Here is a 125,141-nt window from a genome sequence, read left to right on the forward strand (position 1 = left end):
ACCTGGAGGGGGAATGGCTTTCCAGAAACTGCTGAGACCCCCGGAGAAAAGTGGGGGGCAGATCTTTCCCTAGGGAGAAGCAAAGCTCTGGTGCCATCAGCCTATGTGGATCTGGACCTGCTAAAGGCCAGCTTCCAGGTAACGGGAATGAATACCTGGGGGGTAAAGGATAAGGAGCGTGGGGAGCCTTTCTGACTGGGGTCCTGTGCCCCTCCTCTGCCACCCTGGCCTCCATCCTCACCAGGTGCAGCGGCTGTACTCAGAAACAGACATTTTTGGCAGCAGGCTGGCGTTGCTGCCTGCTGACAACCAGGTTGGGTACAAAACCATAATTGAAAGTTACAATAACCTTTATAATATAGCAATATATTTCATAGTTAAAATAAACTATTATGCTTTCCCCTATTGTTAAAAAAGAAGCGAGCAGTACAGAGGCAAGATGCAAACCCAGGTCGAAGCTCCTTAAGTCTGGACAGAAACGTCTGTGAGTTTGCAGAGAGGATGTGGTATTTTTCTGGCATTTCTAGGACGTTTCCTCGCAGGCAGTGCAGGGAGGAGGTTCGTGGAGCAAAAAACCCGAGGCTGTGCCAAAAATGAGACTGGCTGTGGCTAGTTGGGTCCTGGAGGGGCTTTGGGGTTCAGCCCTGTTGGCGCATAGGGTCGGATGCTTGCCAGCTGCGGAAGGTCAGCATCTCTTTGGGATTATAACTCTGCATCGCAGTTTTGTTCTTGTGCTTTTCCTCCACCTTGGTCACTGGTCCCAGCTCTTCTCTCTGCTTGTCCTCATGCTCTTTGGGGCCACAGGCTCCAAAATGACGTTCTCAGGGTGTGTAGACAGCACTAGCTGGGGAGCATTTACCAGAGCTCTGTAACGGAGACCTGCCGGCCACTGCCAGGAAGGGAAGCTCCAGCTTGAGCTACCACGCACACTCCACTGGGTGTGAGCTGGGGGCTGCCACCTGCACTGAGGCCGCTCAACTGCTGGTGACCAAGAGCCACTTGCAGGGAGCAGGGCAGCAGCTCCAGGTGAGCACCCTGGTCCCAGAGACCCCCAGCACTGGGGGATGCCATGGGCTGGACTGTGCTGGGGTGCTGGGGGCTCCCCCCCATTCCTGCCCTCACCATGGCCTCAGGGCAGCTCCCCGGTCCCAGCAGCGGGCCTGGGGCAGGGAGTTAGTCTCAGTGCTGGCCTCGATGGGGTCTGGTGAGCCCGGTGCTCAGGGCTACCGGCACCAGTGTCGAAGCGCTGGCAGGGGTGAGGGTGCAATACAGGGGTACAGGGGGTGGGGTGCAGGGAGCAGGGTGGGGGCTGCAGGGTGTGGGATGGGGGCACAGGGCTGTGCAGGATGCAGGGTACAAGGTGCAGACCCAGGGCTGCAAGGTCTCAGGCAGAGGCCTCATTTGGGGTGCAGGGGTGAGGCTGGGGGATGCAGGGTGTGGGGTGCGAGGTGCAGAGATCATACCGCCCCAGCCCAGCTCCTGTCAGCCCTGGTGAAATCCTGCTGAAGCAGTGGGTCTGCCCCAAGACAAGGATCTCTTGTGCCGGTTGCAATCCTGAAGCGCTCACCACTGGCTCTTTACTCCCCTTCAGCGCCTCCGGTCCCAGCAAGCTGACAGGTCTTGACAGCAACCCAGTCTTGTCTGACTTGGTTTGATTTCCCAGACTTGATCATTAGCCCGTAAGGATGTTCCCACTGGTGACAGAGATTCTCGAGCAGCAATACTTCCTCTGGCTCTCTGACACCTTCGGATACATCTTTGCACCTCGCCCCATACACAACCCTGTTACACGCAGCAGTTTGTTCCTGCCCGAACCCTGGGAGAGGTGCAGAAGCTTTTTCTCTGCTGGCTGCCTGCAGGCCAGTGAAGACACTGCATTTCAGGCTCATTCTCAGAATTTGCAACCTTTTCTCCATTGCCACACTGGAAACCTCCTTACAGGGGTGGGCAGAAGCTTCTGCTGCCGGGGAGGTAGGGCTGAGGGTCACCTGTAGGCACATGGGGAGCAGCAGCAGGGCTAATAGACCTTGGAGGGACTGCCAAGGTAGCAACGCTCTCCCAGCTATCCTGCCCACCCTGCAATTATACTAATGACAAGAGCTTGGAAGAGGAGAAGAGCAGCTCATTCCCAGAAGCCGAGTATCTCCTGCCGGCCGAGGATCAGAAAAGGCTGGCAGCGATCACCATGCGCCTCCTCTCCTCCCTGAATGTGATGGAAATGACCATGTCTTGCTACCCTGCTACCAACGGGCTCAACACAACCACCTCTGCAGCTCCAGGAGCTCATTTTGCAGTACTCCTGCTGTTGCCTTGCAGCCTTCCTCCTCCTCTTCCTCCTCCTGCCGCTGGCTGGGGCCAGCAGGGGAGAGAGCTCCTCACTAACTACTGCTTGTTTTCTGTGTAACTTTAATTGTAGGGCACAAAAAGTAAGCCACCTACCACTGGCAGCAAGTGGAGATTTGCACAGAAATTCCTCAGCATCGGGCTGATGCATCCCTGCCTATGTACGCACAAAATCCAGCGTTATTTACGGAAGGGAAAGAGTTACAAAGGAGAAGATTACAGGCTGAGTATACCTGGAGTAACACAGTAACTTTGATTACAATTACTGACACTGCTGGGTGAGGTGTAATTAATATCATGGAGTAATTACATGGTTACTTCATCTGTTTAAAAATATATAAATAGCCTCTGCTGAGTTTTCATTGAAAGCAGCAAACACCAGCCCCAAAGCCAGAGCCCAGCAGCAGCAGGCAAGGCTCCGTGCAAGGACCCGGCAGAACCCAAACACAACCCCAGGGCAGAACTGGGGAAGAAAAAGGGGGAAATGGTGAAAGCGGAACAGAAAATGGCTGGTTCCAGAAGTAGCCAGGTGATGCCAAGGGTACCTCAGGAAGCTGACCGCTGGCAAAAAAAAAGTAAAGCATGATGGGCTGCGCTTCAGCAGGCACAGGCAGCGGCTAATGCCGAGCACGGGCGCTGTTGCTGAGAGGGCACCGGATGGTGCCGCTGATCCCCACCAAACCCAGCAGAAGCAGCACAAAGGCAATGGGCTTTGTTTTAAACAGATGAAGTGCCTGCCCCCACAACTGCATCACTTGCCAGCAAGCCCCAGCTCGACCCCAGTGGATTTGGCACTGCCGGCTGGGCTTGAGCACAGACATTCCTGGTGCAAGCAGAGGTGGTTGTAGCTGATGAGGTTTTTTCATCCAGCAGTTCTGAGGCCACTGCAAAGAGCCCGCTGACTTCCCAAAATGCTGGGGGGGGGGGTCCTGGGTGGGTGGTGATGTGAGCACCTGGAGACCCCCCCCAGCGTCCGGGCTGGCCAGCCAGCCCTGTCATTGGCCATCACCACATCGGCTGGGGGCAGCCCTGCCCAGCCCCGCATCCCCACATGCTTTAGGCACTGCTTTCCCAACTCTGGCACATGTCTCCAGGCAGAATTTGATACCGAGGACCAGCAAGAAGAAGCGTCCCTTGTTCTGCCCAGGCAGAAAACACTCACAGCACTGGAGAACCCCCCCGGGCAGGTTACGGCCAGACACTGTCACCCGCCCAGCAACATTGCAGGGGGTTCATGTGGGTCCTGGTAAGGAGATGGGATGGAGCGTGGGCAGCGTAGGTCAGAGCCTGTGCGAGAAACCACCATGTTGGCATCTGCCCGGCAGGGCTTTGCGATGCTGAGAGGGGCGGGGGGCGAGGGAAGTGCCCTGGCCCCCGGTGGGGTCTACACAGGGGAGGAAAACTCTCCCTCTGGTGTCTCCGTTGCTTCAGTGCTTCTGACTTGTTGTTTTGTTTTCAAATATGAAGACCTGAGATTGAGCGTGGGTTTTCCGTCTGCCACCGGACGCGGCGGTGCGGGCTTGCCCAAGGCGTTGTCTCCCGTCCCCTTCCTTCACCACGTGTAGAGGCACCTGAACGGGGATGCGATTCCCGATACCAAAGTGTTGGCAAAGCTCCGAGCATCGCTCGGCACTGCTGGTCCCTCCAGCTCCGGCCGAAGGGTCCTGCGGCAGTTTGCGGACCAGCAGAAAGTCCATGGAGACTTCGGGACCTGCGTGGAAATGCTTCCCCTGTCCGTGGGGGGGCTGAGGGGCTGCATTTTAGCAGCTGCTTGAGCTTGTGTAAGGGGTGGGGAAGGAGGTGGAGCTGACCCCGATGGGGCTCTCAGAGAGAGGAGTTTGGGGGGGACCCACCGGCACACCAACCCCCCGTGCCTCCAGGACGGCGGCGAGCAGGCGCTGCTGCTGCTGGCGCAGCATGTCAGCCATCAGCAGGGGCAGGGAGTTGAAGCTGGCACTGAGTTGCTCCAGCTTGGACTCCAGGCTGCTGATCTGCTTCTCCAGGTCCTCACTGCGGTCGTTGAGCTCAGTGATGAGGTCATACATCACATTCTGCATCTGGGGAGGGGACAGAGGGGACAGTGGAGGTGTTAGTGCCACTGCCACTGGCAGGGTCGAGCCCTATAACCCCTTTCTGCAAGCAAAGCCCTGAGAGCCGCCCCATCTCAGTTCACTCTAGGAGCTCACAGGGCACTGTGACCACAGCTTGGCTCCACCTGGGACATTAAAATGAGAAAACCCAGCCTCTGTGCAGGCAGAGGGGAAAGAGGCAGCCATCCCTGTGCTGCCAAGCAAAGGTACCCCCAGCTGGGGCTGCAAAAAAGGGGTGCAGGGAGCAAAGACCTTTCCTGGAAGCACGGTGACCCCCTGGCCCCACACCCTGGCTTGTGTCTGTGTTTCTCCTCCTGCCTTGCAAGGACAGCCATCCCACAGCAGCTATTCCCAGCTGACATTTACCAAGCCGGAGCATTTCGTGGACAGCCAGGTCCGCTTTAGTTTTTCCAAGTGAAAAGAAACACTTGGGCAGCCTGGCTGAGCCAAGAGGTTGCTGCAGAAACTTGCCTTTGAGAGGTCGACAAGGGTGTTGGCTTGGTCGCTCAGCTTCCTCTGCTCCATCTTCACGCTCCGCAACCTGGGAAGAAGGAAAGAGCAACGTGACTACATCCCCTCCTCAAGTGCAAACTGCAGCTGGAGACCTGCCTCCATCCCAGGCAATGGGAAATTGTCCCCACACCCCTGCCAGCAGCTGGACCACAATTCCCCTGGGGCTGGGGCTCAGCATCCCCCCAGCCCCCCCGCCCAGCACACAGCCCCTTACTGGTGAATGGCTTGTAGGAACTTCCTCTGATGCTTCCTGACTTTAGCGTGGTCGATCTTCTTCAGCAGCTTGGTGTGCTTATAAATGAGCCACGTTTCCCGCAGGACATTGGCTGCCGCGTTCTTAATCTGCAAGAGGAGAATTGGCTGCAGGTCACTGGCCCTGGCTGCACTGGCATATGGGATTTCATGGAGACACCAGTCTGGCTCTGCTGCGAGCCGCTGGTTCGTGAGCCAGTGCTGCAAGAGCCCTCAACTCGCCCCAGCTGCAGCAAGGTGCTCAGCTCTGTTCCCACAGTGTCCTGCACCTTTGCAAGGGATCACGGGCAGCTCGAGCAGGAGCAAGAGCAGGCAGAGCTGCCCGCACCAAGCAGGGGATCTTGGCACCCGGTACACCCACATCCCCATCCTACCCTACACCAATGCTCCGCCACCGGGCTCCTTGCCTGTGCATGAAGCTGTACTCTAAGTCTTGAGAAAAAGAAAAAAATCCCAAAGTTTTTCTCGATTCCTGCATGCATCTGCTGCTCTTGGCAGGTCCCAGCTGGGCTGCCAGCACGAGGACACAGCTTCTGCAGGCTCCCCCGGCTAAACTGCAGCTCTGCTGCTCACTCCAAGATGAATTGGCCGCCGTCTGCCTGGCACAGAGCCCACAGATCCATATCCATGGCTGGGGGAGCAGGGCCAAACGGCTGTTTGCTTTCCTGGCCCGGCCATGCCAAGGCTTTTGACTATCCCTGGGGCGTCAGGGCTCCTGCCAGCACGTGGCTTTGCCTGGGGCTCTGCCTCTGGGGTGAAGTGGGGTGCCCTGGCCATGTCCCAGCACTGGGAGGTCACCCTTCCAAGGGCTGCAACGATGCTTGCTTTGCCACCATCCCCTATATAAAATATCACTCCTGCCACAGGCAAGCAGAGCCCATTACATCACGCGGCCCTGTCAGGTTGCCGATGCTTTGCCATGACGAGGCTGCTGAGACCAGAGACCTCCTGCAGCCCCCACATGCTGCCAGAGATGTGATGCCAGACCCTGGCACAACCAGCAACCCCATGGACCCCCAGCCATGACCACAGCCTCCGGGTCCCTCCTCAGGAATGGAAACCACAGGAACCTCATGGCATGGCCCTCCTTTGTGGCAGGCGAGGCACTGAATCTCCAAAATACAGTTGTCTTCCTGACACTGAGCTAAGTAAGATCATGCTCCGCAAGAGGAGGGAGTCTGTATCCTCCCAGGGGGAAAAAAAACAAACAGGCTTTTCATCTCAGGTGTACGGCCAAGCATCCTATATCACCTAAATCCCCCATACAGAGCTGGTGCTATTTGCTTTCACTGTAACCCTTGTGCCTGTGCTGCATCTGAGGCAGTCAGACACCTTCCTCCACCATGGTACCTGTGGGACCCGCACCCAGAGGTGCTGACACCTTCCTCCCACCATCATACCCATCCACAGGTCCCTCCACATGGCACGGCCCCCCAGTCCTGCTGCTCCCCCTGTAGCACCTTACCCGCTTTGTCAGCTGTGTGTCCATCATGAAGTTGTGGACATGCTTCTCAGCTTTGGTGAGCTCCAGCTTCCTGGCCACCACAGCCACCACCAGTGCTGTGCAGCCAGCACCCTGTGCAGGGACATAAGTCACAGAAACAGTTTATCACCCTCATGCAACAGCAACACTCCCACCCTCGCCATTGCAAACCCCTAATAAAGTAAAGCTCCATGGCCTCCCACCCACATTACCCTAACAAGGAGACATCACAGAGCCTGGGTGTCCTTGAGCAGCTGACAATGTGCCAGGTAATTAACAGAAGAGGCCGGGGGTGATTTATGAGGTCAGTGGTGATCAGCAGTGAGCTCTTGCCTCCCTGGTGCCTGTTAGAAATGGCCAGGCCAAGTCTGCTTACCAGTGCCACTGCGGGCCAGGGACCTGCCCTGTGCTGGTGCCCTGTGGGATGGGGACCCCCCTCTGCTCTCAAGAGGGGTCCAGGATGGGAGAGTGGTGGGGAAGCACCAGGCAACCTGGGGGAGAGTGGGGAAGGGGCCCCCCCCGAATGGCTACATCTCCCAACAGTGACAGATAGAAGGTTGCTTATCCCAGCGATTAGGGCAAGATCTATGCCATAGCCATCATCTCTGGCACATATTTGTCTTCAGAAAGCAAAGGTGCCAAGCTTCTGCTCCCTGTGGTGCTCCTGCACTCTGCCTGCCCGCTGCCCATACCAGATGAGCCGCTTCCCCCCTCCCAGCACTCTGGCAGAGGCCCATGATCCTGGCAAATGATCCTTAATTTATTAAAGAGTCATTAATTAACATCATGCTCTGAGCTGAATCCTTTAGCATCCCCAAAGGTCCTGCTGTGTGCCCTTGGCTCCCACCACTTCTCTCTTCCCTGTGGGGCGGCCGGCCCCAGTCTTGTGGCTCCAGCAGCCCAGGGAAGCCCTCAGCCCCAGCGGTCGTGGGGGTCCCCAGCCCTGGCAGAGTGGGAGCTGTGCTGCCAGATGGGCACTGGGAGAAGGGCATGCTTTGCTGGATGGTGTCTCAGTTCAAAGTAACCACTGGCTGGGGGGGAGCTCTGGGAGCCCGTGGCACTGGGACCCCCTTGACCAAGCCATTGGCCGCTCTCCTGCGCCATGCTGCTGGGAAATGCCGCTTTCCCCCCCCAGTAGGGATTTTCTCCCTTGCTTGGCTCCTATCAGCAGCATCAGCCTCACTGATGCCCAACCTCATACAAGACAGGTCAAAGACTTGCAGTTAATATAAAATTAATACCCGCCGGCAGAGCCACCTCAGCCAACAGTTCTTGCGGGGCGCAGAGTGGCAGAGCCGAGCCCAGCCTGTGCTGGGCACCAGCTTGGGCTGCCCCAGGTGGGAAAGGAGGGGAACAGCTCCACTCCCAGGGCCTGGAGCCAAAGCGCTGGGGTGGTGGGTGCTGGGGCAGATCCATAGAGGAGCTGTGACCACAGGGCCCCCGGCCACTCCTTTGGCTGCCCCGGCTGGAAAGCCCTGGAAGCCAGGACATCTCACGGGCGCCTTGGAGCAGTATGCCAGAGGATGGTGACCTTTTAACCATAAGGAAACAAAGCCACAGCAGAGCAGTGATGCTGGCGGGAGTGCGGGGGAGTGGAGGGCTCCCAGCTGGTCCCGGCTCTCAACAGGAGCCAGCAGCATTCGGGATCGCTCCGGGCAATGGAAGCCAGGTGGCGTGAATGGGGACATCCAAGGGATGCTCAGGGGCCCCTCTGCTCCCTGCGGACATCCCCGACCCCACGGCAGTCTGTCTCCCTACTCCCTCGACGAACATGTGTCCAAATCCACCCCAAATTCACCAGCGGGGACCGTGGGGCAAGGTACCAGCTGGCATCCCACACTGCGCCCCACAGGACTGCAGCACCCACCAGGCACACAGCCAGCCTGCACCCTCACCTCCTTAACCAAACCACCATGTCCTACTAATTACTGTGCTTACAGTAATTGCAATTACAGCTCTATCAGTGTCCAGGCTGCAAGACCTTGGAGCTGAAGCCATTATGCCTCATGCATGGACAAGCCAGCTGGGAAGAGGGTCCCCATAAAATCCAGTGGCCCTGCTGCCATGACAGGGACAGGCAGAGCCTGAGGGACAGGTGACCAGCTCAGCACCACCCTTACCATGATGCCAGTGAGCAGGCAGACACCCTTCCCACAGTAGGTGTGCGGGACCATGTCACCATAGCCGATGGAGAGGAAGGTGATGGAGATGAGCCACATGGCACCCAGGAAGTTGCTGGTTACATCCTGCTGGTCGTGGTACCTGCCAAGGACACACGGGCATCAGTGTCATGACAGGGGACGGGGACAGCTGCGGGGAGCAACAGGGGCACCTGGGCACGGGGAATAGGGATTAATAACGTGGCAGGCTGCCCAATAGCAGCAGTGGTTGCACAATTTCTGCCACCAGAAAACCCACATGGACAAAATCAGAGCAAAAACTCAATGGAAAGGGCTTCTGCTTTCGGTCAGACCTGTCACCACATCCCGGTCCTGCCGCCTGCGGCCCCGGTGCCACGTGGTGGTAAGAGCCGGCTGATGGGAGAAACAGCTACAGCTCTGCAAAGCTCCCGACCACGCTAGCTCGCTGCCAGTGTCCTCCGCATCCCCTTGCTGCTGCAGCTTGGGCTGAGCCCATTCCCCCTATGTTGCTTCGGTGTACAGTGCTGTCAGCAGCCCCAGCAGAACCACTGGGGATGGATCCTGCCAAGCCTCCGGCATGCACTTGGCTCTCGGACAGCGCAAGGGGAATGGCTCACATGCTCGAGACAAAGCACACATGGAGCAGCTACAGCTTTGGGGATACTGCAGACTTTCCATGGCTATGTCCCTGCTGAGCGGTCAGTGACCGTCCTGGCCAGCCCAGCATCCGGCTGCGGCTCTTCCAGCAAACATGCAACCAGGGGCCTCGGCTGCCTCCGGCTCCCCAGGGCCAGCACGAGCCCAGCTGAGCAGCATGGGGATGTTTCCCGGGGGATGCAGGGGCTGGCCCAGCCCACAGTGGGACTCAGCCCCAAGCCCCAGGGTGGGCAGGGGCAGGCAGCACCTTTGCCCCACCACGGGCAGGATGGTCACCCTCCTGCCTGCATGCATCCCTCTCCCCGGCAGGCTTCTCCCTGCCTCCTCACAAAATCATTAGAGGGAAACCAGATGGAGCTTTTGGCAATGCCCCCTGGTTCATCCCAGCTCCTCGCTCCTAGAGTGGTTGGGTTTTCTCCTCTTCCGAAATATTTTTCCCCCTGAGCAACTGGAGACTCGAAAGATCCTGGTGCACGAGAAAGTGCCCTCAGCCATGGCAAGGGCCGCTGCCGCACTCTGGGCAGGGCTGGCCAGGGGAGCCAGAGCCTACCACCACAGATACAGCAAGGGCTCCCCAAAATCCAGCACCAGCAGGGGCACGCACCCTCCATCCCAGCCAGCGTCTTCCCCTGGGAAAGGCGCAGCCCAGCCCAGCCCGCAGGATGTGAGCTCTCAAGCCACGGGGATGACCCTGGGAGCATCATGCTGGGCAAGGGGGTTATGGCACAGACAGACAGACGTTTTTCTCTGCCAAGAAGCACTTTGAGCAGAAGGAGCTGATAAACAGGAGGAGCTGGCACACGCCACAGCCAGCGCAGGCAGGAAGAGGGGCCACCCGGTCACACCAAAGGCTGCCACAATGTTAGACCCCAGCGCCGGTTTCCGTCGCCCCCTCATCCGCCTGTCCTCCACTAAGGGCACAGCCGCTCCCCACCGGCGGGGCTGCCACGAGCACCGCCCTGGTCCTGCGTCGCGCCACCACTGAGCAGAGCATCGCCACGCCAGGATGCTGTGGCAGCACTGGCTCAGTTGACCTGACCCCATCAGTTTGGGCAGCACTGCCAGGGAGCTCCGGGCTGGCTGCACCCTCACCCCGGGGAGCAGGACCGACTGCACGTGCATGCACACGTGTAAGCACACGTGCATGCCGTCGGCGGGCAAGGCCGGCAGCACTGCCGGCACCGCAGGCAGCTCTGCGCAGCGGCCAGGCGAGCGGGCGAGGTTGCTAAGCAACTCGCTGCCTTTGGAGAGCTGCAGCCCCCCGGCATGCACGGGAGGATGCCCAACAGCGATGCTGAGCCCGCGGGCACTGGAGCAGCCCACAGTGCTGAAGGGACGTGCCATGACCATGTCACCCCAGGCTGGGGACTGTGTCTTGGAGCAGCACAGCCATTTATGAGCTCACAGCCCCAGAGGGTGCTGGCTGGGATGGTCCTGCAAGCCACAGCAAACTGGTTTCCAGTGCCGGTGCAGCAACCTGCCATCACTGGGGACACAGCTTGGGTGGCCCTTGCAGGAGCTATGTGGCACCCAGGCCCGGTGCATGCCCTGGGGATGGTGCATCCCTCGGGGATGGAGCATGTCCCAGGGGTTGTGCATCCCCCCGGGCCCTGCAACCCTCCGGGTCCTGCAACCCCCTGGGTCAGTGCACCCCCCGCCCAGCCAGGTGCCCGCCCAGGTTTGCGTCTGCCACTCTGTAGACAGACGGAGGTGGCGGCAGCTCATGGCAGCTGTGGTGCCGGTGATCTGCAGCGCCTCGTCTGCGTCATTTCTATCTTTTTTTTTGTCACTAATGGTTCTTTATTTACATTGCGTTTTCCAGCCTAAGCCCCCCCAGGTGCAGAATCAACCCCCTGCACATCCCCTGGGAGCCTGTCTGCCCGCTCTTTGTTTAGGAGGCAGAAATAAAAATCTCCCAAACACAATTAAGCAGCACACAACTATCCAGCACATCCTGAGAGCATCATTAAGGGAGGCAGGAAGGCAAATACAGCCTGTAAAAGCTTGTAAAATCTCAGCGTGCCACTCTGCTCTGCTGCCACGGTACTTAAAGCTGCTCTAATGCCCCTTCACGGGGTGACCAGCACGATGGGTCCCAACTAGGGGAAGGGGAGGGGTGGCCTTCCTCCCACCTTGCAAGCACCCAGAAGCAAGCTTGGGTGTCCCAGGGACCCAGAGGTGCTGGCTGGTGTGATCCCTCGCAACTCAGTTCCAAGGAAGGCACAAAGCTGCTGCAACAACTTAAAGGGTTTTCACTTCGCTAATCCTCAGACACCAAGTCGTAATGCATGCATTGTTTTGGGTACTTTCCTGCAGACCAGACCAGGCTCCGAGAGGCCTCCGGGGCAATTAGCCATGCTTTGATGGCAGTACGGCATTGAGCTCAGCCTCTTCGGGAAAGGGATGGCCCTGTGCTGGGACAGGACACAGGACACCCTGCAGGCCACCTGCCCTCCCTGCCCCGGGATGGACGGGTGCCACCGGCACTTTGCACCGTGGCCAGGGAGACACCCCTCTGGTACAGTGCTGGAGTGGCTTGGGGGTCCTCCACCACAGCCCCCTGATTCCTCTCACGGGACAAAAGGGTGCTGGCACATCCTCGAGAGATGGAAGCACAACAGTACCCACCAGAGCCAGTCGCCACAGCAACCCCCGCGTGCCGAGCATGCCGATGCCAGCGTGATGCCATCCGGCAGTGGGTTTGTCACTGTGGTGTTGTCATGGCAGTCGCTCGCAGCGACGCCAGAGCCCGAGCCAGGCGCTGCCACTAGCCAGCCTTGCAGCACCTCTGGCCTCTCCCTGTGCACAGCCCCCGCCAGTTCCCACCGCTCCCCGCGTCCCCCACCTGCCCTCCTGGGGCTCCCGTGCCAGCTGGCACTGCACACCGTTCCCTTGTGCAGGGACCCTGCCTGTCACCAGGCATTGTGCTGCGAGGACAGGGCTGTCCCTGCCTCTGCCTCCTGCCCAGGATGGGGGCTCGTTGGTGGGAACCCGCAGCTGCTGAGCTCCTGGATCTCTGCATCCCTCCCACAGGGTGCTGGGACATCGCAGCTCCACTGAGCATCCTGAACCGCCATGCATCCCGAACCTCCCCCTCCCCACAGCCCCAACCCCTCTCACCTCTCACACACCCGGACTGTCCATGCGGCAATGATCCAGAGGGAAATGCTGAAGACTAGCAGCACCGTCCCGGGGCAGATGGTCATGAGAGTCTTCATGACAAAGCGGGTGTTGAAGTTGATCTTGTTGAGCGCCCCGATGCTGCGCGAGGAGGCATCAGTGAAGAGCTTGCTGTGCAGCAGCATCACCCGAGCAATCAGGTAGAGGCGCAGGAACATGGGGATGGACAGGATGATGTCCACATCCGCCTCTGCCCGAGAAGGTGTGTAGGAGAAAGCCAGGCGGGCTGTCCAGAAAAATTTGTACTCCCCGGGGATGGGGTGTATGGCACAAACCAGCATCTCCAGGCTGATGTAGAGGATGCGCTCGTACGTCATCGCTATCCGCCAGTCATCAGCTCCATTGTCGATCACAAAGAGCTACCGGGACACAAAACCACAGAGTTACCAGCGGCCCTGGCCAAGCCTGCCCCACCAGCATCCCACCGTGTGCAGTGGCGGGGCATGGACACCAGAGCCCCGGGGAGCTGGGGATGGCTTCAGCCAGGAGGGCTGGGGAGGGCAGAGGAAGGAAAAGGTGGAAATGAGCCTTTGCCATCCGCTCCACTGCTCTGCCTGCTTGTTCAGAGGACACTTACGGCACTGGGGACACCCCAGAAAGCTTTCATTTGCCCAGCCTCAAGCGCACGCCCAGGCCCGGCAAGGAGACAGCTCACTCTGACCCACTCCCGCACACCAGCTGGCAGAAGCCCACCTCCCAGCACAGCCTCCTCGCCCGGGGCACAGAGTCGGGTGAGCCATCATGCCGCAGAGCACCAGCACAAGCCACCCCAGCCTCTTTGCTCCTGCCAGCACTGCACCAAGTGTCAATGACAGCCACCACGCCCCAGGTGCCAGGGCAACTTTTGGGGAGGGAACACCACAGACATCACACCCGGCCACTGGCAGCGATGGGATCCGGTTGTCATGGCAACCGCCACTTCATCCCGGGTACCAACTCCTCTCCCACTGCCAGCGATGGATTGGGGGGTCTCTGCAGGAGCTGGGGGGCATAGCAGCTTGGGCTGGCCCCTTCAGGACACCGCCAGACCCCCTGGGGGTCACCCACCCCATCCTGCCTTGGCGGGTCTGTCCCGAGGCTGCCATCAGCTTGTCCCTGGTGCAATGGGGACACTGGTGTCACCTATAGCAGCGGGGACATGCTCAGGGCCTCTCTGCAAGCAATGCTTGGCAAAGACGCCGCTAGGAAGGGATCCAAGGGGGATGTGGCAGCCAGCGCTACCGTCACCAGCGTGTCCTCGACCCTCCAAAGTGCAGAATGACACTGGCTCATCCCGGGGGGGGTCAGGAGCTCTCGCTCCAGCCCAGGTGGTGGGTGGGAGCACAGCCCTGGCTGGCTCTTCGCCTGGGAACAACCCTCCCACTCCGCTGGAGGCCCCAGTGCACCTGCGCCAGCCGCCTTGCTGGCACGGCACGGCACGCAGGGCTCTCCCCGGGGACGACAAGAGCCGCCGGGACTGACTCACGAAGCGGCCGTCCCTGGCCACCTCCCTTTCTGTTTGGAAAGCTCTGCTCCTTTTAGCTGCTTTGTTTGAGAAATTGTTTATAAAAATGCTCCAAGCTGTCAAGGGAGATCCTCAGGCATTTAGCAAGCTGACAGCCCATTCCTTCCTGGAAAAGGGTGTTAAAAATAAACAAATTAGCAAGAGGAAAAAGGCAGGGAGCCTTTTGACTGCGCGTGGGGGGTTTGCAATGGGCCAGGTCAGGGAAGGGAAGGAGCAAGGGGGATTTGGGCAGGTTCCCCCTGCGCCAGCCCCATTCAGCCCTGCACCTGCGGTTCATCGCTGCGGGTTTCCATGGAAACCCCGGCGCGGTCCAGTGGTACCCGACAGGGCACCCCCAGCACTGGCTCCGGCAGGGGAAGGAGCAAGAATGTTGGCCATCACAGCTCCAGACAAGCGAAGCAGGAAGAAAGCTGCCGAGAAGCCACGCAGGGAAAAAAGCTTCACCAAACTAAATGCACAAAGAGCCCTGAGCATGCCGAGGGCAGGGATGAGGGGGGCTGTGGCCCCACAAAACCTCCCAGCTGGAGCCAGCAGCCTCACCAGCACCGCACTCCATCATGTGCCGTGGCGATAAACATGGCGCTGGCAGGGGACAGCATGCTCTGTTCGACGCCGGGGCACCAGACCCTGCTCCAGGGTGCAGACCAGAGTCATCTCCAGGGTGCCAAGCCCGGTGTCACCAGGAGTGGGTCAACCTCTGCCCATGAGCGCAGGGAGGGCAAGGACCTGGCAGCGCTGCTGGCAGCTCTCTGCACACGCTCAGCCTAATGAAGAGCAAGTGACACATGCAATGAGCAGCAGCTCGTGGCCTTGCAGCAGAAAGCAGAGCCGGGAAGCCGGGGTGGGGGGTGCAGCTGGAGGATCTTGTTCACCTGCAGCCCTGGCTGGCAGGCGATGGGCACAGGGACACCCCAGGGACCCGTGCCATCCCAGCCCAGCGGGTGACAGTGGGTGTAGGCAGCCAGGGAGAGGACAGGCAGGACCCCAGGAGCTGGACCCAGGACTCCAGGCACAGCGATACCCCAGCCCTGGAGAAACTGAGGCACAGGGAGAGCTGCAGATGTCCAGAAGGACTCAGCAATTAATGCAATTAAGACTGAGGGAAGAGGCCGAAGCCACTGTCAAGTCTTTCCTGAAGGCCAGGGAGGTCTGGCAGTGCCGTAGGGGGTAAGTGCAGTCCTCCCTTAGGCAAAAAGGACAAGAAGCTGAGGATTTACAGCTCTGTCAGCCCCACTTCCAACCCCGGCCGGATTATCAGCAATCCCTTTATAAGCACCTAAGAGATAATAGGGCGATCAGCAGCCAGCACAGCTTTGTCTGGAGCAAATCAAGTCAAACCGATCTCATTCCCTTCCTTGCCAGTGTAACCGGCCCAGCAGAGCAGCTGGAGCCACACAGCTGGACCGTGGCGAGGTTTGGCGCCCGCAGCGGCACGACACGCGTGCTCGGGGACCAGGACCCCGGGGCGGGGGGGGGCAGCAGCAGGGATTTTGGCTCTGGAGAGGCGGGAAGCCCCACGCCGCTCGGGTCGACACTGTGTTTGCACAACCTGCTCCCAAGAACAACAAGTGGAGGAAGCCGGTGAGCGTCGGGGCATGGCCCGCCCGGCTGACCCCAGCTGCCGCCACCCCGGGGTAAATATTATTCTAGCAAAAAACAGAACTCTCAAATATTTGCTTTGAGCAACCCACCGTTGGGCTTGGTTCCCGTGCCAGCAGGCTGAGCCAGAGAGGGGGGCTCCCAGTAAGGTCCCTTGCAGGCAGGAGGCAGGCAGGGAGCAGGGCGCCTGCCTCCAGCCCCCCGGCCAGCAAAGCTGCCCCAGCCCCCAGCCTTGAGCTGGATGAGGTGGGATCTTTCATGCACCAAAACACCAGAAACTCAGGGTCAGGGAACTTCAGTATCCCTTCCCAGGATGCTCCTTCTCCTGCCCGGCGATTCATTCCTCCTGTCCCCAAAATACGCTGGCATCATGCCGAAGCCAGATCCCATGGGGAAGCGCAGCCTTCCTGGAGCAAACTGGGAGCCCTGTCATTTCCCAGCAAAGCCAGGGAGGGCTGGGAGGAAGAGAGTGGGCAGCCCTGATTAGGAAAGGATTTCACAGCTTTCCTTGGCACCTCAGCTGGTCCGAGCCCTTCCTGGCTGCAGCCTCCCCCAGCCACCGGCAGCTCTGCCAGGCACGCTGCGCTCAGGCAGACCCCTCAGTGCCCAGCCTCACTGTCCCCTGAGACCCCAGCAAGGAGGGAGGAGGCTCCATGCAGGCTGTGAGCTCAGGTACTGCATCCCACTGGGGTGGGTGGCAAATCCCGCAGCCCGCCCCGGCCACCCACCCTGGCAGCCCATTGCTTGGCGCCAGTGACACCAGGACCTACCTGCACCTCCCGCGTGTGGTAGGCAATGATGAGACCCAGCAGGATGACTGTGGAGAGGCTGATAAGGCATTTCAGGGCCAGGGAGAACATGGAGTCCTGCAAGGCAAGAACAGGGCAGGCATTAGGGGGGGCACAGCCATGGGACCCTGCCGGTGCTGGCCACCACGCTGGGCTCCACACCCCCAGGGAGATGCTGCCCCCCTTCAAACACCTGCTTCCCCCCCACCAGCACTTCAGCCGCCCCAGCTCCCACCCCACATGGCTCGGTGTGGTAGCAAGGGCACCACCAGCACCGCCAGCACCACCGGCACCGCAGGCAAGAGCGGCCCTTTCTCCAAAATGGCTTTTTTAATCCGATTCTGCCAAGTGTAATTACCAGCCTCCCCTCACTGGCACATGCGACACCAGTGCCCTGGCCGCATCCAGCATGAGCCCAATATTATGGTAGCCTAATGGATGGTCTAATTAGAGCCTCCTGCTAATTAGCTCTATGTAAATTGAACCAGCCCCTGATTCACTGGTGGTTGAAGCGGCTGCTCCCCAGGACCCCTCCAAGAAGAGCAGGATTCACTGTCCCCTCCCACGGGCTGCCCTCTGGACCCCATTTCAGTCGCCAACAAGCTCATGCTGCTGCCAGCCACAATCTGGCCCCACTGGTGCCAAGGCACCCACCAACCACTGGCAGCCCCTCACCAAGGTGTTACCTCCAAACCAACCTGCTCTGCCACCGCACCCGTCCCGCACCGCCACCCCATCCGTCCCCAGCATGCCGAGACCTGGCATGCTCATGACACACTGAGACCTGGCACGCTTGTGGCACACTGAGTCCCACCACACTCATGGCATGCTGAGACCCAGCATGCTCATTGCACACTGATACCTGGCATGCTTATGGCACACTGCACCCATCCTTTGCTCCCTAGGGTGCCGGGCTGCCTTCGGCCTCACTCCTGTCCCTCTCCCCATGTTCTCCAACCCCACAGGGTATTTAAACACAGAGAAGGGACTATTTGCCATGGAGGCAGTGGTGCATTGTTAACAACTTGGCTCCGGCCACACAATTGTGTGGATATAATGGCTGGTGCTGAGAGAAGTGCCAGGGACCAAACAACGGCTATTAATAGGCAAACTCCGGGGCAGGGCTCGTGCCAAGGCTGCTCCGGCCAGACCCTTCCTGGGGGCACTAATCCTGCCTGCCCAACACACAGGGAACCCATGGGCCTGGTGGGTCCCCAGGAAGCCCAGCCGCCACAACCTGCCTCTGCACCTCCTGGGGACCCACTGGCCCTCCCAGCAAGCGTTACTAGCAAAGGCTGCTGCACACCCACCGCGTTTACCAATGCCTCCTGCCAGCGCTGGGTCTGGAGGGACCGAGCAGGAAGAGCTGCTGCTGGATCCCACACTCACGGAAAACAACGGTGGGGGGGCTTGGCCAAACTGTGGCAATGCCTCAGCACCCCCGGCATGCATCCTCCCTGCACCATGCAGATGGCAGGATGCTTCACCCCGATGGTGCCGCACAGGCTGCTCATGGCTCTGGGAAGCAGCAGTGCCACCCTGGAGGCAGGAGAGGCCCCATCCTGCCCACAATCAAGGGACAGGCAGAGAGCTGGCAAAACCCGGCCACTGCATCCTCGCTTTCCGGCTCAGTCCCGGCACTCTCCGGCCTGGGGAGCACGCGGCGGCACGGCTGCCAGCCATGGGGCAGAGCTGGAGCCCGGCCAGGGCCGGCAGCACCGACATCCTCATCCTCACGACAGCTGCTGGCCCCAGCCCCAGACGCTCCTTCAGTCACGGCCACGTCCTTGCCGGCAAGCTCCGGTTTCCCACCGGGGGCTGCCAGGGGGGATTTATAAACTGTCGCCCACTGCTGTGGCTCCAGCCAAGTCCCTGGGGCGGACAGAAGCCAGGGGACCCCCCCCGCACCCTGTGGCTGTCGACAGGAGCACGGCAATGAGCGGCAGGCGCCGGGGCAGGGGTCGGGGCAGCGGGTGGCTGCCTGGCAGCAGCGCTGACTCACAGGGTCTTCCCCGGCTGACACAGCAGCTTGGCGTGCCGGGGCCAGCAAGCGTGGCAGCAGCGCTGCCGGCAGCCCAGCAAAGGCTGCCGGTCCCCACCGGTGCCAGGCATGCGGGCCCAGGGAGTCTGGCGAGGGCAGCTGCGGCTCAACAGGTAGTGGGTGCAGGTGGGGGATGGCGGTTTGGCCTTGCTCCTACCAAAAGGGAGTGGGAACTGCCGGGAAGAGGCTCCGGCAGTGAAGCGAAGCAAAGCATCCTTCTGCCTTGGTGGGGGAGCCAGGGATGCGAGCTCCGCACGGAGGCATCCCCCTGCCTCAGCCAGAGCAGAGGGAACCGCTGCCCGCAGCCCACACGCTCCCACCAATGCCGGCAGCTGTGGGCAGCCAGGGCTCAGGAGCCCCCCGCTGTTGGCCTGGCACCTCCGTGGGGAGGCAGCGGGGTCCCCCACGCCCACGGGACTCCCAGCCGCGTCCCTCCCTCACTCCCTGCCTCCACCTGCTCCAGCTCCATCGCCTCCTCTGCCCACACCACCCTCCCTACCGCCCGCGCCGGATAATGGCAGAAAGCGGCGAGCAGCCCCTTCTCAACCTGCTCCTTCCCCTCTGCCGGCAGCACCACGGCATGGGGACCCCCACCGGCCGCCCCCCAGTCCCCTCAGCAATGCCGTCCTGCTGACGCCCATGGGTGCCACGCATGCCCTGCCGGCGCGGGTGCCGATGCCTTCCCCTCTCTGGATAGGTATAAATAACATGACAGATGTCTATACAAAGAGTTATTCATATCGCTGCCAACCAGCGCAGCCCGGGAGCAGGAGCTGGAAGGGGCGTGGGGGGGAGAATTATAAATAAAAGACACTGTCCTGCAAAAAAAAAGAAAAAAAATGGAAGAAAGGGGTGTGGAGGAGGGGGGGAGGGGGCTGCGCCGCACCACCGAGGGCACAGCGCCTCAAGGAGCGCCCCACTGGGCTGGCGATGGGCACCACAGACCCCAGTGGGTCAGTCCCCCTTGCCGCTGGCACATGGGGCGGCTCTGCCAGGACCCGGCGCAACACCCGCCCTGACACATGCCGGCCGGTACGCGGCCCTGGTGGCCCCCAGCCCGGCGCTCACCCTGTCCAACACCTGTGGGAACAGTGTCCCCGTAAGGCCCCAGGGCCACCCCGCTGGTCCCCAGCCAGCCTGTATGGCCCCGGCCCACACCAGATGGGCCAGAGGGCTCCATGTTTATCCCACAGGACACTGTATGGATCAAAGGGCTCCGCGCTCATGTCACCAGGCACCGTCCAGCGCCGAGGGCCCTGCACCCATCCCCCTGGACCCATCGGTACCTTGGAGTAGAGCCCCCAGGAGAGCTCGGTCTCGATGACCATGACAACGATGCCGAACATGCCGAAGATGAGCGCGTAGTCGCTGAGGCGCTTCCGCTTCTCGAAGAGCGCCCGGCGATGCCCCAGCCGGTAGCCGATGTTCTGCGCCTTGCGCTTGGGCCCCTTGGCGAAGGCGGCGGGGGCCGGTCGGGCGGTCGGACGGTCAGGGCGGCAGGCGGCAGGCGCGTGGTTGTCTTCGCGCGAGACGACGATCTCGGGGGGTCCGCCAGCCCCGAAGAGCTGCAAAGGTTGCGCCTCCGGTTCGGCCTCGATGAGGTTCCTGCGGGATGCGCTGAGCCGGCTGAGGGGCTTCATCACCCCCCCGCTGTACTTGCAGGAGCTCATGGCGATCTCAGTGAAGGGGTTGCTGTCCCGCCGGTGGACCAACGGGCTGGGCTGCCGGTGTTTACCGCTACCAGGTCCGGAGCCCGCCGGGTGGTCGCCGAGGTTGAGCTGGCTGCCGTGGCGGGAGGAAGGGTGGAGGGCGGCGGGGGCGGCGGGAGGAGGAGGAGGGGCCCGTAACGACCCGGGCGAGGAGTGCAACAGGCTGTGCTGGAGCGGCGGCAGCGCGGCGGGAGGCGGCGGCGGCGGCGGCGGCGGCGGTGGTGGCGGTGACCGTTCGTCCCCCGGTAAGGGGCAGGGACACCGACCGTCCTCCTCCAGGTCCCCCACGCCCGAATCGTGGAGATGCCCCGATGTCTCCATAACGGTGGGACCGGCACCGCTTTATCGGGCACCGGTTCCGCTTTACCGGGCACCGGCCCCGCGAGCTGGATCATGAATGGGCGCCGCGCGCTCGCCCGCTGCCGCGCGCTCGCCGCCGCCGCCGCCGCCGCCGCTGCCGCCGCCGCCGCCGCCGCCGCCGCCGCCGCCGCCGCCCCCGCCGCCGCCGCCGCCGCCGCTGGCCCGGCCCCGCCGCGCCATTGGCCGCGCCGGGGCTCCCCGCAGGCTGACATCATCCCCGCCCGCTCCCCGCTTCGTGTATCCCCCCCCCTACACACACACACACACACCCCCCGCCCCGCGCCCCCGGTTCCTGCGTCTCTGCGGGGTCGTTCGGGACTTGTAGTCCACGGGGGTGCACCGGCGCCGGTGCACCCCGGTGGACTGCAAGTCCCGAACGACCCCGCACCGGTATCACACACCCATCCTCCCCGGGGGACCCTCTCGACGGCACGGAGAGTGGGCTGCAGGTCCCCGGTGGGCAGCGAGCCACCCTATGGGGGACCCTGGGCACCCCCTATAGCGCCCCCCCCTGCCTCCCCTTATATAAAACCCCATAATCCCCTTATGGTGGCTGGAGATTACGGGCAGCAATTGGAGCGGGTGCTCCCATGCTGGGAATGGGTCACCCCGTCTGTGTGTCCGTGTGTCCGTCCCCCCACCCCCACCCCGGGGATGGCCCCAAGGGGGATCAGGGTGATGCTGGGCTCCCTACTGCCGTGATGTGGTATGGGGGATAGGACCCTAATGCCCCTCCCCAAGCCTGCAGCCCCCCTCTCGCAGCCCCCCAGGATTCCCCCCCCCCGGCTGTGCCCAGCTGCTGTGGGAGAGGAGCAGGTATTAGGGCAGGAGCCGTCTGCTTGGGAAGCGGATAATCCGTAGGGAATTGGCCACTGGAAGCCTATTAAAATACACCACGAACAGCCAGCTGGTAACCCCCGCCCCAGCAGCGGGAATTAGACTGCACCTCTGCCCCCCCAAAAGCTGGGGAGCCTACCTGGGGGGTGGGGACACAGCCAGAGAGGCATCGCTCGCATTCCCCAGCCCCATGTGAAGGTGTCCCCCCCCAGGGAAATGAGACACAGACCCACGGTGGCAGCGGTTCTCCACATTGGAGCTTTATTTGCAGGGCAAGGAGGGCCTGCAACAAGGCAGAAGGGGGGATGCCGTGAGGCGGGGCAGGCGACACTGTCCTCAAACTCCGTCAGAGGGTCACCGAGCTATAGCTGACTGCGGAGCGACCGCAGCAGCATCTCCAGCTGCTCGTCCAGGGACCGCTCGTCCCCGTCGTTGGTGATCACCCAGTCGAAGGCCACTCCCTGGTCCAGACCGCACTCAGACTCGGTGTCATCCACCCCTGGGGACGAGCAGAGCCCAGGTGAGGCCCCCAAGGTGGGTCAGGATCCATCTGTCCATCCATCGCCCTGGGGCTGGGGTGCTTTACCCAAAACAGCCAGCTCCCACAGCCAGGGGATGGCAGTGGAGGCGGCAGAGCCGTGCCCGTGGGGCAGCCGCGGTGCCAGCGCAGCCCCAGGTTTGGCAGTGTGCTGGGGGAAGCACCGCTGGCTGGCTCACCGGTGACGAAGACCCAGTTCCTCCTCTTCCTCGTCTCCTCAGTGGCCACCACCCGCACGGTCTGCACCACGTCACCGTAGACATCCCGGAACCACTCCACGTCCGAGAGGCGGCGCGTGTCGCTCACCACCTGCGCAGTGGGGGCTCCGTCAGCACCCACCCTGCGCCCCCTGCAACCCCTGTGTGTCCCCCACCGCTCACCCACACCGGCTGTGCTGCCCCCTCCACCGCTGTCCTGCAGAAGAAGCCGGGGTCAGCACAGCGCTTCTCCTCGCCCCAGCGGATCATGTCCTGCCGGTACGTCTCCTTGTAGGCACTGGCATCCAGGAGCCGCTGGAAGTCCAGGCCGTGCTCCTGCGGGGAGAAGGGGTCAGTAGGCACGGCCTGTGCCATGGGGCATGGCGCGGCGCGGCGCGGCACAGCACAGCACGGCAAGGCTTGGTGCAGCACGCCATGGGTCAGCACGGTGCGACACAGCGTAGCACGGCATGATGTGGTGCAGCATGGTGCAGCATAGCACAGCGTGGTGCGGCGAGGCGCAGCTCGGCATGGTGTGGCACAACGCGAAGCGGCACAGCGTGGTGCAGCTCGGCACAGCATGGCACTGCTGGGCACGGCGGCGGCGCGGCACGGCATGGCAGTGCGTGGCAGGGCCGGGGTACCTTGGCATATTGCTCCTTGAGGGGCCCAGAGAGGCGCAGGACGGTGCACACGTCAGGGCCCAGCCTACGGGAGAGCAGTCAGCGGCACCGGCACCGGCACTGGGACCAGGACCGGCACCAGCACCGGCACCGGGCCAGGGCCCGGCCGGCTCCACCCGGGCAGGTCCCGGCCTCCCCGCCCCCCCGGTGCCGGCCCCGCCCCCGGTACCGGCTCCGGAGCTCCTCGGCCACGAAGTCCTTCCCCGACTTCCTCTTCCCGCTCAGCAGCACCACCGCGCGCGGCACCGCCATCCGCCCGCCCGGCCACGCCCTCCGCCCCACCCTCGGCCACGCCCTCCGCTCGAGGGAGCCCGACCAGGATTGGCCCCGCCCTACCCCCTTGTCCGCGGACCTTCCCCCCCTCGCGAGGGAGCCCAGTGGTACGGCCCGAGGAGGGGGGGCGGGGCGCGGCGCCGCTGACTCCGCCCCTCCGGCGGAGCGCCCGCCTCACGGCGCCCCCTGCAGGGCGGGGCCGGCGCCGCGCCGCGCACCGCAGCGGGGGTGTGGGAAGGGGCACCCCGAAACCCCGTGGGGTCACGGCGCGATCCTGCCCCCCCCAGCACCCCCTCCTCCCCCCTGCACACCCCTTCCCCAGCTCCCCCCTTTCCTCCAAGCATGCCTTGTTCCTCCTCTGAACCCCCTTTTCCCCCAGCACCCCACTTTCCACCTGCACCCCGTTCCCCCAACACCCCCTCTCCCTGTTCCCCCATCACCCCACTTTCCGCCTGCAACCCCCATTCCCCCCAGCACCCCACTTCCCACCTGCACCCCTGTTCCCCTAGCACTCCCCGTTCCCCCAGCAGTCTTTCCCCCACCCTCCCGTTCCCCCCCCCCAGCACCCCCTTTCCCATCCCCGCCCCCCCTTTTTCCCCACACCCGCACAGCTCAGCCCAGCAGTGACTTTATTGTGGGGTGACAGTGCAGCATCACACAGCACGTCCCGTCGGGGACCCGGCCCTGTGGGGTGCGACGGCAGCCTCCGGGTCCCCCAAAAACGGCCCGTGTGGACTCCTTGCCTGGGGGTGCTGGACGAAGGCTTGCAGTGGGGCGGCCGCCCCAGCACACTAAGGCGTTGCCCCCCACGGCTCTACCCCCCCGTGCTGTGCTGCCGCGTGGCTTTCCGGCCCTGCTCCTTCCCAGCGGCACTGCAAGAGAAGGGGGGCTGTGATGGGGTCCCAGGGCTCGGCCCCTCAGGACCCCCTGGCACCGCCCGCCCTGGCTCACCCGCCGTCCCCGGCGTAATGCCGCAGCACATACTCCTCGAAACCGTCGGCCGCCTCCTCGTTGCCTCGCTCCTGCCGCGCCACCTCCTCCAGCAGCTCCTCCACGTCATCCACGAAGTCGACGAAGCGCAGGCGGTCGTGGGCGAAGGTGCCGTCGGCCCCGAAGGCGCCGTCCAGCCGTGCCGCCAGCCCCCTGAAGTGCACCCCCCAGCCCAGCCGCCCCATGAAGCCTTCCAGCAGCCGCAGGAACTCTGCCTTCTGCACCGGCTTCAGCGCAGCCCCCAGCACCTCCCGGCCCTCTTTGCGGGCACAGTCGGCCACCCCCGAGCAGCCCTGGGGTGCCTGGTACCAGCTGAGAGGGGGCAGCTTGCGGGGGCCGTGCTGGGGGGGGCCGTGAGACGACTTCCCCCAGGCTTTCCCTGGCTTGTGCTCCCGGGGAAACCGGTGGTCCTTCCCGGGCGCGTGGGGTTTGGTCTGCTCCCTCCTCTCCCGCTCGTGGGGGCCCCCCCCGGCACCGTGCCGCTTGTGCCGCCTGCTCTCCTTCTTCTCTGCCTTGAAGGGCTTCTTCCAGGGCCCAGGGAAGGGCTTGGCTGCCTCCAGCTCCCGGCCCAGGCGCTGCTCCAGGGTCCTCAGCTCCTCCACCAGCCCCTCAAGACCCCCGGGGCCCCGCGCCCGCTCCAAGGCACCCACCAGCTCCTGCCGCACCAAAGCCAGCCAGCCGTGCTGCCAGGTACCCTCACGCCGTGCTGCATCCTCACCATGGGCTGAGGCACCCGTGCTGGGGGGCTGCTGTGCCACCGGCTCCCCAGCCCGGGGGCTGCCCGGTGCCCCTGCAGCTCGCAGGTGCTGCAGCTCAGCCTGGGCGTCACGGAGTGCGGCGGCCTCCCGCTCCAGTGCTGCGCGCAGCCGCGCATTCTCCGCGGCAAGGCTCTGCTGCTGCGCCCCGGCCGCCACCGGCTCACCCTCGCTCTTCTGCAGTAGGGCGTGCAGCTCTTCCTTGTGGGCCTGGGGCAGGGGGAGGGAGTGGGGGGGCCGTGAGTGAGGTGGGAGCGGGAGAGCAGTGCCAGGAGATGGCACCTGGTTTCCCCAGGCATGACAACGCTCGCCCACCTGCAGCTCCGCCTGCATGAGCCGGATCTCCTGGTTCTCCTTGGCCAGCTTGTCCAGGAGAAGGCTCACAGACTGCACGCTCTGGGGGTCCCTGGCATCTGATGAGGGGGCCTTCTGCTGCGAGTCCTGGGGTAGAGGAAGGATGGGAGCCCCGGGGGGACTGAGACACTGCCTCCCCTTGGCCAGCTCAGAGGGGCTGAGCCCCACTGCGGACCACCTCCGTACATTGCCATCAGTGGGCAGCGGCAACTCCTGCTCCCCGGCTGCCACGTCCCGGCTCACCACGTTCTCCATGGGACCTGGAGAGGAACCAGTCAGGGACGTCTGACCATGGCTGAATGTCCAGGCTGCCGCAGGGCTGTACCCTGCCCGGGCAGGACAGTCCCCCCTACTCACCATCCACTGGGTCGTAGATGCCACCTGGGGAGAGGAAGGGACAATGAGGGGGACACCGAGTTCCCTGCCCTGCCCCTGGGACCCCCACTCACCGGAGACAATCAGCAGCCCCACAGCCACCAGTGCCAAGGCACCCAGGAGGTACTTGCTCATGCTGAGCCCATCCTTGTCACTGGCATCCGGTGTCCCTTGGTGCGGGGCAGGCATGGGAGGGGGGGGTCCAGCAGGACAGGGCTTGTGGCCCTGCCGCCGCCGCAGCCCCTCCACATCATCGTCACTGCTGGTGCAGCTCCCCTCCTCTGTTGGTGGCCCTGGAGAGGGACAGGGGGACCCCCAGGGAGGGTCTGCACCCCGGCACTGCCAGCATGGACCCCCCCAGCCAGTCCCCTGGGAGGGCCTGACCTGCTATGGGGTTGTCAGGGCAGGGTCCCGGCTCAGCCTCGGCATCGGGCTCCTCCTGCTCATCGCCATCCGGCACGCTGGGCTCTGTGGAGCCATCTGGGGCGGGCACCACCCCAGCCCTGGGGTCCCAACACTCCTCCAGGTCCTGTGGGCACAGGCACTAAGGTGTCACACATCCCCACGGGGTGAGCAGGACCCCAGCCCCTCCCTGCTCCCAGGCTTACCCCCAGCCTGCTGCTCTCTGAGTGCTGGGTCTGGCCGGGGAAGGCAGCTGTGCCATTGGCGGCCACGGCTGGGGAGAGGCAGAGAGCAGCGGTGAGCCAGCAGCACAGGGGAACACCAGGTCTGCCTTGTCCCCACGGCTGCTGCCTGCCTGTGATGGTGTCCTGGGTGCCTTCCTCCTCCTTCAACTCCTCATCCTCAGCCCCATGGGAGGCCAAATCCTGCTCTGGACCCACCGTGTTGACAGGCAGACCCTGGGAGAAGGGGGTGGGGGGCAGGTGGCACCTTCAGCCTCAACCGCCATCTGCCTCCTTCTGCCTGCAGCCGTGCCCGCAGCTCCGGGCAGGCCATGGGTGCTGCCTCAGGGTGTCTCCAGCCCTCACCTCACTGCCCGCCAGCACCCAGCTGTGGTCTGAGACCCGGGAGGCTGTTTTCTCTGCCATGGGGACAGCCCAGAGCCACCTGAAAGGAGATGGACGGATGGAGGGACAGACAGAGGGACAGGTGGAGGGATGGAGGGACAGAGAGACAGAAGGAGGGATGGATGGAGGGGCAGATGGAGAGACAGACAGAGGGATGGAGGGACAGAAGGAGGGATAGACAAAGGGATGGAGAGGCAGATGGACAAAAGGAGGAATGGATGGAGAGACAGACAGAGGGATGGACAGAGGGATGGAGGCACAGACAGAAGGACATGACCCAACTCCCAGCACCACCGGGATTTGACTGGCAGAGTTGCGGTCCCCGCTCCCCAAACCCTGCCCACGCCGGGGGATCCCCGGCTGCTGCAGGGAGCAGCCGCGGCCGAAGCACCGGCTGCCCCAGGAAAACTGGACCCTCGCACCGCCCCCCCGCCCCCAGCTGCCGCCGCGGGTATTTTTAGCCGGGTGATGCTGCCCGACAGGTGGACGGAGGACGCGGGGCCCGGCATGGGGACACCGGGGTGCCGCAGGACGGCGGCCGTACCGGGACCTCGAGCAGCCCCCCACCCTCCCCCCCCCAGGTACCCGGAACCGGTCCCGCACGGTGACACTCCCTCCCTCCCCGCCCCCGTGGCCTCGGCACCGGGCTGCACCCCTTCAAGCCGCGCCCGCTGCCCAACCCCCGGCCCGGGGTCCCCGGACCCCGCCCGGGGACCCCGGCCCGGGGTCCCCGGACCCCGCCCGGGGAAGCGGACTCCGCCGCGGCGGTCCCCGGGGCCGGTAAGAACCGGGCGGTACCTGCTGCCGCTGCCGGCCCCGGCCGCGGTCCCCTTCCCCGGGAACTTTCCCCGGTGCCGGTCGCCGCCCTCGGGAAGGGGCACGCACGTGACGCAAACACCCAATGGGGACGGCCGGTGGCGGCGACGGACCAATGGGATAGCCCGGGTCAGGCACGTGGGGCCCCGGTACGGGACACCCCGCACCCCCGGTACCGGACACCCCCCCCCGCCTCGGCGGGAGCGGAGCGAGACACTGAGACGCGGGTTTCAGAGTTTTATAGCGACGGTACAAAAGTTTCCATTAACGATCGGCTAAAAGGAGGGGGGAAGCACCAGGACTGTCCCAGGCAGCGGGACTGCCCCGAGCATGTGGAAGGGACACCGGGAACGCTGCACAGCCCCGGGGGAAGTCGTGGATGGCGGTGGGGACCGGATCACACACACACACACACTTTCCAAGGGCACTGACCCCACCAGGCAGAGCTGGGGGGGCACCAGGGAGCCTCAGCCCCCACGGGCCAGTGCACCGGGGCTGCAGCCCCCCCCCCCGCAGCAAAGGGCTGGCAACGGCACAGCCGGCACCGGCCCGGGTCCCAGTGGCAGCTGGTGGAGCCACAGCCAGTGCATGGCACCATCTCTGTGTCTGGTGGGGGGGGGGGGGGGGGCGGCGGTGGCAGCGGCTACAAAAAAAGGGGGTTTGGTCCTAAATCGGCAGGGGAAGCTGCTGGCAGCAGTGGGAAAGCAGCTCAGCCATCGTTGGCAGCCACCAGCTGTCCCAGGCCCTCCCGGACATAGACCGACTGGATCTCCTTGGTCTTCAGGCAGAAGTCGCAGGCCCAGACGGCAGAGGCCTCAGTGGTGAGCAGCCCATAGGCGTTCTCCGTCATCCCCGTGCACTCCCGGTGGAACCACTTCTGGCAGGAGGCCTCGCACAAGATGGCGTCTTGGTCGTCGTTCACCTCGTTGCGACAAGCCCCACAGGGGTACACCAGCCCTGGCGGTGGCTGGTGCCCTGAACTGCCGGCTGCCTTACCGGGTGGGGGTGGCGGGAGGCTGTTGGTCTCCGGGGTGCCAGCACCGCGGCCGGTGCTGCCAGGGGCGAAACCGGGCTGCGCCCCATTGACGGTGGCAGGGGAGCCCGAATGCTGCTCCTGGGCGAAGGTGCTGGGGGTGGGGTTGATGTTCTTGCCCCCCTCCTCGCCGCCAGCAGGGAAGCCGGGGTCGGCCCCGGGGAAGGGGCTGGCGGTGGGGGGCAGGGGGGGCACATTCTGCCCTGGGCGCTGCATGGGCGACTGTCCAAAGAGGTTGCCGGGTTGGCTAAAGCGCTGGGAGGCCGCCGGTCCCCCAGGGGGGTTGAGGGCTGGCCCGGGGCCCATGTCTCCCCGGGGGGGCTGCCCCACAGTGGGGGAAATCATGGGCCCGAAGCCCCCGACAGGCCCCTGCAGGAGCTGCCCCGCGGGGGGGCTGAAGTTCTGTCCGAGGGGCTGGCTGAAGGGCTGCCCCGGGAAGCCCATGCCCCCGGGCTGGACATAGCCGGGGTTCTGGGGGGGCATGCTGAAGGCCGGGCCCATCTGCCCGGGGGCGAAGGGGGGGGGCTGCCTCCGCAGGGGCTGGGGGCCTCCACCGTAACCGGGGGGCACCTGCGGTGACATCCCCCCCTGGACGCGGAAGCCGCCGAAAGGCACAGGGCTGCCCAGGAAAGGGGCAGGGGCTGCGCCCACCTTGGGGGCCCCAAAATCATCCTCGAAGGGGTTGGAGGCCACCAGGTGGTCCACCATGGGGGTGGGCGGCGGGGCGAACTCCGAGAGGTGGGAGTAGGCGGGGCCCTGCGGGGAGAAGGCGCCGGTCAGGGCTGCGGCTCCCCCGGCCCCGGCCCCGTTCCCGGCCCCGCCGCCGCCCGGCCCTACCTGCGTGTTGGACTTGCGCCGCTTCTTCTCGGGGCTCTTCATCTGCAGCCCTGTGGGGACAAGCGGGGCCGCATCAGCCGCAGCCAGGGCTCCCCCCCCCCACGCCCGCCCGCCCGCCCGTCAGCGCTCACCTGCCTTCCCCTGCTTCCGGCCGGGCCCGCCGGCGGCGGCGCTACCCGCGGGGTGCGGGGGCCCCGGCGGGGGCGGCGGGGCAGGGACGCCGCCCTCCAGCTTCTCCGCGTGTGGGGCCGCCATGGCCCTCACAGCCGGCCCGGCGCCATGGGCCCGCCGCCGCTCCGCCTCACGGCGTACCCCACCGGAACCGGAAACAGACGCCTGGCAGAGCCAATCACCGCGCGCGGGGCGGGACGAGGGTGCTCGGGAGGCGACCACCACGCGTCTGGCAGCGAGAGGTGGTGGGGAGAGCCAGGGCAGACCAAGTGCAGCACCGGGAGGGGAGGGTGCTATAACGCGACGAACCATAAGCCAGGCCCTGGCTTAGGGGGGGAGGGGGTGGGGCGGTGGCGGGACGGCCCAACCAACTACATGACGCGGGGGCGGGGTAAAGCAGAGCGACACGGACCATGTGTAGGGCCCGGGAGGGGGAAGAAGGGAGTCGAAGGAACCATGTGCCGACCGAGGGGGCGACGCTAGCGTCAGGGGCAGGAGGGGCCGTGGGCCCGGTGTGTGTGTCCCCCCCCCTCCCCCTCACACCAGCCAGGGCCTAGAGAAATACCAACTTTAATACCAACCGCCGGTTCCTTTGGTATAGCGGGCCCCGGGGGAGGGGGGGCGGGGCTGCGAGGGGCAGGGCTGCGCTTTGGCTTGGGGGGAGTAAGACCGTGCATGCAAGGAGAGGGAGGGAACGACCCTCCTGCCCCCCCCCCCCCCCCCCCGGGGCTGCCGGAGCCGGCCGTGGCGAGCCGGGACCCCGGGGGGGGGGGGGGGGGGGGGAGGCAGGCAGGGAGGGGGTGCAGAGGAGCACGTCCCAGGAAGGGGCACGGCGGGAGCTGGGAGCACGGGGAGGGGGGGGTGTCTGTCCCCGGCCCCCTGCCCCGCGGCATTGCATAAGAGTGTGGGACCTGCGGGGTCAAGGCACAGAGTTAACACGTAAAGTGATCAGGTACGGTGGGTGGCAGGGCTGGCCGGGCCTTGTGCTTGATGAAGCGGACCCACCCCCCCAGCCCCCCTCCGTGGCCCGTGGGCAGGGGACTATGCCGGGCTGCCACCCCGGCTCACGGCAGAGAGGGGGGCTTGATTCTGCCAGCCCTGAGCCCATGCCCATGCCAGAGAGCAGCTGCGGCATGGCAGCGGGGCTGGGTTTTGGTAGGAGCTGAGCTGCTGTGCAAAGGCTGGAGCTGGGGGGAGGAGGCAGAGGCTTTGGCAAGAACAGCCCCCCACGCTGCAGACAGCTCACACCATGCTGCCCACAGCCACCACAGCCACCAGCTCCAGGTGGCAGATGGGGACAGGCCCCGTCCCTGGCAAAGTCCATGCTCAGTCCCAGGCAGAGTCCGAGGGCTCCCGGGGCAGGGAGCAGGGCTGGGGGGCTGTGCACCGGGGCCCCCCAAGCACTCAGAGTCTCCTCTCCACAGGCTGCTGCAGGCACATCTCGCTGCCAGCCGAGATGATGGGTAGGTGATTGTCCATGTGGTAGCTGATGAGGTGACTGACACTCTCGAAGCGGTGGTCTTTCGTCCGCACCTGGGGGGGCCAGGGAAGGGGCACTCGAGAGGCTGCTGATGGCTGCGGGAGGCCAAAGCCACCAGCCTCCATGGGCTTAGCACCAACTGGAGGGGAGCAGCCCTCACCCCCACGCTCCACCCGGCCCTCACCATCCTCCAAGCCAGCCCAGAGGCATCTCCCCCAAGAAGTGACAGGGAAGCCCGATGCCCTGGTGGCTCTTGTAAGCCCCAGGGCCCCCCCAAGCTGTGCCAAGCTATGTCCTCAGGGCGTTAAGTGGACTCACCACTCCCTCGGGATCGACGAGTAGCAGATGCTTGGGCTGCCCACCCTGCAAGCCGGTCAGCACGTACTGGCCCGGGGTGGTGGTACTTTCTCGCACCAGGAAGTCTCCGTTCACCTTCAGCAGCTTCTCGGCCTCCTTGCGGTTCATCTTCCCATGGTACCAGGGCTCCCGTCTCAGCTGCTCCTCCATGGAGGCCACCACCTGGGCGGGGGGTAGCCCCATGGGTACAGACGGAGGGACACGCAGGGCATCTTCAAAGGGCTCTGCAGAGAGAGAGAAGCCAGGGGGGACCATGATTGACCTTGCTGCCAACCACCCCCAGCCCAGACACAGCTGCAGTTGCAGTTCCACTCACTCATGTCAAAGAGGTCTCTCTGGGTGCTGCCATTGGCCGTTGCAGGGGTACCAGCGGCCGATGCTTGGCGTGTCTTGTCCATGTTCTGCACATTGACATAAGATGGGTCATCAAACAGGTCTGTGCGGCCGGATGCGCCCACCGGAGCCGGGTATTTCTCTCTTCCTGCTACCAAGAGCACTGTGGTCAGCAGAGCTCCAGCCTGCCTTGGCCCCAACGCCAGTGCCCACTGCTGGAGCACTTGGGGTCAAGGAAAGCAGATGGGGACTGGCCACGTCTGTCGTGTTACCTTGGGCAGGAGCGTGCTGCTTCCGGGGGTCGTACTCCCCGCCAGACGACTGGCCAACAGGCTGCAGGGAGAGGTGGAGGGTGAGCCCCGCTGCGCTCCCCACCCCTTCCCACTCCCACCATCCTGGGCTGCTAGAGGTGCCAGGGAGTCATCTGCCACAGCTCTCATGGCAGAATAACCCTGAGTGAAGAGCCTATGGTCCCACTGGCGTCCCTGCATCTCCCTTGTAACATGGAGCCTCCCCACAAGGACGCACCCAGAGCCTTACCAGCGTGGCCCCCAGGTGATTGGGGGTCTGACCAGCCCCGTCCCGCAGCCGCATGTCCACAACCCCCCCAATGGGAGGCTCCTTGCCGGGGAAGTCATTGTAGTACTGGTGATCCGGGGCTGGTTCCTCCTCTTCCTCATCCCAGGCAGAGCCATCAAACCCCGCCATCCTGGGAGGGCACAGCACAGATGAGCAGCTGACAGCAGCCAGGACTGCATCCCCTTTCCAAAACCAAACAATCTCAGACACCCTCTCACCTTCCTCCTTCCCACACAGCCCTACCCTTACCTGTCATGTGGTGTCACCAGCTTCGGGGGGTTCTTCAGGTACTGCTTGAACCGCAGCTCAAAGGCCTGCCCAATGGTGCTGATCACATCCTGCGCCAAGCCCTCAGGGCACTCCAGGATATGGCAGGCTGGGGAGGGAATGGTGGGATGGGAGCATGGAACCCCAATGTTAAGTTCTCCACCGCTCCAGCCTGCCCTATGCACCCCGGAGCTTCCTCACGGGGGACCCAGTACCTCCCCACCACACTGAGCTGTGCCTAAACATCCATGAAACAGCTCTGGCATTTAGCACCCTCAGCAGCAGCCTCACCTCTCTGATTGACAGGATCTTTGGCAACATAGGCAACGTACTCAGCTGTGTCCTGCGGGCAAGACACCAGTGGTGAGACAGAGCTGCCAGGGAACATGGTGCCTGAGACTTTGGGGAGAGGGCAGGAGAGGCACTGATCCCTAGCATGGGGCAGGGTATGCATGGACAGGGACCGCGTGTACTCACCGGGTCTCCCCCAGAAGCAAAAGAGATGGACTGCATGTGGTGGTTGGCAATGATCTGAAAGGCAGAGAGTTCGTTGGATGTAGCCAGGAGCTACTCTGCGCCCAGCCAGAGGCAACACCTCCCGCCTGTCACACTCCTCCTGGGGCTGGCCTGGCACAGGGGCTTAACAAGCCTCCGGAGCTCTGGTTATGAGCCACAGACCACCAGGAAAAGGGCTGGGACACCAACAGGGCCACTGGAAGCAGGGTGAAAACTGGGAGACCTGTCCCCAGGCCAGGGGATTTGGGTCTCTCGGTCTCCAGGACAAATCCTGCCAAGCATGCAGGATATTGCTCCAACCTCTTCACCCTCAGGGACTGGTGGGAGGTGGGTACTCAGCAGGTCACACAGCCCACCCAGTAATCCCTTAGGGAGGCTGGGGACATCCCCTGCCCCAGCAGGGCCCGGGGTGGGGGACACAAGGATTCCTGCTTGTCTAAAGCTAGCCAGCCACCCAGCCCCTGGCACCTCCTCACTCTCACCTGCTTGCAGTCAGAAGCCATGAGGTTGAGGCTGCTGGTGGAGATGGTCAGGGTGATGGGCATGCCAGCAAACTTCAGGTTGCTCTTGCCCAGGATGGAGTTCAGGGAGCGGCCGCAGGGCTGGGGACAAACAGCAGCATGGGGAAGGGGCTCCCCAGGCCGGACACAGCCTGACTGCGAGGGGACAGCGCACATCCTGCTGCCCTCCACAGCAGAGACAGGGCACCTCGTCCTCACCGACACTCCTGCTGAGCTCCGCTGGCCCAAGCCATGGTGGGAGATCAGAGCCTCGGGCTGCCCAGCCTGGGCATGGCCAGCCAAGCTAGGATCCGGCCCTTGGCCCCATGCCCAGACGGCCGAGCATGCTCCCCCCAGCAGCTCCCCAGCCCAGCCTCACCTTCCTCCTCCGCACAGCTCCCTTGGCACCGGGCACAGCCTCACACACCAGCCCGATGGCCTCCCTGCAGGGAGCACAGTGGGATGTCAATCCACCCCAGCACCTGCCCTCCCCATTCCCCCGTGACCCTCCAACCATGGGGCCAAGGACACGGGGACTAGCACAGCCAGAAAGGACAGGGTGACAAATGGGAAGCCCTCAGGCAGCGCTGGCCGGGATTCTTCAAGCGGGGAAAGCATGCTGGTGTTAATATTTGATGGGGCGGCAGGCAGCCTGGCCCCCACCAAAAGCCCCACGTGCCACCAGTGGCTTGTGTGGGGCTCGGACCCACCCTGCCCCAAAAGCAGCAGCCCGTGGGGAGAGGCAGAGCTCACCTGGTGACCTGCGTCCTGGTGTTGAAATCCAAAGCCCTCATGGACTGGAGGACTTCCACGCAGCCCATGTACTGGGGAAGAGAGCAGGGTCAGCCTGGGCAGCCCTGGGGTTTGCTCCCCACAGAGCTGGGGAGGGGGCTGGGGCTCCAAGCCCTCCAGCTCCACAGCGGTGACCTCCCGGGGAATCCCACTGCCCACCTGCCACCCTCAAGGAGCATGTCAGGAGGTCCCTAAATCCCCATCATGACCCTTCCCATGCCCCCCCAGTTCCCAGCACTTACCCGGACGTGGTAGGAGACCCCGGGGCCCATGACCTTGTCATCCGGGTGCAGCCAGCCACGGGTGGGCTTATTGACGAAGCTGCCGTGGCGGGTCCATTCATCACCCCCCAGCTGGCCACCTTCCACCCGCGTCTTCTTCCCGCAGCTCAGCTTGTTCATATCCTGGGAACAGACAGCGACAGGTCCTGCTGAGTTGGGGCCGGCAGCCCCCCCCGGTGCTGGTTCCAGCATCCCTGCAGGGCTGGACTCCCCTGGGCTACCGCCAGTGGAGGAGCCCCGCAGGCTGAGCAGGTTGGCAGGATTCGAGAGCTTCAGGTTGGCCATTTTGGGGAAGAAGGAGCAGAGGGTGGTGGGGCTGTCCTCTGACTCGGGCGAGAGCTCTCCAAGAGGTGCTGCGGGGCCGAGGGAAGAGGAGGACAGGGAGCCAGGCAGAGACTGCATGCCTGTGAGGGACTCCACTGGGGAGGCTGGGACCCCCACGCCCCCCACAGCCTCCTCCAGAGAGGAGACGGACTCGTTCCGCAGGTGGCTGTATTTGCTCTTCTGCAGGAGATCCATGCTGGAGAGAGGCAAGAAGGGCCAAGGCCGTCCCGTCCCGTCTGGCAGCGGGGTGGAGGCAGCCAGCTGGGTCTCATGGGGGCCCCATGGAGAGTCCGAGCACCTGCAGCCACTGGGAAGCCACCCCCAAGCAGAAGCCTTGGCCAAGCTCTGCACCAGGTCCACGCCAGCCTGGCATGGCTGGCAGGGAGAGCCGGCCCCAGGACACCAGGCAGCAGGTCCAGGGGCTGCCCGGCTCTGTGCCGTTGCAGCTGATTGATCACGATCGGCGTCAGCAAGGATGCGCGGATCCGGACAGACGGAGAGCGACCCCACGCTCCCACCACGGTGGGGAGGAAAATGGGGCTGCGGCGACGCCCCAGGGAGCCTCCAGCACGGGGAAAGGGGGCTCAGCACACTTGGCCCCCAGCCTGGAGGTACTCAAGCCCTACAGCCCCACGTTGCTCCTGCACCGGGCCGGCAACAAATCCCATCATCTTCAGCTGAGGCCGGATCCAGCCCCGTCTGCCCCACCGCCGGGTCCAGCACAGCTGCCCTCCACCCCAGCCGACTCGCTTCAGCCCCTGCGCTGCCCTGCTGTCGCCAGCCGCTAAGAGGAAATCAAAAGCATGAATATTTAAAGCTCTGAGACAAGGCAGCCACAGAGCGCATCCAAGCCCAGCCCAGCCCCGCTCCGAGCACTGTCCAGGAGCGAACAAGGTCCTTCTGTGGCGGCCAGTGCTACGCAACCCACGTGCTAGCGGCAGGCAACCGTCGTTGGCTCCCCAGGCTCTGCTGGGGGGAGCGGCACCCGAAGCCGGGGGGGCTGCAATGCTGAGATGCTGCCAGTGCCTGCAGCTGCCTGGGATGCGAGGACATCCAGTCCTTCGTGAACGCAGCTCCGGGCACGGATCTCGCCCGGAGGGCTGGTGGGAGGAAGAGGAGGATGCCCAGCAGCAGGATACAGGTGGGCTGTCGGCAGGGCTCAGCACGGGCCCCCGGCCGCGGTGGGGAGCCGGCAGGAGAGGTGGCTGCTGCTAATTGCTGCTGCTCCTTCCCGCATCGCAGCCGGCACTGAGCGGTGACTCCTCCCGTGAGAGGAGAAGGGGCTGCCGCTGATCGGAAGGGCCGTGCTGACTCACAGGCGGCGGGGCAGGCTCTGCCCGCGGCGGGGGCTGCGTGCAGGCTGGGGCGTAGCGCAGGAGGGGCTCCTGGCGAGGGGTGGGGACCCAGTGCCTATCTGGAGCGGAAGAATCAAGGTCACAGGCGGCGCTAGCAGGGGCAGGCAGCGAGAGCGTGCCAGGGGGCAAACCTCGGCCCTTTCTACCATGGGGAGCTGGGCAGAGCCACCACCGGTGGGTAGGGGTGTCAGGGGCAAGTCTCCACTGCTTCGCCCCGTCCTTGACACACCGGCACACCAGTGGGACCTCAGGCCAACCCAACCGCACCACCCACGCCACTTTTCACAGCCTCGTCCACCTCAGCCTCCCGGGGGTGCAAGAGCTCTCCCCCCTTCCACCTCCCGTGGGCTGACGTGGGGATTTCAAGCAGCTCCGCAGCACCCAACCCCTCTGACCCACCACGGGCCAGGGCTTTCCCAGGCACCAGGCGCTCTGCAAAACCGGCCACCGAGCCAAAACCGGGTAAATCCGGCCTAAGGGAAGGGCTCTCCCTGCTTGGACCCGCCGCCAGGCGCTGCTCAGCCCTGGTGGCTGCCCGCCCTGCTTCCCAAACGCTGGCACACCGCCACGGGGACAGGGAAATGGAAGCCAGGATGGAGCTGGAAATAGCCTCCTGCACGGTGCAAGGGACCGTGGCTCACAATGGCGGGTCCATCACCCTCCCCCCTCCTGGTGCCGGAGCATCGCCTCGGCCGCACACACCGCCTCCGCGACCACCAGCCCCCACCTCAGCCACTGGCAGCGGTGGTCCCATGGGCGCAGAGACTGCACCAGCCGTCCTGCGAAGCACTTGTCCCCACCAGGGGCCCCCCGGCCGCTCGGTGCTGTGACCTTCCCGTGGCCGGCAGCACCGAAGCTCTAAAGAAAAGCAGGAAGCCTGGGGCCAGGGAGCCAGGAAACCGCCAGCCCCACGAGGGGCCAGCCGCAGCCCCCAGTTGTGTCGGGGGAAGCCCAGCTAGGCGGCATTGAACGGGCATGAAACAGTGGGGTTTGCCCACGAGGGCCTGGCCACTGGCAGATGTGGGGCTGGGGTCCCCCCACGTGCCCAGCACGGGCTCCATAAGCCCCAATGCTTCCTCAGGGCCTTGCCGGGATAAGAGCAGGAGGGAACTGCACAGGGGCAGGGGGGTCTCCTCAGCCCCTTCCCACTACCCCAGGCCCAGACAGGCGACAGGGCTCGGAGCAGCCATCCCCGACACGCACGAAGGGGCTGGCATGCCCCACGAGCCGCAGCCCCCTGGCTCAGACAGGCCTCTGCTTTTATAAGATGGAATGATTTCTGATCTTATCAGAACATCCTGAGGCCAGCCGGCCCACGTCACCCTGCCAGCCTGCACTGGCTGGTGAGGGGATGTATTGCTGCTCCCAGCCCTTGGAGACCAGAGGTGTCACTGCCATGGACGACCCCAGAGCCCACCGCAGGGTGTCAGAGACCCCTTCCCAGCAGGTTCAGAGCGCAGAAGGCAAACTGAGACATGTGCAAAGCCGTGGAACAACAGCTCTGCCTGAACAGGCAGCCCTTAAGCCCCATCCAGCAGGCAGCAGCCCTTCCCCTTGCCGGACAGGCCAGCAGCGAGCTCCTGCCCCTGCAGCGGAGGACGAGCAGAGCAGCCAGAACAACCGCCCCCGATGAGCTCTGGGGACACATCTCATACCCTGGCAGCAAGGAGAGGGGCCATATCCTCCCCGCACGTGGGAGAGACAGAGGGATGTGGGCTACTTTCAGGCGCCTGGGGCTGGGACTTCGTGCACAGCCCAGGGCAAGGAAGAATAACAGAGAGGGGATGCTCGGGGCTCTGCTACCAGGTCAGCGCCCGACATACTCCCAGGAAACACAAACTCAGAGCTGAGTCAGAGACCTGGAACACGCCAGTGGTTTGGCAAGAAATTGCAGCAAGGAGCAGGCAGCTGCACACCAGCTGCTGCTGCACGTACCCGCCTCGCCTGGGGCAGGAGACCCTCTCAGTCTGACAGCGGCCGCAGTGGAGAAGCAAAGAAACATTCAAATCCAGCCAACAGCTGATTTTTTTCCCCTGAACATCACAACAGCATCACACGGCATCTACATGTTCCTGCGCACAACCTCTCTGCCGCACAGAAGAGGGGCTGGGAGATGCCAGCGGAGACCTGGGGAGGAGGCTGGGGCCCTGCCAGCAGGGAGAGAGGGGAGGCAGGATCCACCACCGAAGCCACCTAGCCCTCCACCGAAGTCCTTACCACATACTCCATCGCTGGCAGAGGGCAGGGCAGGGCAGGCCCCGGGCAGGGAACAGAAACGCACAGCCCCTCTCGTCTGGCACTCCGACCTGCGGTTCGGGGACAAACAGGGAGTTAGCCAGCCCTGCCCTGGACCGCCGAGGCAGTGGCCCTGGCATCAAGAGGCAGACCCTGCTCTTCCTCGCTGACCACAGGCAGATGGGGCTGTAGCAGCCATACAACACGCTGCCAATACAAGGGGTGAGAGCGCCAGGGAAGCTTCCTGCTTCCCATCCAAGGGAGGACAACGCTGGGATAGGAGCACGAGGCTGACCCTGGCTCTGCTCAGACCTCACCCACACCAGCAAATGGTGTCAAGGGCTGAGAGTCTCTCCATGACCCGACAAGTGTCGGAGCCCATCCCTACCCAGCCCCAAAACCAGTGCCTAGAGGCCACACACAAGCAGGAAGAGCAGAGACAGCCCAGAGGGGCAGAGCTTCCCCCTCCTGCCCACCTGCCACCCCCTCAGCTAGCACCCTGCTGCAAAAGAATGTGCAGAGCCCCTGGGGCTGTGGCCCCCTCCTCACCAGGGGAGCAGTGAAGAAGGGAGTTGTGGAAAGAGGCTATAAGAGGGGAGCCAGGAGGGGGAGAAAGCTCTGTGAGGGGAAAATAAGGCAAGTGAAGCAGGAGCAGCTCCAGAGCCACTGCCCTTCTCACTCCCACAGCCCAGACGATGTGGTCGGGGCCAGGCCACCGAGCAGCAGAGGGCAACAAACATGATTTACTTCCTTGCAGCAATTGTGCCTTTATCTGGGGCCTGCAAAGGCTGTGCCGGAGCCCACGTGGGTACTAACACGATTAGCTCAGGAGGCAGCGAGATAAGGAGGGCCCCGCTCAGCAAGCACAGTGGCACAGATCAGCCCTGGCCAGGGCCTGGCAGCACCATGCCAGGTCACTCGCTACCAAGCAAAGGCAATGACAAGGCCCTTTGGACACCAGGAGCCAAGGTTGGCAGCAGGGAAGGAGGATCGGGACCCCAACCTGGGTGCTCAGCCTCACTGAAGCCTCCATGGGACCCAGTTGTGTCCCCACTGAGGAGGGGACACTACCCCACACAGCTCCCAGGGGCACAGGTGACCTGGCCACAGCGCTCCCCCACCAAAGGCCTATGGGTGGATCCTCAGGCCCCGGTCAGCTGGGAAGAGACGGCATCTTCAACCCTCTGGAACAGACAGAGGCCAGGGCATCCCTAGGGAGTGCTGCCGAGAGCTGCCCTTTGCCCACAGGCATCCACAGCGCCAACCTGGCGGGCAGGGCCTGGGTCACATTCCCTCAGGGCCCACGTTCAGGGTCTCCCTAGGCCAGGGCAGAATGCAGATGATCCTACTGGAGAGATTCAACTGGAGAAGAAAGGACAGCCTGCAAGGGACGGACAAAACACGCTGCCAGAGGGAAGGCAAAAGCCTGCAAGGGGGAATGTCTACCCCTGTCCACAACAGCCAGGTCTGCTCCGGATACTCTCCCCCTGTCTTCCCCCAAGGCATCAAAGCGCAGGCAGGCTGAAGGCAAGATGGCAGGAGAGCGCACCCAGGCACTATAGAGGCCAAGGATCCCTCCGAACCCAGCTGATGCCCCATCCCTGCTGGGGGTCATGCCAGTCTGGGGTCCAGGGCTTTTCCCCAGGCCCCAAGAGCATCCCCGGAGCCGGCCTCACTCCCGTGCACCACACCAGCACACAGTCCTGAGCGCCCGGGATGGGGTGACCCGAGACAGAGCCCAGCGAGCGGCTCTGGGCACGTACAGCGGCCGCCACACCAGGGGAGGGTCCAGGGCACCGGAGCCACCCCGAGCCCTGAAGGCGGCCGAGCAGCTGGCACGGCCCGGCACTGCCCCCGGCTGGGCCGCCCAGGGGAGGGGAAGGGGCCGGGCCCGCCCCACCGGGCCCCGAGCCCCCCACTCGGCTCCCCCACGCAGATGCAGCGGGGGAGGGCAGCCCGGCTCCCCACAGCGCTGGGCCCTGGGGCCGGTTGCGGCGGGACAACCCAGTCGCTCCACGCAAGGCAGTGGCGGCGAGCAGTGCGCACCAGCGAGCGGGGACGACTCAGCCCCAGCGCGGCACTGCCGCTGCGGGGGCTGCCCGGGGCACGGCCCGGCACCGCGGGGCCTCGCCCGCCCCCGGGAGCCCGGGGCCTGGCGGCCGCCGGGGGCCCACACAGCCCGGCCACTTCCACGGGACTGCGCGGGCCGCGCCGACCCCGCCGCGGCCCCCAGGCGCGGCCCCCCCGCTCCGCGCGCTCACCGGGGCACCATGGGTCTCGAGCCGGTCTCCTCCGGTCCCGGCGGCCGCGACGCCCGCACCGCCCACCCTCCCTCCCCCCTCCAGCGCCGCCACTCACTTCCGGCCCACACCCTCCAGCGCGGCCTCACCGCGCCTCCGTCACGTGACGAGCGGGCCAATGGCGGGCCATACCCGACCCGCGGGGAAGAGGCGCCGCGGTCCCGCCCCGCCGTACGAGCGCAGGCCAATGGGCTCCCGTTCCGCCTCGTGACGCGCGGCCCGCTCTGTGGCGCCGACCAATGGGAGCGCGGGGCGGCTGCGTTTGAAAGCGCCGGGGGGGGGCGGGGACGCCAACGGGTCGACGGGGCGCTGAGGTGAGGGGCGCGGCGGGGGCTGCCGGGAAGGGGGCGGACCGCGGACCGCCGGCATGGCGCACAAGCAGATCTACTACTCGGACAAGTACGACGACGAGGAGTTCGAGTACCGGTGAGACGGGGGAGGGAGGGCCCGGTAACGGCTCCTGGGAGGGAGTGGGGACTGGGGGGGGAGGGGCGCGCCCCGGTGATGGCTCCCCGGTGGGGCGGGAAGGGGGTTGTCCTGGTAACGGATCCCCAGGGAGGCTGGGGGGCAAGGGGTGTCCCGGTAACGGATTCTCGGTAAGAGTGGGGCGTCCTGTTAGCGGTTCCTCGGTGGGGCGGGGGAATTTGGTCTGGGTAACGGTTCCCCGGCGGTGGGGGCGGGGGAAGGAGGCCGTTAACGGCTCGCTAGCGAGGGGAGGGGGGCGGGCGACTCACGGCTCCCCCGGTGGGGTAAGAGGGGAGTTTTCCTTCTAGCGGCTCCCCGGTGGATGGGGCGGGGGGGCCTGGTCCCGGTAGCGGCTCCCGGCGGGGAACCTGCAGCCGGGGTGGGGGGCGGGTCCTCGTTGCCGGCACCTTCTGAGGGTGGGGAGGTCGCAGGCACGTGATGCTGCCCAAGGAGGTGGCCAAGCTGGTGCCCAGGACCCACCTGCTGTCGGAGTCGGAGTGGCGGAACCTGGGGGTGCAGCAGAGCCAGGGCTGGGTGCACTACATGATCCACGAGCCAGGTGAGCCCCGCCGGGGGGGCGGGCGGCGGCCGGGGGGACACGGCCTGACCCCCCCACCTCCCTCCTCAGAGCCCCACATCCTGCTGTTCCGCCGGCCGCTGCCCAAGAAGCCGGAGAAGTGAGCGGGCCCCGGCCCACCGAAGCCCCCACCGAGACTGCACCTTCCTCCTCCTCCTCCTCGCTCCCGGGGGGGCTTCACCCCGTGATCCTCGGGGCCGCCTGGGCGCTGCCCGGGGGGGGGAGCTCGGCCCCAGTGCCGGGGGGGCCCTTCCTAATGCCAAGCCTGAGCACACACTGAAGCTTCAATAAATGGATGTTTGGGAACAACTGTCTGCTGTGTCGGGGGGGCGGGGGCTCCCGGTGCCTCAGCATCCTGCTTTGGGGGGTGCAGGCATGCTCCCGGTGACCAGGGGGGGCGGGGGGTAGGGGACGGATTCCCCGGAGCAACCCTCCCCTCCCCCCCCCCCCCCCCCCCCTTCCCGGTGCCTGGGAGAGGGTGGGGGCGGAGCTCCCGGTGTCCGGGGGAGGTGCACGTGCCACCGCCCTCTGCCTGCCGGGCGGACCCACAGCCATAGAGGGGGAGCGGGCGTCGTCCCCGCTCGCCGCCATGGTTCCGTCCCCGCGGCTTCCGCCTCCCGGCCAATCCGTACTGGCCATCCCTCGTGACGGGCGCGTTGCCTGGCCAATCAGCGTGGGGTGGTGTCGCGGCCTAGCCGGACGGCGGCGGCCGGCTGGTCCCATGTGGGGGGCACTGCGGGCGTGCGGGGCCCTGCGCGCCGCCGCCTCCCGCCCCATGGCGGTTTCCCGCCCCACGGCGGCTCGGAGCTCCGCCGCCACCGCCGGCATCATCATCATCGGCGACGAGATCCTCAAGGTGCGGCCGGGGCCGGGGGCGAGTCGGGCCTGCGGGGGGCGGGCCGGGCCGGGGCCTGCTCCCGAGCCGGGGCCTGGCAGGCCCGGGGCCCCCCGCCGTTACGGGTGTCTCCGTCCCCCCAGGGCCAAACGCAGGACACAAACTCCTTCTTCATGTGCCGGCGGCTGCGCGCCCTGGGCGTGCGGGTGGCCCGCATCTCAGTGGTGCCTGATGAGGTGGACGCCATTGCTGGCGAGGTGGCCGTCTTTGCCGCCCGTTTCACCTATGTGCTGACCTCGGGGGGTATCGGCCCCACGCACGATGACGTGACCTTCGAGGCTGTGGCCAGGGCCTTCGGGGAGAGGGTCATCCCCCACCCCGAGCTGGTGGCTCTGGTGCACAAGTTCTTTGGCAAGACGGACGCACAGTGCCCTGAGATGAAACTGGCTCGTGTCCCTGAGTCCTCTTACCTCAACTACGGTACGGATGGGTGCACGGGTGGCACTTTCAAATACCCACTGGTCAGTGTGCGCAATGTCTACATTTTCCCCGGCATCCCGGCGCTGATGGAGCGCGCCCTGGATGGCCTCACCCACCTCTTCCGCAGCGAGCAGACCCGCTTCCACACCCGCACCATCTACGTGGCGGCCGACGAGATCCTCATCACACCTGTGCTGGACCAGGCCAACGCCACCTTCCAGGGCCGTGTCAGCTTGGGTTCCTACCCGGACTGGGCCAACAACTACTACCGTGTGAAGCTGACGCTGGACTCGGAGTCGGAGCAGGACCTGGAGGAAGCGTATTGCTTCTTGATAGAGAAGCTGCCGCCAGGTGTTGTTGTGCCATTGGTGACAGACTGCGTCTCGCCGGCAGCTGCAGAGGTTTATGGCCTGGCTGAGTCAGGTACAGGGAAGTGGTGCTGCAGTATGGCTCGGTGCTTCCACACTGCTCCTGCGCAGGCCTTGCAGCCCAGCAGGGCTGGAGTGGTGGGAAGACCGGCCTGGGAGCAGAGCTTACCTGCTCTGGTGTGCTTGGGGGGCTTTGAGGGGTGCTCAGGCTTTGCTGGTGCTGCAGTGGGCTCCATCCCACGCAGGTAGGAATGGGACCTGTAACCACAGTTAGGGCCAGCCAGTGCCAGTCCTTGAGCACAGCGTGTGTTAGGGGGAGTGGTGCCATGGTTCCCCTGTGCAGGCAGGATCTCTGTCCCATCCATGGCACAGACCTCCAGGTTGCGCAAGCTCTTGGCTCCAGCCTGTGGTGCCGGTGGTGGCTCCGCGGTGCGTCTGGAGACAAGACGTGCCTGGAGGGCGAGGTGCCGCAGGCCCTGGGGCAGCGCCAAGGCAGCATGGCCCCGGGCGGGCACCAACTGTCTCCTCCTGGCAGGCTCGGCCCTGGGGCAGAAGGTGGCAGCAGCACTGCGGACCATTGAAGAGGCTTTGGACCGGTACAGCCTGGCCCAGCTCTGCGTGGGCTTCAACGGGGGCAAGGACTGCACAGCCCTGCTGCACCTTGTCCATGCCGCTGTGGAGAGGTACCCGGCTGTGGGGCTCAACCAGCCTGGTCTGGGGCAGGGGTGAAGGGGTCCTGCAGACCCTGGCTGGGGCTCCGAGGCTCTCCCCTGCCCCACTCCAGGGGGACGAGTGGATTCCTGGGACCCAGCTCACGGGGACTGGGCAACCACCCTGCTTCCAGTTGCTATCTGCCAGAGCCCAGCTGCAATGGGTCTCTTCCCCAGGCGGTGGCCAGTGAGGCAGGAGAAGCTGCAGGTGCTCTACATCCGCATCATGTCCCCCTTCCCCGAAATGGAGCAGTTCATCCAGGCGACCGTCCAGAGGTACGGGGCAGAGAGGGGTGGGCTGCCAGGCAGGGGGTGAGCAGCATCTCCCACAGCCTGGCAGGCAGCTGCCTGTCCTGCCTGTCCAGGTACAAGATCGAGCTCTGCACAGTGGAGGGCTCCATCCGGGAGGCCCTGGTCCACCTGAAGGAGCAGCAGCCACAGCTGGAGGCCGTCCTGATGGGGACACGGCGGACAGACCCCTACTCATGCACTCTGACGCCCATGTGCATGACAGACCCCAACTGGCCCCCGTACATGCGGGTGAACCCCTTGCTGGTACGTGGCCTCCACCCAATCTGGGGACGGGGCTGTCCTTGTTTGGTGGGGGAGTGAGCCTGGCAGGTTAAAGTGACAGGGCTGGAAACCGGCACTAATCCACCCCCATCCCAGAGGGCCTCCCTCCCAGTTTCCCTTCTCCACAGAGCATCTCCTGCCCTGTTGCACAGCTGCGGGTGCCCCTCGCGGCATCCAAGCTGCCTGGTGCTGTCAGGCAGGGCTCGTTCCTGCCCGCTGGGGGCTTTTCCTGTGTTGGAGGAACAGGGGTGCTCTGGGACCCTGGGGGCCAGCTGGCTCTCTTGTGTACTCTTGCGGGGAGCCAGCTACCTTCCCTGGGGAGGATGAGGCAAACTGCTTGGCTCTGTGGCAATCCCTGCCCAATTCTGCCTGCAGGACTGGACCTATCGGGACATCTGGGAATTTCTGCGCAAGCTCTTTGTCCCCTACTGCGTGCTCTACGACAAGGGGTGAGTGTCCAGTGCTGCCCTCTGCTTGGCACAGCTGATGCCCCTGGGCGCAGCCTTGCAGCTGCTTTCTCTCTGCAGCTACACCTCCTTGGGGAGCATGGCCAACACACTGAAGAACCCGGCGCTGCGCTACACCGACGCCCGAGGCCACGAGAGCTACCGGCCTGCCTATGAGCTGGAAAATGAGGAAGACGAGCGCACCTCCCGCCAGTGAAGGCCTGTGAGCTGTACTTGGGGAGGCTCTGCTGGTTTGCTGCCAGCAAACGGCTCCCCCACAGATGTCCTTGGTGCTGCCAGGGATGACACTGAATAAACCTGCCGCCTGCCAGCACTGAATAAACCTGCTGTGCTCAGCCTGCGGTCTGTGTTATGCTCGCGCTTGGCTGTGCCGGTCCCTTTGGGCCCCGCAGGGCTCTGGCAGGAGCAGGACAGGGGGTGAGGCCAGCTCTGCCTGAACAAAAGGGTCCCCAGGCCAGTGCCCCCTCCCCACACCCGCTATTGTGGAAGCTTTTGAAGCCCAGAGAATGGAGCAGGTTCCAGCACTTGCTGGGGAGCCGCATGTCAGCGTGGCTCCCTCCCCGCGTCAGACCCCGCTGATCCCTGATCGGCCATGCGCCTCCTCCGGACCACAGCTGCCCGTCCCCTGGGCACTCTGAGGCGAGCAGCGCGGGTGGTGGCACTGCCGGCACCCAACAATGCCTCCCTGGGGCTGCGCCTGGGCTCCTGGCTGCTGCGGCTGCTGCGGGAGTGCGTCTACCTCCTCCTCTGCAGCTGGTGCATCCGCAAGCTGCTGGACTAGGGAACAGTCTCCCCCCGATGCCACAGGACCCCCGGCACCCCCTGCCTGCCCCTGCATGATGGGTGAGTGCCCTGCCTTCAGCTGCCTGCTCAGCACCATGTTCCTGGGGGGTGACGAGGGCCTGGCTGTGGTGCTTGGGGGTGACAGGGTGATGGGGGCCCAGCCGTGGTGCTCTTGGGGGGTGACGGCGTGCAGCCATGGTGCTGGTAAGGGGGTCCTCACCCCCTGTGCCTTTCTCCCCTCTCCAGGACTGCTTGTTGCCCTATGCTGATGGACCCCCAGCACTGGGACCCTGCTCCAGCCTGCGCTCCCCCCGATCACAGAGACCCCAATAAATCTGATCAGCACCTGACTGGCTGGGTGTATTTGGGGAGGGCTCTGGGACCGTGCCCCCCACACCTGCAACCTTCCAACCCTCGCCCTGGGTAGGACCCAGGCACCCCAGCCCGTACTGTCAGGGGCCGAGGAGCAGGAGCGGGGAGCCGTGGCTCTGCCTGCCCCTCCTGCCTGTCCCTCTGCCAGCTTTATCCCTGCCCATGACTCAGCCCCTTGTTTGAAGAGCACCTCCGCTTGTCCCCGCTCCAGGCCGTTTCCTGCCCCAGCCCTGCGCGCCCAGCCGGCACCAGTGCGGCCAAGAGCCAGTGGGAAGTGACCAGAGCAAAATGTCCCCAAAAGGCCCAGTCTGGCTGGACCTGCAGCAAAGGTCACGCCCAGCGGGACACGTGGAGAACTGGGGCCCTGCCATGGGGATGGCTGGGGGTCCCCCAGCTGACTGAGCCCGCTGTGCCCCAGTGCTGCCTGAGCCGGCTTGGTGCCGATGCCTGGCCCCATCGTGGGGGCTGCCTGCAGCCCTGTCCCTGCCGCGGGGGAAGCTCCGTGCGCCCCAGCCTTGGCGGCAGCGCCTGGCGCCAGCACAGCCTCCCTTATCTCGGCGGGAAGTCGGGAGCAGGAAGCGCAGCCTGGCGTGGGATAAGGGTCCCGTTTACATTAGCTGCTTTGTTGTGGAGCAGGCTCCCACCCTCACCCAGTGCCAGGGAGGGGGAGCTCTGGCCATGGGGAGGACTTGGGGGGCAGCACAGACTCCCACCTCAGATACCATGGGGGGGCTCAATTAGTCCTTGCAACCCCTGCGTGGACACAGGCAGGGATGGGGGCTGCCAGGATGGTGCCCTGTGGCTGCGTGCCACAGGTCCACCGTGCCCAGGTTGGCTCCTGCGGCCGGACCCTGCCCTGTGGCCATGCACCGGTGCGGTCCACAGTGCTGCCTGGGCTCCTGGCTGTGCCCGGCTGCCCGTGGAGCCAGGCCGGCTGCGGTAGCATGGTGCTGAGCATTCCTGCCTGCCGGAGCCCAGGTGTCTGGCGCCTGCCCTGCTGCTGCCTGTCCTGGCCTCAGCAGCGGCTCGGCCCCAGGGCTGGCCGGGACGGGGTGAATCAATGAATTCTCCAAACGGGGAGGTCCGGGGGAGGGGAGAGCATCCCGGCACAGGAAAAAGTCCTGGCAGCGGCACACCGCAGGCAGAACGGTGCCGGCCACCCTGAGAGCATGGTCCCATGCGCAGCCCTGGCTCCTCGTACCCAGCTCCGCTGCCCACCGTGAGTGAGACCCCCCCCTTCCCCAGGGACCCCTCGCCCAGCCCCATGCCGGGGGGGGGGCAGCAAGGGGGTGGGTGGGTGCTGCAGGCAGGGGTGCACAGAGCCCTGCCCTCGCTGTCTCAGCACAGGCAGGTTCCCCTGCACTGGGGGTTGGTTTTGGGGTCACATCCCACCTGACCTCCGGGTCACCCATCACCATGGGAGCAGCACTGTGTCCCAATGTGTCTGTGGGGACAAGCAGCCGCAAGCAGCGGCAAACCCAGGCACAGCAGCCTTGCCGGGGCCACGGTGGGGAAGGGGAGCGCTGCTCTGCCAGCACAAGAGATGCACCAGGTCTCCACCAGGGACCCCCACAGCTGCAGCACCCTCCCAGCATGGGGGTGACACCTGTCCCCATCCTGCAGGTGGTCCCTGCCACCACCCCATGTTCCGCTCGCGCCGTGCTGGACTGGTGAGGCGGCTGTGGCGGCAGCGCTGTGCAGCAGCCAGCCCCGAGGACAGCCCCGGAGCCCTCAAACCGGCAGCGCATGCCCTCTTCAAGAAGCTTAAGGACGAGGAGCTGGAGCTGCTGGTGCAGGCGGTGGAGAGCCGGGGTGCCTGGGAGTCCGGCTGTGTCTGGGCACCGCGGGGGGAGCTGCGGGGGGCCAAGCAGGCGCTGCCCCCTCAGGTCCTGCTCTGCCGTCTCTACCGCTGGCCTGACCTCCGCCAGCCCCACGAGCTCAAGCATCTCTGCTACTGCACCAGGGGCCGGGGGGGCTGCGGGGACACAGCTGCACTCTGCTGCAACCCCCACCACTTCAGCCGCCTGGCTGCACCTGGTGAGTGCCGGCGGCTCCACCAGAGCCCCTCATCGCCCACCCACTCTCCAACCTCTGGTGTCTGGGGCCAGCTCAGGACTCCAGGGGGGGGCAGGAGTCCCACCCCTCACCCCCTTCTCTCCCCACCTAGAGACCCCTCCACCCCCCTACTCGAAGGCATCCTGCGGTCCCTCCTGGCCGGACGAGCCCCAGCACCCCGGCACCCAGTTCATGGAGTTCAGCTACAACGGTGGGGACTGGCGTGGTAAGAGGGTCCCACCATGCTGGGGGCTGCTCAAACCCCGACCCTTGCCCAGCAGGCAGGGGGAGCATCAGGCAGGACTGACTCCCTCCAGGCAGCTCTGCCCCCACCCCACTGCTGGTCAGAGCAGAGGTGCAGGACACAGAGCCTGAAAATTGGGGAGCAGAGCTGACAGCCACTCCCGGCGGGAGGAAAGGCTCCAGCACGGGACAACAGGTTCCTGCCGGGGGACCAGCCTGGCCCTGGCCCCCCCACTGCGGCTCCTGTTATTTTTGGCGGCGCCAGGCTCCCCGCCGGAGGAAGCACTGCCCACGGGGACACACACAATGTGCCTTGACGCACATAGCCGCGGCTCCAGCCTGGCGGCTGGCCACCAGGCCGCTGGCCACTGGGGCTCCACCTTCCCTACGCCTGGGGACCCCCCTCACCATTGTCCCCAGGGACAGTGGCTGGGGACGGTCTGGCCCTATGTGCCAGCACGCAGCAGCTCCGGTGACTCGTGCCCCATGCTGGAGCCTGTGCTGGGACATCCCCAGGGCACCGTGTCCATCTGTCTGTCCACTCTGTGGGCCCCTGCATGAACCAGGGGACACGGACCCCCCATGTCCTGCTCCCTCCCCATCTTCTCTCCCTTTGGCCTCTCCAGCTGCGTGGCTTGGCCATGCCTGTGCAGCAGCAGGAGGGTCTGCCCGGTAGTGACAGCTCTGTTCTCCCCTACCAGACACCAGCCTCTCACAGAACACCATTAAGGACGGCTACTGGTGCAAACTGGCTTACTGGGAGCACCGAACACGTGTGGGCCGCCTCTACGCCGTGCACGACGCGTCAGTGAACATCTTCTGCGAGCTGCCACGGGGCAGCGGGTTCTGCCTGGGCCAGCTGCCAGCCACCCACTGCAGCCGAGCCGTCCGGCGGGCACGCGGCAAGATCGGCCGGGGGCTGCTGCTGAGCCGGGAGCCGGGCGGCGTGTGGGCTTACAACCGCAGCGAGCACCCCATCTTCGTCAGCTCGCCCACCCTGGGGCCCCCCAGTGCCCGCGGGCTCACCGTCCTCAAGGTGCTGCCTGGCTACTCAGTGAAGGTGTTTGACTACGAGTGGGCGGGGGGTGTGGGGAGCTGGCGGCTCCCCGGGGAGGGCCCCTGCGACCCCCACAGTGTCCGCATCAGCTTTGCCAAGGGCTGGGGGCCCTGCTACTCCCGGCAGTTCATCACCTCCTGCCCGTGCTGGCTGGAGGTCCTGCTGAACCAGCCGCACTGAGGGGCTGGGGCTGGCGGGGGGGTGTGCCAGGGAGCCCCCTCCCAAGTGGGTGCAAGGGGGGCACAAGCTGGGGGGCCCCTCTGCCACCCTCCAGCCTCTCTCTTCCAAGGCTGCACTGCAGCGGGGGGTGGGAGGGGCATCCTGGCCCAGGGGACCCTCGCTGGCACCCTCTGCCCCATCCCCAGGAGGGGTCCAGTGTCCCCCATGCCTGGCTCACCACCCTGCCAGCACCCACTGTCCCCAGCCATGGGTCTCTCGCTGATGCAGGACACTATTTAATCTCTTTCTCTCTTTTATTTTTATGGTTAAATTTATTTTAATTTATCTTAATTTTTGTAAAAAAAGTGCAATGCAGGAGCCCCCCCCGGCACTGTAGGTGGCCAGGGCCGGGTCTGGGGAGGGCAGCCAGGGCAGGGTGTGCAGGAGCCAGGCAGGGCCAGGGGAGGCTGGGGGCTGCAGGAGGGGAGGGATGTGGGGCAGAGCCCCAGAGTGGGGGCAGGGAGGGGCACTGGGGGCCTGGGGGTCATGGCAGGCATGGGGGGAACTGGAGTGAACTGGCACAGCTGGGGATGTGGAGCCAGTGAGCACAGCTGGAATATGGGGCAGGTGAGCACAGCTGGAGTGTGGGGCAGGTTAGAACAGCTAGACAAGTGAGGGGCAGGTGCTGGGGCAGGTGAGCACAGCTGGAGAAGTGAGGGGCAGGTGCTAGGGCAGGTGAGCACAGCTGGAGAAGTGAGGGGCAGGTGCTAGGGCAGGTGAGCACAGCTGGAGAAGTGAGGGGCAGGTGCTGGGGCAGGTGAGCACAGCTGGACAAGTGAGGGGCAGGTGCTGGGGCAGGTGAGCACAGCTGGAGAAGTGAGGGGCAGGTGCTAGGGCAGGTGAGCACAGCTGGAGAAGTGAGGGGCAGGTGCTGGGGCAGGTGAGCACAGCTGGAGAAGTGAGGGGCAGGTGCTAGGGCAGGTGAGCACAGCTGGACAAGTGAGGGGCAGGTGCTGGGGCAGGTGAGCACAGCTGGGGGGTTGTAAGGCAGATCAGCACAGCTGGAGTGTGTGAGGCAGGTGAGCACAGCTGGATGGGGGTGGGGCAGGTGCTGGGGCAGGTGCTGGGGCAGGCGAGCACCAGAGGTGTCGAGCAGGAGCTGAGCTCGTGGCCGGCCCCAGACGGGCGCTGGCGCCGGTGCAGGGTCTCCCGCGGCGGGTCTCCCGCGGCGGGTCCCCGGGCCGGCGGGTCCCCGGGCCCCTCCAGCCGCCGTGGCAGCGCGGCCCGCCCCGGGCGAGTGCGGCTTGCGGGAGTGCCCGGGCTGCGCCTGGTATTTGTAACCCCAATAAACGGTGCCAGCGGCACCAAAGACCCCCCCCGTGTCCCCAGGCGGATCGGTACCGCGCGGGGACGGCGCGCCCGCCGCCGGCGGGGCTCGGCTCCGGGACCGGCAGTGCCCTCTGCAGGCGGCCGCGGCCGGGCCGCGATGACCGCCCGGTCCTTCCTGCCACGCCGCCGGCCCGGCTGAGACGGGCCTGGCGGCTCCGCGGCCCCCGCCCGGCCCCGGCCCCGCCGCGTCCCCGCGGGCAGGAGGTGAGTGCGGGCCGCGCCGTCGGGGCCGCCCCCCCCGGGGCGGCGGGCTGGCGGGCGGGCTGTACCGGGAGCGCAGCCGCCGGCACCGAGGGCTCCGGCACCGACGTAGCGCGGCGGCTGATAGGGACGGGCGGGGGCTCCGCGGGGAGCGGCGGGGGGCCGGGTTCGGGCCGGTGGGTGGCGGGAGCGGCTGGCGGCGGCAGCGGCGCGGAGGGGATTTTCTGCGGATTCCTCCCCCCCATCCCCCCCGCTCCCGCCCCCGCGGGAACCCCCGAGCCCGGCGGGCCGGTGCCCGCGGCGTGGCCGGGCACGGGATGGCCGGGGCGGGGGGGGGGGGGGGGGAGAGGCGAGGCGAGGCAGGTGCGTGGACGGACGGACGGTGCGCGAAGGGAGGCGGTGGAGGCGGAGGTTCGGACGGGGGGGGGGGGGGGGAGGCGAGGCAGGTGGACGGACGGACGGACGGACGGGCGGGCGGAGATGAGAGAAGCGGAGCTCGAGCCCCGGGGAAAGAGCGGGCGGGCTGGGCGAGCCGCGGCGGCAGGTGCCCGGTACCGGGAGCCGACGGACGAGGTTGGGGAGGGGGGAGCCGGCGCTGGAGCGCTGCCCCCCGGCGCGGCCCGCCCGCCCGGCTGACATAACGTCTGCGCGGGGCGGTGTTTGCCTTGGCAGCCCGCGGCGGCGGCGGCGGCGGCTCACACTTTCCGCCAGCGCCGGGCAGCGGCCGGGCTCTGAGTCAGGAGCGGGGAGGGCGGGGGGGGACGACGGAGGGAGGGGAGGGGAGGGGAGGGGAGGGGAAGGAGGGGGGCCGGGGTGAGGCGAGGTGAGCCCCGGGCCGGGCCGCGCCGCCGCTGCCTCCCGGGGGCCGGCGGCGGCCAAACAGGTTGCGCGGGGTCCCCGCCCAGGCACCTGCGGAGGGGCCGCTCGGGGGGGTGGGCAGCCGCAGCCGCCGCGCCCTGCCCCAGCGCCGCCTGGAGCCGGGGGGGTTGGGGGGGGCTGCCCCACCGCGCCCCTCGGCATCCCCGGCTATCCGTGCCCCCCCCCCCCCCCCCCCGGTTCCCCGTTTTCCACGCCTGGCTTTCCAGTCCCCCCTCCCCCCGGCCCGGTTCTCCGTGCTCATTCTCCGTTCACCCCCCCCGCCCGGTTCTCCCCCGCCCCCCCCCCTCAGTGCCCGGTCTCCCGGTGCCCCTTTCTCGGTGCCCAGTTCTCCATCTCCCCACCACCACCCCGTGCCCGGTTCCTCCGCCCCCCCCTCCCCCCTCGTACCCGCGGGGCGGAGCGGGGCGGGCCGGCCTCGGGGCTCGGCGCCCGCAGCGGGCGGGGCGCGCTCGGCGCCTGGCACCGGCCGAGGCGCCGGCGGGGCCGTACCGGGCTCCCCCCCCCCCCTCCAGCCCCGGGGTCGGTCCCAGCGCGGCCCCGTTAATCGCCGCCGTCCCGCGCCTCTGACTCAGCTCTTCCCCCCCCCCCCCTCCCGCACCCCGGTCCCGGGGGGGCCCCGCATGGCCCCCGCCCTCCCGGGGGGTGGGTGGGTGTGTGTGGCGGACCTGATGGGCGTCCCCTCCCACCAATAGGAGGCCGGACCGCCGGAGCGCTGCCCAATGAGAGGGGCGGGGGCGGGCGCTTCCTGGAGCCCCGGCGGCGGTAGTGGAAGGGGGGGTTGGGGGGGCGGGCGGGGCGCGGCGGCGGCAGGTGAAGGCGGAGGCGGGGCCGCGGCCCCGGGACCGGCCCGTAGTTCGGGCGGGGCGTACAGGTGAGCGGCGGCGGGTGGGAGCGGACGAAACGCACCGACGGGGTCTGTACGGAGGTACTGACCGACCGGTAGTGGTACCGGTACCGGTACGGCGACGGCTTTTGAAGCCCGGTTGCGGTGAGTCGCGGGGATCCGGGATGCTACCGGCGGGCACGGTCGGGGCGCGGAGCACCGCCCGCTCCAGGCGCACGGTCCCCGTGCGCCTGGAGCGGGCGGTGCTCCGCGCCCCGACCGTGCCCGCCCGCGGCCGGTAGCCAGTGGACATGTCGCCCGTGGGGTGGGGGGCGGTCGTGCGTGGGCCCTTCCCTGCCTCTCCGCACGGGGCTGCGGGAAACCGGCACCACCAACAGGGTACCCGGGAGCGGCTGCCAGACCTCTCGCCGGTGTCTGGTTGTGGTTCCACCATCCAGCCAAGTTCCCCCGTGTGTTCACCCCACGGGTGACGGGGTGCTGTCGCCATCCCACCACCCTTCCCGGCCCGGTGAGAAGCTCGGCTGCATCCCCAGGTGCACCGAGTAGGGATGGTACTGTCGTGGCAGGGAGGCAGCTCAGGAACCCCTCACCGCGCTGGTGCCGGTAGAGGCGGGAGCGGAGGGTGGGTGTCCTCATGTCCCAGCACGCCATGCCGGTGACCTGCTGGGCCTGGCACCCTGGCAGCGGCAGTGGGTGCCTCACTTCTTGCTGCTGGCAAGGGTCCCTACAAGGAGTGCCCACCGGGGCCAGTGGCTCGGTAGCACCCGCCAAGCATCGGTGGACTCTACCCCGCACGCACCCAGCCCTGCTGTACCTGTCCCCCCCTGGCTGGCTGCCCCCAACCGGCTGTTTGCCTGGGGTGGGGTGCAGTATTTACCCTCCCGCCACGGCCTGCATCAGAGCAGAGCCGCCGTCTTGGGCCACGACTGCCCTTGACCTGGGGCTGCTTTCGCCAGGCAGGGGGAGGTGGTGCTGGCTTTGGCGTGAGGTTGAGTCTCGCCATGCCTCGGTTTCCCTTGCTCGGGAGCAGGCTTGCGGGGAGCAGGCTGGGGTCCTCTGGTGCTGGCAGAGGCACGCGGCAGCTGCCGGCGACTGGAGGCTGCAGTGGTGATGCCAGTGCCGGGCGTGGAGGGAGGGGCTGGGCTCAGGAACTTGAAGTGGGTGCGTGGAGAAGGGGAAGCTGTGGGGCAGGGGACGGTGCAGAGCAGCGGGGCTGGGCAGGGGCTGGCTGGGGTTGGAGTGCCCTTGCTGGGGATGGGGTTGCAGAGCGGGGGAAGCCCCCAGGCATGAGGAGGTGAGAGGCAGCAGGGAGGCGTCAGCGTTGGGTCGTGGGGACCCTCTGAGACCACTCGCCCTGGCACAGACTGGCCAGCCCCCCCTTGCTGGCAGTGCTGCGGTGCTGAGCCCGAGGCCGTGGCAGTGCAGCTCTGCCAGCTGGTGCCGTGCACCCTTGGTGCACACGTGGCATGAGTGCGACGGGCCTGAGTGTGGCGGGGGCGGGCAGTGGGTGCAGCGGGGGGTGCAGAGCCAGCGCAGCCCCTGCACCCCAGCCCTTGAGGGGTGGCCGCTGCCCCGTGCACGGAGCAGGAACTTCTTCAGGGCGGGCGGCGGATGATGAAACCACGGAGAAATCTCTCCTGGCAGCGCGCGGGCTGCTGGCGGGAGCCCCCAGGAGCCCGCGCTCCCCCTGCGCTGCCGCTGCCTTTCCATGGTAACCCCACCGCGGGAGCCGGCGGGGTGCTGGCGGGGGAGGCCACCCTGTCTGGGGGGTTGGCGCCTGCCCGGCTCCCCGTGGCAGTGCTGGCGTCCCCGACATGCCCCAGGAGCTGCATGTCCACACCCCAGAAAGCCCTGGGGCGGCCGGAGGACCCGACGAGGGGCTGGGCTGAGACCCGTCAAACTCGCTTCATGCCAGGGAGGTGATGCTTGGGTGGCCGTGCAGGCAGCGGGGGAGGCGGCTGGTGCCGGTGCTGTGGCCGGTGACTTTCAACGCACCCATACCCCAGCCACGCTCTGTGTCCGGGGATGGGTAGCCAGTTTGCGTGCACGCTCGTGCGGCAGGAGCTGCGGGGCCCAGGTGCCCTGTGCCCCCAGAGCTGGTGGCGTGACTTGGCAGGGCTGTGGGCGGGCGGGGGGACCGAGCCATGGCGAGGGAAAATGAAAGCAGGTGATGCGGAAGGAGAAGTAGGTCAGGCGAGCGCTGGCCTCTCCCGGCAGCCTCGGCTGTGCTGCGTGCTCCGCTCTGCCCCGGCTGTCCCTGCCGTGTCCCCAGGCCCCATGGGCAGCAGCTGGAGGGGGCGGTGAGTACAGGGTCTTGCTGCCAGGTGCTGGGTCCTGGGCAGGGTGGGTGCCAGACGCTGCCTGCCCTGGACGCCAGCGGGCTGGGAAGTGCGGCCAGGCAGGCTGGCATGCTGTGGGCACAGTGGTGCCCCGGAAATTTTGCTTTGGTTCTTCTCCCACAGGTGTCCCTGGGGACGTGGGGCTGGGTGCCACATTGAGGATGGGCAGGAGGATGCCCCACTTCTGTCCTGCTGTGTGGCCAAGGAGTGGAGGGGAAGGGGATTCCCATCCCACTTGGGCTCTGCTGAGCCAGCTGGTGCGGCAGGGACATCCCGGTGGGGCTCCGGGCTGGGGACGGCTCTGGGACAGCCCCGCGTGCCACATTGGTTCCATGGCCAGCTGCCCCCAGCTCTGCTCCACCGTGGGGCTGCAGAGCTGTGGCCGTCGCCGTCGCCATGGCACAGGGCTAGCTGGGGTCTCGGTCACAGCGCTGCATGGGTTGGGGAGGCTGCATCGGGCACAGCCCTGCTGGCAGTGCTACGTGGGCTTGGGGGGGATTAGAGCTGCCTGCCCCCCCTTTCCCTCCCCCGGGATCAGCCGTGGGCAGCGGGGAGCTGGCAGCAGGCAGCTGCCGTGGGGGCGGAAGCCGGGCTATTTCGGGGGGTGTGGAGGGGGGGCTGTGGGCTGGCACTGTCCTTGCTGGGTGACCCCACTGGGACCAGCACTGCCCCAGTGCCAGGATGGAGCATCGGGGCCCATGCTGTGCCAGCTGGCAGTGCTCAGTCCCCAGGGTGCTGTGAGGACAGGGACCCCACATTGGGGAGGAGATTCCACCAGCCTGGGGGGCCCCCCAGGGCCATGCGGCATGGCGGGACCCAGGGGGTCTGGCTGCCCTCCAAGGGGCTCCCGTGACTGTGTGCTGCAGGGCGAGAGGCACCGGAGCCTGCTCACCCTGGGGCTGGCGAGCGGGACCAGCTGTGGGCAAGCCTGCCTGTCCCAGGCTGAGGGCTGCCAGAGCTGCCTCCTGCTGCCATCAGCACCCCTTTGCCCAGGCTGCTGGGGTGCCCGCGTGCAGCTGAGCCTTGCTCCATCCCAGTAGGGTCCTGGCCAAGCTGGGCCATGAAACTGGGGTGTAGCAGGATGCCTGGCTCCGCTGTGCCTATCTCGAGGCTGGCAGGGGCAGCCTGGGCACCATCTGGGCTTGGAGCCGCTCCAAGCACTGCCCACCTCAACCGCAGCCCTGTCCCCCAGTTGCTGGGGAAACCTGCGGGTGGGTTTTGCCCCGTGCCAGGGTGATCAAAAGTGGGGTTTGCTGTTGACCATTTCCTTCCTGTTCCCCCTTTCCCCGAGCTCCATTTCAGCAACCCCTTCCTTCCTTCCTACCTTCCTTCTCTCTGCCTGTTCCTGCCTGCGCGTGGCCCCACTCCCTGGGCCGCCCTGGCAGGGAGCAGCCGGGGACAGCCCATGTCTAGCCTTTTGTGGCCTCTCCCTGGCATGGGGGATGGTGACACTCACAGTGGGGAGCCCTGGGGGTGACCCACAGAGGTCATGCACCCTTGGCCACATCTGTCCTGGCTGCCCATGGGTGAGCAGGTGGCCATGGGACCCCCTGTCCTAGCAGGTTGGGGTCCCCCATCTTGGGACGTGGTGCGGGAGATGGGTATGCCCACGGCTGGGGTGCCCGTCCTGCTGTCAGGAGAGGAGCTGGTACCATGCGGGAGCCAGGATGCTGCTGGAGCCCGTCCTGGCTGCATGCAGGATGGGGCCATGTCCCATCACTGGTGACACTGGTCAGGGTGCCACTGGCTCAGGCAAGGGCGGAGCGTGGAGGAGGATGGATGAAAGTCAGTCCATCTTCCCCAAAGGCCAGCGCCTCCACTGCCTGGTCCCTCCTTGGTGGGCACCCATGGTGCCCCCCGGCCAGGGCAAGCAGTAGTTTGCGGCCGGCGCGTGGGCGGTTGCAACACCCCCAGGGTGGGGGGGATGTGGTGACTCACCCCAGCGGGGCCTGGCCACCAGCGGGAACCCTGAGTCAGGGCTGCGTGCCCATGCCGTGCCCCTCCCTGCCCGCCTCGCCCACCTTATCTCCCGCCCTTAGCACCTGGCACACCTGGGCCAGGGGGGGCTGGCGCCGTTCCCCTCCTTTATGGGGAGCAAAGGGCAGGCAGAGGGTTGGCAGGCAGGTGCCTTGTCCCTCCCTCCCCCCCTCCCGGGGACGCTGGCCTGGGGCTGTGCCCCCCACTGGGGTGGCCAGCCAGCCTGGAGCATCATGGCAGCGTGGCAGGCAAGGCTGCCTGCACTGCCGCTGCCTCCTGTCTGCGGGCTGCCTGCACTCCAGGCCACCAGGCTGACCTGTGGCAGCACAGCCAGCACCCGCCCGGCATGCGGTCCCCAGTGATGGGGGAGGCGGGATACCATGCCAGGGCATGCTGGCCCGCATAGGCAAGATGCCGGTGCAGCCGCCGCTGCCCCTCTGCCCGCCTGCTGTCCCCAATGCCCGCCTGTGTGGTCGGGCTCTTGCGCAACCCCGCTCTTTCCGTGAACATTGCTGGGGCCAGAGGCCCCCTCCCTGCCCGGCTGTGCGGCCACGCTGGCGCAGGACTCTTCCCCTTTCTGCCTGGTCTCGTGCTGCTGGCAGCACCGGCACGGCTGTCCAGAGCCTGGCTGTGGCCCTGCCAGGGCGCTGCGGCGGGGCTGCCCCCCAGCCGGGGGCAGCCCCGCCGCAGCGCCCTGGCACGGCCGGGGCCGGGCTGGTGTGGGCGGCCGGGGTGGATGCTGGGTGCCAGCGGTGGGGTGTGGGGAGCGCTCCCCGGGCTGCTAATTGCTGTTTAGCTGGGGACGCAGAGGGTGTAATTACGGGGGGGGGATTGCGCGAACCTGCAGCCGGCCCCAGGGGCCTGTGGGGGGGAAAGAGGGGGGGCCGTGGCCCATGCATGCCCGTGCCCAGGGAGTGGAAGGGACCAGGCAGTGCTGTCTGGCCACGGCCATCCCCAAGCCCCCTCCCCAGGTCACCGTGTCCCACAGCCACCATGGGACCTCTGGGACCCGCTTCGGGGGCAGAGCGGGACGTGCATCTGCAGGGTTGGGGGGCGGCTCCGGGGCTGGCCAGGCAGGCCACGGCACGCCATGCTGAGCCCAGCCCTGCGGTGGCAGCCCCGCTCCCGCCGAGCGCAGGCGCCCTCCCAGCTCAGCCAGGCTGGCCGCGGCCAGTGGCGAGCACCCAGCACTCAGCGCCCTGCCTTGGGGCGGCGGGAGGGCGAGGGCCCATCCGACGCCTCGGCGCGGGGGGCCGGGACAGGCGGCGGGGAGGCAATACCAGTGGCGGGGAGGGGATGCCCGCGGCACGAGGCACCCGTCCTGCTGGAGCTGGGAATTTCCTCCCGCGGGAGGGGGCTGGGGGATGCCCCCTGCCCGGTTCCGCGTTGGCACCCCACGGCACGGCACCAGCCGTGAAGGGTTAATGCCGTGTGTGTTCTGGGAAGTGGGGCTGGGAGGTGCGTGACCCGGGGTGTGGGCGTCGACTCCTTTTGAGGTGGGATCCTGCGCTCAAGTGCAGCGGGGAGCGGGGCCAAGTTCACACAGCACCCTGCCTTCCCCTCCCTGACGCTCGCAGGCCGCCGACCCGGCCGCGGCACAGTGCCGAGCCACGCCGGGACACGCGTCAGGTGAGCTGCGCGCCCACCGAGCCACCACCAGCCGTCGTGGTGGAGAAGGTGCCGGAGCAGTGGGAACCCGGCGTGGTACCGCCGGGCATGGGGAGGGCTGGGCACAGCTGCTCTGGCACCGGTCGGGAGGCTGCCGGGATGCTGGCATTGCCCGAGCCCTGCACCGCCCTCACTGCCGGTGGGATGGGGTGGGACGGGACGGGAAGGGACAGGAGGTCCCGGTCACCATGGCCGGCAGAGCAGGGCCTGTACCCCTGCGGCGGTGATGCCAGGCAGCTAGACGCACCTTTGCCTGACCCGGGCTGCGGGGAAGGTTTTGGCAGCAGGAGGGGGCCATGGTGCCAGCATGATGCCGGTGGGCAGAGGGCCAGTGTGGGGGCTCAGCTGGGCCGACGGCTGCTTGTCCCTGCTGCAGGTGCCAGGGTTGGTGCCGGAGACACCACTGGTCCCGCAGCTGCCTGCTCCACCGTGGCAGGGCTGCCCATGCCCAGCCTCCAACCCGGCTGTTGTGCTGGGCTGGCACAGGTCCCCACGAGCTGCACCAGGCAGCGCCGGCTGGGTGTGGAGGCAGACCTAGGCCACAGTGCTTGGACCCCCTTCCTCAGTGCCGATGGCTGCTGTGCCTTGGCCATGGCACACGACCATGCCCCTGAGGCACTTGAGGTGCCTGGGGACCAGGAGCCTTCCGTGTGGCACTGCGGGCGCAAGGAGCCAGACAGCAGCAAGGGGCCAGGGTGGTGCCATGGGGCTCGCTCCCTGGTGCTGTGGGGCGGGGGGGTCTGTTTATCCTCTTCTCTCTTCAAACCATTTCCTTTTGTCTCTGCTCGCTGTTTTCTTCTTTCAAAGAGCAAGACCGCTTCCCCCTGCCACCTCCCCTCCAGCACCAGGACCCCCAGCACACCTCTGGCACATGCCCACTTCAGGGCCACCATTCCAGCCAGACCCTGGCTCACCACCTTCCCCGCTGGGCAGGCAGAGGGGCTGCACAGCCCCCCGTCCTGCAGCCGTGCCAACCCCTGCAACGTGGCGGCCAGTGCCTGGGCCACCACAGCTCCCCACCAGCTTCAGGCAGGGCATTGTGGTGGTGGTGGGGGATGCATGGCCCGGACACCTGGGTCCCCTTCCCGGCTCCCAAAGGGCGAGGGGCCCCTGCGGGGTGAGAGGCCGGGGGCTGAGTCGATGGCTGGCGCCGCACTCCCCTTCCTGGGTGACTCATTCTCCCCGGTGCGGCTGTGAAGTCCCTCGACAGCATTTGTGACTCTTGTGACCGAAAGCAGCGGCGCTCAGCAGCAGCCTGGGGTGGGGGCCGCGCTCCCCGGGACTCCTGCCCACCTTCCCCATGGGGGAGCATGTGGGGGGAACCCTCAGGCACCCCCTCCTACCCCATATTTCCCACCATCCCCAAGCTAGGGCTGGTGCCCAGCACAGGCTGGCGTCGTGCCTGTGTGCAGGGTGCCATCCCAGCTCAGCGGCACGGGACGTAGCCAGTCCCCACGCAGGGTGAGTGCTGCAGGGCCGGACCCCCACCCTGCTGCCTGCGGCTGTGCTGGGGCAGCCAAACCCCCAGGGTAGGGGGTGGGCTGGTAGGTGAATGGGGGCTGGCCACAGTTGTGCCAGGCGGCACGGGCCGGTGGCGGGATGTCAGGGTGACCCAGGCAGGCATTGTTCCTGCTGCCGCATGCGCCGGCATGGGAGCTGTATCAGCATGGGGAGCGACCCCCCCTTTCCCCAGCCCCGTGTAGCTGCTGCAGCCGAAAACGGGCCCGGCCGCAGGCATTGACGTAACCGAGAAAGCTCTGGTGCGGTGGGGGCACGGGCATCACTGCCAGCCTCCTCCCTGGTCTGTGCTCCCCACGCCATCATCTCTGGTGCCGGCCAGCAATTGCTAGGGGGCCGGGGGTGGCTCTGGCACCCTCACACCTTGTTCCCCCCCATTTCCTTATCGCCGCTGTGATCTCCTCGATGGCAGCACCCGCTCAGCATGTGACTTCGCTCCAGCGGGGAGGATGCGCGGGGGGGTGGGGGTGTTGGGGAAGAAGCCATAACGGGCGGTTTGGTGCGATGGAAAATCCCCCTCCTGCTGCCGCCTCGCCCCCGCCCTACCCCAGTCCTGCGCCCTCATCCGCAGGCATCCGGCCCCGTGGCCGCTCATGAGGGTCCTGGCTCCCTCACTGGGCTGAGCTGGGCCTCCACCGGTGAGTTCTGTGGCACCAGCAGCGCCGAGGTTGCTCCCGCCTGCACCACGACACAGTGAGACCGGCGGCTTTGCCCGTTCCTTGGAGCACCCCGCCACCCGCCGGGGTACGGCTAGGGCCTTGGCTGCCGCACTGGGCCCGGGCACCCCCTGGTGCAGGAGCCCCCACGCAGGCACGTGCTGGCGGGTTCTGGCCATGGCCCTGCAGGCAGGGAGAGCCTTCTGAGCACCCTGTGCCTGGGTGTCTTGTGGAGCCGGGGGTGCTGTGGGGACCGGGGGACAGAGGGGTCCATCCTGCTGCCATTGGTGTTTAGCTGGGGGAGGCAGCAATGGAGGATACAGGTGCTGCCACCCCATCCTGGGACCACTACCTGTGACAGCCCTGGCCATCTGCAGGGCTCCAGGCCACCCTTGGTGGGCGCCACATCCCCATCGTCCCCCTCCAGGCACCCGAGCCGTGGCGTGGGGCGCTTGCCTCCCCTAATCCTGCCCCCGCTGCTAATCCTGCCTTAATCCCACTGGGGGCTGTCGCTGCCTGTTGGCTCCCGGGGCTCTGATGGCTTAATCACCCCTAATCCGCTCGCCCCCGCCCTGGCCAGCAGCAGGACCCCAGCCGGCAGCAGGGACCCCGGCCGGCAGCAGGATGAGCTCCTGGTGAGGATGGAGAGGGGCAGCCATGGGCGCTTGGCACTGACGCCGTCATCCCGGGCGGTCGGCACTGCCCGGCTCCCAGTTTCAGGGGCGGCTGCCGCCTGCCCTGCCGGTCGGGCCTGCTCGGCAGCGGCTGGGGCGGCTCCACAGCCGGTTGCTCCGGGGCCGTTCCCAGCCGCCTGCCGAGGCAGCCCCAGCTGGCGGCCGCCCAAGCGCAGGGAGCGGCCGGCGCGGGGATGGGCCCCTGCGCCGGGGGCCGCCGGCCGCACCGCCCCTCCACAGGCAAGAGGGGGCACGTCCCCCGCGCCCGCCGACGGCACAGCGTGGCTTGGCACAGGCCGGCATGGCGTGGTGGGGTTCAGTTTTGATGGGCCTGGCGCAGCTGAGCGTGGCCTGGTGCGGCTCGGCGATGTCCAGTGCCACATGCCGCCATCTTCCATGGCTTGGCTCGCTCAGCGTGGCGCGGCACGGTGCTGGCAGCACCGAGAACCTGGACATGGCGGTGCTGTGTGCCTGCCTCTGCCTTCCCCAGGGTGCAGGCTGGGCTGCAGCCACCATATGGACCTCCCACCCCAGTGTCACCCAGGAGCCCTGGTGTCACCCAGCAGCACTGGTGTCACCCAGCAGCACCATAGAGATGGGTGGGCATTACCCATGGCTGGGCATGGAGTTGCAGGCCCAGTTGCAGCACTGAGTTGCATGCCACTGCTGCCCATACCCTGCCTGCAGGTCAGGAGAGCAGCAGGCTCCTTCTTCCTACGGGCTCCATCGCCCACCTGCACTAGCTCCATGGGGACGTGTGGGTCCCCAGTGCAGCACCATGGGGACCCCGGGTGCCACTGCCAGCAGTGCCGGGTTTACAGCTGAGGCCAAGCCCTGCCAGGCACAGCGTGGGAAAGGCCCGGCTCACGCAGGCAGGGCTTGACTGGGCAAGGAGTGGCCCCAGGCTGGGGCAAAGGGGGAGGGAGGGGGCCAGGCCCTCACCAGGAGCGGGGGCAGGAACCGGCGGCGCGGGTGCTGATCCTAATCTGCGGTGGCAGGAAGTGTGGCCCCCGTTCCCAGCCTGGCTGGGCTCCGCGGGGCGGCCCACGGCCCTCGGGGCCCTCTTCCCGGCACTCGCCCGCCCACCCATACCCGCCGCCGGCGAGGCCCGCGTTCCCAGGACGGGGCTGCCGGGAGCCGGCAGCTGCGCCTGGCCGTGCCGGGGGGCCGGGGGGGTGGGTGGGCTGGTGCAGGAAGCGCCGCACCTCGGCGCCGTTCAAAGGCACCACGCCGAGATTTCCCCCTTTGCTGTGGTGTCGTGGGGGGCGGCGCGGGCGGCTGGGTGCTGGCGGCGGAGGAAGCGCGGGAGGTTGCGGCGGGGGACCTGCCGCCCGCCAACCTCGGCATGGGTTGTGGAGGGATTAGGGCAGCCCCCAGGCCCCCAGCCTACCCCAGTTCGGTGTCCCACCGAAACCCCAGTCCAAGGCACCACCACCACCAAGCCCCGTGCGGTGGAGGTGTCCTTGCACTCTGGCTTTGTGGCAGAGCTGATGCTTCGGCCACAACGATTCCTCTGAGTGCTGTCTTTTGGCTGGTTCCCGTGCCAGTCGGCGAGCATCCTGTCCTTCCCACAGGTGAGGACGATGGCCAGCCCAGAGGACGACCTCATTGGCATCCCCTTCCCCGAGCACAGCAGCGAGCTGCTGAGCTGCTTGAATGAGCAGCGGCAGCTGGGGCTGCTCTGCGATGTCACCATCAAGACACAGGGGCTGGAGTACCGCACCCACCGTGCCGTCCTGGCTGCCTCCAGCCGATACTTCAAGAAGCTCTTTGCGGGGCCGGGGCCCGGGCAGGAGGTCTGCGAGCTGGACTTTGTGGGGCCAGAGGCGCTGGGCGCACTGCTGGAGTTTGCCTACACGGCCACGCTCACCATCAGCAGCGCCAACATGGGTGAGGTGCTGCGTGCCGCCCAGCTGCTGGAGATCCCCTGTGTGATCGCCGCCTGTGTGGAGATCCTGCAGGGCAGTGGGATGGAGGTGCCCGGCCCTGATGATGGCGACTGCGAGCGTGCCCGCCGCTACCTGGAGGCTTTCGCCACCCTCCCTGAGGGTGAGGCGCCCACCCCGCTGCCCCCCCGCCCCACCGCCCGCCGCAGCAAGAAGACCCGCAAGTTCCTGCAAGCCCACAGTGCCCGGCTCAACAACCACGCTGAGGAGCTGCCCACCGAGGCTGAGGGCTGCGGCAGCCCCCCACCCCCCCCCCCAGCCGCCCTCACCCCCCCTGCCTGAGGGGCTGCCCCTGCCCTACGAGAGCTTCGAGCTGCCAGAGGAGGAGGAGCTGCCCCCACACCCCTTCCCCTTCCCCTACCAGCCCCCCTTGTCCCCCGAGGAGGCCGCCTCCGACGAGGACACCATTGACCCCGACCTGATGGCGTACCTGAGCTCACTGCACCACGAGTCGCTGGCACCTGGGCTGGATACACCTGACAAGCTGGTGCGCAAGCGCCGCTCGCAGATGCCCCAGGAGTGCCCTGTCTGCCACAAGGTCATCCATGGTGCCGGCAAGCTGCCCCGCCACATGCGCACGCACACAGGCGAGAAGCCCTTCGCCTGCCAGGTCTGCGGGGTCCGCTTCACACGGTGAGTGCTGCCAGACGGACCCCTCCCTGCCTGACGGGTACCCGGCACCATCCCCATGGCACCTCTCCTGCCAGCCCTGCCAGTGCCTGGCCGCATCCCTGGCCCAGTGCAGTGCAGGTTCGTGGGGTTGTCTGTATCCTGTAAGCGCTGCCGGATGGACCCTCCCTGCCTGCCACCAAGGGTACCTGGCACCTTTCCCTGCCACACCTCCCCTGCTGGCACCTGGCTGCATACCTGGTGTGATGCAGCACAGGGACCCATTTCCCACCACCTCCAGGGCTGCAGCAGTCCCCGCACACCCCAGCCAGGCACCCAGGAGGTCCCCTGCCCTGCCAGAGCACCCACACCCCCGTGCCCTGCAGAGCATCCCTGCCACACGTCCCCACCACGGGCCTGTTAGCACCATCCCCCTGCCTGCCGCAGCTGGGTGGCTCCTTCCCTGGGGATGCTGGCCGCCCTGTGCCGACATCTTGTCTGTGTGTGTGTCCCCCCGCAGGAACGACAAGCTGAAGATCCACATGCGCAAGCACACGGGCGAGCGGCCCTACTCCTGCCAGCGCTGCAGCGCCCGCTTCCTGCACAGCTACGACCTGAAGAACCACATGCACCTGCACACAGGCGCCCGGCCCTACGAGTGCTACCTCTGCCACAAGGCCTTCGCCAAGGACGACCACCTCCAGCGGCACCTCAAGGGCCAGAACTGCCTGGAGGTGCGGACCCGCCGCCGTCGCCGTGACGAGCCGCCCCCGCCACCCGCCGGTCCCCCCGGCCTCGACCTCTCCAACGGGCGGCTGGATGGGCTGCGCCTCTCCATCGCCCGCTACTGGGGTCCGGGACGGCCCGAGGAGGAGGAAGAGGAGCAAGAGGGCGAGGAAGGGCCACAGCCGGACGACGCCGTGCAGGTGGAGACGGCGTAGGGCCGCTGCGATGGCGGGTGCTGTGCCGAGCCGTGCCGTGCCCGCTGGAGTTTCTGTTCCCGTTTTTCCCCGTCACGGTTCGTTCCCAGTTATGCAAAGGGGGAAACTCCCCCCTGGCCGATTTGCACAATGGGGTGGGGGGCTCCCCGCCGCCCCCCCGCCGTGCCCGGGTCCCCCCCCCCCGCCACCGTGCCCGGGCGGCGGAGCCCCGGCGGGGATGGTGGTGGCGGGGAAGAAGCGGGACCGGGGTGTGTCCCCCCCCAAACCCTCCCCGTGGATGTCCCCCCCCCAGCGGGGCCGGGACCGGGCGGGGGCGCCCACGGACAAGCCCGCCCCCGCCAACCGGGGAGAGCGCGGGGCGGGGCCGCCAGGGCGCCCCCTGCTGGCCCCGCCTCGCGCTCTCCCCGGTTGGCGCGGAGAGGGGGGCCGCCGCCCCGCGCTGTACATAGCTTGTGTCCCCCACCCCCCGTCCCCGTCCCAAGCAGCCCCTCCCCGGCGAGCCCCCCTCGCCCCTGCACTCCCGGCTGCTTTCTCTTGGTTGCACTATTCGGGTGAGCCCACCCGGGTGTGGGGCAGCCCCGGCCCCCACCCGGCCCCCCCACCCCCGACCCCCAAAGCACCCCGGCCCTGTGGGACCCCCCATCCCCGGGGTGGCCGGACCCCAGCGGTCACCCTTCTGCCCTTTGCACATGCCCCCCCCCCCCCCCCCAGGGCGCAGTCCCGCCGGGGGAGCAGGGGACCGGCACTATTTGCCTAAAATAAGAGTTTATCTATATTTAAAAAAGATGATGTAATATATTCCCCCCCCGGCCCCTCCGCTGCTGCCCGCCAGCGCTGCCCGGCCCCCTGCGCGTCTGTCCCTTGCCATGGGGTGCCGGGAGGGGTGATGGGGACGAGGGGCTTGGCTCCTGTCATGGCTTTAAAGTGCCTTATGGTGAACTTGAAATTTTCGGCTACTTGAACCTCTCTGGTGTCAGGAACCAAACGAATAATTGGCGGGCGGCCGCCCCCCGCCCTGCCGGGTCGCCTCTGTCTGTCTGTCTGTCTGTTTGTGTTTGTTTTTTTTAAACGAAGGCTGCTTGGTAATAAACGGAGAAGCAGGGATCCCCCCCGCGCCCGGCTGTCTGTCCGCCCTGGAGCAACACTACTCAGGCCTGGGGGAGCGAGCGGGTCTGGGGGCACTGTGGGGCTGGGGGCACCATAGTAATGGGGCTGGGGGCACCATAGGGATGGGGATGGGGGCACCATGGGGATGGGGATGGGGGCACCATGGGGATGGGGACGGGGACATCAAGGGGCTCTGGGTACCATGGGGATGGGGATGGGGATGGGTGGGGGCACTGAGGGCCTGGGGGCACAATGGAGCTGGGGGCACCATGGGGATGGAGCCAGAGGCAGCATGGGGCTCGGGGCACCACAAGGTTGGGACCATCGTGGGGTTCTGGATGCCAGCTCCAGGCGCAGGGATGCTGCTGCCTTGAAGATCAGGTGCTTTATTCACCAGCGCCTCCCCACCCGCCCCAGCAGCTCCCGGCTTCCACCACGCTGCTCAGGCTCCAGCCATGACCCCAGAGCCTGGCCCCGCATCCTCGCCACCGCGTGGCACCGTCCTGCCATCACCAGGCCCTGCCCTGGCTGCTAGGTGGCTGCAGGGCCATCACCTCCTCCAGCTCGCTGCCACTGCTCTCAGGCTGCTCCTGGTAGCTGAAGTCCAGGCTGGGGGGGGAGAGCAGTGTTGGTGACCAGCACCCCCAGTGCCAGGGCATGTCAGGGACATCGCCACTCCCATCACCAGCCCTCACCTGGAAATCGAGCTGTCCTCGCCATCCATCCCACTGCTGCCCCCGTCGCTCTCCCTGCTCGCCTCCTCCTTCAGCTGGGCTCGCAGCCGGGCTGCCAGTTCAGGGGGCAGCCGGCGGCTGCCCCCCCAGCCCCCCACCACTTTGCGGATGTGCTGCTGCAGCAGCCGCCCTTGCTCCTGTCCCTGCAGCGCCCGCACAGCTCCCAGCCACAGCCCCACCGTGTCCTCGTCGCTGGAGTCCCTGCAGAGTTGGGGCGGGGGGGGCGAGCTGCAGACCCCCCCACCCACTGCAGCCCCACCAGACTCCAGTGGGCTCCCTGCACCCCTCTGCTCACATCTCCTCGTCCCCAGTGTCCCGGTAGCTCAGGGGGCCCATGCAGATGGAACAGATGTTGTTCAGGGTTTGGTAGCACTCAGTGCAATACAACCCTAGGGAAAATGGGGCACGTGAGGGGGCCAGGAAATTCTGAGGGCAGTGTCCCCTGTCTAGGGGAGCTCCTACCTTTGCAGCTGGGTGTGATGCATGCGATGAAATCCGGCTGCTCTGCCGTCCCACAGGCCAGGCAGCGTTTCTGCTGGATGCCCAAGAGCCGAACCAGCCGGGCAAAGGTAGGCAGCCTGCCGGCAGGGAGTTGATGCTCCATGGGGCAACGCCATCCCCGGGGGTCCGCAGCAAGGGCTTTGCCCTTGCTGCGGACCCCCGGGGATGGCGTTGCCCTTTTGCAATGCCCAGCAAGGTGCTTATGGGGTTGGGATGGCTCCAACTCCATGCATGCACTCCCCAGGGGAGCTTACCTGGAGGTAAGGAATAGGAGCAGGTTGCCTTGCCCGGCGTCAGCCGTACGCTGCATGACAGCTTGGCGCAGGGCACGTGCCAGCCCTGCCCGCCGTGCCAGGATGGTGCTGTGGAGGAAGGTTGTGCGCTCCTGGCATGGCAGGGGTGGGGTGAGGGCAGGTGGCTGCCGAGGGGGCATGGGGAGGTGGGAGGGGGGGCTTCTCACCTGCTCGCGGCATGGGTAGTAGGCAGCACACACTGCCCGGCGCAGGCGTGCCACATAGCTGCCGAAGACAGCGATGAAGAGGCAGATGCCATACAGAAGTCCTGGTGAGAAGAGGATGAGTCACGCAGGGGTGACCCCCCCTGCGCCCTCCCCCTGCTACCCAGCACGCTGAGGGTGCAGCAGCCCCAGTCACCCATGCTGAGGTAGGTGCTGTAGTCAGGCTCCACGGGCTGGAGGATGCAGCGCTGGGAGAGCACCGAGATGTTGCCCTGCTGCAGCACGCCGAAGGCAGAGACCAAGTCCCGGAAGATCTCACTGGTGTAGCCTGTCCCATTGACACTGACACCCAGCACCGCTGGCGCTGCGGGGTGCACAGCTCAGTCCCGGGGAACGGGCAGCTGCTGCTGCAAAGCCCCGGCCCCCAGCCAGCAAAGCACCCAAGGGTACTGCTCCGGCATGGTGGGTGCTGCTCACCCCTGGCGACGACCTCCCCCCGCAGCTGGTGCTGGACTAGGTCAAGCAGCCAGAAGAGGCTGTAGTCGGCCAGGATGATGCTGAGCCCCAGCAGCACGTGGCGCAGGACCCCCACCAGCTGCAGCCCATATTGTCGCCGCTCCTGCCGTGACAGCCACAGCCCAGCTGGGCGGGCATGGAGCACCATGAGGACATGCGGTGCCGGGACCCCCCAGCTCCTTGCTGCAGGGGTCACCTGGGGGATGGTCCCCCGGGTGTGGGGCTGACCTGGGGCGATGTAGCGGCCGCTCTCCCAGGCTGTCAGGGGCAGCACGGTGGGTTTGCCCTGCTCCGCCCGCCACAGATCCAGCTCCACGAAGCGCCGTGTGATGTAAACGTTGTCAAAGGTGTCATCCTGGAGGTATCGGTGACGGTACCGCAGCGCCCTGGGGACACAAGAAGGATGCTAGGCACCGGCACACTGGGTTGCTGTCCCCATCATGGGGCCGGAGCAGGACCCCAGCCCACTCACTGGAGGTACATGTAGAGAATGGCGCAGAAGGAGACGTGCATGAAGAGCCCCAGGACCTGGCGGATGGGCTCCAGGCGCAGGCGCACGCCCTCCATGATGTCCAGGGCCACCTCCCCCAGGCTCTTGCTGGCATTGAGGCTGATGTCAAAGCGGTGCACAGCCGAGATGTTGAACTCGAACTCCCGGTGGACGCGGTCCAGAGCATCCCTGAGGGCTGCGGGGGTGACAAGGGGCCACGCGGTGCTGGGGGTTGGGGCAAGAGCCAGGACAGGGCAGAGGCAGGGCAGAGAGGGACCCTCAACCCCGTCACGGCACTGGGATACTCACGGTCTCCAATTTTCCTCTTGAGGAAGGACTGGATGTACTGCGGGATGATGCAGAAAAGGAGGGCAACTGCAGAAAGGAGGGGTCTCTGCCAGGGTGAGGCCCCTGTGGTGGGTATGGGTCCACCCCGCCACTTCCCACCCCTCCTGCAGAGGGACAGGGACCCACTCACCATTGGCCAGACCACAAAGGGGCCTGAAAAGAATGATGACGTAGCAGAGGAAGAAGAGGAAGGGGATGGCACGCTCACACCTGTCCTTGGCCTCATCGAAGAGGCGCAGGCAGCGGCGGTACGGCGTGCCCAGCTCGTGGTTGCACACTCTGCCCATGTTCGCCAGCCACAGCCAGACATTGTGCAGGGCTCGGGCTGTGGGCCGGGAGCAAGCGTTGAGGGACAGGCAGCAGGCAACGGGGACAGGGACAGACTGAAAGCAGGATGGGGGGGTGCTGGAGATGGGGAGACCCTCGGGGACCCCCGCTCACCGACGTGGCTGACGGAGTCCATGATGGAGCGGAAAAACTTGCGGACATGGTCGCCCACCACCTTGGCTTTCTGGGCAATGTCCTTGATTTTGGACAGCATGTCTGCAGAGAGGGGCGACCCCTGACCATACCCTGAAGGGCGAGGGCAGCCCAGGGCCGGCTAGTGCTGCTGGGGCTCCCCCGGGAAGGGACCCTCCCATCCCACCGCATCCCCTCGGCCCCTCCTCTCACTCAGCAGCGGCTCCTGGGCGCGTTGCAGCCGCTCGGCTGTCTGGTTGAGGGCGAGCTCGGCCCCACACGACAGCGACTCGGCAGCCCGGGAGAAGTTGTGCAGGATGTTGGTGCAGGGGCCCTGCATGGCCATGCCCAGTGCCAGCATCAGCATCAGCATCTTCCCCTCCCCTGCAAGGACAGGGGGGTCCTGGGGCTTAGCTGGACCCAGCACCCCCTGGCACTCCCCTGGCTCCCAGCAGTGGTACCAACAGCTGCTTACTGGTGAAGATGTGGGGCAGCGATAGCAGCACAGTGACCCGCACCTTGACAGAGAAGGCCATGCCCAGCCCCAGCCCTGCACCCAGGCTGGTGGTGGTGACCAGGCAGTACCAAATGTTGTGGCCCTGCGCCAGCAGCACCAGAGCTCCATACAGGCTGGCCAGGGCCATGCCCAGCATGAAGCCACCGGCACTGCGGGCTAATTCCCGCGCCTTGCTGGCCTCCTCCGGCCGGCGCATCTGCCGGGGCCACCTGCCCCCAGACCACTGTGACGGGCTCTTCCCCCAGCCCCTCAGCCCCTGCAGGGCTCTGCCCAGCCACAAGACCAGCCCCATGCTGGGCTGGCTCTCCCAGGCTCCTGGTACTCTCCCAGGCTCCAGGCACAGGGATACGGCAGGTGGAATGGGCAGCTCACAATGCATTGGTTCCAGGGGAGCACCCCACTGTCACCAGGACAAGGCACAGAGCCATGGAGCCAGTGATGGCCCCTGGGCAAGAGTGCTTGGCTAGGACAGAGGCACGCAGGAGGCAGAAACCACCCAACACAAGTGAGATCCCCTCCTGCCCTGCTGCTGGCCAGGGCTGCCCACGGGCGGCAGGAGAAGGCAGGGCTGACGCCTCCTTCCCCACCCAGCCCTGAAGCGAGTGGTGGTTGCGCTGCTGCCCGCCCCGTGCAGCCGGTTTCTCTGGAGTCAGCCAGACCAGTACCGCACCAACAAGTTTTTCCTGGGTGCCAGTGTCGGGACCCTCCTTGGCCTCGGTGAGTGTGCCCTGGTGTCGAGCATGGCAGGGGGCCGGTGGCACTGAGGGGCTCAGGGCACATTTGTGGTGTTTCAGGGCTCTGCCAGCTCCTCATCGTCCCCATGAACATCACAGAAATGCGCAAGGTGCAGATTTCCTATGGGCTAGCGGGTGAGGATGGGGCCAGGAGGGGACTGGGGTGACGGGGGCCATTGGGAGCCCCAGGGGGGTCTCTGCAGGACCGTGGGGACAGCTCTCTGCTCCCCACAGGGGTGACTGCCTTGGGCTGGGCCACGTCCCCCCACTTTCGCTGTGCCAGCCTGCTCGTGGCCCCCAAATTCCTGGGCAAGGAGGGTCGGGTCTACGTCCTCTCCTTTGTCCTCGCCGCCATCTACAACGGTAGGGTCCCCCCTGCATCCCTGTCCCCCCTAGCAGGGTCCTGAGGGCCAGCAGGGTCTGAGCCACCCCTGCTGGTGCCAGGGCCTGTGGCCAACATCTGGCACAACCTGGAGGAGGTGACGCGCTCGCTGGGCTGCGTGGCGGAGCTGCAGGTCAACCACAGCCGTCAGCTCTGGCAGGTGTCGACAGCCCCCCTGCGCAAGGTGATGGAGGACATGGCGGTGAGGCAGGGGGCCGGGGTGGGTGGGGGGGTGGCAGTGGGAGCAGGGCTGAGCCTGTGTGTCCCCCATCGACAGCGGAGTGGGCAGACGCTGGGCACCGAGATGCAGAACATCTCACGCGCCTTCGTGGGGCTGAACGAGGAGGTGGCCAGCGAGGAAGGGTATGACCTGCGGCAGCGCCAGCACACAGACCCCCAGCTGGCCCCCAGCACCCAGCAGTTGTATGAGATGAAGACCAAACTACGCTGCACTTGTGAGTGGGGTGGGCAGGAGGCTGGCAGCATGCGGTGCTGGCAGTGGCTGGCCAGGGGATGGGGCTACCACAGCCCCTGGTTGCTGGCCTCACAGGGCACCCTGGATGGTGTTCTGGGCCAGCGGGTCCAGGGGTGCATGGGCAGCTGAGGGCTCCTGCACCCCCAGATGTGATCGAGTTGGGCATGCAGCGCTGCTGGGACTGGTTCAGCGCCAAGCATGATGCTTGCATGGCACGAGTGGTTGTGCCCCTCATCAGCCACCTCCTCTGCCTGCCCATGAAATTCAAGTTCCTCTGCCACATCGTCAAGAGTGGGTGATGTGTGGGATGCTTGCCCTGTCCTCCCTTGGTGAGGTGGCTCTGGCTCTGTCCCCTGCAGCCCCCTGGGATGGCAGCCGCAGCCTGTGCCAGGGTGATGGCCAGGGGCCCCGGCTCTGCCAGCACCATCCCCACTCTGTCCTCACAGTCATGCACAGCTGGTGCTGGGACAAGATCCCGGTGGAGGGCAACTTTGGGCAGATGTATGACCTGGTGAACAACTCCGTCAGCAACCTCAGCCAGGAATTCAGTGCCAGCGTTGTCTTCCAGGTGGGTGTCTGTCCCCTCTGCCCAGAGCCAGGGCGGGGGCCGGATCCCGACCAGCCCCACGGTCCCTCTGCTGCAGGAGCAACACCACGAGATGCTGCTGGGTGCCAACGTGTCAGCGGAGCAGCTGATGGAGGAGGTGACCTCGCACCTGCAGCAGCACGGTGCCCACCTGGGCCAGGCCATCTCCTTCTTCCGCCTGCTGCTCTCCTGCACCTTCCTCCTCGTCTTCATCTCGTGAGCCCTGGGATGGGGGGGGAGGGGGGGGCACACCCCTGTGCCAACTGCAGGGCGTGGAGGGGTGGGGGGCCTCCTTTGGAAGCAGGTCTGGGGGGGGCATAAAGACAAGGGAGGGGCCTGGGGGGCTGTAGCTGGTCCCTCCCCCCTGCCTGGACCCCCCCTCTTGCCAGGGCTTTCTCCTACACCAAGCAGTACTGCCAGGACATCCGCTTCGACAACCTCTACGTCACCACCTACTTCCGCCAAATCGATGCCCGCCGCAGAAAGCAGGTGAGGGGGGAGAAGGGGCGGCAGATGGCACCCCACCCCCTGTGGGGAGTCCCAGGGAGCTGCACTGAGCCACCCTGCTCCCCCTCCTCCAGCACAAGCGGACACTGCTGCCCCTGCGCCGGGCAGAGGTCTCAGCCGTCATCTTCCCATGCCGCTTGGCCGTGCAGCCACCTGAGCTGCAGAGCATGGTGAGGGGCTGGTGGGGCGGGCTGGGGGGCTGAGGGGCCAGGGCTGGGGGCCAGGCTGTGGCAGACCCTGCTTCCCGCAGGTGCTGGAGGTGCTGGAGTGCATCCCGCCCCTACTACTCCTCCTCCTCGCCTGCGGCCTGGACCACACACTCTTCACCATGCTCAGCATCATCCAGCAGCACTCCTTCGTGCAGTACTCCTTCCACAGTGAGCCCACGGCCCCACAGCCCCACTGCACCCCACAGCAATGCAAGGGTCATCCCCCCTTCCACCCTCCTACCCAGCCCCACAGCCACCCCCCCGAACATGCTCCTGTCCCACAGGCAGCCACCACTTGGCTGTGCATGTGACGGGCACGTCCCTGATGGCTCGGCTCCTGCGGAGCACCATCGGGGCCCTCAACACCTCCTCCGACACCCAGCTGGAGACGTCCAACGTTGGTGAGCCCCCTCAGGGGATGGCCCCCCCCAGCTCCATGGCCTGGCCACCCCTGCCTGCGGGAGGGACTGGGGGGGCTTTCCTCAGGGAGGCTTAGTGCTGCCACTTTGTCCCCAGCCTGCCTGCCACAGCCCCAGAGCATGACGAGGCAGCAGTATGTGGGCAGCTGCCTGCCCCTGGCTGTGCTAGTGCTGCTCTGCCTGGCCCAGGTCTACACATACCGCCTGCGCCGTGCCATCGCTGCCTTCTACTTCCCCAAGGTGAGCGGCAGCCCCAGCACCAGCCAAGGGCCTGGCACAGCCCAGCTCGGCCCAGGGGGGCAGTTTTTGGGGTGGGCTAGTGCCCCTGGCCCCCCCTTCATGGTCTTTGCTGGGGCAGCGGGAGAAGAGCCGCGTGCTCTACTTCTACAACAAGCTGCTGCAGCAGCGGCAGAGCTTCGTCCACCGGCAGCGGAAGCGCATCGCCCAGCGAGCACGGCGGCACCCAGGACTGGTGAGCAGGGATGGGGACTGGTGGGGCTGGGACCGCACCGGGGTGCCAGGGCAGGGGCGCTTCACTGTCCCCTGATCCCAGGTCTGTTCCCCTGTGGGGTGGCCGCTTGGCCCGAGCCCCACAAGGTCCCGGCCCCACTGCAGGGGAGGTTGCTGCTGGAGTGGTGCTGCCGGCGCTGGCCACGACTGTGCCGCTGGATGCACCAGAGCTGTACAGTGTGTGGGGTGCCCGTGACCCCCCAGGACCGGGTCTGCCCCGTGCCTGCCTGTGGTGCCCAGTACTGCAGGCTGTGCTGGAGGGAGGTGGGCAGCGTGTGCCTAGCCTGCACCCCTGGGGACCCCAGCCTCACCCAGGACAGCAGCGACGAGGATGCAGGGTATGCAGCCTGAGGGCACCTGGCAATAAAGGCTGTGACTTCCCCTTGCACGGCATGAAGTGGGGTCTGTGGGGTGTGTCTATGGGGTGGGGGTCTCTGGTGTGGGGAGTGGTGAAAGGGAGTGTAAGGGTGATGAAGGTGGGGGGTCTTCTTTGCCTGGGATGGGGAACGCAGGGGTCTCTGATGTATGGGTTGGGGAAGGTGGGGATCTCGAGTGTATGGGGCAATGGAGGTGGGGGTCTCCACCGAATGAAGTGGTGAAGGGGAGGTCTCCGGTGGACCCTGGGACGATGAAGGCAGGGGTCTCCGATGCATGAGGTGGTGAAGGCAGGGGAGTCCGGTGTATGGGATGGTCGAGACCAGTGTCTCTGCTGTACAGGGTGGGAAAGGGGGGGGTCTCCTGTGTACGGGGTGATGAAGGCAGGGGTCTCTAGTGCATGGGGTGGCGAAGGCAGGGCTGCCTGGTGTATGGGGTAACAAGGGCGGGGGTCTCCGCTGTACGGGATAAGGAAGGCAGTGCTCTGCGGGGCATGGGATGGTGAAGATGGGGGGTCTCCGCTGTATTGGCTGATGAAGGCGGGGATCTCCGGAGCACGGGACGGAGCAGGCAGGGGTCCCACTCCACAGCGGCAGTGCAGGGGGTCTCGGTCGCAGCGCACCGGGTCAGTGGCAGCTGGCTCCCGGCGCACACGGAGCCGCCTCCGAGGCGCGGCCACCCGGGTCCGTCCCCCCCCGCCCCCGCGGCGGCCGGGCCGGGCGTCGCCGGCGGAGCGGCGGCGGGCGGAGCCGGGCGGGGGCCGGGCAGGAAGTTCCTCCTCCCGGGCCGGGCCGGGCCGGGCGGACCGGCGGCGGCGGTGCTATGCGCGGCGGGAGCGTCGGCGGGGGCGGCCGCGGCGGGTCAGCTCGGGAGCCGCCTGCCCAGGACCGCCGAGCCCCGTTCGGGCTGCGGGGGGCGTGGGGGGGGCGATGGGGGTGCAGGCTCTGCGACTGCTCCTCCTCCTCCTCCTCCTCCTCCTCCTCGCCGCGGGGCTACTCCTCGCCGCCAGCACCGGGGCCAACGGGAACGGCGCAGGTAAGCGGGGCCGGGGAGCCCCGGCGGGCCGTGTCCCCCGCCGCCCCGGCCTGCGGGGGTCCGTTCCTCGCTTCCTCCAGGGCATCGCGCGGGGACCCCCGGGGACCGGCAGCAGCTGGGGTTGGCCGTGCGGGGGTCGCAGCCCCGCGGGATGCTCGGTGCCTCCTCCGCCTCGGGAACGGCGGTGGGGACCAGCGCTCCTCGGGCTGGTGGGGCCGTGGGGAGCGGGGTCCGGGGGAGACCCCTGCCCCTCCAGCCTCCCCCGGGGTCCAGGAGGGCGGCGATCCCCCGGGGAGCCGGGAGGAAGGGAGGGCTGCGGGAGGACTCTGAGGCTGCTGGGCCGGGCCTCCCAGCCCTCCCCCGGTCCCCGAGCTGGTTGTACTGGGCAGCTGGGCTGGGGCTGACGCAAGGCCTGGCAGGGGACCCCGGGAAGCCCATCCCGAGGCTGGGGCGTTTGCTCCCCATCCCCCTGCCCCCTCCCACCGTGGGGTCCCCTCCAGGCGTCCCCCAGGCTCCGCTGGGAGCCAGCATCCTGCGTGGTGTGGCTGGGGGATGCTCAGGGTTTTGCCTGGGGGCAGCCCGGGAGCTGCTGGGGTGAGCATGGGAGCCCCCTGTTCCGGCTCCCCACCCCAAACCCCTTTCCCTGCCCCTGGGGGGCCGTGCTCTGATGGGCAGCTGTGGGGACCAGGCTGTGACAGGAGCCGGGGCTGTGATGGGTAACTGGGGGGGGGGGGGGGGGGGGCGCGGGATGTGATGGGTGACAAAGCTGTGACGGAGCAGCTCTGGGCCCTGTGCAGGTGACAGCTCGTGGCAGCGCCATGCAGAATTGGGACACTCCTGGCATGTGACCCCCTGGGTCCTGAAGGACAGCCAGATGCTCAGCCTGGCAGAGGCAACCAAGGTGAGCCCCCACCCACATCCCTGGGGTGTCCGCGCCACGTAGAGGCTTGTGACAGTGGGGTGGGAGCTGCCTGCACCCCACCACCTCCTCCTGCCCCCTTCCCGGTGAAGGAAACCCGACATCCAGGTCCCCTGGTCCCATGTCCCTGGGGATCGGAGCACCCAGAGCCTCTGGACGCCCCAGGGGCAGTGGGGAGGGGGCCCCCAGCAAATCCTCCTTCCCTTCCAGTCCTGATGCTGGGAGGGACCTTGCTGGGTCAGGGTACCCACCCTGCGCCCGGCACTCCTCCCGGCTGGGGCGGAAGGGCCCAGCCCGCCCCACGGCCGTTGGGAGTCTCTCTGGCGTTTCCGCCACCCTGCACCGGGCAGGAAGCGCGGGGGGCGGCGGGAGCAGGGGCCCGGCTCTGTTTGACCCCCCCCTTCCCCAGCACAATGAGCCCGGGAGGGAGGGACCCTTCCTGCGGGGTGTGAGGGTGGGGGCCGGGGTGGGCAGGGGATCCCTTCCGCCCCCTCCCTCCGGGCACGTGCCAGGGCCAGGCAGGTCCACCGGCCTCCTGCCGACACCCTGCTGGGGGTCACGGCGTTTCAGGGGGGGTGGGGTGGGGGGTGGGGGGAGACCCGCAGCTTGGCGCAGGGTCGGGTCCCCTGGGGCGGGGGGGGTCCTGTAACCGCTTCCTGTGGTAGGGGGGGTTCCCCGCCCGGCTGCGGGTCCTGCTGGAGCTGGAGGGGACACAGCTGGTGCTGGAGTTGGAGAAAAACTGGTGAGTTGGTGGCTGGCTGATGCAGAGCAAGGGTGGGAATGGGATGGGGTTCCCCAGGAGTCCTGTATCCATGAATGGTGCATGCAGGGTGGGGGGTCCCATGGGCTCTGTCTCTGTCCATGGTGGACAAGGGGTGGGGGTCTGAGGGACCCTCTCTCCATCCGTGGCACACATGGAGGGGGGATCCCTTGTTCTTCTTCTCCATCCATGGTACACCTGGGGTGGGGGTCCCAGGGACCTTGTCTCCATCCAAGGTGTGCCTGCAGCAGGGTGGGAGGTACCAGGGTCCCCATTTTCATCAGTGGTATGCTCAGAGTGGGGTGAGCTGGGGGTCCCTGCTGTGGCGGTGACACATACCTCTTGCAGGGAGCTGGTGCTGGGTGCTGGGGCACTGCTCTACTACCTGCCCAACGGCACACGGGTGACGCAGGAGACCAGCGAGCAGGTAGGGCCTGAGTGCATCGTGTCCCTGAGCGCCATCTCTGAGCCCCGGAAGGACCCCAGTATGGGGCTGGCTCTGGACTCCCCCCTCTCTGCTGCAGGAGCACTGCTGCTACCAGGGGATGGTGCGGGGCTTCCCTGGCTCCTGGGCCAGCCTCTGCGCCTGCACCGGACTCAGGTGAGCCCCCGGTCCCAGCGGTCCCTGAGCCTGGCTTCCACTGTGCCGCTGATGCCTCCTCTCCCCTTCCTCAGTGGCCACCTCTGGCTGTCGGAGACCAGAAGCTACGGGATAGAGCCAGATGCCAGCAGCCCCCCAGGGCAGCATGTCGTGTACCGGCCACAGGAGGTCCGACTGGTGCCACGGGCCTGTGGGCAGGGCCCCCTGGATCCGCCCCGGGTGGAGGAGATGGAGCCCCCTGGGCCACAGAGGGTGGGTCACCCACAGGTCTTGCCCCACCAGAAGGTCCCCTTGCCCATGCCCTGACCCCGTCTCTTCCTCAGGGCAAGCGGGCAGTGGCAGAGCAGTGGTTTGTGGAGCTGGTGATGGTGGTGGACCACGCTGCGGTGAGTGCTGGGCAGATGGCCCTGGCACAGGGGCTGCCCTGCTCCCCCGCCAGCCTCCCTGACACCCCTCTCTGCGCCCCCAGTTCCAGAATTACCGCGACCTGCAACGTGTCCGCACCCGGACCCTGGAAATCGCCAACCAGGTGGATGCGGTGAGTCACCGCCGTGACCCGCCGGGCACCATCCATCCTAGCACAGTGCTTGGCTCAGGTGTGCCCTCGCTGCTGTGTTGCTGGGGGTCTCTGACCACCCCCCATACCCCGTAGTTCTTCCAGCCACTGGGATTGCGGGTGGCCTTGCTGGCGGTGGAGGTCTGGAGCGAGGGCGACAGGTTCACGGTGGGCGGCAGTGCCCGGGCTGCACTGGAGCGGTTCCTGCGCTGGCGCCAGGAGGAGCTGCTGCCCCGGCTGCCCCATGACAACGCCCAGCTCCTCACGTGAGTGGGGGACTGGATGGGGCTGGAGGCTGAGGCGCACAGGCAGCCCTCCCTGACCCCTGTACTCTCTCCCCAGGGGCGCCCACTTTGATGACGTCTCAGTGGGGATGTCGGCTCAAGCCTCCATGTGTTCCCCTGCGCGCTCTGGAGGGGTCAGCATGGTCAGTATGCCCCGTCCCTCACCATCCCCTGCCACTGGCCCCCCCTGACCTGCCCTGTCCGGCAGGATCACTCGGTCAGCGTCCTCGTCGTTGCCTCCACGGTGGCCCATCAGCTGGGGCACAACCTGGGCATGCGCCATGATGGCGCTGGGCGTTTCTGCGACTGCAGCGACCTCCGGCAGGACCGCGGCTGCATCATGGCATCGCCCACGGGGTGAGGGCTGCAGGCAGGGCCGCAGGGGGCCAGGGCCGAGCCCCCTCCCCACCTCACCAGCCCCCCTCTGGCTCTGCAGGCTGACGCCTGGCTTGAGCTTCAGCAACTGCAGCCAGCAGGACCTGGAGCGCAGCCTGCGGCAGGGACAAGGCTGGTGCCTCTCCAACATCCCCGAGCCCCAGCGCCTGGCCGGGAGTCCCTACTGCGGGAACCGCTTCCTGGAGCCAGGCGAGGGCTGTGACTGCGGCCTCAGCATGGTATGGGAGGCTCTGGGTGGGCTGGGGTCCCCCCTGTCTCCCCCCCTTCTCCTGAGCCTGGGGCTGCCCATGCCATGGCTCTGCCCAGGGACACTGTGACCTGGCCCTGCCATGGGGCTGGCAGGGGGGATGCCGGTGCCACCCGCTCACTGCAGCCCCTCTGCCAGCAGGAATGCACTGATCCCTGCTGCAACAGCAGTGCCTGCCAGCTGATGCCCGGGGCCGAGTGTGCCACAGGGGATGCCTGCTGCCAGGACTGCCAGGTGTGTAGGGACCGGCAGCTGGCAGGGCTGGCACTCCAGCCACTCCCTAGGGTGGGTTTCTTGAGGGTCCGTGCTCATCTGACTGTGCGCCCTCACAGCTGCGCCGTGCCGGACACCTGTGCCGGGCGCCCCTGGGCGAGTGCGACCTGCCCGAGTTCTGTGACGGGGTCTCACCACGCTGCCCACCCGACACCTTCCTGCAGGACGGACAGCCCTGCGCCAGTGGGCGGGCGGTCTGCTACGGTGGCACATGTGCCACCTATGAGGGGCAGTGCCAGCAGCTGCTGGGGCCAGGTACGGCGGGGCTGGGGTGGGGGCGAGGAGCTGGGTGGGGGTGCTGAGGTTTGCTGTTCCCCTGCTGCAGGCGCCAGCCCCGTCTCCAGCTCCTGCATGGCCTCCCTGAACGTGAAAGCGGATGAACGTGGGCACTGCGGGCAGCTCCCCAATGGCTCCTACATCGCCTGCACCCAGCGGTGAGCGCTGTCCCCTCTTCACCATCTGCCCCTCGCCATCCCGCCCTGGCCCTGATCCCTCTGTCTCTGCAGGGATGCTGGCTGTGGGATGCTGCAGTGCCAGCGTGGCAGCACCCCCAGGGACAGACCAGAAGGGTCCTGCCAGGGGACCCTCCTGCCTGGGGATGAGGATGTGAGCGATGCGGCTATGGTACTGCCCGGCACTGCCTGTGGTCCCGGGAAGGTGAGTGCCAGGGTTGTGGGAAGGGGCCAGGGGGCTCACCGAGTGCTGATGCCCTGTCCCCTGGGCAGGTGTGCCTCCAGCGCCAGTGCCAGGACGTCTCTGTGCTGGGTGACCAGCAGTGCCAGAGCAAGTGCCACGGGCACGGGGTGAGTGCAGGGCTGTGGGGGTGGGTGCTGGAGGTGGGGACCTTGCCAGAAGTTGAGGCTTGGTGTCACCCACTCAGGTGTGCAACAACCACGGGCACTGCCACTGCGAGCAGGGCTGGGCCCCCCCGACCTGCGAGAGCCCCGGCACGGGGGGCAGCCAGGACAGTGGCCCTGCCGCCCTGGAGCGAGGTGAGGGCACAGGCAGGCGGCGTCCGCCTGGAGAATGGGGCTTTGTGCGGCTGGCGCGGCCTGAGCCAGCATGGGGTGCAGCGGGGGGGGCTGACGTGCCGCTCTCCACAGGGGGGAGCACCCTGCCCACCACCCTGCTGCTGATCACGCTGCTGGGGCTGGCCCTGGCGCTGGGGCTCTGCTGCACCCGCCGCACTGGGCTGCACAAGCGCCTCTGCCAGCTCAGCAAGGGGACCTCCTGCCAGTACAGGTAAATGCACCGGCAGGGACAGGTGGCACGCATGCCTCTGTGCATGTGTGTGCTGCGGCAGGTACTGGAGCTGCAGGCCTGCATGCAGGCATGCACACGTGTGTGGCGGGTAAGCGGAGTGTAAGCATGTGCATTTGCACGTGTGTATGTGTCCCGTGGTGGCTGACCAAGCGGTGTGCATGCCTGTGTCCCCATGCAGGTGACAGTCTGTGTGCGTGCGTGCCCGCGTGCATCCCTGTCCCCCCTCCCCCGGCGAAGGTAGCAGATCCTGTCATGCATCGTTGCCCCATGTCACCGCGGTTCCTCCCCCCTACTGCCCTCCCCCCCAGCCCTGGGCTGAGCCCCCCACTCTTCTCCCCACAGCGCTGAGACCCAGGCCCGATTCCTGGGTCCAGAAGCCCCAGACGGCTGGAGCGGGTAACGTCACTGCTGGAGCCTGGGCGTGGGGCTGTCCCTGAGCCGTCCTGCTTCGCAAGGCCTCCGGTGCTGCGATCTTCCCCTGGCAGTGCCCGTGGGGTGTGGGGCAGCCCTGGGGTGCAGGGTGTCACCTCTTCTGGTGCTGAGGGGTTCGTTTCTTTTGGGCTTCCGCTGGTGTCAGTGTTTCTTGGTTGCCGTGTGGGGTTCCCCAACTGCCTGGAGCGAGCGGGGCCTGATCCTGCCTCTCCTTCTGCAGGATCTCGCAGCCAGAGCCCCGGTCGGGCAGCCAGGGCCCCCCCGAGCGCCCCCGGCCCCCACAGCGGCATCAGGCCACGGAGCTGCAGATCATGCACAGCAGCAAGGTGAGAGCTGGGGGGCTGGGGATGGAGGGGGCTGTTGGCAAGGGTGATGCTGTCACTGTGGTAACAGGCTGTGGTTGCCGTGGGTACCAGGGTTTGGTCTGGTTGTTGCCGAGGAGGCATCCCCAGGTACTAGCTCTGAGAATCCCTCCGTGCAGGGCCGCATGGTTTGACTCCGCGGCGCCCAGGGACAAGAGCAGCCTGGCACAGCCCTGGACCATGCTGCTCCAATGCCCTGTGCCGTGCTTGGCACTGGCTGTGCTTCTCCGGGATCAGTGCCCAGCCAGGGGCTGTGGCGGGCATCCGAACCAGAGATGCTGCTGGGGCCCTGAGCCCCAGAGACGCCCACTGTGTGGGGGGGGTTTCTGCTTTGCGGCGGGAGGGGGGTCTCTGCATGCTGCATGGCTTGCCCTGCTCCAGGGCTGCATGGCACGCCTGCCCCCTCTCCCTCTCTCCGCAGCCGGCTGCTCTCGCCTCTGCCCGGCCCGGTCCGCCCTCGCGGCCTCTCCCACCAGATCCTCTTCCCAAGGTAATGCCTGGGCTGGGGTGGGGGTCCTGGGCAGCACCTCCCTGGCCACTGGCCACCGCTGCATGCCTGGCTGCGCATCAGCTCTTGGGGACCTGTGGGCCGCGGCTCGGCTCCTAGTGCCCACCACCTGGTAGAGCCAGCACTCCACCACCGGAGAGCCCTGGCCCCCCAGAAAACCTCCTGCCCGGTGGGAGGCTCATCCCCTGCGGCCGCCGATCCCCCAGCTGTCTCACTGTCCCTGCTCTCTCTGCCCAGGCCCCCCCCTCGGACAGGCCGCCCCCCCCCACACGCCCACTGCCTGCGGACCCCGTGGTGCCAGGCACTCAGGTAATGGTGGCACGGTGGTGGCACCAGCGTGTGGAGCAGGACGGCGTGCACCTGGGCCGGGCCTTCCCTTGCCCCCCCTCCTGAGGCAAGGGAGGTGATTTGGGCCCCCTTGAGCCCAGCAGGGGGGTTGGCCTGTGGCGGAGCTTGACACCCCCATTCCCCTGTAGCCCCCAGGTCCAGCCAAGCCCCCCCCGCCTCAGCGGCCGCTGCCCTTGGACCCCCCGGGGCCTTCACTTCCCCACAGTGAGACTCCCCCTGGTCACCCCTACGTCACCGTGATTCCCTCCAGGTGCGCATGGCGGGGGGGGAGGATTGGGCTGTGGGGTGCCAGGTTGGGGGTGCTATATGGTGCTGGGGGGGGGCTAAGGGGTGTGGGGGGCCAGGATGGGGGTTGCGGGGGGTCAGAGCACGGTGCAAGTGGGGACTGTAGGGGCCAGAGTGGGGGGGCTGTGGGGTGCAGGTGGGGGGCTGGAGGGTGGGGGCGAGAGCAAGGGCCTGGCCTGCGGGGGGTCCAGAGCGGGGTGCAAGTGGGGGCTGTAGGGGCCAGGGCTGAGGGGCCGCAGGGGGTCGGTGTAGGGGGCCGGGGGTTGGGGGGGGTCGAGCACGGGGCCGTGGTGCGGCTCCAGCCCCATCACTGCCCGCCTCTCTTCCCCCAGGCCGGCCCCACCGCCGCCACCGCCGCCTGCGGGCGCCCAGCGGCAGGCCTGAGCCGCGGCTGCCACAGCGCTGGAGCCCCGGGGAAAGCCTCGCCCTGGGCCCCGCGGGGCCTCGCCGCCCGCTTGTCCCCCGCCGACGCCAATAAAGGGGCTGTGAGCTGCCTCCGCGCTGCCTCCGCCGGACCGGGGACCCAGGGCGGCGGGGGGGGGGGGGGGGGGGGGGAGGGGACGGACGGGACTACAACTCCCGGCAGCCCCCGCGGCGGCCGCCGGAAGCGCCGCCCGCCATGCAGGAAGCGCCATCCGGCCGCGACCGCCCCCTGGCGGCGACTGTGCGCGCAGCCGCCCCGGGGGGGGCGGGGGGTCTCCCGTGGAGCCACGTGGGCACAGGCACGTGCAGGAGCCTCCGCCTGTGCACGCGGACACGCGTGTGCAGGAGCAGCCCCGCGTGCAGGGGCACACGCGTGTGCAAGAGCCGCACCCCCTCCCTCCCCCCGCCGCCTGTGCAGGAGCCACCCCGTGTGCACGGATCGGCGCCGTGACCCCCCACCCCCACCCCGCCCCCGGGTCCCGCCGCTCCTGCCCGGTGCCGGTGCCGGTGGGTGCTGCTGCCAGGCCGGGAGCGGGCGCGGGGAGCAACTGGTGTTGCCGGTCCCGGGTGCCCGGGCCGTGCTGGGCAGTGCCTGTCCCGTTGCCGGTCGATGTTCGCGGGGCCGGGGCGGGGTGGGGGGGGTACCGGGAGAGGACCGGGGACGCCGGTCCCGGTGCCGACGGATGCCGGAGGTACCGGTCGGGGCGGGGCTGGCGGTCCCGGGGCTGGCCGGTTCCGGGCCGGGGCCATTGCCGGTGCTGGGGGTGCCGGTGCCGCCCCCCAAGGGTTAATGGCACTCGGGGAAGTTGCCGGGCGGCGGCGCGGCGCGGATTGGCCCGAAGTTGGCGGGGCGGGCCGGGCCGGGCCGAGCCCCGCCGGGCCGGGCCGCCCCCGCCCCCCGCCGGCCCCCGCCCCGCCGCCCCCCCGCCGCCGCCGCCGCCGCCGCCGGCGGAGCCATGCGCCCCGCGCCGCTGCTCGGGCTCCTGCTCTGGGCGCTGCTGCTTTGGGCGCCGCCGCCGCCGCCGGTGCGCGGCCTCCGCCACGGCGTCCACTGGAACGGCAGCAACCCCAGGTAGCGCCGCCGCCCCCGCTGGCCCCGCCGCCTTTGTGCGCCCCGGGCCCTGCCGAGCCCCGGGCCCGCGCCGCCGGTAGGGTCGGGGCGGGGCGGGCGGTGGGCTCCCGGGCGGGGCGGAGCTGGCGGGCACCGGGCGCCCCCGGGTGATACCGAGACGGTGAGTGCCCCCGGTGGTACCGGGTGGCACCGAGCCCCGGGTGGTAGCGAGCAGTTGAGTACCCCTGTGGTACCGAGCCACCGGGCACCCTTGGGCGTTACCAAGCCGGTGAGTACTCCCCGTGGTACTGAGCTCCGGGCAGTACCGAGCCACCGGGCACCCCCGGTGGCACCAAACCCCGGCTGCCACTGGGTGGTACTGAGCCGGTGAGTATCCCCAGTGGTACCGAGCCACTGGGCGGTACGGGGCACCCCTGGGTGTTACCGAGCTGGCAAGTGCCCCCGGTGGTGCTGAGCCCTGGGCAGTACCGAGCCACTGGGCACTGCTGGTGGCACCGAGCGTTGGGTGGTGTCGAGCAGGCAGGTACCCCCAGGTGATGCTGAGCTCTTGGGTGTTACCCCACCGGTGGGCAGCCCTGGTGGCACCAAGCCCCAGGTGTTACCATGCCAGTGGGCACTCCTGGTGGTGCCAAGTGCCCAGTGGTACCAACCTGTAGTGAGCCTGGGCATCCTTGGTGGTACTGAGCTTTGGGCATCCCCTGGTGGCACTGAGCCCCAGCACGCTTTCTGGCCGTGGGACACTTGTGGCCAGTGGGTACCAAGCCTGGGGTCACTCTGGGTGGCATCAAGCCAGTGGGTGGCACTGCGAGGGCTGCGGGTCCCCACGGCGGATGTCCCCAGTGGTGGGTATCATCGGGCACAGCCCAGCCTGTGCCCAGCCAGGGGTGCTGCCCGCAGGCTCTGCTGTCATCGGTGGGCCAGGGTCCGTCCCCATTCCTCCTCCCAGCCTCCTCCATTTTAGGCCTTTCCCAGCTCGGCGCTGCTCAGGGCCTGGGGGGCACGGGGAGGCCGGGTCAGGGTGCCGTGCTGGGGGCTGCGCTCCCCCACGGGGAGTCTTGTGCCCTGAGCCCGCTGGGCTGGGGCAGGCAGGCACGTGCCGAGCAGTGCTGGGGGCACCAATGCTGCCTTGCACCCCTTGGTAGTGGGGACCTGCAGGTGGGAGGCATGGAAACCCACCACCCGTAGGTGCCCTGGGAAGGTGGGGGGGCTGCGTGCCCCTCCGCAGGGTCTGGGCAGGGCCCTGGCCCCTGGCAGCCCTCGGCCCTGCCTGGGCTCGTCCTGGCCAGCGTCACCTGGCAGGATGCTCTGAGTCAGCGGGAAACCTGTGCCCGGTCCTGTCCTTGAAGAGCCCCCGGCCTGGGGGGGGGGCTGCTGGGGCCCAAGCCTCCCCGGCTCGACAGTGCTGCCGGCCTGGTGATTAATGTGCCGGCCTCTGCCACAGCTGCCAGGAATCTGTCTGGTGTAAACACTGCCTGTGCCTGCACCGGCAGAGAAGAGGGGAGGAGGGGGCTGGAGCTGACCCCCGGGGCTCTCTGTGCCAGGTTGGGGCGACCTTGCCAGCTGGGCAGCAGCTCGGCAGCCCCATCCGTGCCACAGTGCTGCCAGTGAGGCCAAGGCCCTGCTGGGCTGGTCTGTGCCCAGGCTGTGGCAGGATCCGGCCGGTTAGGAGACGTGAGCGCAGGGCGGAGGTTGCTGCCCTGCTGGGGCTGGGAAGGGGGAGAGGGGCTCCTGTTCCATCACCTGTCCTGGGCGGGCAGGACCAAGTGTGTGCATGTGTGTGTGTGTGCATGCACACGTGTGTGCATGTGTGTGCACGCATGTGTGTGCCTGCAGAGGTGTCTGCTCCACCCTGGCCTGGCTGCACGTGCTGTTTGCACAGGCGTGAGATCATGCCATCCCAGCCACCACATCGGTGCCTGCCTGCCTGTGCAGGTACCCGTGCTGGGCCCCCTCCCATGCCTGCCCAGCCGGCAGAGTCCCCTTTGCCCCCTGCCCCAGCCCACTGCCCCGCTGCGAGCACCGTGTCAGTTCAGGAGGTGTCAAGCGGGGCGGCCCCCCGCCGGCGTGTCAGTGCCGATCAGCACCGAGGGCGGTGAGGCGAGTGCCTGGAGTGACGGGCTTTGTGCCCTGGCTGGCGCGGCTGGGGTCCCCCCAACTGCAGTGGCTGAGCCCATTCAGCTCCAGCGGCTTGCGGCTAATCTGAGCTGATGCCTGGTTGTGTGGAGCAGACGGGTGCCTGGTAGCTGTTTTGGCAAAAGCCTGGCTACCTGCTCTGCTGGGGTGGGGGGTAGTGGAGTGTCCCTCTCAGGGGACAGCTGGACCCCCGGCGCCTGCTCCCCGGCATGCCCTGCCCTGTAGGTTCCTGCGGGACGACTACGCCATCCAGGTGGCCATCAATGACTACCTGGACATCTACTGCCCACACTACGAGGGGACCGTGCCTGCCGGCCGGGCAGAGACCTTCACGCTCTTCATGGTGGACCGGGAGGGCTACCGCGGATGCTACGAGACCCCTGGTGCCTTCAAGCGCTGGGAGTGCAACCGGCCCCACGCGCCCTTCGGGCCCGTCCGCTTTTCAGAGAAGATCCAGCGCTTCACCCCCTTCTCTCTCGGCTTCGAGTTCCAGCCAGGGGAGACCTACTACTACATCTGTGAGTCACCCGGAGGGGCTGGGGCACAGCAGGGCGGCTGTGCTAGGGACTGGGTGCAGCCAGGGTTGGGTCCCACCAGGGTCCAGGTTGAACCAGGTTTGGGGCCCAAGGGAGGGTCGGGGTACAGCGAGGATCTGGATGCAAGTGGGGTGGGGATGCAGAGGAGAGTCCGGCTGCACCAGGGCTCTGGATGTAACAGGTCGGGGTGCACAGGGGGGTCTGGATGCAACCGGGGATCTGGATGCAACAGGGATTGGGGTGCATTGGGGAGGACTGGGGTGCACGAGGGGGTCAGGGTGCACAGAGGATCTGGACTCGTCTGGGGCTGGGGTGCTCAGGAAGGTCTGGCTGCCCTGGGGCCCTGGATGCAACCGAAGTTGGGGCACACAGGGGAGCCAGGACATCCTGGGGTCGGGGTGCACGGGGGGGTCTGGATGCCCTGGGGTCGGGGTGCACGGGGCGGGTCTGGACGCCCCAGGGTGGGGTGCAGGGGGGTCGGGGTGCAGGGGGGGTCTGGACACCTCGGGGTAGGGCGCGGGGGGGTTGGGGTGCACAGGGGAGTCTGGATGCCCCGGTGTGGGGCCGGGGGGGCGGCCCCGCCGTCCGCCGGGAGGGGGCGCCCCAGGACCGGCTCTGGCCCGGCCCGGCCGTCAGGGGGGCCCGGCTGGGGCTGGGGGGACCGTGCCGAAGGGGGGACCCGCTGATGTGTCCCCTCTGCCCAGCTGTCCCCAGCCCCGAGAGTGCCGGGCGCTGCCTGAAGCTGCGCGTCTCCGTCTGCTGCAGAGACACCAGTGAGTGCGGCTGGGGGGTGGCTGCGCCCCAAAAGTCTGGGGATCCCCCTCCCCTGCCTCTGGGGCAGCCTGGTCCCTGCTAGGGGGTACCGGGGGCCTCTGGGGCAACACTGTGTGCTCCAGGCGAGCCGGTCACTGACACGATTGCGGTTTGTTTCAGCACTGGAGCCAGTGACGGAGGTTCCCAATTCACAGCCTCACGGGCACGGGGGGCCGGAGGGTGAGTACGGGGCGGGCAGGGGGACTGGGGGCTGGTGGGGGGCTGGGGGCCAGCTCACCCTGACCTCTGCTCCTGCCCTAGCAGACGCGGTGCCCGCCCGGGGCATTGCAGCCCTGCTGCAGCCCCGCACCCCTTGCCTTGCGCTCACGCTCCTGGCCCTGCTCTGGATCTGATACCCCGGTGCTGCCCATGGTGGGGAGATGGGCTCCTCTGCCCCACCGCCTGCTTCCGGACTCTTCCTCCACTGCCGTCCCCCCGCCAAGCCCATGCAGCAGCCCTGGGCCACAACTCACCCGCCGGACCTCCACAGAGCCGAGCTGGGGCCAGGAGCTCCACCCTGGAAGGTGAGGGCGGAGTGAGGGGCTAGGGGACAGCAGGTGCCCCCGGGGGCTGGTCCCCCTTGCCGTGCTGCAGCATCCCCTGACGGGGCTCTCTCCCTCCCAGGGACCACGCTTCCCACCGGCATCGACGCACATCGGCCCTGCCAGCCGCCCTGCCCCGGCGCTGGGCTCCCCAAAGCTCGACGTATGCCTGCTCTGCCCCAGGGCCGTCGCCTCATCTTGTGCCTTCCCCCATGGACCCCCTGCCACAGGGGACAGGGACCCCCAGGCCCTGGAGCGAGGCGGCAGCTCCTCCAGGCACCACTGTCCTCCGGCGAGGACACCCGATCTGTCTTCTGGGAAGACGCCCTCCTTCATGCCGTCACCGGCCCCTACGGTTTGGTTTTAACCCCTGGTAGTGACTGAGCCGAGCAATACAGTGTTTGCAAGATCGGTGTGCCCTCGGGCTCTGAACCCCCCACCCCTGGCCTCACGCTGCCCCTGGTCCCCTCCTGCCTGTGCCCACCTGCCTGCGGTCCCCATCCCCACAGGGATGCTGGGGCACGGGCCAGGGCAGCCGCCCCCCGGGGGTGCCTGCATCTCTCACCACAACCTTTGAGGCCAGGGGTTTAATTGCAGCGATTTGATATTGAGATGTCAGCTCATGTAACAGGGAGAGCTTTAATTACAGATGAGCTGCCTGCAATTAGCGCCTGGCAGCGGGACCCAGAGCTGGCTGCTGGCGCCTGGGATGGGACAGGTGTGAGGGGGTGATGGGATTGGGGGTCGCTCACCCAGAGCCCCCAGCCAGGAGCTCTGGTCCTGCTTGCTGCCCTCGGCTGGGCTTCCTGCGGGGTGGTGGTCCTCCATCCATCTGTCCATCCGCCCACCGCCCACTGCATGCCCCATTAGGATGGACCGTGAAGTGGGGGGCTGCAGGGGCCACAGTTGGGGTTTCACCTTTCACCGATGGGTCACCCAAGTTGCTGCTGGGGACAATCTCATGGCATAGCTGGGTCCCTGCTGGGATCGTGGTTCTGGTGCAGCCGGCAGCTGTGGGATGGAGCCGGCAGCGGCATGCCCCAGGCTTGCCTGCTGGCAGGAGGGTTGCTCGAGGCTCCTGCAGTGGCTCCTGTCCCCTTGCCCCATGGGTGCAGCCCCCCACCGCCCTTCTCACAGGGGGCCCTGCTGGAGCTGAGCTCCCCATGGGGCCGCCAGCAGCCGGGCCCCCACAACTCCCCCCCCACGCAGGCGTTGCCGGCCGCCTGCCGCAGTGGTGCTGGGCACGTCAGACAGGTTTTATGGCTTCTCGGGAGAAACTGCTTGGCAAGAGACTGAGCAAAAGCATCGACCGCGCCGCGCCCCTCCCCCCACACTGCTGCCTGCCCTTCCCCCACCGCACCCTGCACCCCATCCTTGCACAGGCAGGGGCACCCCGTCCCCATGGGGGACAATGGGGCCTGGGCCCACAATGGTGCCTAGAGGCTGCCTGGTGCAGGGGGGGCCATGCCCTGTGGGAAGCCCCCCATGTGGGGGTGCTGGGGAGACTGTCCCTTGTGGGACCCCTCCAGGTGGGGGTGATACCATCTGGAGGAGACTGTAGCCAAGAGACCCCCATGCAGGATGCTGGGAGCAGCCATGTCCTGAGGGACACCCATGTGGGGATGCTGGGTGGGAACATCCCCCAAAGGGCCTCCATGTGGGGATGTCAGGGGTGATGGTGACCTGTGGGACCCCCATGCAGAGATGCTGGATGGCTGTGCCCTGCGGGACCCCCGTGCAGGGGTGCCAGGGGCAACCCTGCCTTGTGGGACCTCCATGCAGAGATTCCGGGGGCTGCCCATCTTGCCACCCCAGCCCCTGGGGCTTTCCCAGGTGAGGCCGAGGGGTCCCTGCAGGGACCCCACAATGGGTGCCAGGTCCAGGAGCAGTGGAGCCCTGTCCTTGAGCAGGGGTTGCTTGGTATGCGGGAGCCGCTGCTGGCTTCAAATCCCATCGACTTCCAATGAGCAATGCCATCAATAAAAGCTAATTGATGGCACGGCCGCTCCAAATCAGATTCCCCGTCCCCTGAATCGAATTGATGGCTCCGCGCCCCGCAGCCAGCCGCGGCAGAAATTGAATCTATTAAAGGAATAGGCTCCATTAGCCTGTCCCTTCTGTCTCGCAATCTCCCCGCCTCGGGACTCCCCCCTCTGTCGATGCCAGCACCCCTCAAGCTCCCCGCTCCCCTTCATGCCAGCCAGGATGCTTGGGTGCCAGGATGCCTGGGTCCCACCAGGGAAAAGTGTGGGGTGACGGTGCCTGGGTGCCCTCAGCCAGCAGGTCTGTGCCCCACAGGGCAGCCCCAAGCACCACAGGCGGGTGGGAGTTAAACCCTCAGAAATTGGGAAGGAAAAATTTATCGCCGGGAACAGAAAATGATGCGAAATGGTAATAGGCAGCCCTGAGATGAAGAGGGGGATAAAGAGGCTGCGGGCCGTGCTGACAGCCTGGGAGACACAGCGGCATGGCGGGAGGTGAGACAGAGGCATGACACGGCTCTGCCCAGCCCTGTGTCCTGGCTCACTGCCGGGCTGGGGACTACAGGTGCATCGTGGCACTGGGAAGAGCCTGGGCACAGGCCCCCGGCCCCATGGTGCTGTCAGCAGCACGCGAGGAAGCTCCTGGCACCAGGTTGCCTGACGCGCCATGCTGCTGGGGTCCCCACACCCAGCCACGCTGGGACGGAGCCCTGACACACCCTAACACCCCTCACCATTCCAGAGATGAGGTCAGGCACTGCGGTCGTCCTGGGGGCAGCCCCAGGACACACAGGGCTGGATGTGAGGCCTGATGGCCCCCCCCAGAGGGCTGGAAGGGAGGAGCATGACCACCCCCCGCCCCAGAGTAGCAGGGCCCATCCCTGCTCGTCTCCCATGGGCACAGGGCAGTGGCTGCAGCCCCGACCCAAGAGCTGCAGAGAGCATCCCAGAGATGAGAAATGGCTCTGTGTCACCATGGAAACGGGGCCACCGGCTCACCATGCCGAGGGGACACACTGAGCCCAGGGGACGTGTGCCAAGCCCCAAGGAGCACAGCAGCAGGTAAGCTGGGTACTGGGCACGATGCACCAGGCACAGGACACTGGCTCCCTGGCACCCTAGGGCCAAGTCACAGAGCCCATCACCTGCCTCAGTCCCGCTCCCACATCACCCAGCAGTTGTGGGCACGTGGTGGGATGCCACCCCAGTGTGATGCCACCCCGACGTGATGCCATTCCAGTGTGTTGCCACCTCAGCCAGGCAGCTCTGCACTGCTGCACTGGTGCTCAGCACTGGGTGCACAGGGCCAGAGCCAGCTGTTCCCCAAGCAGCCGCCTGATGATGCGCATCGTCAAGGTTATAATTTAGCAAAACACTCAGCAGGGGCTTTGGAGGGAGCCGGCCCACACTGGCTAATTAGCCAGAGCTGCACGCACCAAGCCTGCACCTGCCATAGCAATGAGGGCACATGCACCAGGCGTGGTGGCTCGCACTGGCATGGCATGTGTGTGCAAGGGCCATTGCATCCCACCCACGCCCTGCAGGGCCGGGACTGGGGGCCAGGTGGGTGGCTGCATCTCCACTGGCCAGTTCCCATTGCTGGGTCAGAGCAGAGGGCACCACTGCTTATCTCTGCTGGCCCAGGGCCAGCGCGGCAGCCAGTGCAGCGGGAAGGGTGCACAGGAGCATGGGGTGCACGCTCACCAGCCCAGGCACCGGTGGGTTTGCACACCCGGGGCTACGGGTGCACACAGACGCTGCCTGTGCTGGGGTGTCTGTCCATCTGCCCGTGCCCTTGTGCGTGCCAAGGCACCGGCAGCAGCTCAGCAGGGCTGCCACCCTCCCCAGCCCGCTGTAATCCTGACAGACAATAATCCTGCTGTGCCAGAGCTGGGATGGGCAGGAGCTGCCCTTGCAGTGGCAGCACAATTCAGCTACCAGCTCTGTTGGTGCTTCCCACACCTGCTGCATACTAAGGGCCTGCAGTGCTGGAGCTGGCTTTGCCGTGCCCTGGTGTCCCTGTGCTGGGACCCTCTTTGGATCCCTGGGGACGGGGCTGGTGGCCCATGGGAGCCCCAGCCCACAGCATGGGATCTGCCCCAGGGCATGTGGGCAGGGATCCTGCCTGGGTTTTAAGGCTCCTGCCTGGGTTTTAAGGCTCCTGTCCTCTTGTCTCTCATTGGTTTTAGACAGAGTTGGGTCTATCCTGGGACTCTGGGGCTGGCACCAGCCCAGCTGGTGGGAGGATAGCAGAGCTGCAACTCAGCAGCACTTGGGAGGAGGATTGGGACAGTAATGGTTGGTGCAAATGACACGGCATTACCCCCGGGCACGCTGCATCCCTGGGGCAGGCAGTCAGTGAGGCCAGGGGCTGGGGTCGATGCGCACCCAGGGCAGCATCTTCCAAGGGTACCCAGAGTGGGTGCTGTGAGGGTTGGCAGTGGGGCTGGATGCCAGGGCTTCACCACAGCCCCAGCGAGCGATAGCTCACAAAGCGCCACAGGCGCACAGCCCTTGCTGCCCAGCCATCCCCTCCAGGCACATGTCCAGCTGGGAGGATGCTGCAGGGGATGGAGGGGCCCCAGCACCAAGGGCTGGAGCTGCAGGCACGATGCCCGGGCACGGGGCAGAGGTCAGTCCCTGGGGAGGGGGGGGGGCTGCAGGACAGGGGGGGCTGGCAGGCTCCTGCACAGGGGGTCCCTCCTCATGGCAGGAGTCCTGCAGTGCCTCTGTGCCTGCTCCCTACCTTCATTGATCCGCCCTGTGCTGCTTTGATCAGGCTGCCAATGAGCTTCCCTGGCAAAGACCTTGTTAGCCACGCGAAAGCCCCGTGCTGCCTGGCCAGCATCTGGCTTTGGCTGTCAAGGGGCCAGTGTGCGCAGCCTCACCACAGGCAACCTTCCAGGTTTGTGCTGGTCCCAGCCCGAGGACAGGGATGGGGACAGCCAGGTCCCAGCAGCTGGCAGGAGCGTGGCCAGCCCGTGGCCAGAAGCAGGTGCAGCAGGAGGCAGATCGATGCACTGAATTATTTAGCAAGGGAGCATGAAGCAGCTGCAACAGCAACACCCTGCACGGGGGACATGGGGCCACACTCACACCTGGGCATGGGACCCCCCCACCCAGTCCAGATGGGGTGGCCAGGCACCCACTGCCGAGCTGCAGGGACACTGCACCTGCCTGGGGGGGCCTCTGGCACCCCCTTGGGTGGTGGGTGCCGGTGGCACAGGGCACCCCACCCCCCCCCAGCACCTCTCCATGCTCTGCTGGCTGTGCCAGGCTGTCCCCAGGTGGTGTCACTGGCACCACCTGCACTGTCCCCTGCCGGGCACCCAAATCCCAGCCCTGTGGCATCACCTTGCTGGCAGCATGGGGCTGGGGCGGCTGCAGCGGGCTGAGGGACCACCCGTTTTTTCTGTGGTCTCTGCCAAGTTGCCACGTCTCAGGCGAGCGCTGAGCCATGGCCACCCTCACCCCCGCCCCCAGCCCCTCTCACAAGCCTTTTATAAGAAATGCATTATTAAAACTACCCCGCACCATCACTCACGGCCGGCATGACGGCGGGCGCCGCATCAAACCTGATGAATATTTCAGGCCCTGAAATCTCCTGTGCCTGCACGCTTTATCCTGAGCGCCCCCCCCCCCCCCCCGCCACTCCCCAATTTATTAGCTCGTTTGCTTCCCTGCGCTTCTGCCTGGCACCAAGGCCGCAGCAGAGCAGGGTCACTGTGTGCATCCGGCCTCTCTCCCTGAGCCCAGGCAGGTGGGGTCACCCACTACCGTGGCTCCAGCCTGGGATGGGACGGGGACAGGCCGTCCCCGAGGGACGGGTGGGCAATGCCAGAGCTGGTTGCACATCCCCAGGGCAGAGCTGGAGCAGCCCCACACCGCTGAGCTCAGTGTCAGCTGGGAGTCCCCAGGATGGCTCCCATGTTTCCCAGGACACCTGCACCCATCCCCATCCCCTGTTGGGCACTGAGAAGCTGCAGTTCCCCTGGCATCATCACTTGCAGGGTCAAGGCAGGAGCATGGGGACAACCTGGGGCAGGTCACAGCATGGACCTGTCCCTGTCACCCCCCAGAGTGTTGTCCCCCCCCCCGTGTCACTCCCTTCCACCTCTTCCAGTGTCCTGGTCCTGGCAGCCACAGATGCTAATTGCAGCATGATCTATGTATGGCGGGAGCAGGATATTGATGCTTCATGTCACCCCTCGATTGGATTAATGTCACTTAAGTACTGGTAATGTACAGCACAGAGATCTGCCACCAGGCCTGGAGTGGGGCTGGTGGGGGCTCTGGCACTGCCATCCTGTACCAGTATGGGTGCTGCATCTGACCTGCCACTGCAGGCCAGGCCCCTGGCCAGTCCCACAGACGCTCTGCTGTCGGGTCTATTCACCCCTCACACCTCTCCCGGCACCCTCATGGAGCCAGCCTGTGCCCAAACAACCCAGTGCCCAGGGCACCCTGGGGTCGCAGCACCATGCGCACAGCCGCCAGCACGGTGATGCACCAAGGAGCCCCTGCGCACACCGACAGCCCCAGCACGTGCGCTCCTGCATGCACCCCCACGCGCTCGCCCTCAGCTGTACACAGGCACCCCAGGCACAGGCCACAATGGCAGAGCCAGTGCGGCCCAGGCACAGGCAGCATTCAGGGACGGTGAGATGCCGCTGGGGCTGAGCAGGGCTAAGCCCCAAGGATTTTGCAAGACCCTGTCAGGGCTCTAGCAAGGGCAAGTCTGGGGTGCAGGTCCCTCAGAGGGGCTGGGGTGTGTGGTAGCCCCATGCCTGCTGTGTGCTCGGGTGCTTCTGCGGCTGCTGGAACAGCGGGGCTCAGCATGGGGCATTTACAGCTCCTTGTGGCCCAGCTGTACGTGCCATCAGCCCTGTGCTTGGCTCTTCATCACCACTCTGCCCACCGCCACCACTGCCTGCCCGGGTGTAACGGGTGCTGGGGGGGCAGCAGGCTGTAGCCCCCACCCCAGATGGTGCCTGCTCCAGACCCTGCAGCCCCTGGCTACTGTGCAGGGGATGCTGGGGTGGCACAGCCAGAGCAAGCGGAGTGCTGGGCTCTAGGGCAAGCAGGGACAAGCAGACCAGCTCCGTGTCCTTGTCCCTTCCCCAGGGAGCTGCCACAGCTGTGCTGCAGCAGGGCTGGGTGCCAGGCCCCGCCATGCTCACCCTGCCCATGTTGGACAGTGCCCTCCCGGCACGGCCCTCATGCCCACCGGCACATCCTTGCCATGGCCATGCCAGAGCAAGAGGGACTGGGATGGGGCCAGAGAGGCTGGGGCTGCTGTCAGCAGATGATATTGGAGTGATCTTGAGGCCGGGAGGGAGATTTGCCACGCAAGAGGAGAGGAGAGGAGCTGGCTGAGTCACCCGGTGCCGGCTGCTGACTCAGGCGCTTCCTGCCAGGTAGCCCCTGCTGCCAGCATGTGGGCTTCCAGGCTGTGGGATGCGACAGGGGGCAGCTGGGACCCCGGCACTGCCTCACACCCATCCGGCATCCACGGTGCCACAGGGTGGTCCAAGGTGAGAGCGGCGTGCACATAGGTGCTGGCCTGTGCCTCGCAGTGTGGTGACCTGTTTCTACCTGGGATCACCCGCTAGCAGCACAGCTGTGTGCTGGGCCGGTGTGAGGGGACTGCGGCTGCTGGGCCATGGGAACCATGTGGAGCTGGCTGCCTGCACCTCCCACCTCACCTAGGTGCCCGCATGCCCAGGGCTGGTGGGATTTGGCACAGCGGAGCCCGCCGGAGCCAGGCTTCCGGCAAGCAGGCGCCCGGCACCCAGGGCAGGAACCCTGTGACTTCCTCCCCACCGGGCAGCGGGAGCATCTCCAGCGCCATGAGCCAGCCCAGGACTGGCAGGCGGCGGGGCCAGAAGCCACGCACGGCTTCATCCGGCAGCTCTGTGAGTAAGCTGATTTCCTCCGACAGCCCGGCTCTTTGCCGCTGCCACCACCCAGCACAGCCGCCCGCTCGCGGCCGTGGCTGGGCTGCTGGCGGTCAGCTTTGCATTGGCAATTAACCCTCCTCTGTGATCCTGCGCCATCAAGCTCCACGTCAATTAACTCAGCCGCTGAGGTGCTAATTAACGAATCACTCCCATGTCCATCTGTGTAGCGGGGCTCACCTCCAGCCCCCCCCCCCCAGAATAAGGCCACTCTGGTTGGACCTGTGGCTTGCCAAGGAGGTGGTCCAGTGGCTGGTGGCGCTGCCACACATCTTCACTTCCCCCATGCCACATCCCTGCCTTGGATCACACTGCCATCACTCCAAGCCCAGCCCCAAAGCAGCCCCAGGAGGTCCCATGGGATGCTTCCAGGGCTGGGGGTCCCCCCTCTCCCCAGGCGTGTGTGGGGGGGCAGCACCCCACGCTCTCACCGGGGCAGCGTTCACCAGGTCCTCGCCAAGACGCTGACACGGCGCGACCATCCGTGAGGCCTTCATTCAAATTTAAAGACCAACACGGTGATAAAAAAGGAAAGGGGCAACGAGGAGCAGGGCGGCTGCGAGCCCACTGGCATGCAGCATGTGGTGAGCCTGCCCCAGGTGTGCTGGCCGGGCACGCTCCATGGCAGGCCGGCAGCATGCCCAAGCACCGGCACAGGGCTGCATGGGGCTGCCTGACTTGTATGGCTAAGCGTTGGCAGGAGCCGGGGGCCACTCGGCTCTGCACGGACATGCCAGCACCACCAGATACCTGCTCCCCAAGCCAGGTGCCGTGGCCCTGTGGCCCTGGCCGCCTGCTCTGCATGCCATTAGCATGTTCTTGCCGTGTCCGGCTGGACACGTGCTGGCACCTGGCTCCTACCGGCAGGTTGGGAGCCCTGAGCTCAGCGTGTTCGGGGCCCTGTAGGTGTGGCTGGTGAATATTTCATGCCCGCGTTCACCGAGCCCTTTCTTGGTTACAATCCTGCCTCCTCCCCGCGCTCTTGCCATGTTTATTTATTTAATGAATTATTTATCGGCTCCCCCTCTCGCTCGGCTGGGCGCTGCTCTGCCACTGCCCCCCCTGCTCCCCCCCCCAGCTCCCAGCCCAGCGCGATGATTTATTGAATGCCGGCTCTGCTCTGTGGTTGCGACATGCTGTCACAGGAAGCCGCAGTTAAATATTAACCAGGGCGGGTGAAGCGGGTCTCCTGCCCTGCCAGGCACATGCAGCCAGCAGGACCCCCGCGCCCACCCTGCTCTGGGCACAGCCAGTGCCCGTGGCTGCCTGCTCAAGTGGGTGGGCGGAGGGCTTTGCTCCGGTCCCCACTGCTTTCAAGCAGAAACCGGCTGGCCCTCAGAACGATGGGCACGGGATGGAGGAGATGGGGGGGGGGGGGGCACGGATCTGGGGCAGAACCAGAGATGTTTCATGCCCCAGGTCTCCTGGAAAGCTTGAGGCCTCTCATGCCCTTCTGAGAGCAAAGCCACCCAGCTTGCAGTGTCCCCCAGCTGTCCCCACCACAGACGCCGTCTCCTGCTGCAGTCGGCAAAACCCAGCCAAGCCCCCTCCATGTGCCGGCTGCTGCAGCTGGGCTCTATCTCCAAGCCCCGGGGATGACGCCTGGCCAGCGCTGGCACCCACACATGGGTGCATGCCGTGATGCACAGGGTGCGTTCGACCACCTGGGTCCCTCCATCCCCACGGGTGCGTCCTGCCGTGGCCCTACACATTGGGGTGCCCCAGTGCGGGGGTCCCCAGCAGTGAGTGCGGCATCGTGCGGGTGCTGGCGGCAGCATGCACGTTGCCATGAGCAGGGGGTTTCCATGTGGAGGTGTGTGTTGCCATGGGTTTGCCGAGCCAAGGCGTTTCCATGGTGGCAGCGCGGTGCTGCCGGGCCCTTCCAGAGGTGCACAGCCCCCCTGGGATGCCCAGCCCCAGGGTGCACTGGGAAGGAGCCGCTGCTGCTGCCATCACCATGCCCTGGCACCTGGGTGCCCTGGACACTGTAGCCCCTCCTGCCCGCCCCAGCACCCCCCCCCGCCTCCACCCCCCTGGGCCAGCCAGAGCCCTTTTCCACGTGTTGTGTTTTCTTCACTTCAGTTCTCCGGATGAATAATTAATAGAGGCTTTTTTGGTCCTCCGGGCCTTTCCGCTGGCCCCCTCCCCCTTCCCGGCAGGGCTCCGATGAGGGGCTTGGGCGCCCAGTGCCTCCAGCATGGATGGGGGCTGGGGCACAGCCCTGCCATGGGCGTCACCGGTGCTAGCCCCCCATGGCACTGAGTGGGACCTGGGGGCCTCAGCAAGACAGTGGCCAGCACTGTCCTCGTCCCCCTCCATGGGCTGGGGCAGCATTCGCACGTCCGAAGGGGTGTCAGGGAGCCCAAAAAGGGGCCCTGAGGGGGCAGCGGCTCCGCTCCCACCCTGAGCTCCCCCCGGCAGCTTTGGGGAGCCAAGAAACCCCCACAACCTTAGCACTGGGCAGCAGCTGCCCCGAGCCCAGGGCTACACCTCGTCACCTGCCTGGGCCTGGGAGCCGCTGTGCCCAGGCGGTGGGGACACGGGGACGTGAGGACTTGGTGTTTGGCCCCACGCTGCCCCAGCCACACTCGCCACTCCAGCGAGATGGCTCCCACCTAGAGCAGCTAGGGCTGGCTCAGCAAGCCCAGCTGCAGTTTCGATAGCCTCCTGGTTTCATTTGCAAGCTCCTGGGGCTGCCAAATCTCTGGATCATGTGTGAAGCTGGCACTGCTGGAACAGGGGCCATCGGGTCGGTGCCGGCAGCGTGTGCACGCTCGGGCGCGCTCCCGCCTGGGAGCTCACAGTGAGCTGTATGTGCCCGCGCCGGTGTGAGCGTGCTCGTGTGTGGACACGTGTGCATGGGCGTGGATCACCTGGCACATGGGACCGCCGGGCGGTGCCGCACGGCAGTTGCTAAGGGATCTTGCTGAGGACGGGCAGCTGGAGCTGGCACCCAGCTCAATCCCTTCCCATGTGGCCAGTGGGGACCGGCACCCAGGGACCACCCACTGCCCCCGCGGCTGCCGGCAGCTGCCTGGGTACCTCTGCCCCACAGACCCTTGGGGGGAAACGAGGCAGGGGTGTGGGCCGGCCCCCCATGGGTGGGAGCTCGGCCACATGCAGGCTCCTGGGGCAGGACGGGGCAGGCGGGAGAGCCTGGCGCTGTGGCTGTGCTCCTCCGGCACCCGGGCTGCCCTGGCATGCTGGCCCCAGCCCGCCCATGCCGGTGGCAAGTGGCTGGGTGCCCACCCTCCCACCTGCTTCCGTGTCCCCGGGGTGTCCAAAACCCTCTGCGAACACAAGTGACCCCCACAGTACTGGCAGCAGCACCGCGAGGACCCTCCGGGGCCCCGAGCCCCCAACCCACGGCTCTGCCAGCCGCAGGGACCCCAGGAGCTGATGCCCTGAGCCCCAATGCTCCCACCCAGGGAGACCCCAATGTCGGTGGGATCCGGTCCCGGTGCCCCCACCCGTGGGGACCCTCAGTCCAAACCCCGTGTGGCCCCGGTCCCAGCCACCCGGTGCCGCTGCCGGTACCGCTGCCGGTGTCGGTGCAGGCGGACACGGGGCGGCGGCGAGGGCGCGCGCGCGCGCGCGCGCGGGGCGCGGCGGTGGCGGGCGCGCGCGGGGCGGAGCTGGGCGCCGGGGGCGCGGGGCGCGGGCGGCTCCGGCTCGGTTCTCCTCCATTCATTGGGATCGCGGCGGGTTCCGCGGCGGCGGCAGGATGGCTGCTCGGCTGCCCGCGTTCCTGCCCCTGCTCCCGTTGCTGCTGCTGCTGCCGGGCCGGGGGCCACCGGGAGCCCTGGGCAACCGGCACGCCGTGCACTGGAACAGCTCCAACCTGCAGTGAGTGCGGGGCGGGCGCCGGGCAGCGCGGGGGAAGCTGCCGGTACCGGTACCGGCAGGCGGTGGGAGCGTCCCTGGGGCCGGGCGGGGCGGGGGGGGCGCCGCCGGGAAGGACGCGGCGGGTGCGCGCCGGGGATCGCGCCGAAGGATGCGCGCGGCGGCGGGGGGCGGCGGCGGCGGCGGCGACGGGGGGGGGGGCGGGCGACACCGGGTCGGGGGCGTGCGCGCCGGGACTGCGGGACCCCCCGGTGCCAGTGTCCGCGCGGCGCCCCCGTGCGGGCGGGGCTGCCGGACCCCCCTCCCCCGGTGTCGGTGCGCTGCCCCTCCCGACCCCGCGCACCTCGCCCTGCCCGCGGGGGCGGGGGCCGCTCCGGCGGGGGTGCAGGGGACAGCCGCCCGGGCCGGCCCGACCCGACCGGCGGGCGCTCGGGTCCCCGGGGCCGCGCTGCCGGGCGGGGCGCGGGCATCGGCGGGGTCGGGCTCGCCGCCGGAGCGGGGCTCGGCGGCTCCCGGTGCGGGCGGGTCGGTGACACCGGGGGACGCGCCCCCCGCTCCCCCCCCTCCCTCGACGGCGCTGACCCGCCCCGCGGCGGACACCGGGGTACCGCGGGAGGAGGACGGCCGGGCCTCCCCCCCTTTCCGTGCGCCGGGCGACCCCGCCGCCAGACGCGCCCCCCGCCTGTCTGGGCGCGGGAGTGGCACCAGCGGCGCGGCTGCGGCGGGGGGGGGGCCCACCGGGTGCCCGCCGAGCCCCCCCTCCCCTTTCCCCCCACCCTTCGCCCGGGTGGGTAGCGGTGCCATCCCCGGGGCAGCAGCCGAGGGTGGCGGGGCCGGGGGTTCCGGGAGGGGTGCGAGCGGAGGTGCGGAAACTGCCGTGGCGCCCACGGCCGCCGGGCGCGGAGCCGCCGGGAGCCCGGGCGGTCGGTGGCCACGGCCCCCCGCCCCCGGCACCTCCCTCGTGCCCTGTGCCGGGGGGGGCTGCGCCCTGCCCTCGCCCCCCCCCCCCCCGGGGGTGGGCTGCCCGGCTGCGTGGCGTGCGTGGCACCCACACCTGGGGTTGGCACAGCCGCACCGGAGGGGAGGGGGCACCGTGTGGGCTTTGGGGTGGCAATGGGCACGGCTGGGCTGAGCCCCTCCCGGGAAGGGGGGGAGGGCGCGCGTCCATGGTGGGTCCGCGAACCTCTCTACAGGGATCGGGGAGCTGCCCCCGCTGCGATCGCCCATCCCTTGCCACTGTGAGCGCTCAGGGGTGTGGCGGGGACGTGCGTCCGGACGAAGCATTCCCCAGTACCCCTCAGTGCTGGGGGTCCCGCGGGCTCCCCCCCGCCCTGTGCCCCTTTGTGCGGGAGGGGGCGTCCCCCCTAGCAGCTCCTTCCCCTCCCATTGAGATTGTGTCGCCAGGCGGAAGCTCGGGCCCCATAAATTGTGCGTGTGTGCGACGTGCCGAGGCGCAGCACAATGGCGAGGCGCTCGGCTCACCCTGCCGTGCTCGGGCATCCCCCCACACCCCGCTTCTCCAGCCAGACCCCGCTCGCTCGCCGGCCTTGTCCCCATGCCATGACATTGCCGGTACCTCGGTGGGTGGGAGGCTCCTGTGCCCCCGCCCTCACCCTGCCACGACCGAGGGGCCTCCTCTCCCCACCCCATCGCCTGCAGCCGTGTGCCGTGACCCTCGTGCTGCCCCAGCACCTCCTGGGGGACGGGGCGGAGGGGGTGCCAGCAGCGTGCCCGCCATGCCAAGACGGGGGTGTCGCAGCCAGACGCCCACACCTGCTGCGCACGCGTCTCTGGCGCGGCTGCGAGCGTCCGGCTCAGGGCACGGGCAGCGCGGTGGGGGCGGCTGCGGCAGAGACGTGTCCCAGGGACTCCGGAGCGCTGATATTTATTGTTAGGCAGTGCGGCAGCTCGGCCGCAATTATAGCCGCGCGGCAAAGTGTCTGGATTAGATAAATTATGGGGGGAATTAGGCTCCCTGGGCCGCAGCCTGCAAATCCCAGCAACCCCGCTGCAATCAGAGCAATAAACAAGCCCTGCGTGGCCCCATGGGGCTCTCCGGGAGAGGGGGGCATGCCGGCAGGCTCAGTTGCGGGCCGCTCCTTGGGGGCTGCACCAGGCACCCCAGAAATTTATTGCATCTCCTGCCGTGCGGGGTGCCCCTGCGTCTCCCCTTGGTCAGAGGACGGAGCAAGGGTCTGCCCTGTGGAGCCCACTTGCAGCACCTGGGGTCCCGGTGATGCCTTGGGGAGCAGGGGACTGGTGGTAGCTCATCCCCCGTGGGCACGTGGCTGTGCTCCTCCGGTCCCCTGGCCACCACAGAGGGTGGCTGGTGGTGCTGGCGGGCCAGGAGGGCCACCGAGTGGGCAGGGCACCTCTCCTGCAGCAGGTTTTGGGTGCTGACAGCGAAGCCCAGGGGAGGTGCAAAGGTGGGATCCGAGGCTTGGGGCAGCAGAGGTGCCTGCTCTTGCTCAGCCAGGTTGTTGGTCTGGCTGCACTTTCCATCTGTCCCATCGTCTCCACTGGTGGCAGCTGGTGAGCCCTGGGGGCGTGGGATGATCCTCGGACGGTCCTTGCCCTCTGCTCCCAAGTCCTGCTGGGAACAGGCATGGTGGCATACGGTGAAAGTGCGAGAAGGCCACATCCTGCCCAGCGCTGGCATTTGGGGGGGCAGCTGCGTCCCTGGGATGCCCCGTGGTGTGTGACTGGGGGCTCCTAGGGGTGTCCCCAGCCGTGCTGGGTCCCGGCGTGCCGATGTGCGTGGGATGCCACCTCCCTGCTGGGTGTTCTGGTTGCCAAGGTGGGGACAATGGTTTGTTTCCGTGCATTGGCACAGGCCAGCTCCCCCCGATGCTCCTGTGGCCCCTGGGAGTCCCTCAGAGTGGGTTGGGGCGAGCCATGCTGTGCCCCAGACTCCAGTGCAGGGACTGAGGGTGCTGGTGCCTTAGGCCTTGGGGTGCCCGGTGCTGTGAAGGGGGCAGAGCGGTGTGGCTCTAAGACAGGGGTACATGGGGTGCTGGTGCCTGGCTGAGGCAGGCGGGTCGGAGCCCACCTGTGCACGGGGAGAGCTCAGCATTGAATGCAGCCCCCCCCAGCCACTGGCGCTGCCGCCACGCTCGCCTCTTCAAGGCAGCTTTTATCTGGCTGACTTTGTGTTCCAAGCGGTGAGAGCTGGAGCGGGCTCTCAAGAGCCCTTGTGCAGAGCAGCCTCTCCCGGGGGAGCGTCTCGCGCGGGAAAGGAGCCATGTTGTTGCTCTGCGCCCACCAGGGGGGCCTGGGGGTACCTGGACTCCTGGGTCCTCTGCAGCTGCTGGACCCTGACATTGGGGCTGTGCCCTGCCAGATCCCTCCATTGCATCCACTGGCTCTAGCGGGGCTGGGGATGTTGTCACCTGCAGCAGGTGGGACCCCCTCGCCCTGACGGATCCCGGGGGCGTTGGGCATGAGGTGCTGCAGTGCGCAGGGCAGTTAAGCCCGGGGGGGGAGGGGGGGGCAGTTCCCCGGCCTGCTGTGGTGTTGTGTCCAGCTGTGGGGCTGGAGGTGGGGAAGGTGGTGATGACACCTCTCAGCGGCTAATTACCCAGCCTCACCAGCTGTAGCGTCCCTGGGTGGGCTGGGGGGCTTGACCACCCCTGACCCCACAGCTGTGGCCCCTGGGCTGGTCCCTGTGGGGCACAGAGCCACTAGCCACCCGTGGGTGCTGGCTGTGGCACTGGCAGGAGCTGCTGCCCGGGGACAGAGGGTGCCATGCCCCATGAGTCGCCACGCTGGGCAGCACCGAGCCCCAGCAGCATGACTGGGGCCCGCGGGGTTCCTGTGGAAGAAGGGGCCACAGCACTGGGGTGTGGGGGCTGTCCCAGGGTTCAACAGGGCCAGGGCCACCCACTCCTGCCCAGGCTGGTAATTGAGTCACTGGTTGCAGATTGATGGTTTAATTAAAACCCAATTAGAAACCTCATTGATCTTGTTAGCAAAGCAGGAAGGTACAGGCTTTAGTGGGGATTAAAGGGATTGTATGGCTGTCGATAGGGACGGGGGGTGTGGGGGCACCTGTAGGGTGGTGCTGGGGGTCCCAGGGTGCTTGGAGAGGGCTGTGTCTGTCACCCTGGGATGGGTGCTGCCCCATGGCACCCACGGTCCCTTTACCCACTGCCATGTCGCCAGGCAGCAGCTCCCGTCTCCCCAGGAGCCCCAATTCCCTAAGTGGGGAGGTGGCCCCAGGGATGCTGTGTGCCGGCAATGCCTTTTGCACCCGCACCTTGCAGCTGCGCCTGGCGAGTTGGGGGAAGGATGGGGGGGGGGGGGGGTCGTGCCGTGGCGCCGTGCCACCCGTGCGCGTGGGCTGCGTTGCAGGCGCTGTCTGCTGAGCCAGCGCGCGTGTGCGCGGCCGTCTGGGCGCCGTGACTGTGCAGTGCTGTCTGCGTGGGGAGGGCTGGCACGGAGGGGGGGCCCAGGCTGAGCCGCCTGTCTCCCCGGCGGCTGAGCGATGGGCACAGACAGTCCGTCTGTCTGTCTCTCCATCCATCAGGGTGGACTGACCGCGGCAATCGATGTGCCTTCACCTCTCGCTGTTGCGTGGGGTGACTGGAAGGGGACCACGTAAATCAATGGCACTTTTTTGTTCACCAGCTGATCGATGGGCCCCGGACGTGCCGAAAGGGCGAAGCTGCGGGAGCCAAACAAAGGGCCCAGCTGGGCTGGGGTGGGGGGTGGGGTCCGCCCTGGCACCCAGTACAGGGGGGCACCATGCTGTCATTCGCATGGGGGGACACTCCACATTGCCCCTGTCCTCACCACTGGCACCACCAATGTGGGATGCTGAGCCCAGCTCCAGGCGGGCCGCCCTCCAGGCCTTTCCTGCACCGTGGGGATGAGCCTCTGCAGCACAGGGGTCCAGGCAGGGGTCTGGTCCCCCTGTCCCGTGCTGCTGCCGTGGTGCCCGGGTTGTGCTGCAGTGCACCAGGCGCTCCTTAGCAGTGCATCAGCGAGCGTGCAGCACTCAGCCCAGATTTATCACAGCAGATGGGAGCAGAGCAGCTGCCCAGCTCACCAGTGGCTGTGGCTTGCCAGGTAGCCGGGGTCCCGCCGGTGCGGGGCTGGTGGGTGCCAAGCGCAGCCTGCGCTTGGGACGGTTCTGCCAGGGGACATCCATCTGCCCACCACCGACAGGCTGCTGGAAGGTACCACTGCCTTGCAAAGCCCTGCTCTAAAAACGCAGTCGTGCAGAAGTGATGCTGCCTGTTCTGCTCCCGTGCTTAACCCTTTGGGCACTGCTGGAGCCCACTGTGCCCCGCTGGCCTCTGTGGTGTGGCTGGAGCCTGGGAGGCTGGGGGGACCGTCCCAACCCAGGTCGCCTGTTGCTGGGCCTTCCCAACAGTTGCAGGGACCGGGCAGCCCATGCCCACGCTGGGGTGGGTGTCGGTGAGAAAGGAGGCTGAGCCCCTCGCTCTGGGTGTCTGTTCCCATCCTTCTGCCCAAAAACAGGGCCCATGGGCTCCCTGCCTGCTGCTGGGGCTGGGCCAGGCACACACTTCTGCCTACCCTGTGCTCCCGAATGGTGCCGCAGGCAGAGCTTGGGGTGTTCCGGTGATGGCATTGGGGCTGCTGGGATTTGGGGGCATCCACCTGTGTGGGGTGCTGGTCTGTACTGGTGGGACCAGTGGTCACAGTGCAGGAGCCGAGCATGGCAGGAACACAGTGTTGTGGCCCAAACCGCTGCCGGAGTCCCCCTGGATGTGCCCTGGGCCACGGTGGCCCCATGGCTCTACCTGTTTGGGGCTGTTCTCCAGCCCCTCCCAGCTTGTGGCGATGCTCTGATGCCTGCAAGCTCCCAGAACGCAGCAGCGGCTGGCGATGTCCGTGGGGTTTACCGCCATGGGGAACAGGGCTGCCAGCCTCCAGCACACCATCCAGGGTCCCCTGTACCCCTCCATTGCCATGCTGGTGTGCCCCAGCCCAGGGGGAGACCTTGGTGCTGCATGGGGCCGTGCTCATTAGTGAGGCTGTTTATCAGGAGCCACGTTTCTTAATAAGCCCCAGCGTGGGGTCCCGGGGGGTTGTGTGTGCCTCAGCGCTGGGGCCCGCAGGGGAAGGGGGGGGGTACAGCTCCCCAGCACCCCAGGACAGGGTTTCCCGTGGCACGGCAGGAGATGGAGCCAGGTGTCACTCCTGTGGGTGCAGACACCCAGGGCCAGTCCTGGGGAATGTGCTTCCTCCGGTCCCTCACTCCCCTGGCACAGCCACACCGGCTGCCAGTGCCCGACCCAGTGTGGGACAGCTGGCTCGGGGCATGCTGGCGTCCCAGCCCTGCGTCCTGCACGGAGTTAATTGCAATTTTCTCCTCGGGGCCATTTCTTTAATAACAAGCCTTTTTCTCTACCCCCCCCCCCCATGCCCCCCCCATCAAAGGGGGAAGATGAAAGGTCCCGGCGCCCCACGGAGCAAGGGTGGCTGCCTCAGCACCTTGCTGGCGGAGGAGTTGCCCAGTGGCTGGCGGGTGCCGGGCTGGGCTGGGAATAGCGGCTGCGCGGCGAGGGAGGTGCCGCGTGGGGCTTTTCTCCCTGCCCCATGGGTGACAAGGTCTGCTGTTGGGCCCCCCATGGCCCCCCAGGGCCAGCGGCAGCCCCAAGCGGGGAGGCGGCACTGCTTGGGTCCCCCTTTGGTGTTCTCTCTGGCACCCGGCTTCTGGGGTGCTGTGTGCCAGGGTGCCGCAGGCCCTGGCAGGGTGCTGGGGCTCCCCAAACAGCGCCAGGGGCAGTTGTGCAGGGTGGGGCGTCTGCACGCGCAGCCCTGCCCGCTGCCTGCCCAGCCCTGCCAGGGAGACCCAGGAAGCCGGATCCACTGCGGGCAGGGCCCTGGGGGGGGTGGTGGGACCCCCCATGGGGCAAGGGGACCCCAAGTGCTGGGTCCAGGACTGGTGGACCCAGGTTTGCCCTGACAGGCGGGAAAAGGGGCCCTGAGCCAGAGCAATGCACTGCAAGGAGTCCAGCCACACGTGCCAGGATGCTGTGGTCCATGTGCCAGGGGAGCCAGGTGAAGGACCCCCAATGCAGCAGGGCTGGGGGGCTGCAGCAGCACGGTGCAGGGAGGCACTACCGCCACTGAGCTGGGTGGTGGAGCGAGGTCCAGTCAGGGTCTGGTGCTGCCACAGCAGCTCGGTGCAGAGCCAGCGCCTCACAGTGCTGGCTCGTAATTAATTGGCAGGAGCAGTGGGTCAGCACGGCAGCGAGGATTACCGCGGCCGGGATTTCCATCGGGCGCGGATTAGGAGCCAGCGGAGCCTCTCCTGAGTGGATCTGAGGGGATTGCAGCTCCTAATCAATGTAAATGAGGCTCCCCCAGGGCCACCCTTTATGGCATTAACGAACTAACGGGATTAGCCAGAGCAGGGTGAGAAATCCTCTCTCTGAGCTGTGGCGCGTGGCAGGGCTGGGGCCATGGTGGGCAGCCGCGGTGGGTCGGCTCTAGGCTGCTGGAGCTGGGGAACGCCCGGGCCCTGGCCCCCCCACACACACAGGGCTGCATGGTGAGGACCAGGAGCTGTGTCCTGTGGGGTCCCCGCTGCCTGCAGGACCCTGGTGCCCATCAGCACCGTGGCCGGGTCAGTCTGTCTGTCCCACTGTGTTTGTCCCCTCCTTGAGGCCACCGGCACATTCCCAGCAGGACCCAGCAGCGCCGTCTTGTGTGCCCGTGTTCCTGCAGGTGTCCCACCCATCCGTGTGGCTTGGCACCCATAGCATCCGTCCCCAGCAGTGTCCCTCCCACCCCAGGCTGGCCCACATCCCCCGGAGACAGTGATGTCGTGCTGCGGGTCCATGGGGCTGAGGTTGCGCGGGGGTCCTGGTGTGTCAGGGGCTCCAGATAGAGGTTGAGCAGGGGGATACCACTGCCCCCCCAGGGTCCTTGCTTTGGGACCTGCCCATTCTCTAGCCTCCGGGTCCCTTTCGAGGAGGGGGATGGTGTTTGGGAAAGTGCAGGGGGTGTCCCTGACCCCCCATGCCCCCCTTACCTTGCAGCCTGCGGCGGGAGGGCTACACGGTGCAGGTGAACGTCAACGACTACCTGGACATCTACTGCCCACACTACAACGCCTCAGTGCCCGAACACCGGCTGGAGCAGTACGTGCTCTACATGGTGAACGCGGAGGGCTACCGCACCTGCAACACCAGCCAGGGCTTCAAGCGCTGGGAGTGCAACCGGCCCCACGCGCCCCACAGCCCCATCAAGTTCTCGGAGAAGTTCCAGCGCTACAGCGCCTTCTCGCTGGGCTACGAGTTCCGTGCGGGGCAGGAGTACTACTACATCTGTATGTGGGGCACCGGGGCGGGATCCCCACACAGCCCCCCCCTCATGCCCAGCTGGGTCCCCTGCATCCCACCCCAGCTGGTCCCCCTGCACCACACCACCTGGTTGAGCCCCTCTGCATCCCCACCCTGGCCAGGACCCCCCATGCCAACCCCCCTGGGCTGGTCCCCCTGCACCCCCCCGGCTGGGTGGCTGCAGCCCCCCCCAGGAGTGGGCACCCTGAGCTCAGGGATGGAGGTGTGGGGTGGAAGGGGGGTGTGGGGAGGCTTGGGGGTGCAGGAGGGGTTGTGATGCAGGGGTGAGATGGGGTTGTGGGGAAATATGGGGGTGCAGGGAAGCAGGATGGGGATGTGGGTGGGCGTGCTGGTGCAGGGTGCTGGTGCAGGAGGGGGGTGCTGATGTAGCATGCTGATGCAGGATTGGGGTTCAGGGAATGCTGATGCAGGTGCAAAAATCAGAGTGCTGGGGGATGCTGGTGCAGGGTGGGGATGCAGGGTGCTGATACAGGTGCAGCTTCAGAGAGCAGGATGGGGATACTGCTGCATCCCCCCAGTCTGGAGCGCACCCCCAGGCAGGGCCAGACCCCACCGTGCCCTGACCCACCGAGCCTCTGGGTGCCAGGGGCTGGGGTCACCCGCTGCGGAGCCATCCCAGCCCGCTCTTGCCTTGCAGCCACGCCAACACACAACCACCGCCGGGCCTGTCTGAAGATGAAGGTGTTTGTGTGCTGCGCCTCCAGTAAGTAATCCCGTGTCCGGCCTGGGGGCTGCGGGCAAGTGGGGGGCAGCGTGGCCTGCCAGTGGGTCTCCCATCCTTCCTGGGTCCCCCATCCCTCCCAGGAGGGGCTGTGGTGCAAGGCGGTTAGGGAGCATGACCACCCCCATCCCTTCTCTCCCTCTTGCAGCATCGCACTTGGGGGAGAAGCTGGTGCCCACCCTGCCGCAGTTCACCCTGCGACCTGAGGTGAAGATTGAGGACCTGGGTGAGTTGGACAGAGCCTCCGGCCCCACAGCGCCGCATGTGTCGTTGTCCGCGCCACTGCCCACAGGGCAGCCCCAGCTGTGGGATGGGGGTTCAGGGCCACCCTGGTGCCACCCTCACCCTCTCCCTCTTCCCCACAGACAACTTCAACCCGGAGATGCCCAAGCTGGAGAAGAGCATCAGTGGCACCAGCCCCAAGCGGGAACACTTGCCCCTGGCCGTGGCTGCTGCGCTCTTCCTCATGACGCTGCTGGCTTCCTAGCTTCTGGTGCCGGCGGGGGCCCGGCCAGTACAACTCTGCCGAGTGGGGACCCCCCAATCTGCTGCCCCTCTTGAGAGCCAGCGGGGAACCACCACGGGACCATCCGTCCCCTCTGCACCACCACCCCCCTGCCTGGAGAGCCCATGGGGCAGGGGGCTGTGGCACACGCCGATCCCAGCTGGGACTTGCCTCCCCCCCCCGCCAATGGCTGCAGCCCCGTCTGCGAGGATGCGGTTTGGTGCTGCTGTGTGCACCGCATCTTCTACCGACACCGTCCCACAGTGCGGAGTCCTGCCCACAGAGTCCTGCCTGCAGCCCACCTGGTGCCCTGTGGCTGGGGGGCAGTTCCGGGCTGGGGAGCCTGGTGAGGGCAGGGACCCCCAGGGCTGGGCAGCCTGTACATACCTATATAGAGATCTATACATACTGTACAGAGAGAGACTATATAGATATATCTATACTGTACCATAGGCAGCGGCACCGGCCCCGGGCTGGCTTGTACATAGTTGAACGTGTTGGATTTTCCTCGTCTTCTGTGAAGACCTGACCTATGCAAACGCACAGACACTTTTTGGGGAAAAACAAAACAAAAAAACAATCTCAACCTTTTTTTCAAGTGCTTTGGCTGGTGATTTTCATATTCTGCTCTTAGTCTATAAAAAAAATAAAAATAAAAGGATAAAAAAACCGATCCCTGTCACGGCAGCGTGCAGCGCTCCTGGCCAGCCGTCGGCCAGCCCTCCAGCGCAGTGGGCTCCTGCTGGGGCAGGGGGTCAGGTGAAGACAGTGAGTACCAGGTGCTGACCTTCACTGTGCCACCCAGCTCGCTGGCCCTGGGCATGACAGCTCCAGTCATGGGTTCGGTGCCTCTGGCAGTGAGGGCACCCTGGGGGGATGTGGGGCGATCCCCCCCACCTCCCGCTGGCTCTGCTCCCCATCGACCCCCGAGTACTTTCATGGAGCATCCTGCAGGAACCTAGTGCTGCCCACCGGAGGACAGCACGGACAGCAGGCAGTGCCCGCAGGTAAGGGCGGTGCGGGCAGGGCCCTTGGCACGCATCCCTGGGAGGTGCTGGGGTGGGGTGGCTGGGAGCAGCCTGGGGAGGAGTGGGTGCAGGAGACCCCCTCCTCACCACCCTCACTGGCTGCGTGGGGTGAGCAGCTGTGGGCTAGCACCCCGATGTGCCTGGAAGCCCCATGGGAATCCCCACATTGCACACACCCCCCTCCCCCCGGCACGTCTGGCTCTGCCGGGCATGCCAGCTCCTGCTGGCGTCAGGGGGATCTGGCACACGCCTGTCTGCGCGGCAGCTCCCGCGGGGTGTGGGGGGGATGCCCTTGGTTCCCCCTTGGTGCCTCCAGCAAGGCGAGGGGATGTGTGGGGAGGGGGTTGCACCCGGTGACCTGCTTGGGATGGGGGTCACATGGAAGGGAGGTGTTGCTGGGGCTATGGAGGAGTGGGGTGCAAGCAGCCCCGCAGCTGGCACCCCACAGCCCCAGTGGGTGCAAGGGAGCAGCCATGCAGGTCCTGACCCTGCACCCAACTGGGCTGGGAGGGGTCCAGTGCTCCCAGGGAGGGGGGCAGCCGCTCTCCCCACAAGGCAGTGTGGGACCAGGGGGGCTGCAGCCCCTCTCCCAGTGGGGACCGACATGCTGTGGACGTGGCCTCAGTTGGGGGGTCCCCACAGCCATTGTGGTAGGGCGGCCGCTCTCCCCCCACCCCAGCAGGCACTGCTGGGCGGTGGCTCGGCGTCCCGCCAGCCCGGGCTTGTCCGGGTTCGGGAAGAGAGAGCGAACCCGTCAGACGAGTCCTCTGAGCACTCCCGGAAGGCGCCGGGCTCCCCACATCCCCCCCACACTCCTGCAGGTCTGGCCCACTGTGGTGCTAGGGACCTTGCCCTGGACCTCCTCCCCAGGTACTCAGGGTGCCACTCAGCACCCAGCTGCTGACCCTGGGCTGGATGGGCATGGTGTGGCCAGGAGCTGGCTGGGGCAGCATCACCCAGCACTGCTGAGGGCTGTATCCTGCCTGCACACTGGCTGCCAGGGACCAGCCACACTCCTCCCAGTGCAGGGCCACGCCAGTGGCACGTGGCAGGGTGGGCTGGGGAGCCCAGCACAGCCCTGTTGGCTGGTGCAGCACGGTGGGGAGCAGGGGTCCGAGTCGGCTGCCCTGGCACAGTGCAGCACAGCAAGCTCTGCTTGCAAAATCCCTCCTGCCGCTTGCCTTGACCTTGGCACCGCTCCCTGGCCTGTGTGTGGCACTGCCGCCAGCTCGGTGGGGACCAGCCACCCAGCCCTGCTCTGCTCCGTGCCCTCGGGCAGGGTGCAGCATGGCATGCCAGGGCCAGCCTGGACCATCTGGGAGACTCCTGGGGTGCTGGTACGGGGGATCCCCAAGCCCTGTTGCCCCAAGGCAGGGGGGGAGCCCTTGTTGGGACCCCAGCACTGGGGCTCAAGTGCTCCCCAGGTCCTGGGGGGGCTTCCACAGCTCCGGCAGCATGTCCAGCTCTGGGCACAAGGTGTGTGCCTGGACCAGCTGTGCAGCACGAGGCTTTGCATCACCCCGTGGCAGCATCTTCCTCCCCAGGTAGGGCTGGGTGCATCCTGCTCTCCGGCCAAATGCGTAAGGGCCTGGCGTGGCCAGCCAGCCTCGGGGATGTGGCTCTGCCCCTGCCACGCGCAGCCTGGCATCGGGCTGTGCCTACCTGCTGGGCTGCACGCAGCCGGCGTGGCACGTCACTGTGGCCTTCACTCCTGGCCACGGACTGGACGGTTTCTCTTCCTCCCCTAGCCTCATGGCCAGTGACGTCAGCACAGGCAGGGGCTGGGGCACACCTGAGTGTCCCGAGCTGAGAAACCATAAATAGTTTGTCACGAGCTCCGCGGCCTCTGGCCAGCCCCACCTGCCCTGTGCCTCTCTGCTGCGAGCGTTTACGGCGTGAAACGGCTTCACCTTTGTCCTGCAAACTGCAGTTGGTGTGGCAGGAGCCCTGCCTGCACGGGCACTGACCCCATCCCACGGTCAACCAGGGCAGACCCCAGCCCCACATGCACCAGGAGGCGTGGCTGTGACCATTCACATGTGCACACCACCACGGGCACCCCTGGTGCCACTGGGGGTGGGCACCGACCCTGTATGGAACCCTGCCTATGGTCACCCTGTCCCTGCTGCGGCTTGTCCCTCACCATTGAGCCCCAGGTGGGGAGGTAACTGGACACCCTCTAGCCCCAGCTTGTCCCTCAGGCTGCCCCCAGCAGGGGACACGTGCTTGTCTTTCCTCCCCCAATCCAGCCACCGTTGCTGGCACTGCCCTTTTGCCGTGGTCCAGGCAGGGCAGTGATGCTGGGGCCCAGCCAGGTCCCTGTGGCCTTGCTCCCAGTACTGTCCCTGTGCACTAGTGGCCCTGCCCTCGTGCTGGGGACCGCAGCGAAGGGAACAGGGGAGCCCCTCAGCCAACAGCGCTGGGTACCACATCCCAATCCCACGGGACGGGCCTCATGTGGTGCTCCTGGAGGCTTGTCACCCTCTGGGGCTTGCACCAGCCCTGCCGGGAGGGACGGCCTCAGGTGCTGGGCTTTGCCAGAGGCTGCACAGCCCCCCCATCACTGCTCCCTGCCTCGGTTTCCCTAGGCACCTGGCACAGGTGCAGCCTGTCTCTGCCACAGTGGGGGCAGTGCGGAGGTGATGCCAGGACCCCAGGGAGGGAAGCATCTGTGGTGCTGACTGGCTCCCACCACTGTCCGGCTGCACCTGTCCCCATGGCTTGTGCATGCCACGCTCTGATCCCGCCGGGCTGCGGCCACAGGGGTGTTCCCAGGAGGTGCTCCCCTGTACAAGCCACGGCAGCACTGGCTTGCCGGGAGCAGGAGGCCTCGCATAGTCATTACGGCGCAGGGGATGATGTCAGGCCTGGCCGCAACAAGGGAGGATGAAAGGGAAGAAGCGGGTCCCCCTCCCACGGGAGCCGAGGGTGGAGAGAGAGGTGGGGATGTGAGGAAGACATGGGGGATGCCGGTGGGATGCGGGGCACCCAGCCCCACACCCTCAGCCCCGCGGGAGCCCTTGGCTGCTGAAGCTGACAGCCAGCCACTCTCCGGTTACAGCCGCGGTGCCGGCGTCCGCCCAAGCCCCTCCAGCGTGCCAGGGGAGCGCTCCTTGCACGGCTGCAGCGGCGGGCATGCAACATTACCCACAATCAATGGATCATTATGTAATAAACAAGAGGAAAGTTGTTTTGCAAATGCGGCTGAGTTATCACTTCACAACACAGCGGCGAAGCATCTCTCTGCCGGGCTTAACAAGGATGGATCAGTGTTGGGGGCAGATGGGAGCAGATAGCGAGCCACTGCGCTCCCCTCCAGGCAGCCAGCAAAGCACCCGCTGCACACGCAGCCCCCCGCCCTGTGCTGAGGGGGGTCACAGGGGGGAATTTCACAATATCGAGCAAACGGAGAGCGGGGGAGTGGAGCAGGGGACGCATGCAGGATTTGGCGGTGCTGGAGAAAAGCCCTGGGAGAGCAGAGGCAGCTGATAAGGGCAGGGGAGGAGAAGGAGGGGGGGCTGCTCCTGCCACCCCCAGCCCCTCCTTGGCAGCTGCTGTAGCTCCCGAGGCCCTGCTCACCCAGAGGCTCCTGATGACCCCGGCATCTCAGATAAGGGGGTTCCCACGGCATGGGCTGGGAGGGGGACAGGCCTGCAGGGTGTCCCCCCCCCTCAGCCAGACCCCACCGCCAGCCAGTGCTCCCCCCAGCGAGGAAGGGACGGTCACGGCTCGGGCCCTTTGCCCCGAGCCCCCAGAGTTCCCACCACCTCCCGCGGGGACCAACCCGGGCCTCACCCCCATCATCGCCCATCAGCCCGGTGCCTCAGCCGGGGGCGAGACCCCCCCCCTGCCGACGCACACGCAGGACCACGGGCGGCGGTGCCGCTGGGCAGGACTTGCGCCCCCCCGAGCCCCCCCCCGGTGGGGGGACGACCCCTGCCCGGGGCCGGCCGTGCGCGGGGCCAGTCCGCGCCCCCCCCTCCCCTCTCCTCGCGCTGCCCGTGTTGTTGTTGTGTCTCGGCCCCGGTGTGCGGGGCGGGGCGCGGGGCCGGGCGCGGCGGCGGCGGCGGGGCCGTACTTAAGGCGGGGGCCGGGCTCGCTGCCCGCCCGGCGGAGCGCGCCCCGCGAAGCGCATGGAGCGGTGGTGGGTGCTCCTGGCCCTGCTGGGGCTGGGGCTGTGCTGGGTGGCGGCCGCCGAACGCCACACCGTCTTCTGGAACAGCTCCAACCCCCGGTGAGTGCCGCCACCCCCCACCTCGGGGGACCCCCCCCACACCCCGGATCGGGAGCTGGTGGCCCCGAGGGCGCGGGCGGCGCCGCTCCCTGCTGGGGCTGGGCGCTCCCCGGCGGCCTTTGTCCGGGGCGGGCGGCGGGGCCGGAGCCTTCGTGGGACTGGGGAAGGGGGGGACCGAGCCCGGGTCTGGGGGGGGTGGAGGGGCCGGTGTTTAACCCCGGTGTGGTCGGGGCTGAGCCCGGCGGGGCGGTCCCGCTGCGCAGCCGGGGAGCGGCGCGGCCGGTCCAGGTGCGGACCGGGGAGGGGGGGGAACGACCAGGGGGGCCTTTCCGTTCCCAGGGCCAAGCGGGAGCGGGGCCTCTTCCTTCCCCGCGGGGGTGGCGCGGCGCCAGCCCCGACGCCGGGGCACAGGGAAGCGTGTTGACAAACACGGCCCTGGCTCCTGCCGCCTGGGCAGGATGTGTGTGTGGGGGCCTTGACCGGGCCCCCGAACACCCCGGCTGCGCCCAGGAACCGGCCCCCGGGACGGGCTGTGGCTGTGGGGGTGACCCCATCCCAGGCATCAGACCCCCCAGGCTGTAGGGGTTACCCCCTGGGCCATGACCCGCTAATTGTAGGGGTGCCCCCCAAGGCACCAGTCCACCAGACTGCAGGAGTGCCTTGCTTGGCTTCAGGGGTGCCCCCCCACTACGCACCAGACCCCTCTAGGCTATAGGGGTGCCCCCTGCCTGGGCTGTGTCCCCCCAGCTGCAGGTCACTCCCCCAGGCACCACCTCCCAGGTTGTAGGGCTGTGTGTTGTCTACCTGCCTCTCCCCCCAAAAGGGTGACCCGGGTCCACAGGGTTTGGGGAGCAGGGGCTGGCTCCGAGGCCACCACAGCCAGCAAGGTGAGGGGACCCTACAGAGGCCCTGATCAGCTGCCAGTTTGTCCATGTAGTCTGTCCCATCCCTCCCGCCCACCCCCCCGCCCCGGGGCGAGTTGTGGGGAGCAGCAGGTGCTGGAGCCAGGCTGGCTGCCCCATGGGTGAGAGCCACTGACGCCTGCTGGCTCTGGGAGTGTTGGGATGGGCAGGGTACACGTTCTGGTGGGTCCCCTTCCAGCTCCCCACCTGCTGGGGCCACTGGGGAGCTCTGGGAAGGGGGGTGTGCTCACCAGCTGGATGCAGGGGGGCTGGTCCGGTGGGGGCTTTTCCTCCCAAAACCAGCCTGGGCACTGTGGGACTCTGCACAGGGAAGGGTGAACCAAAGGTTGACCTGTCCTGGGCTCCGAGAGCAGTCTCCTGCCCACAGCAGCTTCTTTCTTGGCCTCGTTAATCGGTGTGAGCAATTTGGGGGTGCAGGGGAAGGGGGGTCCCCCCCATGCCTCTCCCTGCTGGAGCTGACCCCCGGCCTTCCTCCTGCCTCAGGTTCCTGTGGAACGACTACACAGTAGAGGTGCGCCTCAACGACTACCTGGACATCATCTGCCCACACTATGAGGAGGGGACTGTTGACCCCCATGCCATGGAGCGTTACACTCTCTATCTGGTGGAGCCTGAGGAATACCGGGCCTGCAAGCCCCGCTCCAAGGAGCAGATCCGCTGGGAGTGCAACAAGCCCAGCGCCCTTCATGGCCCCGAGAAGTTCTCGGAGAAGTTCCAGCGCTTCACCCCATTCACACTGGGCAAGGAGTTCAAGGAGGGGCATAGCTACTACTACATCTGTGAGTGCCTGGGGGTCTGCCAGGGGGCTGGGGTCCCTACTGGGCTTCCCCCCACCCCAGTTAACCCCCATCCTCCCTTGCAGCCAAGCCCATTCACCAGCACGGGGAAGCATGCCTGAAGCTGAAGGTGACGGTCACTGGCAAAGGCAGTGAGTATTGCCCGGACCCCTTGGGTCCTGCCTGTGCCCCCCCTTTCCGCTCACAGTGTCGGTGCCCAGCTCGGCCTTTCCTGAGCTGTGTCACGGCCAGGCCGTGGCCCCCTGCCAGCCCCGGGGTGTGGGCACATGTGGCTTGGCTGGGAAGGTGCTGGTGGCTGGGGTGGGGGATGGCCTCTGGTGAAACCTGGCTGAGGGGGGGTCAGAGAGCTGCCCTTCACCCGCCTGACCCTGTGTTTGCTTTGCAGCTCAGGCACCGCCTGTCCCTGCCTCTACCCAGAAGGGGAGGATCCAGGCAGGTAGGTTGGTGGCTGCAGGCAGGCAGACGGGTCCAGGCAGCGGTGGGGCTGGCAGGGGAGCCTGGCTGAGCCCAGCTGCTCTCCTGGGGTGGGGGGACTGGGGAGCAGGGCTAGCAGCAGCCCCTGTGCTGGGTGATGTGCTGCTGGCTTGGGACATGGCACCTCCCCCAGGGATGCTCACAGCTCTTCTCTCCCCACAGATGATGCAGCTGCACATGTGCTGAGGAGTGTGGGGCAGAACTCGGGGATGCGGGGCAGCAGCCCCTTCACCTTCATCAGCCTCCTCCTGCCCCTCCTGGTGCCGCAGGGGCTGTGAGCCACCCCGCTGTGCCCGGACAGACCAAGGCTGTGGCTGCTGGGGGCAGAGCCAGGATGCTCAGGACCCCTGTGGTCCTCGCATGCGCCCCGGGGCAGCCTACCCTGTGCACATCTGGGCAAGGAAAGGATTTGTCAGTATTACAGGGCCAGAGGGCCCCAAGCCAAGCTGAGCAGCCAAAGCCCTCGGGCTGCCCCAGCTCCCCCGGCCCTTGCAGGCAGGATGGTCTCAGCAGCCGGAGGCTGAGTGTTAAGCCCGAGGGTGGAGGATCCGCATGTGCCCCAAACTGGAGAGGAGCAGGAGGCTGGCACCCCTGCCCTAGGAGCTGAGCTTGCCCACGGATGGCCCTTGGGGTCTCTCTGCTGTGGGCTCAGACTGTGATGTGTCCCGCAGGCGGGGATGTGGTGCTGGCCCCGTGGCCAGCTGGGTGCCCCAGTGCTGGCTGTGGCCCCTTGGCATCACTGGCTCTGGGAGCCTGGATGTGCTTGAGAAGATGCCTGGCACCCAACAGAGCGGGACTGTAGGAAACATCCCCCTCCGCACTGTGCTGTGCCCCTTCCCCATCCTTCATCCTACCCCACATGGTGGGGGGGGCAGTGAGAGCTGTCCCCACCCTGGATCTCCCCCCCTCCCCTCTGCTGGGTGCCAGAGGGGGCCCCCACCCCCCCCAGCAGCACCCTGCGCGGGGCACTTCGCCCACCCTGATTTGTACAGCTTTCTAACACAGGAGTTTTTATATGATTGTCTTGAATAAATAACCAAGAGCATGCTGAGCACCTGGGGCTGGGGAGGGGGGGTAAGGGGCCTGCCCCCCCCCTCACAGGGCTGGGCTGTCCTCCTGGCCATGTCTGGCCTTGGAAGGAGGAATGGCCCATGTGGGGCATTTGTGCTGGTTAATTAATTAATTGGCTGGTGTTTGCACAGGGCTTTGAAGTGGAAAAGTGCCATGGTGGGGCTGGCTGGTGCTATCAGTTGTGTTTATCTGGTGACACAAAGCCCTCCCTGGGATTGGGGGGGGTGTCCCCCTCCCCCCTGCAATGGAATGAGCTTCCAGGCCTGGGGCAGCAGCTGCCCTAATGGGCAGCAAGGAGGGGGTTGAGGTGTGGCCGGAGTCCCCTGGGGCTGGGCAGGGGACACAGCCTGGCAGGGCCCCAGGACCCCCCCCCCCCCCCATGGGGTGGTGGGTCCCTGGAGCCTAGTGGTCCTGGGGAATGTGGATCTTGGGGCAGTGGGATGACAGAAATGTGGGTGTGAGGCACAGGATGTGGGGCCCTGGGGAGGTGGGAGCTCAGGGAATTGGGATCGCAGGGATGTGTGACCCCAGGTATATGGGATCAGGGGGAGGGGGGGGGAAGGACCCCATGGATGCAGGTTGCTGGGGAGGTGGGCTCACAGGGACATGAGGCCTCTGGAATTTGGGGCCGTAGGGATCGAGGGTCTTGGGGAGGCAGGGTCACAGGGATGGGGGACCCCGGGCATGTAGGATCTGGGGTGTGGGAGAACTCAGAGATGCAGGGTCCTGGGGAGGTGGGCTCCCTGCACTGGGGACACGGGACACCGGAGGTGGGGTGTGGTTGTGTGCGCGCGTCTCCCTTCCCCGCCGTGGGGTGCTGCCTGGGGTGCCCCATGGGACGACCCTACCCATCGCGGTGGTGTCGGGGGCTGCTCGGCGCGATGCGACCGGACACCCCGCTGGCTGCCTCCTTGGTCCCCGCCCGGTCCCGCGGCCGGTCCCTCCCCGGTAGTGCGTCCCGCCCCGCCCCGCCGCGGCCAGGACCGCCCCCGCTCCCCGCTGCCGCCGGTGCGGCGGCCCGGCATGGCCCCGCTGCCGCTGCTCGCTGCCACCTGCCTGGCCTGCACCCTCGCCATGTTCGGGACCGGCCTGTGAGCACCCGGGCGGCTCCGGGCACTGCGCGGCACCGGCGGCGGGGGGGGGTGTGTGTGTGTGCGCAACGGGGAGGGCACCGGGGCAGTTCAGGGGGTGCAGTGGGGGCCATGGGGGTTTGGGGGGGGCGTTGGGGGTGCAATGGAGAGGGCACCCGGGCCGGTTTGGGGGCGTGCAATGACGTCCATTGGGGGCTGGCGCAGAGGGTTTGGGGGTGCAGGGCGAACAGCACGGGTCCAATTCAGGGGGTGCAGTGGGAGAGGATTTGAGGGGTGCGGTGCAGTGGGCACTGGGGCGGTTTGGGCAGGGCTGGGTTTGGGGGGGTGACAAAGCTGAAGGCAAAGGACACCAGGGAACGGGGGGGTTCGGGGCGTGCAGGGGGGGCACTGAGGCTGTAGGGGCTGGAGGAGGGGTGGTCACAATTGCAATGTGGAGGGGCTGGGAATATTTCAGGGTGCATATTTTTGGGGGTGCCTGCTGGCTGCAGAGGTTGCAGCCCCCCAGCACTGCACACCCCCGCCATTGTGCCAGGCATCCAGGAGGCTGCTCCCCCCCCTCTCCCTAGGTCCGACCTGCGCCAGATGTTGGCAACCAAGAGTGTGGAGAACATCCAGTTCCTGCCCTTCCTCACCACTGATGTCAAGTACAGTGGGGTCGAGCCTGGGGAGGGGTGTGTCTTATGCAACTGGTGGGGGTTACATGGTGGTGGGGGAGAGCAGAAGGCCCAAGGCGCAGCAGTGAGTCCCTGTGCCATTTACCCTGCAGCAACCTGAGCTGGTTGGGCTATGGCTGCCTGAAGCAGGACTGGACCCTGATCACCGTCAACACCATTGGGGCGGCACTGCAGACCCTCTACATCCTGGCATACCTCTACTACAGCCCTGCAAAGGTGGGGGCCAGCCTGCCTGGGTCAATGGGGGGATGGAGGGACCCTCGCTCTGACTGTCCCCCTCCTCTCTACCCCAGCGCCCCGTGCTGCTGCACAGCCTGCTGCTCCTGGCTGTGCTGGTTGCTGGCTACAGCTACTTCACCCTCCTGATTGCCGATGCACGGACACGCCTGGCACGCCTGGGGCTCTTCTGCAGTGTCTTCACCATCAGCATGTACCTCTCACCGCTGGCCGACCTGGTGCGTGGGGCTGGGCGGCAGCTGGTGGGGTTGGGAGGGGAGCGCAGCAGTGCTGGGACTGCCCAGCCCAGGCCCAGCCTGACATTTGCTTCTGCAGGCCAAGATTGTCCAGAGCAAGTCGACGCGTTGCCTGTCCTTCCCCCTGACCATCACCACCTTCCTGGCCTCCACCAGCTGGACACTCTACGGCCTGCAGCTCCACGACCCCTACATCACGGTGGGTTGGGGCAGCAGGCAGCCAAGGGATGCTCTCCCATCCCATCCCATCCCGTCCTGTCCCTGCCCCGCAGCATTCGGCTGAGCGGTTGGCACCAGGCCGACCCCCGTCCGGCGTCGTGTGTGTCACACAGCAAAGCCCGTGACTAGGCTCAGCGAGATGAGTATTGATTTTAATTAATTAGATGGTATAAGGCCAATAAATCTCTCCCAGCAACACAGGGCTGGTGGAGCAGCGATGGGGGAGGGCAGGAGCGCCATGAGCCGGGTAGACCCACTGCCCCCCTCCCCCGCATCATGTCCTCCTGCAGGTCCCGAATGTGCCAGGGATTATCACCAGCATCGTGCGGTTCTGGCTTTTCTGGCGGTACCCGCCAGGCCAGGACAAGACCTACAGACCCCTGCACGCCTGATGGGACCCCGCTGGCCCCCCCCCCGAGGAAGGAGCTCACGCACTGTTGGACCAATGAAGGATCCCCCAACCCTTGCCAGTCTGCTCCAGTGTGGACTGGCCCCAGCCACCAAGCCCCAGGTGCCAAGGGCTGCCCGCTCCTGGCAGGACAGGGGCCCAAGGAGGGCACCTCCTACCTCTGTGGTTCACTCTCACTGGCATCCCTCCCGCCCTTGGTCCTTCGGTAATGGTTGGATTGGTCTCAGTGATGCCTTTGGGGTGCCAGGAGCCCCCCACCCCAGTTCCTGGGCACCCCGCCTGTCCCTGGGGACCCCCGGACAGTCTTCCATGCCCACGGCTCTGCCCCAGCTACCAGGCTGGGGCTGCCGGGAAGCCCTGTGTCTCTTTTGTATGAATTTAAGTGCCTTTTAATAAATCAGAGACTGAAGAGCACCTGGTTGTTGTCCCCTCCTCCCTGGTGTGCTGGCTGTGGAGTGTGGCATAGCTCTTGTCCCCATAGCTGCTTTGTCCCCAGGGTGGTGGTGGCTCATCCTGGCACCCCCTGGACCCTCCTCCAACAGCACCCACTTTCTGGCAGTGAGGAAGCATCAGCCCCAGGAAGGGAGCAGGCACAGGGCTGGGTTGGGGTGGGGGGGGGCATGGAGGATGGCAGCACTGGCTGGGGAGGCTGCTCTGACTCCCCCCTCCCTGAGCAGCAGCCTGGGGACACCGGTCACAACAGGGAAAGAAAAGTCTGATCTGCAGCTTCGACATGGGGCTTGCTACCAGCTGTCAGGCCAGCAAACTTATAATCGATTAAAATCCTTGCTAAAACCACGATTGAGCGTGCACAAATCAGGCGGCTGTTGGCATCGTCTCAAACTCGATTAACAAATTAACAATGATCTGGAATGAAGTTATCAGGCAAACACATCAGCAGAGGGTCAGGAACACATTTGGATGACCAAGTTGCACAACAGATGCCCAGAGCCTTGTGAAAGGTGCCCCCCCCCCCCGGGGCAGGAGACCCCTCCCCCAGGGCGAAGAGCCACATCCCTGCGGCTCTGTCGGTGCAGGCAGGTCTTCCATCCTGGATGACGCAGGCTGGATTAAGGAAGTGGTGACGAGGACTTTGGCAGAGCCTGTGCTACAGCTCAGACACTCGTTTACACCTTGCGACGTGGCCTGGGAAAAATCAATACAGAGGAGAGCAGCAGGAACGGGGCCGAGATGAGAGCGGTGGCTGGAGGGCAAGACGAGCTCCTGCCAAGCTGCAGTGTGCAGCCCCAGCCAGTGCAGCTGCAGGGCTCACCCAGCGTGCTCTGTCTTGCTGCCGCGACCCGCGGAGCAGGGGCTCCCCTCGCCCGCACAGGCTTGCAGGTGTGTCTGCCCCAGGGACTCACCCCGGGGCCATGCTCGCTCCCCCAGCCACAGCAGCCCCATTTTCCAGCAGGGAGGAGCCCCTGCTCCCCCCACCCCTCAGCACTGGGGTGCAGCTCCCAGCCTCGGCGAAGGCACTGCTAAAGGACTGACCGCCTTGAGAAAAGGCAGCTTTCCCCACTGACGCACCAGACAGAAACTTGGCTGCCGACCGGTCATGCCGGCTGGCATGTGCCATGAGCGGCTGGCAGGAGTGGCCACAATGTGGCCCCACGCGTGAGGCCGGAGGCGTGCCGATCATCTCCTGGGGACGCGAGCACCCGCAGTGGGCACATGTCTGTTCAGGGAGAAGCTGTCGCTGTGCTGCTGGCCTACTGAGCTGCTGGAGGGCTGTGAGTAGCCCCTGGATGGCCAGGAGTAGCCTGCAGAGGGCTGTGTGTAGCCCATGGAGCTTGACCTGCACCAAGGCTGCCGTCCCTGCCCCAGAAAGGCACCGCTTTGCTGAATCTAGGGTGGTGCCACCTCACAAACAGCCGCGCACAGGCGAGACCGCGGGAGCTGCCCACCCTGTTCTGAGCTGCCATTGTTGCTCAGGAAACAGCTAATTAGTTGCTCCTGCTAATTAGCCCGAGTCCTCCCTCATGATACCAACTGCTCCTTTTTGCAGAAGGATGTGCAGCTGATAATTAAAAACAAGAAAGTCCTTTGGCTGGTATGTGAAGAAGCTGGGGAGGCTGCCAGGAAGGCAGGCCCCAGCATGCGTCACCACCAGCCGCACCGCTCTTCCAGCTGGGCCGGCAGCGTAGGTCTTGGGCCCCCCTGGACAGAGGGCACCCCCGGAGAGAGGGCCCTCTCCCCCCCCAGCAGAAATGCCTCTGCCACAGGGCACCTGACCCCCTTCCTGGAGAAGCCTGGCCTGGTGCTCTGGCACATCTGCCTGCCACTGCCCGTGAAGGTGGGGCCAGAGGAGCAGCAGATGCAGTCGCTGTGCCGGCAGGAGTTGGGAGCAGCCCCCCGGCGTGGGCTGAGCCGCCCCAGCAGGCCGGGGGACACCACAGGCTCTGGGCACTCTGCATTTTAAAGGCTGCGCCGCCTGCTCCACCCAGCCAGTCTCTCTCCTCCTTCCCCTGGAAACCAGCCAGTGGGATCAGGATGAGTCTTCTCCAGCTCCCACCTGACGGTGCGAACCACATCTGAAGGGCAGCTGGGAATGTGCTCTGCCCACAGCCGCGGGCCTTTGGGGCAAGGCCTGATCCTGTCCTCGGCACCTTGCATCCCTGCCTCTAGAGCCAAGCTCCAAGAAGCTGGGAGAAGGAGAGGCCGGGCTGGGGTCCCTGCAGCCTCTGCAGGGTGGTGGGAGTGCCAAGAGGGGACCCAGGCCTGTGTGGAGACCTGCCCCCCCTCTCCCCCACCCCGAAGACCAGCCTCATGGTGGGGAAACATGAGTGATTTCCCACCAGTATGGCTTCAAGCAGCATCCTGGGGTCCTTGGCTGCCTGCGGTTCTCAACCAGGGCACCACTGCCCAGAGGAGCCCCAGCCAGAGGCCCCCCACCCCACCCCATGCCCCGGTCTTCCAGGAGCACCGTACACCACAGGCAGCCACAGTCCCTCAGCTTTATTGGGGTCAGAAGCGCAGCCCTCGTTGGCTCAGGTCTGCCCGTGCCGCACTGATGTGCTCCTGCAGCTCAGCAGCTGCCTCCTCGCAGTCGTTGAAGGTAGCCAGGCGGTAGCCCACGGTGGCCAGGGAGTAGCAGCCGAAGGCCACCAGCAGGTAGACAGGCAGGGGCAGCAGGGCCTGCCGGCACGGGGCCGGCAACCGCAGCCCCGGCGGCGCCAGCGCCAGCGCAGCCCAGGCCGAGCCCAGCAGGACGAGTCCGCACAGCCACTGCCCCAGCTTGGTCATGGCGGCCTGCGGAGAGAGCGGCCGTGAGAGCCGGACCGACGCGCGTCGCGCACCGACACCCCCCCCGGCCCACCATAACCGGGCCGGTCCCGGTCCCCCCTCCGGGGCCTGTTGGACGAAGCCCGACCCCGGACCCCGCCGGGCCTTCGCCAACCGTCGCCGAGCCCCGGCCCCCTCCGAGCCCTCCCGAGCCGGCCGAAGAACCGGTCCCGGCCCCGGCCCCTCCCCCACCTGGACCGATCCCGGGCCCGGCGCCCGCTCGCCCCCCGTCGCGAAGGATTACGTCACGGCAGCGCGGGGTCCGCCGGGAGCTGCAGTGCCGAGCCGCGCCACGTCACGTAGCATAGCGCATGCGCGGCGGGAGGTTGCGCGGGGCGGCCCCGGCGGGCGGGA

General features: G+C 66.8%; 17 protein-coding genes across 50 annotated transcripts; 10 read left to right on the top strand and 7 right to left on the bottom strand.

The window, feature by feature from the left end:
* Nucleotides 1–332: 332 nt before the first annotated feature.
* On the bottom strand, nucleotides 333–20,755 carry KCNN3 (potassium calcium-activated channel subfamily N member 3). The gene is made up of 8 exons (XM_049806224.1): nucleotides 19,878–20,755; nucleotides 16,533–16,628; nucleotides 12,600–13,018; nucleotides 8,802–8,943; nucleotides 6,664–6,774; nucleotides 5,161–5,288; nucleotides 4,905–4,974; nucleotides 333–4,400 (listed from the first exon to the last, which is right to left on the bottom strand). Exons 1-8 carry the CDS (start codon nucleotides 20,619–20,621, stop codon nucleotides 4,104–4,106), a joined length of 2,007 nt encoding a protein of 668 aa, XP_049662181.1. The 5' UTR covers nucleotides 20,622–20,755; the 3' UTR covers nucleotides 333–4,103.
* Nucleotides 20,756–21,737: 982 nt separating this feature from the next.
* On the bottom strand, nucleotides 21,738–23,190 carry PMVK (phosphomevalonate kinase). The gene is made up of 5 exons (XM_049805496.1): nucleotides 23,085–23,190; nucleotides 22,877–22,940; nucleotides 22,416–22,568; nucleotides 22,215–22,344; nucleotides 21,738–21,996 (listed from the first exon to the last, which is right to left on the bottom strand). Exons 1-5 carry the CDS (start codon nucleotides 23,165–23,167, stop codon nucleotides 21,860–21,862), a joined length of 567 nt encoding a protein of 188 aa, XP_049661453.1. The 5' UTR covers nucleotides 23,168–23,190; the 3' UTR covers nucleotides 21,738–21,859.
* A 610-nt stretch (nucleotides 23,191–23,800) lies between these two features.
* On the bottom strand, nucleotides 23,801–27,644 carry PBXIP1 (PBX homeobox interacting protein 1). Of its 3 annotated transcripts, none has more exons than XM_049806260.1 (11): nucleotides 27,489–27,644; nucleotides 26,652–26,730; nucleotides 26,420–26,522; nucleotides 26,271–26,338; nucleotides 26,047–26,191; nucleotides 25,737–25,943; nucleotides 25,645–25,668; nucleotides 25,474–25,547; nucleotides 25,249–25,374; nucleotides 24,140–25,143; nucleotides 23,801–24,060 (listed from the first exon to the last, which is right to left on the bottom strand). In XM_049806260.1, exons 2-11 carry the CDS (start codon nucleotides 26,709–26,711, stop codon nucleotides 24,003–24,005), a joined length of 1,869 nt encoding a protein of 622 aa, XP_049662217.1. In that variant the 5' UTR covers nucleotides 26,712–26,730; nucleotides 27,489–27,644; the 3' UTR covers nucleotides 23,801–24,002. The 3 variants fall into 3 exon arrangements, with proteins under 3 accessions (XP_049662217.1, XP_049662218.1, XP_049662216.1); XM_049806261.1 differs by having other exon boundaries at nucleotides 25,531–25,547; nucleotides 25,737–25,955; XM_049806259.1 differs by having other exon boundaries at nucleotides 25,737–25,955.
* A 77-nt stretch (nucleotides 27,645–27,721) lies between these two features.
* PYGO2 (pygopus family PHD finger 2) lies at nucleotides 27,722–29,713 on the bottom strand. The gene is made up of 3 exons (XM_049806263.1): nucleotides 29,508–29,713; nucleotides 29,377–29,426; nucleotides 27,722–29,295 (listed from the first exon to the last, which is right to left on the bottom strand). Exons 1-3 carry the CDS (start codon nucleotides 29,629–29,631, stop codon nucleotides 28,216–28,218), a joined length of 1,254 nt encoding a protein of 417 aa, XP_049662220.1. The 5' UTR covers nucleotides 29,632–29,713; the 3' UTR covers nucleotides 27,722–28,215.
* Nucleotides 29,714–30,143: 430 nt separating this feature from the next.
* On the bottom strand, nucleotides 30,144–40,931 carry SHC1 (SHC adaptor protein 1). 5 transcript variants are annotated; one of them, XM_049805763.1, is made up of 14 exons: nucleotides 40,828–40,924; nucleotides 38,549–38,637; nucleotides 34,614–34,775; nucleotides 34,333–34,403; nucleotides 33,959–34,022; nucleotides 33,562–33,681; nucleotides 33,041–33,094; nucleotides 32,855–32,906; nucleotides 32,546–32,672; nucleotides 32,258–32,426; nucleotides 31,990–32,050; nucleotides 31,701–31,868; nucleotides 31,346–31,608; nucleotides 30,154–31,080 (listed from the first exon to the last, which is right to left on the bottom strand). In XM_049805763.1, exons 2-14 carry the CDS (start codon nucleotides 38,558–38,560, stop codon nucleotides 30,952–30,954), a joined length of 1,452 nt encoding a protein of 483 aa, XP_049661720.1. In that variant the 5' UTR covers nucleotides 38,561–38,637; nucleotides 40,828–40,924; the 3' UTR covers nucleotides 30,154–30,951. The 5 variants fall into 5 exon arrangements, with proteins under 5 accessions (XP_049661719.1, XP_049661718.1, XP_049661721.1 ...); XM_049805764.1 differs by lacking the exon at nucleotides 40,828–40,924 and having other exon boundaries at nucleotides 30,152–31,080; nucleotides 31,701–31,865; nucleotides 38,549–40,008; XM_049805765.1 differs by lacking the exon at nucleotides 38,549–38,637 and having other exon boundaries at nucleotides 30,155–31,080; nucleotides 40,828–40,931.
* Nucleotides 40,932–41,144: 213 nt separating this feature from the next.
* Nucleotides 41,145–42,206, top strand: CKS1B (CDC28 protein kinase regulatory subunit 1B). Of its 2 annotated transcripts, XM_049805767.1 has the most exons (3): nucleotides 41,151–41,292; nucleotides 41,763–41,890; nucleotides 41,960–42,206. In XM_049805767.1, the coding sequence occupies exons 1-3, from the start codon at nucleotides 41,234–41,236 to the stop codon at nucleotides 42,010–42,012; spliced, it is 240 nt and encodes a 79-aa protein (XP_049661724.1). In that variant the 5' UTR covers nucleotides 41,151–41,233; the 3' UTR covers nucleotides 42,013–42,206. The 2 variants fall into 2 exon arrangements, with proteins under 2 accessions (XP_049661723.1, XP_049661724.1); XM_049805766.1 differs by lacking the exon at nucleotides 41,763–41,890 and having other exon boundaries at nucleotides 41,145–41,292.
* Nucleotides 42,207–42,482: 276 nt separating this feature from the next.
* Nucleotides 42,483–45,676, top strand: FLAD1 (flavin adenine dinucleotide synthetase 1). The gene is made up of 7 exons (XM_049806544.1): nucleotides 42,483–42,764; nucleotides 42,887–43,646; nucleotides 44,127–44,274; nucleotides 44,479–44,577; nucleotides 44,667–44,856; nucleotides 45,250–45,323; nucleotides 45,402–45,676. The coding sequence occupies exons 1-7, from the start codon at nucleotides 42,498–42,500 to the stop codon at nucleotides 45,535–45,537; spliced, it is 1,674 nt and encodes a 557-aa protein (XP_049662501.1). The 5' UTR covers nucleotides 42,483–42,497; the 3' UTR covers nucleotides 45,538–45,676.
* Nucleotides 45,677–47,654: 1,978 nt separating this feature from the next.
* Nucleotides 47,655–51,218, top strand: LOC126040932 (mothers against decapentaplegic homolog 6-like). Of its 12 annotated transcripts, XM_049806025.1 has the most exons (7): nucleotides 47,655–47,715; nucleotides 48,120–48,533; nucleotides 48,664–48,777; nucleotides 49,496–50,704; nucleotides 50,787–50,868; nucleotides 50,910–50,979; nucleotides 51,021–51,218. In XM_049806025.1, the coding sequence occupies exons 2-4, from the start codon at nucleotides 48,140–48,142 to the stop codon at nucleotides 50,029–50,031; spliced, it is 1,044 nt and encodes a 347-aa protein (XP_049661982.1). In that variant the 5' UTR covers nucleotides 47,655–47,715; nucleotides 48,120–48,139; the 3' UTR covers nucleotides 50,032–50,704; nucleotides 50,787–50,868; nucleotides 50,910–50,979; nucleotides 51,021–51,218. The 12 variants fall into 12 exon arrangements, with proteins under 12 accessions (XP_049661982.1, XP_049661974.1, XP_049661979.1 ...); XM_049806017.1 differs by having other exon boundaries at nucleotides 50,787–50,979; XM_049806022.1 differs by having other exon boundaries at nucleotides 50,787–50,950; nucleotides 50,992–51,218.
* Nucleotides 51,219–51,496: 278 nt separating this feature from the next.
* On the top strand, nucleotides 51,497–66,755 carry ZBTB7B (zinc finger and BTB domain containing 7B). The gene is given in 4 exon segments (XM_049806015.1): nucleotides 51,497–51,603; nucleotides 63,730–64,374; nucleotides 64,376–64,734; nucleotides 65,231–66,755. Coding segments are annotated over 3 exon segments (1,416 nt in total). The 5' UTR covers nucleotides 51,497–51,603; nucleotides 63,730–63,738; the 3' UTR covers nucleotides 65,652–66,755.
* A 315-nt stretch (nucleotides 66,756–67,070) lies between these two features.
* Nucleotides 67,071–73,135, bottom strand: DCST2 (DC-STAMP domain containing 2). 8 transcript variants are annotated; one of them, XM_049805730.1, is made up of 15 exons: nucleotides 70,739–71,159; nucleotides 70,477–70,647; nucleotides 70,246–70,347; nucleotides 69,935–70,129; nucleotides 69,766–69,831; nucleotides 69,439–69,652; nucleotides 69,195–69,352; nucleotides 68,928–69,092; nucleotides 68,647–68,814; nucleotides 68,454–68,554; nucleotides 68,248–68,378; nucleotides 67,955–68,070; nucleotides 67,788–67,881; nucleotides 67,454–67,693; nucleotides 67,071–67,367 (listed from the first exon to the last, which is right to left on the bottom strand). In XM_049805730.1, exons 1-15 carry the CDS (start codon nucleotides 71,157–71,159, stop codon nucleotides 67,268–67,270), a joined length of 2,442 nt encoding a protein of 813 aa, XP_049661687.1. In that variant the 3' UTR covers nucleotides 67,071–67,267. The 8 variants fall into 8 exon arrangements, with proteins under 8 accessions (XP_049661687.1, XP_049661686.1, XP_049661681.1 ...); XM_049805729.1 differs by lacking the exon at nucleotides 70,739–71,159 and adding exons at nucleotides 72,904–73,009; nucleotides 73,109–73,135 and having other exon boundaries at nucleotides 67,788–68,355; nucleotides 68,454–69,352; nucleotides 69,766–70,129; XM_049805724.1 differs by lacking the exon at nucleotides 70,739–71,159 and adding exons at nucleotides 72,904–73,009; nucleotides 73,109–73,135 and having other exon boundaries at nucleotides 67,788–68,355; nucleotides 68,454–69,352; nucleotides 69,766–70,347.
* On the top strand, nucleotides 71,206–74,990 carry DCST1 (DC-STAMP domain containing 1). The gene is given in 16 exon segments (XM_049805738.1): nucleotides 71,206–71,285; nucleotides 71,372–71,497; nucleotides 71,575–71,649; nucleotides 71,749–71,877; nucleotides 71,959–72,098; nucleotides 72,174–72,351; nucleotides 72,519–72,662; nucleotides 72,818–72,984; nucleotides 72,986–73,173; nucleotides 73,347–73,446; nucleotides 73,539–73,634; nucleotides 73,715–73,841; nucleotides 73,958–74,074; nucleotides 74,190–74,422; nucleotides 74,424–74,582; nucleotides 74,585–74,990. Coding segments are annotated over 16 exon segments (2,427 nt in total). The 5' UTR covers nucleotide 71,206; the 3' UTR covers nucleotides 74,954–74,990.
* A 777-nt stretch (nucleotides 74,991–75,767) lies between these two features.
* Nucleotides 75,768–83,735, top strand: ADAM15 (ADAM metallopeptidase domain 15). 6 transcript variants are annotated; one of them, XM_049805731.1, is made up of 25 exons: nucleotides 75,769–76,012; nucleotides 76,810–76,913; nucleotides 77,597–77,673; nucleotides 78,040–78,118; nucleotides 78,216–78,292; nucleotides 78,367–78,544; nucleotides 78,616–78,678; nucleotides 78,762–78,830; nucleotides 78,945–79,114; nucleotides 79,191–79,275; nucleotides 79,341–79,489; nucleotides 79,569–79,746; nucleotides 79,914–80,009; nucleotides 80,108–80,303; nucleotides 80,374–80,482; nucleotides 80,555–80,705; nucleotides 80,774–80,851; nucleotides 80,929–81,040; nucleotides 81,152–81,290; nucleotides 81,654–81,707; nucleotides 81,964–82,069; nucleotides 82,527–82,595; nucleotides 82,851–82,922; nucleotides 83,090–83,211; nucleotides 83,579–83,735. In XM_049805731.1, the coding sequence occupies exons 1-25, from the start codon at nucleotides 75,907–75,909 to the stop codon at nucleotides 83,628–83,630; spliced, it is 2,691 nt and encodes an 896-aa protein (XP_049661688.1). In that variant the 5' UTR covers nucleotides 75,769–75,906; the 3' UTR covers nucleotides 83,631–83,735. The 6 variants fall into 6 exon arrangements, with proteins under 6 accessions (XP_049661692.1, XP_049661688.1, XP_049661693.1 ...); XM_049805732.1 differs by having other exon boundaries at nucleotides 75,770–76,012; nucleotides 79,917–80,009; XM_049805735.1 differs by lacking the exon at nucleotides 82,527–82,595 and having other exon boundaries at nucleotides 75,768–76,012.
* Nucleotides 83,736–84,615: 880 nt separating this feature from the next.
* EFNA4 (ephrin A4) lies at nucleotides 84,616–89,429 on the top strand. Of its 3 annotated transcripts, none has more exons than XM_049805739.1 (6): nucleotides 84,616–84,741; nucleotides 87,100–87,392; nucleotides 88,115–88,183; nucleotides 88,344–88,403; nucleotides 88,485–88,747; nucleotides 88,848–89,429. In XM_049805739.1, the coding sequence occupies exons 1-5, from the start codon at nucleotides 84,626–84,628 to the stop codon at nucleotides 88,574–88,576; spliced, it is 630 nt and encodes a 209-aa protein (XP_049661696.1). In that variant the 5' UTR covers nucleotides 84,616–84,625; the 3' UTR covers nucleotides 88,577–88,747; nucleotides 88,848–89,429. The 3 variants fall into 3 exon arrangements, with proteins under 3 accessions (XP_049661696.1, XP_049661697.1, XP_049661698.1); XM_049805740.1 differs by having other exon boundaries at nucleotides 88,488–88,747; XM_049805741.1 differs by lacking the exon at nucleotides 88,115–88,183 and having other exon boundaries at nucleotides 88,488–88,747.
* A 10,944-nt stretch (nucleotides 89,430–100,373) lies between these two features.
* On the top strand, nucleotides 100,374–110,661 carry EFNA3 (ephrin A3). The gene is made up of 5 exons (XM_049805412.1): nucleotides 100,374–100,550; nucleotides 108,560–108,849; nucleotides 109,521–109,586; nucleotides 109,753–109,830; nucleotides 109,970–110,661. Exons 1-5 carry the CDS (start codon nucleotides 100,429–100,431, stop codon nucleotides 110,089–110,091), a joined length of 678 nt encoding a protein of 225 aa, XP_049661369.1. The 5' UTR covers nucleotides 100,374–100,428; the 3' UTR covers nucleotides 110,092–110,661.
* Nucleotides 110,662–115,255: 4,594 nt separating this feature from the next.
* EFNA1 (ephrin A1) lies at nucleotides 115,256–118,616 on the top strand. The gene is made up of 5 exons (XM_049805419.1): nucleotides 115,256–115,371; nucleotides 116,778–117,073; nucleotides 117,157–117,222; nucleotides 117,477–117,527; nucleotides 117,728–118,616. Exons 1-5 carry the CDS (start codon nucleotides 115,271–115,273, stop codon nucleotides 117,841–117,843), a joined length of 630 nt encoding a protein of 209 aa, XP_049661376.1. The 5' UTR covers nucleotides 115,256–115,270; the 3' UTR covers nucleotides 117,844–118,616.
* A 979-nt stretch (nucleotides 118,617–119,595) lies between these two features.
* Nucleotides 119,596–122,062, top strand: SLC50A1 (solute carrier family 50 member 1). 2 transcript variants are annotated; one of them, XM_049806629.1, is made up of 6 exons: nucleotides 119,596–119,727; nucleotides 120,294–120,371; nucleotides 120,494–120,617; nucleotides 120,695–120,856; nucleotides 120,954–121,073; nucleotides 121,384–122,061. In XM_049806629.1, exons 1-6 carry the CDS (start codon nucleotides 119,660–119,662, stop codon nucleotides 121,483–121,485), a joined length of 654 nt encoding a protein of 217 aa, XP_049662586.1. In that variant the 5' UTR covers nucleotides 119,596–119,659; the 3' UTR covers nucleotides 121,486–122,061. The 2 variants fall into 2 exon arrangements, with proteins under 2 accessions (XP_049662586.1, XP_049662587.1); XM_049806630.1 differs by lacking the exon at nucleotides 120,294–120,371 and having other exon boundaries at nucleotides 119,603–119,727; nucleotides 121,384–122,062.
* Nucleotides 122,063–124,445: 2,383 nt separating this feature from the next.
* DPM3 (dolichyl-phosphate mannosyltransferase subunit 3, regulatory) lies at nucleotides 124,446–125,091 on the bottom strand. The gene is made up of 2 exons (XM_049805751.1): nucleotides 124,980–125,091; nucleotides 124,446–124,754 (listed from the first exon to the last, which is right to left on the bottom strand). Exon 2 carries the CDS (start codon nucleotides 124,746–124,748, stop codon nucleotides 124,470–124,472), a length of 279 nt encoding a protein of 92 aa, XP_049661708.1. The 5' UTR covers nucleotides 124,749–124,754; nucleotides 124,980–125,091; the 3' UTR covers nucleotides 124,446–124,469.
* Nucleotides 125,092–125,141: the final 50 nt, after the last annotated feature.

The sequence above is a fragment of the Accipiter gentilis genome, chromosome 7, assembly GCF_929443795.1.
Source record: "Accipiter gentilis chromosome 7, bAccGen1.1, whole genome shotgun sequence".
NCBI lineage: Eukaryota > Metazoa > Chordata > Aves > Accipitriformes > Accipitridae > Astur > Astur gentilis.

Excerpts from the sequence above, each read along its gene's own strand:
- KCNN3 (XM_049806224.1), bottom strand. The coding sequence starts at position 20,621 with ATGGAGACATCGGGGCATCTCCACGATTCGGGCGTGGGGGACCTGGAG. Across the intron at positions 16,629-19,877 it reads CCTGGGGGCTCTACTCCAAG|GACTCCATGTTCTCCCTGGC; the intron begins GTACCGATGGGT and ends CTTGCCTTGCAG. Across the intron at positions 13,019-16,532 it reads ACCACACGCGGGAGGTGCAG|CTCTTTGTGATCGACAATGG; the intron begins GTAGGTCCTGGT and ends GTGTCCCGGTAG.
- PMVK (XM_049805496.1), bottom strand. The coding sequence starts at position 23,167 with ATGGCGGTGCCGCGCGCGGTGGTGCTGCTGAGCGGGAAGAGGAAGTCG. Across the intron at positions 22,941-23,084 it reads GCCGAGGAGCTCCGGAGCCG|GCTGGGCCCTGACGTGTGCA; the intron begins GTACCGGGGGCG and ends GCTCTCCCGTAG. Across the intron at positions 21,997-22,214 it reads GAACTGGGTCTTCGTCACCG|GGGTGGATGACACCGAGTCT; the intron begins GTGAGCCAGCCA and ends GCTCGTCCCCAG.
- PBXIP1 (XM_049806259.1), bottom strand. The coding sequence starts at position 26,711 with ATGGCAGAGAAAACAGCCTCCCGGGTCTCAGACCACAGCTGGGTGCTG. Across the intron at positions 26,523-26,651 it reads GGGTGCTGGCGGGCAGTGAG|GGTCTGCCTGTCAACACGGT; the intron begins GTGAGGGCTGGA and ends CCCTTCTCCCAG. Across the intron at positions 24,061-24,139 it reads CATTACGCCGGGGACGGCGG|TGCCGCTGGGAAGGAGCAGG; the intron begins GTGAGCCAGGGC and ends CTTCTCTTGCAG.
- PYGO2 (XM_049806263.1), bottom strand. The coding sequence starts at position 29,631 with ATGGCGGCCCCACACGCGGAGAAGCTGGAGGGCGGCGTCCCTGCCCCG. Across the intron at positions 29,427-29,507 it reads CCGGAAGCAGGGGAAGGCAG|GGCTGCAGATGAAGAGCCCC; the intron begins GTGAGCGCTGAC and ends TTGTCCCCACAG. Across the intron at positions 29,296-29,376 it reads GGCGCAAGTCCAACACGCAG|GGCCCCGCCTACTCCCACCT; the intron begins GTAGGGCCGGGC and ends TTCTCCCCGCAG.
- SHC1 (XM_049805761.1), bottom strand. The coding sequence starts at position 35,171 with ATGGATCTCCTGCAGAAGAGCAAATACAGCCACCTGCGGAACGAGTCC. Across the intron at positions 31,609-31,700 it reads GAGAGACCTCTTTGACATGA|AGCCCTTTGAAGATGCCCTG; the intron begins GTGAGTGGAACT and ends CTCTCTCTGCAG. Across the intron at positions 31,081-31,345 it reads TCGTCGATCCCGAGGGAGTG|GTGCGGACGAAAGACCACCG; the intron begins GTGAGTCCACTT and ends TGGCCCCCCCAG.
- CKS1B (XM_049805766.1), top strand. The coding sequence starts at position 41,234 with ATGGCGCACAAGCAGATCTACTACTCGGACAAGTACGACGACGAGGAG. Across the intron at positions 41,293-41,959 it reads GACGAGGAGTTCGAGTACCG|AGCCCCACATCCTGCTGTTC; the intron begins GTGAGACGGGGG and ends CTCCCTCCTCAG.
- FLAD1 (XM_049806544.1), top strand. The coding sequence starts at position 42,498 with ATGGTTCCGTCCCCGCGGCTTCCGCCTCCCGGCCAATCCGTACTGGCC. Across the intron at positions 44,578-44,666 it reads ATCCAGGCGACCGTCCAGAG|GTACAAGATCGAGCTCTGCA; the intron begins GTACGGGGCAGA and ends CTGCCTGTCCAG. Across the intron at positions 44,857-45,249 it reads TGCGGGTGAACCCCTTGCTG|GACTGGACCTATCGGGACAT; the intron begins GTACGTGGCCTC and ends TTCTGCCTGCAG.
- LOC126040932 (XM_049806016.1), top strand. The coding sequence starts at position 48,140 with ATGTTCCGCTCGCGCCGTGCTGGACTGGTGAGGCGGCTGTGGCGGCAG. Across the intron at positions 48,534-48,663 it reads CAGCCGCCTGGCTGCACCTG|AGACCCCTCCACCCCCCTAC; the intron begins GTGAGTGCCGGC and ends CTCCCCACCTAG. Across the intron at positions 48,778-49,495 it reads CAACGGTGGGGACTGGCGTG|ACACCAGCCTCTCACAGAAC; the intron begins GTAAGAGGGTCC and ends CTCCCCTACCAG.
- DCST2 (XM_049805724.1), bottom strand. The coding sequence starts at position 70,636 with ATGCTGATGCTGATGCTGGCACTGGGCATGGCCATGCAGGGCCCCTGC. Across the intron at positions 69,353-69,438 it reads ATTCTCTACATGTACCTCCA|GGCGCTGCGGTACCGTCACC; the intron begins GTGAGTGGGCTG and ends TTGTGTCCCCAG. Across the intron at positions 67,368-67,453 it reads GAGGACAGCTCGATTTCCAG|CCTGGACTTCAGCTACCAGG; the intron begins GTGAGGGCTGGT and ends CTCCCCCCCCAG.
- ADAM15 (XM_049805731.1), top strand. The coding sequence starts at position 75,907 with ATGGGGGTGCAGGCTCTGCGACTGCTCCTCCTCCTCCTCCTCCTCCTC. Across the intron at positions 81,041-81,151 it reads CCCTGCCGCCCTGGAGCGAG|GGGGGAGCACCCTGCCCACC; the intron begins GTGAGGGCACAG and ends CGCTCTCCACAG. Across the intron at positions 83,212-83,578 it reads GTCACCGTGATTCCCTCCAG|GCCGGCCCCACCGCCGCCAC; the intron begins GTGCGCATGGCG and ends CTCTTCCCCCAG.
- EFNA4 (XM_049805739.1), top strand. The coding sequence starts at position 84,626 with ATGCGCCCCGCGCCGCTGCTCGGGCTCCTGCTCTGGGCGCTGCTGCTT. Across the intron at positions 87,393-88,114 it reads GGAGACCTACTACTACATCT|CTGTCCCCAGCCCCGAGAGT; the intron begins GTGAGTCACCCG and ends CCCTCTGCCCAG. Across the intron at positions 88,184-88,343 it reads CGTCTGCTGCAGAGACACCA|CACTGGAGCCAGTGACGGAG; the intron begins GTGAGTGCGGCT and ends GGTTTGTTTCAG.
- EFNA3 (XM_049805412.1), top strand. The coding sequence starts at position 100,429 with ATGGCTGCTCGGCTGCCCGCGTTCCTGCCCCTGCTCCCGTTGCTGCTG. Across the intron at positions 100,551-108,559 it reads TGGAACAGCTCCAACCTGCA|CCTGCGGCGGGAGGGCTACA; the intron begins GTGAGTGCGGGG and ends CTTACCTTGCAG. Across the intron at positions 108,850-109,520 it reads GCAGGAGTACTACTACATCT|CCACGCCAACACACAACCAC; the intron begins GTATGTGGGGCA and ends CTTGCCTTGCAG.
- EFNA1 (XM_049805419.1), top strand. The coding sequence starts at position 115,271 with ATGGAGCGGTGGTGGGTGCTCCTGGCCCTGCTGGGGCTGGGGCTGTGC. Across the intron at positions 115,372-116,777 it reads TGGAACAGCTCCAACCCCCG|GTTCCTGTGGAACGACTACA; the intron begins GTGAGTGCCGCC and ends CTCCTGCCTCAG. Across the intron at positions 117,528-117,727 it reads GAAGGGGAGGATCCAGGCAG|ATGATGCAGCTGCACATGTG; the intron begins GTAGGTTGGTGG and ends CTCTCCCCACAG.
- SLC50A1 (XM_049806629.1), top strand. The coding sequence starts at position 119,660 with ATGGCCCCGCTGCCGCTGCTCGCTGCCACCTGCCTGGCCTGCACCCTC. Across the intron at positions 119,728-120,293 it reads GCCATGTTCGGGACCGGCCT|GTCCGACCTGCGCCAGATGT; the intron begins GTGAGCACCCGG and ends CCCTCTCCCTAG. Across the intron at positions 120,857-120,953 it reads TCTCACCGCTGGCCGACCTG|GCCAAGATTGTCCAGAGCAA; the intron begins GTGCGTGGGGCT and ends TTGCTTCTGCAG.
- DPM3 (XM_049805751.1), bottom strand. The coding sequence starts at position 124,748 with ATGACCAAGCTGGGGCAGTGGCTGTGCGGACTCGTCCTGCTGGGCTCG.